This window comes from Camponotus vicinus, unplaced genomic scaffold (genome assembly GCF_025532165.1).
Source record: "Camponotus vicinus isolate PSW18456_S1 unplaced genomic scaffold, iyCamVici1.0 SCAF_8, whole genome shotgun sequence".
In the NCBI taxonomy this organism is placed as follows: Eukaryota; Metazoa; Arthropoda; class Insecta; order Hymenoptera; family Formicidae; genus Camponotus; species Camponotus vicinus.
Genome location: NW_028141980.1, coordinates 7,272,636 through 7,416,814, shown reverse-complemented (window position 1 = coordinate 7,416,814; position 144,179 = coordinate 7,272,636). Strand labels below are relative to the sequence as shown.

General features: G+C 32.0%; 10 protein-coding genes, 6 long non-coding RNA genes and 2 pseudogenes across 27 annotated transcripts in view; 9 read left to right on the top strand and 9 right to left on the bottom strand.

Annotated features, from left to right (window-relative positions):
* The first annotated feature begins 5,147 nt into the window (after positions 1–5,147).
* On the top strand, positions 5,148–8,378 carry LOC145975895 (uncharacterized). Its single transcript, XR_014440126.1, has 2 exons — positions 5,148–5,425; positions 7,989–8,378. It is a non-coding gene; the product is annotated as an uncharacterized LOC145975895 (long non-coding RNA).
* A 1,469-nt stretch (positions 8,379–9,847) lies between these two features.
* LOC145976392 (uncharacterized) lies at positions 9,848–13,240 on the top strand. The gene is made up of 4 exons (XM_083107447.1): positions 9,848–12,032; positions 12,234–12,533; positions 12,745–13,143; positions 13,224–13,240. Exons 1-4 carry the CDS (start codon positions 9,848–9,850, stop codon positions 13,238–13,240), a joined length of 2,901 nt encoding a protein of 966 aa, XP_082963573.1.
* Positions 13,241–15,371: 2,131 nt separating this feature from the next.
* LOC145975564 (uncharacterized) lies at positions 15,372–24,254 on the top strand. Its single transcript, XM_083106146.1, has 8 exons — positions 15,372–15,765; positions 17,671–17,776; positions 18,276–18,381; positions 19,011–19,213; positions 20,635–20,803; positions 22,343–22,541; positions 23,707–23,904; positions 23,983–24,254. The coding sequence occupies exons 4-8, from the start codon at positions 19,059–19,061 to the stop codon at positions 24,018–24,020; spliced, it is 759 nt and encodes a 252-aa protein (XP_082962272.1). The 5' UTR covers positions 15,372–15,765; positions 17,671–17,776; positions 18,276–18,381; positions 19,011–19,058; the 3' UTR covers positions 24,021–24,254.
* On the bottom strand, positions 24,039–27,058 carry LOC145975565 (uncharacterized). Its single transcript, XR_014440010.1, has 3 exons — positions 26,661–27,058; positions 24,650–24,755; positions 24,039–24,146 (listed from the first exon to the last, which is right to left on the bottom strand). It is a non-coding gene; the product is annotated as an uncharacterized LOC145975565 (long non-coding RNA).
* Positions 27,059–44,342: 17,284 nt separating this feature from the next.
* LOC145975867 (uncharacterized) lies at positions 44,343–47,422 on the top strand. 4 transcript variants are annotated; one of them, XR_014440099.1, is made up of 6 exons: positions 44,344–44,542; positions 44,623–45,012; positions 45,115–45,253; positions 45,584–45,778; positions 46,067–46,192; positions 46,535–47,422. It is a non-coding gene; the product is annotated as an uncharacterized LOC145975867 (long non-coding RNA). The 4 variants fall into 4 exon arrangements; XR_014440101.1 differs by having other exon boundaries at positions 44,343–44,542; positions 45,118–45,778; XR_014440100.1 differs by having other exon boundaries at positions 44,343–44,542; positions 45,115–45,778; positions 46,541–47,422.
* A 1,991-nt stretch (positions 47,423–49,413) lies between these two features.
* LOC145975815 (uncharacterized) lies at positions 49,414–51,760 on the top strand. Of its 2 annotated transcripts, none has more exons than XR_014440096.1 (3): positions 49,414–49,544; positions 49,657–49,789; positions 50,356–51,760. It is a non-coding gene; the product is annotated as an uncharacterized LOC145975815 (long non-coding RNA). The 2 variants fall into 2 exon arrangements; XR_014440095.1 differs by having other exon boundaries at positions 49,912–51,760.
* A 4,790-nt stretch (positions 51,761–56,550) lies between these two features.
* On the bottom strand, positions 56,551–59,301 carry LOC145975489 (uncharacterized). Of its 2 annotated transcripts, XR_014439995.1 has the most exons (5): positions 59,024–59,300; positions 58,749–58,948; positions 57,534–58,049; positions 57,133–57,372; positions 56,553–56,885 (listed from the first exon to the last, which is right to left on the bottom strand). It is a non-coding gene; the product is annotated as an uncharacterized LOC145975489 (long non-coding RNA). The 2 variants fall into 2 exon arrangements; XR_014439994.1 differs by having other exon boundaries at positions 56,551–56,885; positions 57,133–58,049; positions 59,024–59,301.
* Positions 59,302–61,030: 1,729 nt separating this feature from the next.
* Positions 61,031–72,099, bottom strand: LOC145976391 (uncharacterized). The gene is made up of 8 exons (XM_083107446.1): positions 71,446–72,099; positions 71,089–71,166; positions 68,827–69,374; positions 68,597–68,755; positions 66,414–66,512; positions 66,156–66,330; positions 65,908–66,073; positions 61,031–61,459 (listed from the first exon to the last, which is right to left on the bottom strand). Exons 1-8 carry the CDS (start codon positions 72,097–72,099, stop codon positions 61,263–61,265), a joined length of 2,076 nt encoding a protein of 691 aa, XP_082963572.1. The 3' UTR covers positions 61,031–61,262.
* On the top strand, positions 66,475–91,474 carry LOC145976390 (uncharacterized). Its single transcript, XM_083107445.1, has 12 exons — positions 66,475–67,292; positions 84,525–84,640; positions 86,011–86,196; positions 86,276–86,464; positions 86,573–86,659; positions 86,735–86,911; positions 87,155–87,274; positions 87,516–87,611; positions 87,710–87,814; positions 89,581–89,768; positions 89,856–90,015; positions 91,298–91,474. The coding sequence occupies exons 2-12, from the start codon at positions 84,550–84,552 to the stop codon at positions 91,423–91,425; spliced, it is 1,527 nt and encodes a 508-aa protein (XP_082963571.1). The 5' UTR covers positions 66,475–67,292; positions 84,525–84,549; the 3' UTR covers positions 91,426–91,474.
* LOC145975424 (uncharacterized) lies at positions 75,232–78,073 on the bottom strand. Of its 2 annotated transcripts, none has more exons than XM_083105907.1 (5): positions 77,812–78,073; positions 77,409–77,629; positions 76,106–76,265; positions 75,621–75,737; positions 75,232–75,368 (listed from the first exon to the last, which is right to left on the bottom strand). In XM_083105907.1, the coding sequence occupies exons 1-5, from the start codon at positions 77,891–77,893 to the stop codon at positions 75,361–75,363; spliced, it is 588 nt and encodes a 195-aa protein (XP_082962033.1). In that variant the 5' UTR covers positions 77,894–78,073; the 3' UTR covers positions 75,232–75,360. The 2 variants fall into 2 exon arrangements, with proteins under 2 accessions (XP_082962033.1, XP_082962032.1); XM_083105906.1 differs by having other exon boundaries at positions 75,625–75,737.
* LOC145975425 (uncharacterized) lies at positions 78,626–83,507 on the top strand. The gene is made up of 6 exons (XM_083105909.1): positions 78,626–78,644; positions 78,753–78,985; positions 79,168–79,388; positions 82,463–82,622; positions 82,991–83,103; positions 83,360–83,507. The coding sequence occupies exons 2-6, from the start codon at positions 78,904–78,906 to the stop codon at positions 83,375–83,377; spliced, it is 594 nt and encodes a 197-aa protein (XP_082962035.1). The 5' UTR covers positions 78,626–78,644; positions 78,753–78,903; the 3' UTR covers positions 83,378–83,507.
* Positions 91,475–98,387: 6,913 nt separating the features above from the next.
* Positions 98,388–101,689, top strand: Nle (notchless protein homolog 1). 2 transcript variants are annotated; one of them, XM_083106466.1, is made up of 7 exons: positions 98,388–98,548; positions 99,775–100,126; positions 100,212–100,451; positions 100,579–100,832; positions 100,901–101,129; positions 101,200–101,421; positions 101,503–101,689. In XM_083106466.1, the coding sequence occupies exons 2-7, from the start codon at positions 99,775–99,777 to the stop codon at positions 101,640–101,642; spliced, it is 1,437 nt and encodes a 478-aa protein (XP_082962592.1). In that variant the 5' UTR covers positions 98,388–98,548; the 3' UTR covers positions 101,643–101,689. The 2 variants fall into 2 exon arrangements, with proteins under 2 accessions (XP_082962592.1, XP_082962591.1); XM_083106465.1 differs by lacking the exon at positions 98,388–98,548 and adding an exon at positions 99,385–99,587.
* Positions 101,690–105,621: 3,932 nt separating this feature from the next.
* On the bottom strand, positions 105,622–106,622 carry LOC145975789 (uncharacterized; annotated as a pseudogene).
* Positions 106,623–110,429: 3,807 nt separating this feature from the next.
* LOC145975396 (uncharacterized) lies at positions 110,430–118,173 on the bottom strand. Of its 5 annotated transcripts, XM_083105867.1 has the most exons (13): positions 118,042–118,150; positions 117,463–117,558; positions 117,134–117,386; positions 116,146–116,360; positions 115,797–116,050; positions 115,059–115,715; positions 114,796–114,965; positions 114,510–114,660; positions 113,698–113,931; positions 113,295–113,515; positions 111,999–112,158; positions 111,518–111,630; positions 110,430–111,261 (listed from the first exon to the last, which is right to left on the bottom strand). In XM_083105867.1, exons 8-13 carry the CDS (start codon positions 114,577–114,579, stop codon positions 111,247–111,249), a joined length of 813 nt encoding a protein of 270 aa, XP_082961993.1. In that variant the 5' UTR covers positions 114,580–114,660; positions 114,796–114,965; positions 115,059–115,715; positions 115,797–116,050; positions 116,146–116,360; positions 117,134–117,386; positions 117,463–117,558; positions 118,042–118,150; the 3' UTR covers positions 110,430–111,246. The 5 variants fall into 5 exon arrangements, with proteins under 5 accessions (XP_082961993.1, XP_082961994.1, XP_082961992.1 ...); XM_083105868.1 differs by lacking the exon at positions 117,463–117,558 and having other exon boundaries at positions 116,124–116,360; positions 118,042–118,172; XM_083105866.1 differs by lacking the exon at positions 117,463–117,558 and having other exon boundaries at positions 118,042–118,172.
* Positions 114,826–116,352, bottom strand: LOC145976389 (protein transport protein Sec23A-like). Its single transcript, XM_083107444.1, has 6 exons — positions 116,151–116,352; positions 116,000–116,050; positions 115,774–115,917; positions 115,234–115,382; positions 115,059–115,176; positions 114,826–114,965 (listed from the first exon to the last, which is right to left on the bottom strand). The coding sequence occupies exons 1-6, from the start codon at positions 116,350–116,352 to the stop codon at positions 114,826–114,828; spliced, it is 804 nt and encodes a 267-aa protein (XP_082963570.1).
* Positions 118,174–119,066: 893 nt separating the features above from the next.
* On the top strand, positions 119,067–119,589 carry LOC145975397 (uncharacterized). The gene is made up of 2 exons (XR_014439960.1): positions 119,067–119,250; positions 119,400–119,589. It is a non-coding gene; the product is annotated as an uncharacterized LOC145975397 (long non-coding RNA).
* A 2,208-nt stretch (positions 119,590–121,797) lies between these two features.
* LOC145976388 (uncharacterized) lies at positions 121,798–127,825 on the bottom strand (annotated as a pseudogene).
* An 11,400-nt stretch (positions 127,826–139,225) lies between these two features.
* Positions 139,226–144,179, bottom strand: part of LOC145975841 (uncharacterized) — a 9,307-nt gene continuing 4,353 nt past the window's right edge. Inside the window, exons 3-5 of the mRNA XM_083106583.1 lie at positions 140,635–140,909; positions 140,099–140,587; positions 139,226–139,305 (exon numbers count right to left, since the gene is read on the bottom strand). Of these exons, the coding sequence (XP_082962709.1) occupies positions 139,226–139,305; positions 140,099–140,587; positions 140,635–140,909 (844 nt within the window). The remainder of the gene's footprint in view (positions 139,306–140,098; positions 140,588–140,634; positions 140,910–144,179) is intronic.

The window sequence follows — 144,179 nt, the reverse complement described above, 5'->3', positions numbered from 1 at the left end:
TCTTGCGTATACTTATATGTATATATATATCGTTTCATTCTCTGTTGTGTCATTTTATTTCATCTATGCGAATTTATTATAATTATATTTAATAATAATTATATCGCATAAATTATATATAATAATAATAATAAAAATATATTATTTTTATTATTATTATTATATATAATTTATACGACTGGGAGTAATGTGTTTTATAAGCGTGTGTACAAGTGTTAATGTTTTCACAAAAATATATAAAGAGAAAAGATCACGCATAAATGAACTCGATGCTCGTGTTTCTCAATACGAAAATTATGGGCGTAGCACGGACACGCACCAAATACAGACTTTATCGACAACGTCAGAAAATGGGCGTAGCACGGACACGCACCAAGTGGAGACATTATCGACAATACGAGAAAATGGGTGTGCGAAATAGTTCCAACTTTGAAAATGGGTGCGAGGGGCGTTGAAAGCAGTCTCGTAAAAGGGCAACAAGTAAAACGCCGGCCTGGCCGCTCTCAGGTTTCTCTTTGCTTTTACTGTCCATTAGGTCAGCAATTTGTTTTTTTTTTAATAATTTTAGAAGAGCCATAATTTCATGGTGTAACCACACATCTCGTCGTCGATCCATTTATATTTATAAAATAATTTAAATATCATATTCTTTTAGTTTTCCTTCGGGAGAAGGTTAATACGAGTGTTTATAATGGCCGCATTCAGCAGACTCAACTGCTAAGTAGCAATCGAACGTAATTGGTTTCTACTTTCAGGTCCGACCAATCAGCGTCGAATTACATCGGAAAATCTAGTAATGTTGCCCAACTGTTGAGTCCGCTGAATGCGGCCATTATATGTTGGTAACACTCGCTACGTTTCGATCCAAAGCGTTTACACTACACTTATTCCAATCCTAGTTCGCGTTACTCTGCTGAGAAAAGAGGATTGAAGTAGATCGAAATTAATCCGTTTACACCCTAGAAATTTCACTTCTCTTCAGAGTGAATCGAGATTGGACGGCTGGGTGTAAACTAGGTCAATGGCTGCGTTCAGCAAAAAAAGCTGCTTTACAACTGTTGTAAAATTCGTGAGCCTGATTGGTGTATGCTCTTAATTTTGGCTGAATCTAAAGCTAGCGCCAGACTATGCGTGATTCGTAATTCGCGATTCGTAATTCGTGATTCATAGAGATTCGTTGGACATTCAGGGAGATTCGTTATTCGTCAGTGTAAACCTTTCACACTATTCGCGATTCGTTGTATATTATTCGTAATTCGTAATTCGTCGTTTCTTAGTTCGCGTTACTTCGACCAGTCTTTTTTATAATATTTATCTTTTGGAACCCATAAACATCTATGTTCTTTTATGTCTTCTACAAATTCAAGCACGCGATTATTTGTCCAGCTCTCCATTGTCTCTCTCTTCATTATAAGGGCTATCACACACGAAATTGCATAGCTGCATATGCATAACATAAGACCATATGGACCAATGAGCATCGAGTATTAAGTCGCCATATTGACTTACATAACATAATATTCGATGCTCATTGATCCATATGCTCTTATGTTATGCATATGCAGTTATGCAATTTTATGTGTGATGGCCTTAATTGATGCAATAACCTATCAAAGAGAAACACGAACTAATTACGCATAGTGTAGCGCGACACGAATGGATTGATTCGTAACGATTCGTCTCCTTTGAGTTTCGTCAAAAAACTGCTCGGTTAGCGAATCAGTGCGAATCAAGGCTACCAGATTGCACACGCTGCGTCCAGCGGCGGCACGATTTGTATCCCCACTTTCGCACACAGGCATAAGCTCTCATCCGTGTACGCTCGACATTCGGTCATCTTCGGTTTACAGAGGAAGACGGATAGATTAGCTTCTATCCCCTTCTCTCCTGAGAGGTCTAGTGTATCTTACCTATCTCTCTGAATACAATAGCTATGTGATCCTCGAAATCTCGAGCTGGCGAGTTGGCGATGCAAGTTGCATCATTGCAAGTATCGCAGCGATACTTATTATCACACATAATATTTCCCTATTGATTTCTTTTTTATAAAAGTTTATATGTTGTTTAAAAAAGAGAATATAACATATACAAAAACAAATTTTACATATTTTTATCTAAATTTTTATCTAACATATTTTTATCTCAATTTTTATCTAAATTTTTCCACTCGGCCAATATGTACGCTTTTTTATTAAAAAAAATTTCTTTAAAAAAATAATTGTAATAAAATATTTAAATTTATTTTAATAGAATTGTATTTTTTATTATTATTTTGTATTAATGTATGACGTACATCTTGTTGCTCAACGGAAACCGCGAGAAGGTGATGGTCTCTTCCGTTAAAAAGGAAATGTAAAAAATTTAATAAATGAATAATAATAAAAATAAAATTAAAATAAAATAATAAAATGATGATAAATAATAAATAAAAATAAAAAATAAAATTATAATAAAATAATAAAATATAATCAATTTTCTAATTGATAAAAGCTCAAAATATTATTTCACATTTCCTTACATACATACATACATACATATATATATATATATATATATATATATATATATATATATGTATATATATATATATATTTATATATATATATATATCTTTACACACTTATTTTTTAAGTGATATATATAAAAATTTATTTTAAAATTATTTATCGCAGGAAGGGCCTGCTACGTCAGCATCCGCATGGACTTTTAAATTGTTTTTATTAGCGGCATATAATTTATCCGCCGACATAAGAGATAAATGCTCTTCATTAATGAGCATATTTAAAGCTGTTTCTCCTCTAGTTTTTAATGCGGACTTAAACACACAAATAGCATTAACGGAAACCGTTGTAAAGCTATTACGTGTTTTCGTTTTTAAATTGTTCAAAAGAGAAAACATTCTCTCAGGATCGGCATTAGAATTCGGAAGCGTCCGAATAGTATTTATAATATTCGTTAAATTGGAATATTTAGAAACATTATTCGTGTGCCGACGTTGTAAAATTGCTTTCCACATATTGTCACAATTTAATTTAGAAAAATTTTGTTTTTCTTCCACTGTCTGATGCTAATGCAATCCATTCTTTTTTTAAAGCATCTTCATCAAAACCGCCGAGAGTTTTAGCTACGAAAGAAACATCATCAAATGATGTTTGTCTATTATTATCGAATAAACTTACAGATGGTTGAAAAACTTGTAACTTTAATAAAAATTCATTATTTATAGGTAACCTTTTACAAATTTCTTCTGCAGCTGTCACATAAAATGTTAAACAGTTCTCTCGAACAATTTTAACTATTAAAAATCGAATAAATAGTTTAAGGTTCAGTGTATAACAAATAATAAAAAAATAATTAAAATTCCGGGTCAATGAACCGAGATCGCGTATCTTGTGGCGACAAACAAAAGAAACAGCACCTATATATTATTTTGGCAAAGATGGAAAAAACTGTGAAAATAACATATGAATCAAGTGCAAGATTTATTGACAATAGACAAACGTTTCTACCCCATTCGGGTTCTCTTCAGTGAAAAAGATAATTAGTTAATTGACAAACGCAAACAAAAGAGTGGTACAAAACATTGCTAGCATGTAAAAGTCGCAAAAAATAAAATAAAAGTGTCATTGCGCATCAAAGATTAATTTATGTCTGCACACGTTCACAGACATAAATTAATCTTTGATGCGCAATGACACTTTTATTTTATTTTTTGCGACTTTTACATGCTAGCAATGTTTTGTACCACTCTTTTGTTTGCGTTTGTCAATTAACTAATTATCTTTTTCACTGAAGAGAACCCGAATGGGGTAGAAACGTTTGTCTATTGTCAATAAATCTTGCACTTGACTCATATGTTATTTTCACAGTTTTTTCCATCTTTGCCAAAATAATATATAGGTGCTGTTTCTTTTGTTTGTCGCCACAAGATACGCGATCTCGGTTCATTGACCCGGAATTTTAATTATTTTTTTATTAATTTTAACTATGTTTATGTGATCTTTCAACGTTAATTCGTTCAGATATTCCTCACATTCTGATCCCAAAATAATTTCATTAATAGGATTTTGATTTTCTTTTAATGAGAATATAATATTTGAAGAAAATGGTTTTAAATATTCTTCTTTTATAAAATTTCCACAGATTTGGAAAAGAAAGTTTTTAGATTTTGGCTGCAATAAATGGATTCTCGTTTCTGACGCTTGAAAGAATGCATTAAATGCGTTAAAAAAATTTAAAACATATTTAAAAAAAAAATACATTTCAGAAAAAACGTTCGATACAAAAGTTTCTTATTTTTTCATGTACAATTCGAATCTGTAATAAAAAGTACCATGTACCTCTAAAAAAATTCGACTTCCGATGCGGATGGCGTATTTCCGGTCGGAATCAGAAGTTGAAAATATCACCATTTGATAGAGCGTACCCGATTTACTTAAAAATTGTTCGCGATTTTTGATAAAAGCCATTTATTTTCATTTTAAAAGGGATGTACGGGTGATCTGGGACACTCTGTATATCCAAATATATATTTAAAATATTATATGTGTTTGACATTGTTTTTTTCTCGACTCATGTCGACTGTTATCGACTAATTGTTGATTGTTGACTGTTGACTGTGCTTGTCTTGCGAATACGTTCGTGATCCAGTCAAAAGATAGTTCAAAGCAATCGACAAAAGATTGTTGATATTGTGCCGACGAGAAAATAAATTAAGTTAAGAATAGATAATCAAAATGTATGATCAATTAACCAAAAAACGTAAGCGAAATTTTTTAGAAGCTTGGCTTAGTGATGATCGATATAAATCTTGGATACGCAAAGTACCATCCGACGATAGTCTTTATTATATTGTAGTATATGCAATAATAATTATTCGTGCAATTCAACACTATCAAGACATGCGGATTCTGCGTGTCACAAAAATAATATTAAGGTAAATACGCTAACTGATAATAATAATAATGTTGATTCGCCAATAAAAAAATTGCGTAAATCAAAATTTCAATAAAAATGGTTAGAAATTCAGCAATTTAAATGTTGGTTACGTGAAGTGCCACATGATGCAAGCTTATTTTTTTGTTCGATTTGTGATAAATCTATCGCTGGCGGTTTATGGCAAATCTATCGTCACGCAGAATCTAATGTTCATATAAATCCTACCTTAAAAAGTGTATGTTAAGTCGATTACTCGAATATATCGAAACGTTGAAGCCTTCTTTTCTGCGATGCTGATTGGATGCTGGTGCGTTGCGATATATTCGCGATAAGTAGCGTAGCGCTCGAGCGCTTTGTCATCCATAACCTATCTGTTACTTTGGTCTTTCGTGCTACATAGTAGTTCGTTAAAAAAGAAGTAAAAAGAATCTCGTGAAGAGGATAGAAAAAGAAGAAAGAGAAAAAGAAGAAAAATCGAATAAAGAAGGTATGTAAATATGTGTATAAATAATGTTCTTTTTTAAAAGAAAGTATGAAAAACTTTGATCGCGAAAAGGTCATACCATTTGTACATATTTATATTTACAATTATATTTACAATATGTATAAAATATATAAGCTATATTGTAATTATATGTATGTACATATATATACATATATATAATATATATACATTACATATACATATGTACACATATATGTTAATATGTAAAATAATATAATATAAATTATATTATTTTTATTTGTAGTTAAATTACACTAATAATTTAAATCCTCTCAAGAATATATATAGAAGTTATTTGTAAATATGCATTATATGTTCTACGTTATCTTATATGCGTAGTAATGATTTAAGAGTATATGTATTAATGCGAATAGCATTCAACATTACTAATCTAATTTAAATATTGCAGGAAGAGTTTGCTTATAAAGAAGCTTGTACAACAAGCTTGTTATCCAGGAAATATATAGCTATTCCTTTATATAAGCTTTTGTATAAGTAAACTCTTCCTGTAATATTTAAATTAGATTAATAATGTTGAATTCTATTTAAGTTAGTACGTATATTCTTAAATCGTTACAATATGTTATTTATAAAAATACATGTATTAAACTGTATCTTATATATACCATAATAATGTACTAATGTGGATAGATTTAAATTTATTAATTTAATTTAAATATTGCAAGAAGAGTTTGTTTATAAAGAAGCTTGTATAAAGAAGTGCCTATACATTTTTTAGATTATTGCATATACTAGATAACTTATGTATGTAATATATATATATTTTTTTAAATAGTTTAGTTTATTGAAAAAAACTAATAAGAATTGTGTATAGGTTATACTTAAAAAATATTTAAAAAATATTCAAAATATATTAAATATACTCACTAAATTTTTATCAATAAAACAAACAATATATATTTTATAAATATTTCCTATATATAATTCTTTAGTTTTCAAAGAATCAAGTTATTTTTAAAGTTTTATATATTATAAAAATTATCTTGCGCAAACAATAATAATCCAGAAAATGAATAATCACTTTTTTATACAAATTTCTTTATTAGCAATTTTTCTTGCAAAATTTAAATTAGATTAAGAATGTTGAACTCTATTTGCATTATAATAAATATGTTCTTAAATAATTATTATTGTATATATATATATATATAAGATAAAGTATAAGTAAAGATAATACATATATATTAAAAAATAACTTAGCTGAAAAATAGTAAGAATTATAGTAGAAAATATTTATGAAGTATTTATTATTTATTATGTTAATAAAAATTTAATGAACATAGTTATATATATGTAACTGTATAAAGATTCGTACAATTCTTGTTATTTTTTAATAAATCAATGTATTATATGATGTATTATCTTGCATACACACTAATGGTTAAGAAGTATATATGTAATAATGTAGGGAGAGAAGGTTTACAATTATTAATGTAATTTAACTATAAATAAAAATAATATAATCTATATTATAATATATATATATTTAATTATATATATATATATGTATATATGTATAAGTATACAGGGTGTCCCAAAAGTCCCGATACGGTCGAATATTTCATAAACTATGCACTTTAGAAAGAAATGTTTCAGACAAAAGTTGTATAGCTTGAAGGGGGCCATAAGATGGTGGCAATTATTTGACCTTGGAGAGTCATTTGAAGGTCACGTGAAGGTCACCGTCAATTTCTTAAATGGAACCCTCCATTTTTTATTGCATATTCTTGTAGCTTATTTCGAGTTTTCCAAAACACTATAATAAAATATTTTTCCCTCAAGTACTTTTTGAGTTATAAGGCTTGAAATCATTTCTTAATTTTACATAAACCGTAAAATATCTTGTAAAATATTCATTTTTCGATTATCTAACCTTAATACTTTTCTATACAAAATAATGAGAGGAATCAATTGGTGTAAAGAAAACACATAATTGTTTCGAAAAAAAATGTAATTGTTGATTGCAAATTACATTTTTTTTTTTCGAAACAATTATGTGTTTCCTTTACACCAATTGATTCCTCTCGTTATTTTGTACATAAAAGTATTAAGGTAAGATAATCAAAAATTGAATAATTTACAAGATATTTTACGGTTTATGTAAAATTAAGAAATGATTTCAAGTCTCATAACTCGGAAAGTACTTAATGAAAACTAAATTATACTGTTTTGGAAAGCTCTCGAGATGAGCTACAAGAATATGTAAAAGTATATAGGGTATCCCATTTAAGAAGGTGGTGATCTTCACGTGACCTTCAGGTGACTCTTTAAGGTCAAATTAATGATACCATCTTATGTCCCCCTTGGAACCATACAACTTTTGTCTGAAACATTTTTTCGTATCTTTTAAACTTTACGAGATATTTCAATGTCTCAAGATAAAAAACTCACCCTGTATACATATAGATATGTATACATAAATTATGCATATGTATGTATGTATGTATGTATTATTTGTATAATTTCTTATATATTATTTTTTAAAATAAATGTAAATGATTAATATTTATTTCTTTTGTTTCAGGAAAGGCGAGAAAGTTATAAAAAGTGACAAAATAAATAGTAGAAAAAGAGGAAAAGAAGAAGGAAGAGTGAAGAAAGAAAATTATTTGAGAAAACTTTTTATATTGTTATTTTAATTTAATTACAATTAGTAAGAGAAGAAGGAAGAGTGAAGAAAGAAAATTATTTGAGAAAACTTTTTATATTGTTATTTTAATTTAATTACAATTAGTATTTTATATTTAATTATATTTTAATTTTATTGTATTATAATATATTTCATTATATTGTATTTATAAAAATTTAATTAATATTTAATTTTATTACAGTGGTATTATTAATTATTATATATTGTAATTTATTTTATTTTTTTATGTATGTGTAATTAATAAATAAATAATATTATTCAGAAGTATTGATATTATTATTAATAATAATTATGATATTGATGATAATCGATGATATGAATGATATATAAATGATGATACTGATGATATAAACTATTATAATATTGACGATAACAACAATGATAACGATAATAATGATAATGAAGATGATGATAATGATGATAACAAAATAATAATTTTAACAATAACTATAATAACCATAATAATTAACTTATTTATGTAAACTAATTTATTTAAAGTGAGAAAAACAGCAGCAACTTTATTAATTCTTTGAGTGTTGTATCGACGTCGATCCATATTTGGTTTTAAAGTAAATGATAATTGTAACTCCGATAATAATTCGTCAGATTCCATTCCTAAAGAGAATATTAATTTTTATTTTAAATTGAATTTAATCTAATAATAATAATAATTTATAAGTAATAATAATATTTAAATAATAATAAAATAATAATAATAATAATATATTATTAATATAATAATAGTATGTAGATTATTTAAATAGTAAAAGATATTTCAATAGTAAAAATTTTTTGTATAAATTATTTTCTCTTTATTAATATTTATTAATAACATTACGTGTATATATTTAAGATCTCATATATAGTATATTAATATAGAAAATTCTTATAAAATGACAAGACGTAAAATTGTACATACTTTAGAAGAAAGATAAGAATTTTTACAACGACATCGAGAAAAAAGAAGGGAGAATCAACGACGCCGTCGTGAAAATAACAAATTAGTTGAAAATTCTTCAAAAAAGTCAAATCAACAAACTATTTGTATTGCTGGTACATCAAATGATAATCGTGTAATAGAATTAGATTGGGAAATTGAAGAAAATCCTTTAAGTGTTAGATCAACATTACAATCATCTGTAGAATATCATACTCGTTATCGATCAAGGCAGAAAAAACAACCTCGTTTAAATAATATTAGTACACTATCACTTACTGATGTAATTGAATATTATATTGGTCCTATGGATGTGTATTGTATTCATTGTAATGCAAAACACTTTGCAGCTGAAAAAGTTTCTAATAGAGGATATTCATTTCATGATTGTTGTAATCATGGTGCAGTATCTGTGCAACCTTTGCCTGAATTTCCTCAATTCATTCGTAGTTTATTTGATGGTAGTCACATAAAATCTAATAATTTTTTTCAAAATATTCGTAGTTATAACAGTTCATTTTCATTTGCCTCATTTAACGCTAATTTAATTAACTTTCAAGGTAGACGACCTGGTCCATATTGTTTTAAAATACAAGGACAGATTTATTATCAAATTAATAAAGCATTATATGCTGCACAAAACGAAAGTCCTACTTATGGCCAACTTTTTATCGTAGATTCAAATAAAGCAATAAATCATCGTCTTAATCAAAATTCATACATAGATTTTGAAATTGTACAAAACCTTGAACAAATAATGCGAGAATTTAATGTATTTGCTCAGTCTTATCACATGATGGGTGAAGAATTAGAAAAGCAACGACGTTTAGAAATGGAATCTGGTGAATTATTACCGGAATTACAATTATCGTTTACTTTAAGACCAAATATGGATCGACGTCGATACAATGCTCAAAGAACTAATGAAGTTGCTGCTGTTTTTTATACAACTGCTGATGGAGAAATTCCAGACTCATACGTTACTGTATGTAATAAAAATATTAAAAGTTTACAAAAAGTTAGTATTATGGATCCCAATGTTGAACCATGGGTATATCCTTTATTTTATCCACACGGCACTCAAGGATGGCATCGTGATTTAAAAAAATTAAATAGTAATAGACGAATAACTAGAGGACAATATATTAAATACCGTATAGCTATTCGCGATGAATTTAATGGTTTTTTATTAGGACGTCGTTTATTTCAGCAGTGGCTTGTAGACAGTTATGTAAAAATTGAAAAAGATAGAATTGATTATTGTAAAAATCATCAAAAAGAATTACGTAGTGAAACATATCAAGGTTTAAGAGATTATTTACAAACTACAGCGAATAACTTAAATGGGCGTATTGGAAAAATGGTCATACTTCCTTCCACATTTATTGGATCGCCACGTAATATGTTACAAAATTATCAAGATGCAATGGCAATTGTTAGTAAATTTGGTAAACCAGATCTTTTCATTACCATGACTTGCAATCCAAAATGGCGTGAAATTGAGGAAAATCTTTTACCCGGTCAACAAGCTTGTGATAGACCTGACATATGTGCTCGTGTTTTTAACATTAAAAAGGATTATTTAATTGATTTGATTGTTAAGCAAAAGTTTTTTGGTGAAGTAGCAGCGTTTGTATACGTTATTGAATTTCAAAAATGTGGGTTGCCACATGTTCATATATTGATTACATTAAAATATAATTTTAAAATAACAACTCCGCAGATCGTTGATAAATTTATTTCTGCTGAAATTCCTGATTCATGTGAAAATCAAATCTTACATGATATAGTTATGAGACATATGATTCATGGACCTTGTAGCGATTGGTGTTTAGTAGATAGACATTGTTCGAAACATTATCCGAAACCTTTTCTCGAAGAAACTAGAATGGATGAAGATGCTTATCCTTATTATCGTCGACGAAATAATGGAAGAAATTTTGAACGTCCTGGTGGATATGTAGTTGATAATCGTTATGTTGTTCCATATTGTCCTACTTTATCAATTATATTTAATAGTCATATAAATGTTGAAGTAGTTTCAAGTATTAAATCAGTTAAATATCTATATAAATATATTTATAAAGGACATGATGTTGCTGCTATAACTATTGAACCAATAACAGAAAGTGTTGTTATTGATCATGATGAGATACATAATTATATCGAAGCTCGTTATGTTGGATCTGTTGAAGCTAGCTGGCGTATTCTTGGTAAAAAACTACAAGATAAAAGTCACGCTATAATACGTTTACCAGTTCATCTTCCTAATGAGCAAAATATTATAATTGAAAATGAAAACATTGACAATGCAATGACTTCTGCTTTAGATCAAGTTACTATGTTAATAGATTATTTTTCATTAAACTTACGCGATGAAGAAGCAAAACAGTATTTGTATATAGAAATTCCAAGTTATTATACATTTAAAAAAGAGAAAGTTAATGGTAAAAATGTATCACGTTGGGTCAAACGTAAAAGTCATTATAATTGTATAGGACGAATGTATTCCGTTAGTCCAACACAAATAGAATTATTTCATTTACGATTATTGTTACTCACAGTAAAAGGGGCTACAAGTTTTAACGATTTAAGAACTGTAAATGGAGAAGTTTGTCAATCATTTTCAGCAGCATGTTTAGCTTCAGGTTTGATTGAAGATGATGATGAGTGGAAAAGAGCTATAAATGAAGCTGTTGGATGGATGATGCCACGACAACTTCGTAGATTATTTGTACGTATATTATTACATTGTCAACCATTACATCCTGAAGAGTTGTGGGAAAACTTTAAAATAGCAATGTCTGAGGATTATATTCGATATTTTGGTACGTTACAGGGACAAAAAAAAGCATATGTACAAATTAATAGTATGCTTCGTAGTGAAGGTAAAAGGTTTGTTGATTTTCCACAAATGGAACAACTAACAGAAAATGAAGAAGAAGAGGATTGCATGGCATTTGAAGAAGCTATGGAAATAGGTACCAAACAATATAAACAATTAAATAATAAGCAGAAAGAGATCGTCGATCTTATATTAAATGAATTAGAAAATAATATTATCTCTAATAATTGTTTTTATATTGATGGTCCAGGTGGATCAGGTAAAACATATATATACACAACTATCTATTATTTAGCTAAAATTAAAAATAAACGTGTATGTACAATGGCATTTACAGGTATTGCAGCTACATTATTACCTTTTGGAAAAACAGTCCATAAGATATTTGGATTACCAGTTCCATTATTTGCTGATTCATCATCAACTATTAAAATCCAATCAAAAGAAGCTCAATATTTAAAAGAAATTGATATTTTTATTTGGGATGAAGCACCAATGGCACCACGATATGCTTTAGAAATAATGGACCGAACATTGCGTGATATTATGAATAATGATATTCCTTTCGGTGGAAAAATTGTTTTATTAGGTGGTGATTTTAGACAACTTTTGCCTATTAAAGTACATGCTACTCGAAGTGAAATTGTAAATCTTTCTATTAAGTTTAGTTCTCTTTGGAAACATTTCGTAAAATTCTTTTTAATACAAAATATGAGAGTTCTTCCAGAAGAAATTGAATTTGTAAAATTTTTATTGAATGTTGGAGATGGTACATTAAATGATCTTAATGATAATATACAAATTCCTGAATGTTGTATAGCATCTATTAACGATATTGTGTTGTATAGCATCTATTAACGATATTGTGGAAGATATATATGGTGATTTAATAAGAAAAAAAGAATTTGTTAAAATGTCTAAATGTGCCATACTTTCTGCAAGAAATATTGATGTAGATGAAATTAATAAGAAAGTTGTGGAATTATTAGATATAAATGAAGAACGAATTTATACAAGTGTAGACACTGTCGTGAATAATGACAATGGTGACATGAGTGAAGCATTGTTACCAGAATATTTAAATAGTTTATCTCCATCGTCTCTTCCTCCTCATGAATTGCGTTTAAGACCAAATTGTATTATTATGTTAATTAGAAATTTAAGTATCAATGAAGGTCTTTATAATGGCACTAGATTAATGATTATAGAGCTTAAAGATCATTTATTAAAATGTAAGATTTTAACAGGTAACAAAATAGGAGACATTGTTTTTTTTGAATCGTATAACGTTATATTGCGAAAATGTATTTCCATTTACTTTTTCTAGGAGACAATTTCCAATAAAATTAGCTTTTGCCATGACGATTAATAAATCACAAGGACAGACGTTTGATAGAATTGGATTAGATCTTCGCAAAGATGTTTTTAATCATGGACAACTTTATGTTGCTTTTTCGCGAGTTCGTTCTTGGCAAGCAGTAAAAGTTTATCTTGGTAATCAACGAAATAACAAATTTGTTAAAAATTATGTATATAAAGAAATTTATATTTAATTTTTTATTTATTAAATGTGAAAAAAACACAATTTTGTTAAAGTAATAATAATAATAATAATTTGTTCAGGGAATATATAAAAATTTTTTACAAATATAAATTTTAATATTGGAAAATTTTACATTTTATTTACTAATAAAATGCAGTGTGTAACGGAAATAATTTAAAATATTTTTATTTTATATATTATAGATTATATAATATTATAGATTAAAAAAAATTATTAGATAGAAAAAAACACATTTTTAAATATACATAAAAAAGTTTCGTCAAATGGATGTTATAGGTAATGGGTGTTATAGGTAATGAAAATAATAACAGTATTTTAAATTTAATTACCACACGCTGTTTTTAGCTACGACAAACACTATTTTTTATAATAATATTAAATAATAATTTTATACTAATTCTATACTAATTTCATACTAATATAAGAAATATAATAAATTTATATTATTAAAAGTTTGAATTATGTAAAGTAATATTACATAAAAAGAATCACAAGTACAATATCACAAAAAAAATATTTTTATCAATTTTTTGTTGAGAAGATAAGGTAAAGTAAAAATAACTATGACATTATGTGGAAGTTGGATTCCTCTTATTCTGATCCTATAAAATAATATATAAATTAATTTTATATATGTGTGTGTGTGTGTGTATGTGTACTATATAATTATAATTATATAATTATATAATAATTATATATAAGTATCAAAATAATGCGTTTCACTAATTGAAAAAAATGATTAAAAAATATGTATTCTGTCAATACAAAGTGTTTGTGTCTGTTTGATCACAAAGCAATTAATTGATGATTAAATTAATTAAAGTTTAGAAAAAGTCATCCTTGATACGTCTGTATAGCTGACTTATTACTATCATTATAAATATTAACTTATACATTTTTATAAGAGTTTTAACAATATTGTCTATTCAAGAATAGAAGAATATTTGATTAAACATTTTCTTTCAAATAGTGAAAAATATATTGATATTTATTTTTAATCTATTCCCACTTTACTTCAAAAACTATAATTCATTTTTTACAATTTTTATCAAAAAATAATTTAAAATTACGAATGTTATTAACTGTAAGACTAAAAATTTAGAGTGAAACTTTGAGAGTTTCACCACTCTCTTTAATAAGTTTTATTAAAAACAAATAGTTTTAATATTAGTTATAATAATTATACCTGATTAGATGAAACTATCTCTTCTATTTTTCTTTTTAAATTTTTTGTATCATTTATCAATGTTAATAATGGCATATGTCCAGCAATTTTTTTTATATCTTCCATATTATTAACAATTAAATACGACGGTATAACTAAAAAGTATAAAAATATTAATAAATAAATATAAATAGTATAAATAAATAAATATATATATATATATATATATATATATATATATATATATAATATTACAAAATTGTAATTATTTATTAAAAATATTTTCATTTATTGTAATATACTATATAGCATGAGGTATCTATTAATTTATATACTTGAGTTTTTAATTTGTAAAAAATTATATGTTATATGAAAAGTTATTACATATAAAAAAAATTGAATGATTTTGAGCAGATGTTAATTACGTATTATATTTATTTTTTATAAGTAAAGATTTATAACTTTTATAAGTAAAAGTTTTGTATTTTAGAGATTTGAAGATTAAAAATTTCATTTTTTTTAAATAAAGCTCTCAAAATGGATCTTACTTTTTTATATAAATTGATTTTGTAATATTTAAACAATTATAAGGATAAAATAAGTAAAAATTGAATAGTTTAGTTTATTATCTATAGTTTGCATATTTCCTATATGTTTTATTCTAAAAAAATATAATTGTAGAATTTTGATTTAAAAATTTTTCCGAAATATTTATGTTATCTTGCAACTGTGTTGGCATTTTGTGAATTTATTCTCTGCAATGTCTTTGTAATGTTTCATTGCAATTTGCAATATTGCAACGTTGCTACAATGTAATTGCAATGATTTGTATTGTATGGAGGTATATTCTCTCGTTTTTGTATCAAAGATATAGAAATATTTTTAACTCACCCCCAAACGTAAATCTAGCTACATCTATGGTATGTCTATTACGCCTACCACGCGATGTGGTAGGAGGTACGATTTGAATTTCGTATTACTGATGAGAGCTTGCCATTCCCAGTTTGACTATGATTAAGTGTACACGATTAAGATTGCGAGCGATTAAGATTTTGGGTTTGTGATTAAGAAAAAAAATTTCTTTAAAAAATATAATATTAAAGAGAGAACCAGAGAGATATACATATAAACTTTGTCGAGGTAAGTTTACGATAATATCATAATGTAATAAATTGTAAGTTTATAATGTAATAAATTGATATGTTAAATTAATAGACACACACCACACACACATATACTTATTTACATTACTGTTATTATGCAGATTATTATGAATGCTTTCTAACAATCAGTACAGTGCTCCGATTTTATAACTTTTAACGACAATACCATTATTGTTAATATTATTGTATATATATTTTGGCGTTAAAGTATGTGCACAATACACGATAACGATAGTGATATTGTCGTTAGAAATTATAAAATCGTAGTATAAGTAATATCGTGTAATATAGTGTGTACATACGTACAAGTACTATCAAATACATGTCGCATACAACTAAAATATTGTGTTCGATTGTGTGTCGTTTTATGCACACCATAAATACATTTTTACATTTATATTATTTATTTTTTTATGAATTTATATATTTTAATAGGAAATAAAGATTTATTAAAATTCATATTCAAAATAATATTATAATATATATATAATTTAATATTATTTTTATAACTATTTAATTTGTAATTTAATATGAAAATAACTGAAGAAGCTAAATTAAATAAGTCAAATTCTCTTCAATACGTATACAGAATCAATATTACTTACATTTCAAGATATAAATATCGAGCCATCACGCATGTTTGGGATGATACTTCATGTTTTTATATTTTGAAACGTGACATTGGGTACTTTCCGATTCACGCATGATGCGCACGATGTGACAAAAAATGTATAGTTCATGTTACACATATTATACATTTTCTGTACTTCATACGCATCATGCGTGAATCGGAAAGTACCCATTTATTGTATATATATACATATATATTTATTGTATACATATACATATATATTATATATTGAAAAGAATTTTGAACTAAGGATTGAAATATATATAAATTGTATTGATTTATCATTTGTATTAATATAAATATTGATTTATTATTCGTATTAATATAAATATACGTAAAAATATTATGATTTCACTTTTTATTTAGATCCTGTTTATTAATTTTTACATTTGATTTATTATATTATTAAAAGATTATGTGTAAATTTCAATTTACATAATTTAATCGATGTTTGATGATAAGTTAATTAATAAGTTAGTAATTTATAAAAAATTTTTATCAAAAAATATTAATTTTTATATAAAGGAAAATATTTTTTGATATTTCTTTGTATTCAATGAAGATCTTTGTAACATTACATTTTATAATATTTTATTTGATATATGTACAAATTTTATAGAAAAAAATTTATAGATATATATATATATATTCTTTTTTCAGTTTTGTAATTTTAAAAGATATAAATATGTACACAAATTTATATTTATATATTTGTATATTTATTGATCTTAATTTGGAAACGATTTATTTTCAAGTGAATGAATACTTTTACAATATATGCCAATTGATTTTCATTTTATCAGGAGTCTTCAATTTTATCAGATATTATTTTTTCTATATGTTTTCATGATAAATAAAACATTGTTTACATCATAATATGTATACCATTCTTATAAATAATTTATTAAAATTTGTAAAAATGTAATAATATTTATTTAAAGAAAATTAAAATAATTATTATATTTTAAAGGTTAATAATATTATAAAGCTTTATATATTACTTAACTTATTTTAATTGTATTATTGAGAGAGGAGTCATAAACTAAAGTAATGCAATAACATTCAATATTGAACTCTTTAGAATAAACAAATTTAATTTTGATTTTATATATTAACAAATGTTTCATTTAAATATGTATAACGTGTGTAAAGTAGATATGCATTTATATAATATGTAAATTATATTATATAAAATAAGTATATAAATACTATATTAAATAATGAAAAGTATAATTGTGAAATCTTTCACAGGTTCTGATACAAACATATTTCAATTATTCAAATAGAAGTAATAGAGCTCTATACATTTCGATTTACTTCACATTCTTCTCAATGGTTCAAATTAAAAACAAAGCAGGTGAGTTTTTAACGTTATTTTTATGTATTAATATGTAACTTATTTTTCATCTGGTATTCTGCAAATTTTATCAGATATTATTTTTTCTATATGTTTTCATGATAAATAAAACATTGTTTACATCATAATATGTATACCATTCTTATAAATAATTTATTAAAATTTGTAAAAATGTAATAATATTTATTTAAAGAAAATTAAAATAATTATTATTTTAAAGGTTAATAATATTATAAAGCTTTATATATTACTTAATTTATTTTAATTGTATTATTGAGAGAGGAGTCATAAACTAAAGTATTGCAATAACATTCAATATTAAACTCTTTAGAATAAACAAATTTAATTTTGATTTTATATATTAACAAATGTTTCATTTAAATATGTATAACGTGTGTAAAGTAGATATGCATTTATATAATATATAAATTATATTATATAAAATAAGTATATAAATACTATATTAAATAATGAAAAGTATAATTGAAATCTTTCACAGGTTCTGATACAAACATATTTCAATTATTCAAATAGAAGTAATAGAGCTCTATACATTTCGATTTACTTTACATTCTTCTCAATGGTTCAAATTAAAAACAAAGCAGGTGAGTTTTTGACGTTATTTTTATGTATTAATATGTAACTTATTTTTCATCTGGTGTTCTGCAACTTTTTCATTATAATAAGTTTCTAATACAATATCATGTTTTGTTTTGTACATCTATGTTATATATTATAATTTTATACGACAGTGTATTTATAGTTTCTTTATTTTGGCGTCTATTGTGCTGTACGTTTTAAATACTTTTATGTGTCATTCAGATGATTTCCAATAATTATTTTAAGAAGATAATCTACAATAATTCTACATATAATTTACATTATGATTTACAAAAGAATAACGTTGATATTTAAAACGTGACAAATTATTGATATGAATGAATGTATAGAATATGTAAAGTGCATTTTTTATATTTTCATCCCATAATCAGGAAGCAATATTTTTAAAAACGTTTTTAAAAATTTTTATAAAATATTTTGAAAAACTATTTTAAAACATTAAAATTATAAATTTTATTTAATTCATTCAAAAAAAAATTATTATTTTAATATTTTCTCTGAATTATTATTTCAAATAAAAGATTCATAAAATAATGTATAAATATTAAATATATATTATTTTTCTCTTTACAATGTATATTATATATGTATATCATCTTTGTATATTTTGTAGGTTAATTTTATTAATTTTGTATCTTCAAAATATCAAATTAATCTAAAAATGTCACAATATAATTCGGATGATTCGGAAAGTCATATAACTCAAAATTCTCAAAATCATATTGATAAACTTATTGAAATTGACAATTTAAATGCAATTGAACTTTTGACACCAAGTGATGTACTTGAAAGCATACAAATGTATGATTCAACAGTGTAAGTAAAAAATTTTTTAAAATTGAAGAAAAGAATAACAATTATAAACAGAATAGAATAAACAATTATTTTAATCAATATTCATTATTCTTTTGTATTTTTTGCATTATTTATGTTTTTAAAATTTTAATAATTAATATTAATATTAATTTAATGTATGTATATATATATATATATATATATATATATATATATATGTATATATATGTATACACACATATCTAATGTAACATAAATAATGCAAAAAATACAAAAGAATAATGAAAATTGATTAAAATAATTGTTTACACACACACACACACACACACACACACACACACACACACACACACACACACACACACACACACACACACACACACACACACACACACACACACACACACACACACACACACACACACACACACACACACACACACACACACACACACACACACACACACACACACACACACACACACACACACACACACACACACACACACACACACACACACACACACACACACACACACACACACACACACACACACACACACACTTGTTCTGTTCGGTTTATATATATATATATATATATATATATATATATATATATATATATATATATACATACACACTCACACACACGCACACACAAAGTAAATTATAAGTTACGATATATGAGGAAACCAATTGATTTTATTAAGATTTAATTTTATAAAATCTTTTATTAGTATAAAGAATATACAATAAAAGTAGGGAATTTAATTTAAAAAATTCAAAGTAACTTTGCCTTGACTTTGAAGACTTAAGATTAAACTAATAAAATCAATAAATAGATCTCTTCTTTAAACTCTAATTTTTATCTGAAATATTTTTTACAAATTTATAAAACAATTTTACATTATTTCGATCTGTAGAATATATAAAAGGTGTTTGACAACAAGTAAGACAAAATTTAAGGAATGATTCTACATGATAAAATAAAACAAAAATCAAAAGTAACAAAATTCCTGTAGAGACTTCATTTTTTAATTATAAATATTTAAAAGTTCGTTTAAAAGGTATCCAAAACTCGGCAGTTCACTGTACACTTTTGCGTTACAGAGTATTTTGAGATAGATATAGCTTATGCTTGCTAAAAATTTTACAGATTACCATGCTTCAGGCACCTTTCACACAAATTTTCAAATACTTATAATTAAAAAACGAAGCTTTCGAATTTTTGTTACTCTTGATTTTCGTCTTATTTTATCAAGTAGAATCATTTCTTAAATTTTATCCCACCTGTTGTCGAACATCCTGTATATATATATATATATATATATATATATATATATATATATATATATATGTATATGTGTGTGTGTGTGTGTGTGTGCGCACCTTCTAATTTATCATTAATTATATTATTAATTATATTAATTAAATTATATTAGCGAAATTGTTGGCTATGTTGATAATATCGAATCTCCACGTTGCGTGGGCTCGCAACAACAGTATAAATTCTTCAAATTTTATTTGAACAACGGAAAAGGAAAGAGGGTTCAAATTGTCGCTTGGAACAATGATATTGATTATGTGGAGCCTCATATAAAAGTAAACACTGTAAGTATTTTTATTATTTCTTAGTTTTTTATTTTTTTTTATTTATTAATGTTTTCGTGAAATATATTTGTTTTTCAAGTTCTATAAATATATTTTTTATAAATATAAATAAATAAATAATAAATAAATATATGCATATATATATATATATATATATATATATATATAATGAGTATCTAAAATGAAAATGGTAACTAAGAAATTCTTACAAATTAGTAGAAGAGAGAAAAAAAAAATATATATATATATATATATATATATATATTATATGTATACACATATAATATGCAATTTGTGATAAAAGGTAAACTTTATAAATTTTTATAAGTATTAGTGAATCTTCTTATGTAGGTATTCTTTGTGTCATAAAAAGTGTAAAAAAGATAATGTAGAAGGCCATGTATATACGTCGATATACATATTTAATCTACTCTCCAAAGAAATATTTAAATCATCATTATTTGATTTTGAATCAAATCTTTCAATCTTACAATTAATTTAGTATCCATACATAGTGATATTGTTTTTATCGCTAACAGTATTTTTGTTATTTTATAGACGCAATAGGTCTAATATAAAATAAATAAATATTAGAAATAAGAATCAAATATTAAACATTAGGAAAAGAGAAAAATAGAAAGATCTTTGTTTTTTCTTTTCTTGAAGTTTAATATTTAACTTTTATTCTCAATATATTGTTTTTATTGTACATTAGGTTTTATGATAGTTAATATTTGCTTATAAGTTATTCTGTGTTAAACAAATTACTTATTCTTTTTAACTTGTGAATTTATATACAAATGAAATATTATATATATTTACTGTATAATTTTCGTGTAATAAAAAAAAATGTATTCTGATCCTGAGAATCTCTCATTAAGAGTTTAATTTAATTGAAATAATGTATACGAATATATGTAAATAATCATTATTGGTATATAATGGATATCATAGATATGACATTAATACAATACAAATACGTTACAGATATATAAATAAACATTTCTATTTTTTATCGTAAATAGCATTTTTGCATATATATTTCACACATATATATATATATATATATATATATATATATATATATATATATATATATATAATATATATAATTCATTATATATTTCACATATATAATATGTCATTTTTCATTGATAATTTTTGTCCCAAAAATCCTATTTTACAATATATATAATATTATAATACAAAGAATATATTATATAACATAATCTATAACATAACAATATATTATAAATATTATTATATTAATGATAATATTTTATATAATAATGTGCATAATAATTATAATAAAATTACATATGTAGTGTTATACTTTTAAACAAATAATGTGTGTATTTTATCTATTACTCTTTTTATAATCTTTTAATTTCGGTATTTATATTAATATAATTATACACATTATTATATTATTTTTTTAAAATATAAAATATTTAATTTATAACTTGTAATTGTTTAAGAATTTATGTAAAATGTATGTATAATTATATTTTTAATATTAAAATACATTTTATAAAATAGATTATTCATTTGGATGGTACTCAGGCACGTCCGCCAAAAATAGCTCAATTCAACAATAGTAACATGCCGTATGAGTTATTAATAAAATTCAATAGTACAATTTCAAATCTTGGAAAATTTGAATCAATGGAAATATTAGATACCACACCTGAAAAAATTGAATTATCTGATGTTTTAAATGCTACAAAAAATCGCATTAGTGAGTATTCTTTATATAATTTCTTTTCTTTTCTTATCAACATAATATTATAATATAAATATAATATAATAATATAAATATTTTTTATATAATTTCTTAATCCATATACTTTTTTTAAATACTTTTTTTTAATTAATACGTTATTAGAATTTGAAATAAATATAGTACAATAAATAAATATTTTTTCTTATATCAATTGTTTACATATTAAGCATTCAAATTTTAAATTGTTCAAAATTATTTTTTAAACTATTCTTCCATAAACTTTAATTATTTGGTGTTTTTAAATTTTGAATAATTGAAATCTATTTAAAAAATATGGTTTTAAGAAATTGAATAAATGAAAATGATTGATATTTAGATGATATCAGAAAAAAACTTTTATTCGTTATAAGTGATTCAGATATTAAGTGTTCCACGCAAATTTGATTTTAAATTATTGAAAGATTTAAAGCATAGATAATATGTTCTATTATTATTTAATACAATTATGCGAAACACTTTTAAAAATTTTAAAAGAAGCGCTCTACAAATGACAACGGTTATGTAGTAATAATGGACTATCTTTTCTCATCACAGACTAATACTTACGTAAATTGGTGAATCTTTCTTAATTAATTTCTCATTAATTGTTATAAAAATCATAGAATGATAGAAAATTCTTCTTTTTTCTGTTTAACTTCTTCTATTTACACGAGAGATAATATAGTTATTATTGGATACCCTGCACATACACATACATATATACACACACACACACACACACACACAATAAAGTTGTTTATATTAAAACACTATGAAATAAACTATTATTATGATTATTATAATTATAAAAATTAAATTATGTTTTTAATATAAAGATAGCTATAATTAGGAAATGACTTATTTCAGGACTTATATTTATATAGCTTTTTTCCTTCTTTTTGGGTCCTGAATCACTTTTCGAAGTATTGCGGGCAATTTTTCGGACACCCTATATATAGTATACGCGTATATATATAAAATCAGAAATTTATTAAAAAGTAATAACATGATTATTGATAATATAATATAAAATATTATTTATATCTTTTAAAATTTTATTGTATTTATTTAAAATAGCACAATATATTTTATATATAATTATTATTATTTTTGTTAATATATATTCGTCAAATATTTTTAGTGTTGAGAGAATACGTAAAGACAAATTTTGCTGAAATATATAACAATAACATGAACAAAATTATTGGATGTGGTGCAATAACTGATGGCACATACAAACTGGAAGTTCACATAATAAATTTTAGTAACGATGATTACTTTCTACTTGATATCAAAAAAGGTGATCATGTAGAAATCATTGGCATTATGCAAACTACAGGTAATAAACTAAACTATTGACAATGTTTTATTTATCATGAAAACATATAGAAAAAATAATATCTGATAAAATTTGCAGAATACCAGATGAAAAATAAGTTACATATTAATACATAAAAATAACGTTAAAAACTCACCTGCTTTGTTTTTAATTTGAACCATTGAGAAGAATGTGAAGTAAATCGAAATGTATAGAGCTCTATTACTTCTATTTGAATAATTGAAATATGTTTGTATCAGAACCTGTGAAAGATTTCACAATTATACTTTTCATTATTTAATATAGTATTTATATACTTATTTTATATAATATATTTTACATATTATATAAATGCATATCTACTTTACACACGTTATACATATTTAAATGAAACATTTGTTAATATATAAAATCAAAATTAAATTTGTTTATTCTAAAAAGTTCAATATTGAATGTTATTGCATTACTTTAGTTTATGACTCCTCTCTCAATAATACAATTAAAATAAGTTAAGTAATATATAAAGCTTTATAATATTATTAACCTTTAAAATATAATAATTATTTTAATTTTCTTTAAATAAATATTATTACATTTTTACAAATTTTAATAAATTATTTATAAGAATGGTATACATATTATGATGTAAACAATGTTTTATTTATCATGAAAACATATAGAAAAAATAATATCTGATAAAATTTGCAGAATACCAGATGAAAAATAAGTTACATATTAATACATAAAAATAACGTTAAAAACTCACCTGCTTTGTTTTTAATTTGAACCATTGAGAAGAATGTGAAGTAAATCGAAATGTATAGAGCTCTATTACTTCTATTTGAATAATTGAAATATGTTTGTATCAGAACCTGTGAAAGATTTCACAATTATACTTTTCATTATTTAATATAGTATTTATATACTTATTTTATATAATATAATTTACATATCATATAAATGCATATCTACTTTACACACGTTATACATATTTAAATGAAACATTTGTTAATATATAAAATCAAAATTAAATTTGTTTATTCTAAAGAGTTCAATATTGAATGTTATTGCATTACTTTAGTTTATGACTCCTCTCTCAATAATACAATTAAAATAAGTTAAGTAATATATAAAGCTTTATAATATTATTAACCTTTAAAATATAATAATTATTTTAATTTTCTTTAAATAAATATTATTACATTTTTACAAATTTTAATAAATTATTTATAAGAATGGTATACATATTATGATGTAAACAATGTTTTATTTATCATGAAAACATATAGAAAAAATAATATCTGATAAAATTGAAGACTCCTGATAAAATGAAAATCAATTGGCATATATTGTAAAAGTATTCATTCACTTGAAAATAAATCGTTTCCAAATTAAGATCAATAAATATACAAATATATAAATATAAATTTGTGTACATATTTATATCTTTTAAAATTACAAAACTGAAAAAAGAATATATATATATATATCTATAAATTTTTTTCTATAAAATTTGTACATATATCAAATAAAATATTATAAAATGTAATGTTACAAAGATCTTCATTGAATACAAAGAAATATCAAAAAATATTTTCCTTTATATAAAAATTAATATTTTTTGATAAAAATTTTTTATAAATTACTAACTTATTAATTAACTTATCATCAAACATCGATTAAATTATGTAAATTGAAATTTACACATAATCTTTTAATAATATAATAAATCAAATGTAAAAATTAATAAACAGGATCTAAATAAAAAGTGAAATCATAATATTTTTACGTATATTTATATTAATACGAATAATAAATCAATATTTATATTAATACAAATGATAAATCAATACAATTTATATATATTTCAATCCTTAGTTCAAAATTCTTTTCAATATATAATATATATGTATATGTATACAATAAATATATATGTATATATATACAATAAATGGGTACTTTCCGATTCACGCATGATGCGTATGAAGTACAGAAAATGTATAATATGTGTAACATGAACTATACATTTTTTGTCACATCGTGCGCATCATGCGTGAATCGGAAAGTACCCAATGTCACGTTTCAAAATATAAAAACATGAAGTATCATCCCAAACATGCGTGATGGCTCGATATTTATATCTTGAAATGTAAGTAATATTGATTCTGTATACGTATTGAAGAGAATTTGACTTATTTAATTTAGCTTCTTCAGTTATTTTCATATTAAATTACAAATTAAATAGTTATAAAAATAATATTAAATTATATATATATTATAATATTATTTTGAATATGAATTTTAATAAATCTTTATTTCCTATTAAAATATATAAATTCATAAAAAAATAAATAATATAAATGTAAAAATGTATTTATGGTGTGCATAAAACGACACACAATCGAACACAATATTTTAGTTGTATGCGACATGTATTTGATAGTACTTGTACGTATGTACACACTATATTACACGATATTACTTATACTACGATTTTATAATTTCTAACGACAATATCACTATCGTTATCGTGTATTGTGCACATACTTTAACGCCAAAATATATATACAATAATATTAACAATAATGGTATTGTCGTTAAAAGTTATAAAATCGGAGCACTGTACTGATTGTTAGAAAGCATTCATAATAATCTGCATAATAACAGTAATGTAAATAAGTATATGTGTGTGTGGTGTGTGTCTATTAATTTAACATATCAATTTATTACATTATAAACTTACAATTTATTACATTATGATATTATCGTAAACTTACCTCGACAAAGTTTATATGTATATCTCTCTGGTTCTCTCTTTAATATTATATTTTTTAAAGAAATTTTTTTTCTTAATCACAAACCCAAAATCTTAATCGCTCGCAATCTTAATCGTGTACACTTAATCATAGTCAAACTGGGAATGGCAAGCTCTCATCAGTAATACGAAATTCAAATCGTACCTCCTACCACATCGCGTGGTAGGCGTAATAGACATACCATAGATGTAGCTAGATTTACGTTTGGGGGTGAGTTAAAAATATTTCTATATCTTTGATACAAAAACGAGAGAATATACCTCCATACAATACAAATCATTGCAATTACATTGTAGCAACGTTGCAATATTGCAAATTGCAATGAAACATTACAAAGACATTGCAGAGAATAAATTCACAAAATGCCAACACAGTTGCAAGATAACATAAATATTTCGGAAAAATTTTTAAATCAAAATTCTACAATTATATTTTTTTAGAATAAAACATATAGGAAATATGCAAACTATAGATAATAAACTAAACTATTCAATTTTTACTTATTTTATCCTTATAATTGTTTAAATATTACAAAATCAATTTATATAAAAAAGTAAGATCCATTTTGAGAGCTTTATTTAAAAAAAATGAAATTTTTAATCTTCAAATCTCTAAAATACAAAACTTTTACTTATAAAAGTTATAAATCTTTACTTATAAAAAATAAATATAATACGTAATTAACATCTGCTCAAAATCATTCAATTTTTTTTATATGTAATAACTTTTCATATAACATATAATTTTTTACAAATTAAAAACTCAAGTATATAAATTAATAGATACCTCATGCTATATAGTATATTACAATAAATGAAAATATTTTTAATAAATAATTACAATTTTGTAATATTATATATATATATATATATATATATATATATATATATATATATTTATTTATTTATACTATTTATATTTATTTATTAATATTTTTATACTTTTTAGTTATACCGTCGTATTTAATTGTTAATAATATGGAAGATATAAAAAAAATTGCTGGACATATGCCATTATTAACATTGATAAATGGTATAAAAAATTTAAAAAGAAAAATAGAAGAGATAGTTTCTTCTAATCAGGTATAATTATTATAACTTATATTAAAACTATTAGTTTTTAATAAAACTTATTAAAGAGAGTGGTGAAACTCTCAAAGTTTCACTCTAAATTTTTAGTCTTACAGTTAATAACATTCGTAATTTAAAATTATTTTTTGATAAAAATTGTGAAAAAAGGATTATAGTTTCTGAAGTAAAGTGGGAATAAATTAAAGATAAATATCAATATATTTTTCATTATTTGAAAGAAAATGTTTAATCAAATATTCTTCTATTCTTGAATAGACAATATTGTTAAAACTCTTATAAAAATGTATAAGTTAATATTTATAATGATAGTAATAAGTCAGCTATACAGACGTATCAAGGATGATTTTTTCTAAACTTTAATTAATTTAATCGTCAATTAATTGCTTTGTGATCAAACAGACACAAACACTTTGTATTGACAGAATACATATTTTTTAACCATTTTTTTCAATTAGTGAAACGCATTATTTTGATACTTATATATAATTATTATATAATTATATAATTATAATTATATAGTACACATACACACACACACACATATATAAAATTAATTTATATATTTTTTTATAGGATCAGAATAAGAGGATTCCATCTTCCACATAATGTCATAGTTAGCATATTTATTGTTACTTTACCTTATCTTCTCAACAAAAAATTCATAAAAATATTTTTTTTGTGATATTGTACTTGTGATTTTTTTTATAATTTTCTAATAATTTTTTTTAATCTATAATATTATATAATATATAATATTATAGAATTATTATATATTATATAATATTATAGATTATATAATATATAATATTATAATCTATAATATAATAATATTGTACTATATATATATAATATTATGTATATAATATTCTTATTTCTTTTTTAGTTTTTTCTAACTTTATTAATATTTTTTAGTTTTAAACTATCACAAAAACTTATGTTAAGATGTGCCAAAATGTTATTATTCCAAACTTTTGTGTTATATAGACTCTTTCTGTTTCTTTTACGAGTATTGAAACAATCTTTACAAATATTAATCAATAATTTATTACAAAATATCTTTATAAAATGTTACAAATTATTAATACTATTATACCCGCGATGAATATATAAAAATTAATAATTGATTTAATAATTTGATTAATCAAATCAATTGATGATATATTGTAAATTACCTTTCATTAAAATTTGTATCATTTTATATACTTTGATATATTTTACTGTAATATTCTGCATAATTCTTTTTATTGGCGTAAATTTATGTTTTATGCTCGTAAAAGAAACTGATGAAAGAATCGTATATATATATTTGCATTTATATAATTTATACTATCATTTTATTTTATTATATTATTGTATCTTAAGTTAATCAACTGTGATTTGATGTAAACCGAAAGTTCATTCTAAGCCAAAAGACAAGAAATAAAATAACTAACTATAACTATATATACATATATAAAAAGAAAAATTTTTGGTAAATTAAAAGAAACAATAAAGGTAATATATTTAAATCGTATTTCCTCGAATTTGTTACTCATCCTAAATATTAAAATTTTAACTTGTTTGTATTTTTTAATTCTTCAATTATATCTCATGTATGAGCATGTAAAAAATAAGCGCAATATAATTTTATGATTATTAAATAATATTGACTGTATATATAATTGATACTGTATATATATATATATATATATATATATATATATATATATACACACACACAGTATCAATTGTAAGAAATAAATATCGCGCGCCTGTATTGTTCTAGTAAAGAAAAAAATTATATTGAAACAAGAGTTTCGAATGAGGATTCAAATATACAAATTAATGAATCACTTTTATCTTTTGATGAGCGTAAGAAATCAGCGGAAATCAGATATGCCGCATTAATTGCCGAGAAAAATATTCCTTATCAAACGGCAAAAGAAATTCTTAATTTTTTCCAACATATAGGAAAAGATCCTAATGTGTTGAATAGTATGAGTATGGGCCGAACAAAATGTACAAATATTATTACAAACGTTGTATGCCCGGTTGAGACTAATCGTGTTGTCAATATTATTCAAAACACAAAATTTTCGATATTTATCGATGAAACATCTGATCTCACTAATAATAAATGGATGACTTTTTTTGTCCGATACGTTGATCCGGAGACATTAGATGTTCGCTCGCAATTAGTTAAATTAATAAATATTGATGCCAAAGATTCAAGCGCAGAAAAGTTGTTCAATGCATTTAAAAGTGAAATGTGGAAATTACAGATACCATTTTTAAATATTGTTGCCCTATCATGCGACAATGCTTCCGTCATGACAGGGAAATATTTATCGTTTAAAAAAAAATTGGAAGAAATATGCCCACATGTTTTAACATTTTCATGCGCGTGCCATTCCTCCGCATTAGCAGCGCATGCTGCTTGTTCCAAAATGCCTGCATATTGCGATGAATTTTTAAAAAAAATTGCAAAATATTTAAATAGCAGTCCAAAACGAACAGCTATTTTTCTCGAATTTTGTGAATGTTTCCAAGAAACAAATCACAAAATATTAAAATTATGTGACACACGCTGGCTTTCTCATTATTTATGCATCGAACGACTTCTTGAATCTTGGGATACAATTAAATATTTTCTTACTGAAATGGTTGCGAGTGAAAAAACAAATTCTGGAAAATATTTATTATCTATGACGAACACATAGAGATAAAAGCTTATTTTCTTTTTTTAAAATATGTTTTAAATTTTTTTAACGCATTTAATGCATTCTTTCAAGCGTCAGAAACGAGAATTCATTTATTGCAGCCAAAATCTAAAAACTTTCTTTTCCAAATCTGTCGAAATTTTATAAAAGAAGAATATTTAAAACCATTTTCTTCAAATATTATATTCTCATTAAAAGAAAATCAAAAACCTATTAATGAAATTATTTTGGGATCAGATTGTGAGGAATATCTGAACGAATTAACGTTGAAAGATCACATAAACATAGTTAAAATTGTTCGAGAGAACTGTTTAACATTTTATGTGAGTGCTGCAGAAGAAATTTGTAAAAGGTTACCTATAAATAATGAATTTTTATTAAAGTTACAAGTTTTTCAACCATCTGTAAGTTTATTCGATAATAATAGACAAACATCATTTGATGATGTTTCTCTCGTAGCTAAAACTCTCGGCGGTTTTGATGAAGATGCTTTAAAAAAAGAATGGATTGCATTAGCATCAGACCTTACAGTGGAAGAAAAACAAAATTTTTCTAAATTAAATTTTGACAATATGTGGAAAGCAATTTTACAACGTCGGCACACGAATAATGTTCCTAAATATTCCAATTTAACGAATATTATAAATACTATTCGAACGCTTCCGAATTCTAATGCCGATCCTGAGAGAATGTTTTCTCTTTTGAACAATTTAAAAACGAAAACACGTAATAGCTTTTCAACGGTTTCCGTTAATGCTATTTGTGTGTTTAAGTCTGCATTAAAAACTAGAGGAGAAACAGCTTTAAATATGCTCATTAATGAAGAGCATTTATCTCTTATGTCGGCGGATAAATTATATGCCGCTAATAAAAACAATTTAAATGTCCATGCGGATGCTGACGTAGCAGGCCCTTCCTGCGATAAATAATTTTAAAATAAATTTTTATATACACTTAAAAAATAAGTGTGTAAAGATTTTTAAGTGTGTAAAAATTTTTATATACACTTAAGAAATAAGTGTGTAAAGATATATACACACACACACATACATACACACACACACACACACACACACACACACACACACACACACACACACACATATATATATGTATGTATGTATGTATGTATGTATGTATGTAAGGAAATGTGAAATAATCTTTTGACCTTTTATCAATTAGAAAATTGATTATATTTTATTATTTTATTATAATTTTATTTTTTATTTTTATTTATTATTTATCATTATTTTATTATTTTATTTTAATTTTATTTTTATTATTGTTCATTTGTTAAATTTTTTACATTTCCTTTTTAACGGAAGAGACCACCACCTTCTCACGGTTTCCGTTGAGCAACAAGATGTACGTCATACATTAATACAAAATAATAATAACAAAATACAATTCTATTAAAATAAATTTAAATATTATTTTATTACAATTATTTTTTTAAAGAAATTTTTTTTAAATAAAAAAGCGTACATATTGGCCAAGAGTGGAGAAATTTAGATAAAAATTGAGATAAAAATATGTTAGATAAAAATTTAGATAAAAATATGTAAAATTTGTTTTTGTATATGTTATATTCTCTTTTTTAAACAACATATAAACTTTTATAAAAAAAAATCAATAGGAAAATATTATGTGTGATAAGTATCGCTGCGATACTTGCAACGATGCAACTTGCATCGCCAGCTCGAGATTTCGAGGATCACATAGCTATTGTATTCAGAGAGATAGATAAGATACAATAGACCTCTCAGGAGAGAAGGGGACAAAAGCTAATCTATCCGTCTTCCTCTGTAAACCGAAGATGACCGAACGTCGAGCGTACATGGATGAGAGCTTATGCCTTAGTGCGCGAAAGTGATGGGGATACAAATCGTGCCGCCGCTGGACGCAGTGTGTGCAATCTGGTAGCCTTGGTGCGAATGACGAATCGCGCATGACGAATCAATGAATTTTCCCTCCACATTATTCGCGAACGTTATACGAATCACGCATCACGATTCGCGAAAACGTGTATAGTCTGGCGTTAGCTTAAGAGTATACACCAATCAGATTCACGAATTTTACAACAGTTACAAAGCAGCTTTTCTTGCTGAACGCAGCCAATGATCCTGTCCTACGCGAGACAAGGGGAGCGTAGAACTGGCCGATCAACTGGCAGCATAGCAGCGGCTGATTGGCCAGTTCTACGCTCCCCTTGCCCCGCATAGGACAGGATCATTGACGCGCAGTGTACATACATAAGCGAATAGCGAGCTTGAGATAAATAGATTTTCAGGGCTAGATGCATGGACGTAAGAAAAAACAGGACAGAGCATAAAGTACCCTTTTAGACGAGGGGAGTGAAGCCTAAGGAGTAAGGGGTTTATCGTCGCGGCCATGGTCGTGTTCCGAATTTACTGCCAGTACTGAAAATCTATAGTTTACGTCACTTAAGCCAGGCAATAAGAACAGAAATAGTATCTATTCTCTGCTCCTATTGGCGAATATTTTCTGTTCTGCGTATTTATTGGTGAATAGTTTCTATTCCTTATTTCTATTGCCTGTTGCCTAACATTGTGCAAGAGGCTTTAGGGTGCCGTCACATGCGGCGTAACTTGCGTAAGCGTAAAGGTGCAATTTCCTGGAGCGAAGAAAAGCTAGCTTTTCATCCCCACTCCACCGCAATGCAAAGCAGCGTTGAAAAGCTGTTTGCTATCGCCTCCTATCTTTTCATGGAGCGTGTCTTTGCTGGCAGTGGTTATCAAAAACAAAAATAAAAATTTGCCTTTCGATTGCTCCGTTCTGCGAAGTTCTCTTCAACAATTAACCGCGTATAAAAATGGATTATAATATTCAATACAAGTACATAGAACAATATAGACGTACAGTGTCAATTACAGTTGCAGCAGAAGTTCGGAGACGACGCATAGCGGTTGCAGTTGCTATAATTTTTTGAAAAAGAAAAAGAAGACATATAAAATGAAAAAGCATTGGGTAGCACCCATTTTTGAAAATAGAAACGAACACAGTTTTTTCTTTGCGTCGGTCCCGAAGTTAATATTGGAGGACATACGATTCCATAATTATTTTCGGATGACTGCAACACAGTTGGAAGAATTGTTGGGCATGATTGGAATAAAATTGCAAAAACAGGACGTCATTCGACAATCTATCATCTGAACGATTGGCATTAACATTGAGGTTTGTTTGGCTTGATCCAAATTTAATTTTTTTAACTTAGCGTTTTTTTAGTGTACATATGTGATAATAATACATTTTTGCTTAATGCATTGTTATATTATTATATATGAAATATTGAAGGTATCTTGCTTCCGGGGATTCCATGACATCAATGTCCTACCAATACCTTGTGGGAGTGACAACAGCAAGTATCATTATTCGTGAAACATGCGAAGCAATTTGGGATTCTTTGTGCCCTTTGGTTCTGTCAGGCCGACTTGAAGAAAAAGACTGGCTGGATATCACCACAGATTACGAAGAAAAATGGAATTTTGTCCATTGCATTGGATCCATTAATGGCAAGCATGTCATCATTCAAGTGCGTAAAATCATTGTCAGTATACGATATGACTTTACAAGAAGTACAATTTGAAATAATCCCATACAGCACAAGATAGCAGAAACATTGTGGCAACGTTTTATCGCAATATTGCAACGTTGCATAAACGTTATAAAACGTTGCTGCAAGATTACAGCAAGGTTGCAGCAACTGTAAAATGTCCGCTTTCAGAAATATTAATACGCAACGTTGTAGTAATATTGCAGTAAAATATATATGTAATATTACTTTAGAAATGTACCAGTATACGATCGGATTGAATTTTTTCTGCCTAATATTTTTCGCGTGAATTTATGTACATTTTTCCTTTAGGAAACTATCCGCTGTTTCTATCGGTCTTAAAATGCATCTCAAGCTGAAGCTAGAATAGCAATCACATAAAATTTAATTATATAATTGTACTATTTTAGCTTTAGCTTGACATTACATTTTAAGATCGACAATAACGGCGAGTTTGCTAAAGGAATTGAAAAATAATATACATAAATTCACGCGAAAAATATTAGGCACAAAAAATTATACAATTATTTTACATACACTCGATACCAGAATATTTTAATACGTGCAATAAATGAATTATTTCTCATTTACCCATTCAATGAAAAAAAATCTGTTTAATATTCTGAATCCCAACGAGGGATCTAGATTATTAAACAAATAATTTGTTTTATTATTAAACAAATAATTTGTTTGATTATTAAACAAATAATTTGTTTATCCCTCATTAGGATTCAGAATATTAAATAAATCAAGTCAGTTTAGCAGAAATTAAACTGACACAAGACAAGAAAACTACATTAGTCCTTTGTAGGCCTTATATACACTTTAGATGAAAATTCGAATACGAGTTAGTTAAGTTTGGTGTCGCCACATAGCGGCAAGTAAAGAAACACATGTTATACATTTTCGCTATGTTAAAATGTTGCTGCAACATTGCCAAAGTAATATTACAAAATAATGTCTCTGCAATATTTCTGCAGCATTACACTGCTATGTGCAATGTTGTAACATTGCAGCAATGTTGATGCAAGCTTTTGTGCTGTATGGGATATAACTCTTACTTTTAGTGTCCCAATAATGCTGGATCATCGTTTTATAATTATAAACATGCTCACAGTATAGTATTAATGGCTATCTGCGATGCAAATTATGTGATCCGTTTTGTGGATATTGGGGCATATGGACGACGAAGTGATGATGGCATTTTTAAAGACAGCGCTATGGGGAAAGCGTTTGATGAAAGCCGAATGAATATTCCACAGCCAGCAGCAATTGCAGAAGGAGGATCTATTTTGTCTTGTGGGAGACGAAGCTTTTCCTTTAAAGCCATATTTGCTTCGTCCATATCCAGGTAGACGTGGACTTACACCGAAACAAGATGTGTACAATTATCGTCTGAGTCGTGCGAGACGAGTGATAGAGAACACATTTGGTATATTCGCCAGTCAATGGAGAATATACAGAAAACCAATTATCGCCAATCCTGAAAACGCTAAATTAATGGTTCAGGCAACTGTTTGTCTTCATAATTGGTTTGTCTTCGTCGACAAGACATTGACGTGAATGTATATGTGCCTTCGTGTTTGGTCGATGTCGATGATCCACATTGTCCAAATAGCTTCAAACCAGGATCTTGGCGAACCATTATGGAAGATGGATGTGCATTCAAAGATATTTCGAATTGTGGATCAAACATGAGTGCTAAACAATGCATAGAAATTAGAGATGAATCTTGCCGTTATTTTAATAACGAGGGAGCAGTGCCGTGGCAAAATAATAGAACTAAATAAAATAACAATACTGGCAAAATTTCTCTTTATTCTATTCACAATCAGTTGATTTCAAATTCGACGTTGCACGTTGCTTCGCTAGAAGTTGGTTTGTGTCCAATTTTGAGCGTGTCTTCGCTGAATACAGTCATTTTGTCGAAAATTGAGAAGAGGGGATGAAACGCTAGCTTTTCTTCGCTCCATGAAATTGCACCTTAACTTGCGTCGACCGATCACATCGTTTCATTTAAGTATCAGGGTGCCGTCACATGCGGCGTAAAGCCCCTTGCACAATGCTAGGTAACAGGCAATAGAAATAAGGAATAGAAACTATTCACCAATAAATACGCGGAATAGAAAATATTCGCCAATAGGAGCAGAGAATAGATACTATTTCTGTTCATATTACCTGTTGCCTAGCATTGTGCAAGGGGCTTAAGGGTGCAGTCCCACGTAGAAGAAAAAGCGGAACGGAAAAGCGGAACGGAAAAGAAGTGTAGTGGGGGTAACCAATCAGAACGTTTCTCCAAAAGACATCATACCTAGCGTTCTTGTATGTATGTACATACCTAGCATATCTAGTCTTTCTTATTCATAAATAAAATTTATAAATTTATTTTTATATAAAATAATAATGTCATCGGTAAATTTTTTTATTATAATATAAAATATGTGTGTGTATGTGTTTTATTTTCAGATATATATATTAAATTTTGTAACAATTTATTACACTTAACATTAAATTAGGTGAAAATATATTATTCTGAATAAAATATTTGTTACAATATAAAATGTAATTTTATTATTGTTTCATATAAATAGTTTAGTTTAATTTTATATTTTCACAAAATATAAAAACATAACAAAATTACACTAAAATAATATATTTCTCTTGTTAAATTTATATTATTATAAAGTTCTTTATTCCATTCCGCTTTTATATGACTGGGTTCCCCATGGAATATATTTTACGCAAAAACGGAAAAAATTCTAACCTAAAATTTACAATAATTCTGAATTAGCTTTGTTTTTTCGTAAATTATATTCCATTGGAATTTTCCATTTATTATAAAAAGATATTTTTTTACAAAATTGATTATTCTTGTTAACTATAATTCATAAAAAATAATTTTTTACTCTTACTTATTTCCGCTTTTTATATGGTACATGGGGAACCCGGTTATTTAAAATCGGAACAGATGTCTTTTGGAGAAACGTTCTGATTGGTTACCCCCACGTAAGCGTAACTTGCGTATTCTAGTAACTTTTAATTGAAGTCACGTCATTTTGAAAGTCGGCTTTCACATGAGGCGTATTGTGCGGAATGCGTAACAAATACAACCAATTGTAGATTAGATTTTCCGTTGTACACTCTAATGGAAATGCTAAGAAGATTTGCGATTGGTCTTCGTAACCTATGCGTCTCGAAAAGTACGCATCAGGGTGACGTCCCATATATCGTAATACGGGCGTATCGAGCTCCGACCAATGACAGACGATCCGCTGCTTTTGATATGCGGGAGTTTGATTTTCTATTGTCCCATGGAACGGATTACGCGGTAGCGGATTCAGCGGATCGCCAATCCACGGGATTATTCTGATAAAGATTACGTTGAAACAGTCTCGTGATTGGTGATTCACTGATTTCGCTTCCGCGTAATCCGCTTCATGGGACAATAGAAACCAAACTCCGACGTACTGAACATACGCACACAAGCATGCATGCATCTAAAAAGTGAAGTAATTACAAGTAAAGCAATTCCACATGTCATTTTTACTCTGTATACTTTACATATGTATATTTTATACATGTACATATGTATAAAAAAGCTGGAACAATATATACCATATATACAGGGTGAGTTTTAATGGTTGTGTCAATCATCTTATCATACGGGAGATTACCGATCGCAATTTTAATAAATTGATTGATACATAGATGTCAGTTAATTGAATCGACCGTATCGAAGGCCGAAATATAATGTGTACAATTAAAGCAAGTTAAAAGCTGAAATTATGTAGTATGGATTTATTATTATTGTTAAAGCTACGCACTTATTATTATTATCATTATCATTATTATTATTATTATTATATTTATTATTATTATTATTATTATTATTATTATTATTATTATTATTATTATTATTATTATTATTATTACAGCTACGTATACATATTTAATATATTGAAGCAGTAAGAATACATATTTAAAAATTCAGTTCAAATTTAATACTTTAACGATTTATGTAAAACTTTATTTCAAATTCCACATTTATTTTTGATAAAAATTTTTATTATTGTTATACGCTAAAGGTATGTAGTATTTCTGCCTTCTTGAAATAAAATCACGCAATTGTTTCACAAGAAATAAATTCTTATGAAACAATTGCGTAATTTTATTTTAAGAAGGAAGAAAATTTTTTGCTGCATATTTTTAGCATATACACTCAGTCCAAAAAAAAAGCGGTACACTTAAAATTTGGAAAAAATCACTAAATTTCAAATGACGATAACTTCGTAAATAATAAAGATAGAAAGGTCTATAAAAAATGAAAATGAAGCTTGGAATCTCTGCTTTACGAATCGATTCATTTCAATGTTGCGAGATAAATTTATTTAAAATGGCGGATGACAAAGCAAGAGCATGCGAAATTGAAAAATAATGGTGCGAGTTTGCCATGGCACATGGCGTGAGTCAAACGTCGCAACTCAATGGGATAAAAAGCATATGATAGTACAGAGTTTCTTCTGTAAAATGCTTTTTTATTCATCTCGATACGATGATTTTGCGCCGAGACATTCGCATTTGAATAAGAAAGCAGCTTTTTACGTTAAATGCGAATAATTCCAAAAAATCATTGTATCGAGATGAACAAAAAAGTATTTTAAAGAGGAGACTCTGTACTATCATATGCTTTTGATTTCATTGAGCTGCGACATTAAACTCGCGCCATGTGCCATGGCGAACTCGGACCATTATTTTTCAATTTTGCATGCTCTTGTTTTTTGTCATCCGCCATTTTGAAAAAAATTTTCGTACAAAATTGCGATATAAAATTTCGAAAACTGGAAATCCGAACCTTTAAAATGCTTTTCGTAAAATCCTGCTAACTGTATTAGGTGCTGAGATATTCAATTTTGAATTTTTAACAACGCCGAATTGCAAGAATAAAAATTCCGTGGTTCGCTAGCACCGCGGTATTTTAAGACTCCAAAACGTGGTTGTATGCGTTATGCGTGTTAGTGAGTGTGCGTGCGAGCGTGTGTGTGCGTGCATGCGTGCGTGTGTGTGTGTGTGTGTGTGTGTTTTCATCCCAAGGATAAGGACCCCGTGGCTCGTCAGCTCCATGGTATTTCATGACTCCAAACCCTCCTTGTGGCGTGTGCGTGTGTGTGTGTGTGTGTTCATCCCAAGGATAAGGACCCCGTGGCTTATCAGCTCCACGGTATTTCACGACTCCAAACCCTCCTTGTGGCGTGTGCATGTGTGTGCGTGTGTGTGTTCATCCCAAGGATAAGGACCCCGTAACTCGTTAGCTCCACGGTATTTCATGACTCCAAACCCTCCTTGTGGCGTGTGTGTGTATGTGTGTGTGTGTATGTTCATCCCAAGAATAAGGACCCCGTGGCTCGTCAGCTCCACGGTATTTCACGACTCCAAAACCTCCTTGTGACGTGTGCGTGTGTTTGTGTGTGATCACCCCAACGATAAGGACCCCGTGGCTCGTCAGCTCCACGGTATTTCATGACTCCAAACCCTCCTTGTGGCGTGTGCGTGTGTGTGTGCGTGCGTGTGGATAAGAGAGAGAGAGAGAGAGAGAGAGAGAGAGAGAGAACACTGTATTAGTAATGTGTGTGACCACCTCTTGCACGAATTACCTCCTCCATGCGACGAGGCATACTCCTTGTGAGTGTTTGAATTTCGGCCTGCGTAATGTTAGCCCATTCAGTTTCAAGAACTCTTCGAAGTTCTGGCAATGATTGTGGGGCAGGTACATGATTGCGTACTTTTCTGCCGAGATTGTCCCAAAGTTGTTCAATGGGATTTAAGTCTGGACTCACGGCTGGCCATTCGAGTAAATTTATGCCAACTTCCCTGCAGAAATCCAATACTCTTCTTGCAACGTGTGGTCGCGCATTATCTTGCATGAATATGAAACCCTCTCCGATGAAGGGCGCATACGGAATAACGTAGGGTATCAGTACTTCCTCTACGTATACATCTGCATGCATGTTTTGCTCGAAAAAATGTAAATCCGTATGAGCATTGGCAGATATTCCTGCCCAAACCATGACAGAGCCTCCGTTGTAGCTGTGTCGTTCACTCACCGTATGATATGCAAAGCGTTCTCCAACTCGACGGTAAACCCGTTCTCGCCCATCTGGAGAGAATAGAGCAAAACGAGATTCGTCGCTAAAAAGAACGTTACGCCAATCTGCGTACGTCCAATGTCTATAATTGACTGCAAAATTGAGCCGAACTACGCGATGGTCACGCGTAAGCGAAGGCACAGCTGCTGGCCTTCGTGCAATAAGGCCGTTTTCTCTCAATCGGTTCCGAACAGTGTTAACGCATATGTTATTGTTGCGGACGTCCCTTAAACTGCTTCGAATTTGAACAGCTGTTTGATGACGATCTCTTAGCGAATTTAAAACAATAAATCGGTCATCGTTTTCATCGGCAATACGGGGACGTCCCGAACCGGGTCTTCGCTGAAAGGAATTGATCTCTAGATACCTAGTGTAAGCACGTTGCACGGCTGACACCGATAAATCAAGTGACTGAGCAACGTATCTGCGACTTCTCCTATCTTCAATTAACGCCACAACTTGAGCAGCGACTTCAGGAGTAATCGTCGCCATAATCGACCAATTTGAATGAGGAAAGATTAATTGTTGTTTACTGTTCGTGTTCGGACGAAAAAGCAAAATGGCAACAAACTTTCAAACGTGAAGAGACTAAATTTATGTGCATTTAAGATTTCAATGGCAATGATAATTCGCGAAAGAATAAAAAATTCGAATTCGCAAGCTTGAAGAAATAGGGCCAAGGAAAAAGCAAAAGCACAAGAAGCAACTTGAACGAATCATGACTTAATTTTACTTTTCGTGGTTGTGTGCGTATGTGTATTAATGAGTGTGTGTGCGTGCGTACGTGCGTGTGCGTTTACGTCACTCTGTGTGTGCGTGGGTGATTGTATGTCTTTTCTGAGTGTGTCCTGCACTTAAAATTAATCTAGCAAAAAGCTACCATTTTAACCTGTAACTTCTGTATGGTACATTCCTTTTTTGTCGATATGAATGAATAGAAAAGGAAATCTTTCTTTATTACAACTTTTTACCCGGAGCGTTCTTCATGATTCATTGAGTGAACGACACAGCTATAACGGAGGATCTGTCATGGTTTGGGCAGGAATATCTGCCAATGCTCATACGGATTTACATTTTTTCGAGCAAAACATGCATGCAGATGTACACGTAGAGGAAGTACTGATACCCTACGTTATTCCGTATGCGCCCTTCATCGGAGAGGGTTTCATATTCATGCAAGATAATGCGCGACCACACGTTGCAAGAAGAGTATTGGATTTCTGCAGGGAAGTTGGCATAAATTTACTCGAATGGCCAGCCATGAGTCCAGACTTAAATCCCATTGAACAACTTTGAAACAATCTCGGCAGAAAAGTACGCAATCATGTACCTGCCCCACAATCATTGCCAGAACTTCGAAGAGTTCTTGAAACTGAATGGGCTAACATTACGCAGGCCGAAATTCAAACACTCATAAGGAGTATGCCCCGTCGCATGGAGGAGGTAATTCGTGCAAGAGGTGGTCACACACATTACTAATACAGTGTTCTCTCTCTCTCTCTTACACACACGCACGCACACACATACGCACGAACACACACGCGCGCGCGCGCACACACAAACACACACGCACACGCCACAAGAAGGGTTTGGAGTCATGAAATACCGTGGAGCTGACTAGCCACGGGGTCCATATCCTTGGGGTGATCACACACAAACACACGCACACGCCACAAGGAGGGTTTGGAGTCGTGAAATACCGTGGAGCTGACGAGCCACGGGGTACTTATTCTTGGGATGAACACACACACACACACACACACGCACACGCCACAAGGAGGGTTTGGAGTCATGAAATACCGTGGAGCTGACGAGCCACGGGGTCCTTATCCTTGGGATGAACAAACACACACACACACACACACACACACGCACACGCCACAAGGAGGGTTTGGAGTCATGAAATACCGTGGAGCTGACGAGCCACGGGGACCTTATCCTTGGGATGAACACACACACACACACACGCACACGCCACAAGAAGGGTTTGGAGTCGTGAAATACCATGGAGCTGACGAGCCACGGAGTCCTTATCCTTGGGATGAAAACACACACACGCGCACACACGCTCGCACGCACACTCACTAACACGCATAACGCATACAACCACGTTTTGGAGTCTTAAAATACCGCGGTGCTTGCGAACCACGGAATTTTTATTCTTGCAATTCGGCGTTGTTAAAAATTCAAAATTGAATATCTCAGCACCTAATACAGTTAGCAGGATTTTACGAAAAGCATTTTAAAGGTTCGGATTTCCAGTTTTCGAAATTTTATATCGCAATTTTGTACGAAAATTTTTTTCAAAATGGCGGATGACAAAAAACAAGAGCATGCAAAATTGAAAAATAATGGTCCGAGTTCGCCATGGCACATGGCGCGAGTTTAATGTCGCAGCTCAATGAAATCAAAAGCATATGATAGTACAGAGTCTCCTCTTTAAAATGCTTTTTTGTTCATCTCGATACAATGATTTTTTGGAATTATTCGCATTTAACGTAAAAAGCTGCTTTCTTATTCAAATGCGAATGTCTCGGCGCAAAATCATCGTATCGAGATGAATAAAAAAGCATTTTACAGAAGAAACTCTGTACTATCATATGCTTTTTATCCCATTGAGTTGCGACGTTTGACTCACGCCATGTGCCATGGCAAACTCGCACCATTATTTTTCAATTTCGCATGCTCTTGCTTTGTCATCCGCCATTTTAAATAAATTTATCTCGCAACATTGAAATGAATCGATTCGTAAAGCAGAGATTCCAAGCTTCATTTTCATTTTTTATAGACCTATCTATCTTTATTATTTACGAAGTTATCGTTATTTGAAATTTAGTGATTTTTTCCAAATTTTAAGTGTACCGCTTTTTTTTGGACTGAGTGTATATGCTAAAAATATGCAGCAAAAAATTTTCTTCCTTCTTAAAATAAAATTACGCAATTGTTTCATAAGAATTTATTTCTTGTGAAACAATTGCGTGATTTTATTTCAAGAAGGCAGAAATACTACATACCTTTAGCGTATAACAATAATAAAAATTTTTATCAAAAATAAATGCGGAATTTGAAATAAAGTTTTACATAAAACGTTAAAATGTTAAATTTGAACTGAATTTTTAAATATGTATTCTTACTGCTTTAATATATTAAATATGTATACGTAGCTGTAATAATAATAATAATAATAATAATAATAATAATAATAATAATAATAATAATAATAATAATAATAATAATAATAATAATAATAATAATAATAATAATAATAATAATAATAAATATAATAATATATATATTTAATAATAATAATAATAATAATAATAATAATAATAATAATAATAATAATAATAATAATAATAGTAATAATAATAATAAGTGCGTAGCTTTAACAATAATAATAAATCCATACTACATAATTTCAGCTTTTAACTTGCTTTAATTATACACATTATATTTCGGCCTTCGATATGGTCGATCCAATTAACTGACATCTATGTATCGATCAATTTATTAAAATTGCGATCAGTAATCTCCCGCATGATAAAAAGATTGACACAACCATTAAAACTCACCCTGTATGTATGAGCGGATCATCAGCGTATCAAAAACGGCGGATCATCTGTCATTGGTCGGATTTCGATACGCCCGATACCCCGGCGAAAATAGAATGTAAACCGAGCGTTAACAAAGCATGAATTGGAGAGTAAAGGCTGGTTTATAGAGGCCGATACGCGTATCAAATGTTATGTTCGTATTAAATGTATGGTGTAAACAATGCCGTTTGAGTTGGTACGATTCGCATCGAGAAGGCGTATTATATCAAAATAATACGCGTATCAAGCATATGTGTGGCGCTGTAAACACTTGTGCGTCAAAGGACGAAGGATTAATATAACAAGGATAATATAAAGAAGGAAAATATAACACTACTGTGTATCACTTGTCGATTCTTCGTACTTTATTGCATACTTTAGCTGGATTCCTTAAAGCGCACGCATGTATTTATACATTTGATGTAAACGCAGTCAAATTAAACGTTTGGTGCGCATTACTTTTGATTCGCGTATCAAAAGACTTACGGTGTAAACCAGGCCATACACATCTCCCCCATGAGACCCGTCTTGACGCGACGGGGGGGCTTAAGGCGTCCCGGTCGTCTGGGGCGGCTTGGGAGGACATAGTCCTCTCTTGTCGGCTCAGATGGGCGGGGCGCTGAACTAACAAGTAACACTACTCAAGTGCCATTCGCCGATATTCTTGAAACTTTGCACACACGTACTACATCGAAAAACATTAAACACGTGTTTTTTTATTTTGGCTAACAAGGCATTTTAAGGTTAGAAAACGCATTCGAAAGTTTAACACCATTTAGCACAATGCTAACTAACGCTACTCATGAGTGTCATTCTCTTACAGCTTTTACGACATTTCTCTATCATAATTTCATTGTCTGCGTGTTTTTGAGATCGCTAATGACGATTTTGACATTAGTTTAACGAGATTCAGAATGGCAAATACAAAATGGTGGATAAAATCGCAGAAGTTTCAAAAACTTTATTTAACGCCACTTGCGAAGTTTATTAGATACATGATTACGATTTTGGCAACAGTTATATCAATCTAGAGGTGGCGGATGAAAAATTCAATATGACGCATCCAAATGGCGGAAACTGAAGGCAATGGGAAGGTCTACCCAGCCAGTGAAGGCAAGATAGTGGTACTATACCCGACCAGGGAAGGCAAGATAGTGGTACTACCCGACCAGTGAAGGCAAGATAGAGATTTGACCCGGCCACTGAAGACAAGGTGCGGCCTTCTCCATATACTTGAATTTTAATTCCCCATATCTTGCTGAAAAGAAAAGGATGGAATTAAAAATATTGCCTTCATTTCACGTATCTTTTGCAGTAGTGAGGAGAAGCATTATAGTCTGGAGCAAAAAAGTGTTGTATACATAAAGATTCGTTGCACCAAGCGCATTTTATGATGGAAATGTTTGTGCAAAACCTACAGTGTGTACCACAATTCTCGAAGCAGTATTCCACAGGTGTTGCACATTTTTCTGGTTTTTCTGGTTTTTCTGAAGTATACCCGCTTTTCCACCAAGCGTATTTGAATAAATTTACAAATCTTGGTGATGAGAACTGGTTATGAATCAATGACTGAATCTTTAAGATGTTATTCCTCAAATGTAAATTGATGTCGTAGTTATATAGTATGATTAAGTCCGAGAAATGTTTAAGAAAGTTCTTCCATGGTCTGAATGTATAAACATCTAATGGCTGGATCATACCAGTTGTCCCTACGGGAATAGTTAAAATTTTGACTCTTTTACCACGCTTATCTATAACATCGAACTTTTCTTCCGTTTGTCCAGTCCAAGAGTCTAAACATAGAGCCGATGCTTCATTAACATTAGGCAAAAAAGCATCGACAAACCATTTTACAGCAAGATCTGATGAAAGTTTTCCAGATTTCGAAGCAAGCACAAGAATATTTTCAGCTTTATAAATATTGTTTCTGACGATCGGACCAAATTTACGTTGTGTCTCTTGTAACACTATTAGCAAAGGTGATTTTAAGACCCCACTTGCAGATATAAAAGACTCTATAGTGTAGCTGTGAGTCAGTGAATTTATAGATTGAGCCAAGCATTCAACTTTCAAAGTACCTTTAAATGACAATGTACGCTCTGCATGTGATTCTAAATTAAAGCCTGATTGATCAGAATTGAATACATTATCTTCTCATATAGATAATATTTCTGATCTCACTGTTGCAACGAATTCATTACTCTTCTGTACGAGAGTTTCTTTACTCGTTATCTGGGTTTTCGTAACAAACTTGTTAATCTTTCTAGATACTATTCCATGTCTTACTTTGAAAATATGGATCCATTTGGAAGAAGCAGAGAAGAGTTTATTTGATAGTTTAACATCATCCCTTGCTTTCAAAGCCCATCTTTTCAACTCTAAATCATGAACAGGTAATGATTTTTCCATAGCATTTTTGAATTGATCTAAAACATATGTACTGATACGAAACAATTTCTCATTCCTTGTGCCTCCCTCCGCTACTTGTGCTTCCCACCTGTACGTTTTTTTATCTGGAACCCTCTTAAATCTATTTTTTACCGTACTAAAGCTCATGTTACCATTTTTAGCAGATCGCCAAAACTTGACCGCTCTGTTTTTATAATCAACGTCTATCTCAACTTTCAGTTTTTTATCATCTTGAACAACACATTCAAAGCTATCTTCAAAATCGTCATCGACTTCAACAGCATCAGGTATTACGCTGTCATCATTATAACACAATGTTTCGTAAGTTTCAGTGAACACGTTGGAACCAACAGAAGATTTAATGAGATCTTCCAAATAAGCTACAAATGATCTTTCATCTTCTGTCACAATCGATTCAACATCATACTGCGAATCACTGAAACTATGTGTTAGTAAACGAAGAATATTTTTTGGATTCATAGACATGTTTTGATGAATTTTTTCGAGAAAAACGCAGAGAAAGAATAGTACTTAACGTTATTACAATTAATAACAAATAGTAGACGTGGAAACAGCTGATGAAAACCTATTTGTTGTAAATTGTATTCAAAGAGATACACAATGTAGAAAATATTAAAGCCGTGCTGTGAAAACGGCCGATGAAAAACTAATTGTTATCAATTGTAGTTCGAAAATACGCAATGAAAAAAGATAATACTTCGTGAATATAACTTATTGTAATCAGAAGCCTGTCGTATTGCTCCCTGATTTCAACCTTTAAAAACGATTGATGAAACCTTATTCGTTATGAATGGTATTAGCAAAAGTTGCAATAATGATAATGAATGCGGTAAAAATATAATTTATTTTGACAATATATGTGCAAATTGTGGTATCGTAAGCATGTTAGACGAAACTTGAACATATAAGTTACCATCGGCCGTTCTGATTACTATATGTCAGATTGTATAATTGGAAACATTAAAAAGACCTAATAATCCTGTCTTCATAAGGTTCAATTTCTTAAAATTTCGTGATTTGCTTATTGTTTCCGTCATTTGAAAGAAGGGTGTTAAGAAGTTTGCCCACCGATATTTGCCCAGTCACATTTTGACATCCTTCGTAAGACTACTATTAAATTTGCCATTTTTCATCAGCCTCTACATTGATATAACTGATGTCAAAATCGTCATTAGCGATCTCAAAAACACGCAGACAATAAAATTATGATAGAGAAATATCGCAAAAGCTGTAAGAGAATGACACTCATGAGTAGCATTAGTTAGCATTGTGCTAAATGGTGTTAAACTTTCGAATGCGTTTTCTAACCTTAAAACGCCTTGTTAGCCAAAATAAAAAAACACGTGTTTAATGTTTTTCGATGTACTACGTGTGTGCAAAGTTTCAAGAATATCGGCGAATGGCACTTGAGTAGTGTTACTTATAAGTGGTCTCATTGCACTCCCTCATTCTCCTCCTGGTGGGGACGAGGTTCGCCTCGCGTCCCGGCGGGTGGAGAATAGGAAGCCATGGGAAGCTTATTTTACGCTCTTTACGCTATTATCGTTACGCCGAATCCAATTTTTGGCGGAAGAAACGCTGATGTATGTGTATTAGTAAGCGTGTCGTTCAGTGTTGTTCAAGACATAAGCAGATAGTATAGGTTGAAGAGGCATTGTCAAAAAGTTTTAATAAAATATGAATAATGATCAAATCTTCTTCCACTTTTGCCATCGTTTCCAAATAATTATTAATATTAAGTTAGGATCCATTATTATATACTTTTCTGCCGGTTAAAACCTCTGAATTACTTATTTCTAAATATGTAAATACTAATATTTAAATTTTAACTTTAAATTTTAATTTTAACTAAATTATTATAATTAGGATTAATACAAGATTAATAATAGATTTAATTAATATCTTTTTGAATAGTGAGCCTACTGGTATCACTGATAGTCCTTAACATGGCCTCAAGAACACATGTACTGTTTTAAAGTTAAAAAGATTGAAGTAAATATATACTTCAATCTTTTTAACTTTATAAATATTGCACACATTCCGCATCACACATACTTGTATGCAGAGCATCGGTTCCCCATGATGCGTACTTTTCGAGACGCGTAGGTTACGAAGACCAATCGCAAATCTTCTTAGCATTTCCATTAGAGCGTATAACGGAAAATCTAATCTACAATTGGTTGTATTTGTTACGCATTCCGCACAATACGCCCCATGTGAAAGCCGACTTTCAAAATGACGTAACTTCCTTAAAAGTTACTAGAATACGCAAGTTACGCTTACGCAAGTTACGCCGCATGTGACGGCACCCTCAAATACTCTGAAGATCATCTGGCAGCATGGGCAAAAAGTGAAATTGCCCAGTGCCACAAATCGAAGAAGAAGAAGAAGAAGGTGTTATATAAACGAAAAATGGCCAACCAGTCAGAAATAATCCTTCGTTCTTTGATGCACAAGTGTTTACAGCGCCACACATATGCTTGATACGCGTATTATTTTGATACGATACGTCTTCTCGATACGTATTGTACCAACTCAAACGGCATTGTTTACACTATACATTTAGTACGAACATAACATTTGATTCGCGTATCAAACGGTCGGTGTAAACCAGGCCATTAAAGATGAAAGCACATAAAATTGCATAGGCGCATAACCATAAGCATAAGGAAATTGATTGGTCCACAAATATATGCATGAGAAAATGAACCAATCAATTTTCTTATGCTTATGGTTATGTGCTCCTGCAATTTTATGTGCTTCCACCTTAAAGCCGTAACCACACTACGGGTTGCGGGCTCGGTTGCGGTTGAAATTGACCAATCAGAACAAAGCAATTTGTCGGCCGCAACTCTGATTGGTTAATTCCAACCGCAACCAAGCCCGCAACCCGTAGTGTGATTACGGCTCAGGGTCGTTTCGACCAAACTCCGATTATGGGCTCGTTCCCACTGAGCGCGTCACGTGTCGCGTCACCAGCGTGAGCCAATCAAAACATCCCATTGTAATAACATGTTTTCCGTGTTATTACAATGGGATGTTTTGATTGGCTCACGCTAGTTGACGCGACGCGTGACGCGCTCAGTGGGAACGAGCCCTAACTCAATCGTTGATTAAAGCCAACATAACAAAATAATTCAGTGTGACCAATTGTATTTCTGACGATATTGTCACGTCTCAGTGACCAACTTTTCCCCTAGATGCCTCAGTTCCAGAGAAAAGTGCGCTCTCTTTGTTTTCAAGGCAACCTGCTTACACCGGCTATACCTTGGGGATGCCGAGAGCGAGGATCTGACTTATCGATTACGGAAAAATGTAAGGGAGCCGCGAAACTCTATAATTGGATGACTATTGAAATATATATATTTGTATATGCAAAGGGTATCTATTAAAATGGGATTTCGATATTTTCTATCAAATCCATTAGCTGATCGATATCGATATTACCTGCGATATATTGATCTACGAATTCCAAGAGTATATCGAGAATTCGAGTTTGCTCCTCATCTGTTAAGGCGAAAAAATCTTTATCGTTGCAAGAAGGCCTCATTGGAGAGTCTGTAAGTAACTCTCTATTTCACACTGATTCTCCGGAAGTTGGGATTTTAATTGAGTTATCAGATCTATTGAATTTAATGAAGGGTTTTCAATCGTATCTTTATTTTTTATAATTTCCAAATAGTAATTATAGAAAGAGTCAAATTCTACGTTTGAGGTAACTATTCGAAGAAATTTCTGTGAAGTAAAATTTTCCGGTAAGTAAAAGAGGAATTTAGCCTTAGCCTTTAAAGCGGAGACAAAACTTTCTGGAAGGAAGACCCTTTTTTCTGATTTGACAAGGATATGCTTTGAGTTTAATTCTAATCTCTTGATCCGACGGAATCGAGAAGCGTCACGATATTCACGGGTTATTTTTCCTGCTCTATGCCTTTTTCTTTTGAATTCTGACGATGGGGTTACCATTTAAAGAGATAATATTAATATTAACATATATTTTTTCAGGTAGGTAGAATATAGTATTGGTTGAGGAAAGTGGTATTTTATTTGCTCTTATTATTATTATTAACTGAATCAGCGTCAACGCACATTAGCATATAGTACGTTTATTCTTGTAATTTTGTTTTAGCTAAAACGTCAATGAAGGAATAATTCATAAGGATATGTGGATGTCTCCGGCATGACCGTGGATGCCCGGCAGCGACGGAAATGGGTGAATGGATAATAAAATCTGTGTACAGCATCGCGAAGATGCTATACCTATGTGTGTGGAAAGACGTTTTATCCTAATAGCAACGTTAGAAATTTATGCAAATCCAAATATCGTTGGTATTTTCAATGAAGCGTCGATTAAGCGAATTGGTTTAGGATGTCGGATGCCTCCGGCATGACAGTGGATGCCCGGAGACGATGGAAATCTGGTTTTGGGATAAAAGGTGGTAATGAATTTTTAAGAATAAAAATTGGAGAGTGAGGAGTTCTCCGGCATGGCAGAGGATGCCTGGAGATGAAGGAATCTTCAGAGAAGGGAAGCTGCGACGCTCAATTGATGAGGGCGATTTTTGGAGTTCTAATTAATTTTTGCTTTGACGCTTATCAGAATAGAATAACAAGTTAAAACAAGTTGTGCTGGAATAAGAGGGAGGAATACTGCCAGCGACGTGCTAGTGCTTGACAGTATGCTTGTTTATTTAATCCTCGATGTTTTGTTTCAGGAAATGTTGTGAATGCAAGGAAGGTGAATATTATCACACGAAGACAAGCATAAAATGGGACAAAAATCTGGTACTTACCACTCAGATGTCGATTTCGGTTGGTCTCGATCGCCTTCGTCTAAGCAAGGTCTGGGAATCTCCAAGGATTGACACAGTGAATTTGCACAAGTATAACTTCTTTATTTGAATTTTACTGAACGATATAGCAGATTGATACAAAGTATTAAATTTTAGTTATAATGAGTTAAAGAATAATAAAGAATAACGGCAAAGTGATCACGACTAACAGCGAGTCTGCTATACTGGCTAATTATTAATGATAGAATGAACCGCTCGCGCCTAGAATCCGGGGTTTATATACTAGCGATTTCGTTGTTCCTTGCATGATCTTTAGCTGTAGGAATCCTCGAGTAAGGTGATCTCTACATCGGATCACGTCGTTCTCGGAAGCACTACTGAATTACTTATCAATTGTTTTGACATAGATATCCTTTTCATAGAAGCGCGGCGGTGATCAAAGAGTAGTACGCGACTATTATCGGAAGTGTCGGTTGACATCTCCAAGAAATCAATGTCCGATATGTTTATGACTTCCTCTTAGACCACCTCACGTGTCAAAACTATGCGCTCTTAATTTAATATCTATCATTAGCGGTGTTAGGATTACGGAATCATTTTATATGTATAACTTCCTTTATATTTTAGAAAAGGTTCAGAAATTTACGGCTCAAGTTAGAATAGATTAATTTTAAGTTGTAGCATATAGAGAAAGTTATTTCCACTGGTTATGATCCCATAATGAATTTTAAATAAAGCATTTCAAAGTGTTTAAATATATTTGTATTTATTCATATTTAAGATCAATTCAACAGTTCCTTTGAAATACCTTACTTGTTATTGCTTAAATTATATATTTTCGGTCGCGTTTGTTAAAATCTAAATTCGAATTTTAGCGCGTATATAAAGTCCTCATTATACATTAATTGAGGGAGTACTTATTTAAGTAGCGGGCTAAATAACCGTGTAGAATAAAACGGTAAGCAAATATTATAATTGATATTTTAAGCGTTAGAATTCGTATGCGCATATATTAGAATTAAAATTAATAGTAATATAATTGATAATAGTGAGTAAAATTGAATTACGAATAATAGAATTGAATATTCATTCTTATTCCATGGATATAGCAAAGAAATAAGATGGGTAAGCGAATTGTAACTAAATCTAGTAATTTTAATATGACGGGACGTCACAATATACTGTATTTCTACAATTATATTGGCTTCTCTCTGTATATTGTTAGAAATACAATTGATCACACTGAATTATTTTATCATGTTGGCAACCCTTTAATCAACGATTGAGTTAATCGGAGTTTGGTCGAAGCGACCCTGAGCCGTAATCACACTACGGATTACGGGCTTGGTTGCGGTTGGAATTAACTAATCAGAGTTGCCGGCCGACAAATTGGTTTGTTCTGATTGGTCAATTCATCGATTATCTTACCTTAATACTTTTAAGGTACCTTTTCATGTGTCACTCATCGCTCGTTTTGAGCGATAAAAAAGTCACGTAACTAGATTGTCGCTAGCGACTAGCTATTGAGCATGAAAAGGGCTCCAGCAGCGATTTAGAAAGAAAAGTTCCGTTGAGACACGCACAGTATAAAATAAATATAAACAAAATGTTACAAGCAAGAAAATATTATAATTGGATGATTGAGTGCACAAAAATTATAAATGAAAATAATATAAAGCAGAATAATATAAAGAAAAGATTAGCAGTAGCGGCAGTTCTTTATTATTTAGAAGAAAAAAAGAAACGATACAAAAAAAAAAGTGTTTGGGTTACTCCATCATCTAAAAACATTATAAAACAGATTATTTTTGTAATTAACTAATATAAAATTTATAAATACAAACATTCTACCTAATACAGGATAAAAACACAAATTTTCATCCGTAATAAAAAATTGGAATAGCCTTCTAGACATGTATGCGTCGGTACTTCATCCTTATTACAAATAGTTTCACATGACATATTCTATAAATAAAAATATTTCGTTTATTTTAATGTTCTCTTGCCATTACACAAAAGATTTTTAACAACCTTATATATCAGCAGATTTATATTTACATTTTTATTATGTATAAAATTACATTATAAAATATTATTATTATATATATTTAATATTTATTACAAAATTATATACTTACTCTTTGATTATCCATTTGGGCTACGTTCCAAAACGTAAGTAACCGAGGAAATTTTACTCGAATCGCCGTTCCGAAACTCTTTTAAGCCTTTCTGATTGGTTTAAATCGGCCATCGAGTAAAATTTCCTTCGGTTACTTACGTTTTGGAACGTAACCTTGAGTCTTAAAATTTCAAAATTATCGCTCGTGAATGTCGCTTGTAGTTGGAAAAATCCAACTACAGAATCCCGTCGCTGGCGACTACGTGACATCATTATGTCGCTAAAATCGAGCGATAGAGCGATGTATGAAATGGCACCTTTATGTACAAAAGTTATGAGACTTTTGAAATCATTTCCTAATTTTACATAAACCGTAAAATATCTTGTAAAATATTCATTTTTCGATTATCTTACCTTAATACTTTTATGTACAAAATAATGAGAGGAATCAATTGGTGTAAAGAAAACACAGTTATTTGTAAGAAAAAATATGTAATTGTTAATTGCAAATTACATATTTTTTCTTCGAAACAACTATGTGTTTTCTTTACACCAATTGATTCCTCTCATTATTTTGTACATAAAAGTATTAAGGTAAGATAATCGAAAAATGAATATTTTACAAGATATTTTACGGTTTATGTAAAATTAAGAAATGATTTCAAGTCTCATAACTCGAAAAGTATTCAATGAAAAAATACTTTATTATAGTGTTTTGGAAAGCTCTCGAGGTAAGTTACAAGAATATGTAATGAAAAATAGGGAGTTCCATTCAAGAAATTTAAGATGATCTTCATGTGACCTTAACAACACTCTTCAAGGTCGTAGTAATATTACTGTGTAATGCGTCACTTAAAACTCTACAACTTTTGTCTGAAACATTTTCCCACAGGACGACTATTTTCGGAGATAATTGACCGTTTCCAAACTTTTAAACCACCCTGTATGTAATGTCTGTGTTGGTACAAATACCAATATATTGTGTACACAGATGACTATTGAAAAATCCCAGATAGCAAAGTCTGTAGAAAACATATCATACCAATGTCTGCTATCAATTAATGTTAGCAAAAAGGCTACAAATTTGGTACTGAAGCTGTTATTACTAATTAAGTTGACAAATTGATTTCAAAAATCGAGCAGAGCCTGCTCACAGAATCTGCTAACATGACTTGATATCAGTTTGTCGACAAACCAGAATCTGACGCAGATTGGTGGCAGAAACCAAGCAGAATCTGCTAACATGACTTGATATCAGTTTGTCGACAAAAATCAAGCAGAATCTGCGTACGCGCAATTTGACTGCAGATTGACAGCAGAAGTGGAACAGGGTTTGCATGCGTGATCTGATGGTAAATTGGCAACAAACTGCATTTGATTCGATAGTTCCTTCGCTTACCGCTATGTGATGTATTTTCTCGTAATCAAATTTTTGTCAGAAATATCCCAGCTAGCATACCCACGTCAAAATGACGTCAAAAACTGGTCATTACTGGTCCAATGACGTCAAATGACAAAATAAAACCTAAAATAAAACGTCTTTTTTGTAACGTCTTAAAAACGTACAAAATGTGACGTTATAAAGACGTTATAAAGACGTATCTTTTGTAACGTCTTAAAAACGTACAAAATGTGACGTTATAAAGACGTACTATTTTTATTTTAAGACGCATGCGCAGCTTTTAGGACATACAGCGGCGCTACGACACACAAAGCATTCTACGTGCCGGCTCTGTTGGCGGCAGTTCTGCCAGGTCATTTTATTTTGCTTTTCTTTCTATCCCATCACATTGTTCTATAGTGTTTTTTAAATAAATAATAAAAATTTGTGATAGTTTGTGTAAATAGTTAAAACTTTGAAGGTAAGTTTTTCATAAAAATACTATCGCATTTATGTAGCAAAAACCGCCTAACCTAAAATAGCATATAGAACATTCTGGGATTTTAAATATATTTTCATGTCTTGCAGGCTTATTCTGTAACTTTTTAACGCTTGCGATATAATTATAATGCATGATTTGCTAGAAAATGTATAATATCATTGATCCAAACCTAGTAAATCATTGCATTATATCCCAGCTAGCAAAATGATACAAACTTTGCACAAAGTTTGCAGCAAACTCGAGCAGACCTTTGCAGCAAAATTGCGACAAGGTGTGCGCATTAAGCTTAGCTTTTGTTGGCAAGGTTTGTGACAACAGCATGATGCAAAATTCACGCAAATAACAGAGCAAGCCTTGCTATGCACGATGTAATAGTAAATTTGTGGCAAGAACAGGGCAATGTTTGCTCTGACACGATAAGACGCAAAATTCACGCAAATAACAAAGCAAACCTTGACGTGCATAGTATAATAGCAAATTATAGCAAGAACAGAGCAAAGGTTGTCGTAACAGTGCAGATTGTAATTAATAATAAATGAAATGAGCTTATTAAAAGGATTTTAATTAATAGTATTATTAATTAAATTTTATATATAAATAGATAAAAATAATTACATTTTCTTTATATTTTATTATTAATATTAATAAAAAATATATAGAATTTTAATTATTTCTATATTTATTTATTTATATAAAATTTAATTAATGCTTTTAATTAAAATCCTTTTATAATGAGCTCATTAATTAATTATTAATTATAATCCGCACTGTTACGACATCCTTTGCTGTTTTTACTACAAATTTGCTTATATATTTGATTATATCAAATTGAATTAATACTATTAATCTCTCTAAATAGAGGGATAATACTTAAGCAATTTCTTTAAAGCTTCTATTATCAAAAATTTATATTTATATCCATATTTATCTTCATATTTTTATTTAAAAAAATCGGATATATAATTTATAACCATATACACATAAGCGTTTTATATGTACATAGACCGCTATTTAATTAGTATATATATATATCACTGATCAATCCTGAAACACTCGATCAATCAACGTTACGAGAAGAACTGACCGAAGCTACCTTTTCTTTCGCTATTAGAATGATATTACATATATCGTACGATGAGTTTGTCGAATGTAGCAATTGGTTAACAAATAGAGAATTTCTAGAGTCTCTATCTAATATTTAATCGTTACAACCAGCACTTTGTAGTATGAATGTAATATCGGCCTTAGACAATTGTGCTTTGCTTCACGCGTATTTAGACGGCGGGAAGATTGACACCATCTATTGCAGAATTATATAATGACTCAATATAATCAACATAGTTAATTTAAAATCTTGAGTCTTAGAATTATTCGTTACATGTTTAGATTTTTAATCTCTTTTCAAATATAATAATTATAGACAAATATAAATATATTATCTATATAAATATAAATATACTGTCTATAGATATTTATATATTTGTCTATAATTATTATATTTGAAAAGAGATTAAAAATTTAAACATAACAAATAAATGCAGGATCAAGATTTTAAATTAATTATATATGTTGATAATATTAAAGTCATTATAATTCTGCAATAAATAGCATCAATTTTTACGCTGCCTATATACGCGTGAAGTAAAGCATAATTGTCTAATAGCGAAAAAAAAGATTGAGTTCTGTCAGTTCATCTGCAACATTTGATTAATTGAGTTTTTCAGGCTTGATCGGTGATATATCTAATTATTGAATAGCGGAAACGGGAATTGGGTTTTATCTTGACGATGTTATTGAACGCTGAGCCAAGTTGAACAGCATCAATTTCGTCTTGGGAGTTCTCTAGTAATAATAACAGCAACATCTGAAATATATAATACGAATATATTTAATACGTGTGTAGAGTTTTGTTCTATTTTTATAAACATTTTTTATAGAGAGAAAATAAATATGTGACTTTGTTTTAAAAAATAAAAACAATAAAATTTTAGATTTTATTACGTTTTAAATGTAATATGTTAGAAAGTTTCATTTTTATTTCAAATTGCAATTGATTCAGAACTCTATAAGTTCCAGATATTGGTGAGATGCAAGTTTATAAAATTACCTACATTTCTTGTTATTCCAAATTGTAGGCTATGCTCCTTCTCTAAGCTGCTTCTTTAGTAGCTCTGTTTTTCTGTGAACTTCTGTTGGTAGCAGTTGAATGTGGTTGATTTCTATATCTTCTAGTACTTTATCCTTGGAGTAATTTGTAGATGATTCTCCAAGCAGGCACTCAAACTTCTCCAATGTGGGAGCATCTGATATTTGATGCTAGATAATTGGCGGAATCTGTCTCGTTTCTTTTTCTAGGAAACAAACACGAATTTGAATTTATACTGGCACTAAAAAGTATTAAAAAGTAATTTGATTGACTAATTAGGATAAAAGAATCTTTGTCCTTATTGGTCTATGGAGATGCAAGTATTTGTAATATCTATATTAAATATCTATATTATATCTATATTACCTATTCTGTAACATTTAACGACAATGTCGCTATCGTTACGTGTTATTGCGCATGTCAAAATACATGTATTTTCGTTAAAAAAATAGGCCTTATAGAATAGGCCTACAGTGGCATTGAAAAGTGCCGATTTAATGTGAATCGAGGTGAATTCCACTGACACTGAAAAGTGCCGATTTAATGCAAATCGAGATTAATTCCACTGTTGTGAGTAATTAAAAATGTGGCATTTTTCAATGCTGTTTAGCCAATGAAAAGTGCCAGTTGGCGCTAAAAAGTGCCTATTGTTTCTTCATTTTTTGCCCTCTTTTTGTTCTTTTTGTCCTCGTCTTCAGGGTCACTCCATCTTCTCCCGCTTCCATTTTCTTCTTGGTTCCAATTCTCGAGCATACACGAACAATTTTCGTATACGAAAACAATATTCATTCAAATACGAATCATTGTTCGTATGAAAGTTGTTTGTATATGCTCAAGAATTGGGATTTTGATCTTCTTTCTTCATGCATCTTTCCTGTAAATCTACAACAGTCGACCAGCTTTTAATATTGAGGAATGAAAAAGATTAATTATAAAGAATTAACAATATGTTATAACATATATATGGTCAGAACTTATAGTGAGTAACTTTGTTTCTAAATTTTAACTATTTTTAATGATGCTCAGCCTTAATTTCATGACTTTTCTTTTTCTAATCTAATATTCTATCACTCACTCACTCTCTCTCTCTCTCTCTCTCTCTCTCTATTTCTCTCATACGCAACTATTTATGTAAAATAAATAGTCGAAAGAAAGAGAGGGAGCGAGAGAGGAGAGAAAGAGAGAGAGAGAGAGAGAGAAAGTGAGTGAGTGAGTGAGTGAGTGATAAAATATTAGAGTAAAAAAAAAGAGTGGTGAAATTAAGGCTGAGCATCATTTAAAAAAGTTAAAAATTTTGAAACAGATGGAGAGTTACTCACTAAGTTCTGACCATGTATGTTATAACATTTTTAATTAGATTAGGAATATAAAAAAGTAAATTTTGGTCATGTACAAGGGCTGCTTTCGCCACAGAATCAAAATGATACAGATAAAAATGATCCTGCGCTATTATTGATTAAATCTGAAATTTCATTATGATGGTTCTAATAAAATTTCAGATTTGACCAATCACAGCGTAGGATCATTTTAATTATGTTGCGAAAGCAGCCCAAAATGTATATTTAGTTTCATACAACTGACCTAATTTTCTTCTGGTTGCATCTCGTCGTGTTCATCGCTCCATAGTGCTCGTTCATTTCTATTTCTTCCTTCCGGACGATGCAAACTGTTGCGGGCCCTATTCCTGTGTCGTTGCTTGACCGTTCGCAGAGCATCCCGCATATATGTTTGGAATGCAGCCCGCATAGGTCTTTCAAAATTTTTATTTTTGCAGATGGCATCTGTAAAAGGAAACAAATATAAAATAGTACCATTGATAACACAACTGTAGCATTATGTGTAACAGTATACCATACCGTAAATAGCGTTCACCAAACGGGTATTGTATAGTGGTCGTTGATTATCCTCACGCCCGAACCAAGTATATAAGTTCATCAAAGAATCTTGAAATATCTCTTTGAAGCACAAATTAACACTCTCTTTGGCATTAAGACCACCAATAAAAATCAAATAATTCACCTATAAAGAATATTTTGCATTTATATTTTTATTTACATGTAGTCTAAGGGTTCTCACATCGACTTTAAAAGTTCCTATTAAAAATACATTGAGTTTTCTGTTGTATGTAAACGAGATCAATATTTTTTATTCTTGTAATTATCTAAAACTTAATTACATAAAAACTATTGAGAACTTTAAATAAATAAAATATTAAAAAACTAAAAACTTTTACATTTTATCTGAATTAAAAGACTATAACAAATTAGAATTGCTTATTATGTCTTATACAGTTACGTTTTATACAATTTTATAGTTAGATTTTAATTACAAGAATACAAAATATTGATCTCGTTTAAATACAACAGAAAACTTAATGAAAAAACTAAATGTATTTTAAATGGAAATTTTTAAAGTCTATGTGGGAACCCTTAGACTCATCGTATTATGTTTTACTAAGAATAAAAATTTTTCTTTTTTTATCGACTAAAAAGTTGGAGAGGGTCCCAGAAGAATTTTACAAATTGCCAAAACAAACACTCTATAACATTCCAGATAGACATATGTCAGCATATTGCCTGCATAATGACAAAATTTTAAAATTGAAAATGCTTGCATGAACATTGAAAGATGCGTCCTCATATGACATGAGTGTTATCAGCAAGTGAAAGAGATCTTCTGATGCTGTAAAAATTGCGACAATATGCTGCTTATTTTGCCAGAAATAGAACGCAATTAATCCGACATTATTGGAGCAATAAGAAATGAATATATTCACTAAAATCATAATAAATGGATAGTAAGGTTTCTGGATACTCGCCGCGGCCATGTTGAATCGTGACGTCAGAGGCGAGAAATGACATGCTTGCGTGATATTTTCAAATAAAAAGATATTTGGATGAAAAAACACTTCTCTCAAATCGCTTTAGTGTGCTAAAGCGATCTAAAGTGTTTTTTTATCTAAATATCTTTCTATTTGAAAATATCACGCAAGTATGTCATTTCTCGCCTCTGACGTCAAGATTCCCACAATGCCAAGGCGAGTACCTATTAGGAACCTTAAAATAACATTGTATTAAAATAATATAATAAATGTATTATTACAATAATATATAGATTTTAAAAATTATTTAACTATTGTGGAATATGTTAATTACAGTGTATGCTATAATGTACGTGTTAACATTTTTCAAAAATTTAATTAATACTTTAATTAGATTTACAATTGTTATAATATTGTTAATTATAATTTTGATCAACATCAAAGGATACATTATTACATAGCATCGCTCAATGAAGAGTTCAATGTATTTTAGAATAGTAAAATGTTTAAAATATGTTATTCTAATATTATTCTTTACACACAATACGCAGCAATAAAATTCAAACACGTTACTTTTATCAAGATTAATTATTTAATTTTACAATATCATTTATTATAACGTTCTCTTGTATGAAAATGATAATGTTTTAAATATAATTAACAAATTACAATATATTGCGTAAATTATTAAAGATTAAAAGGAAACACTAGGAAAAAATTATTTTAAATGCTATAATTATGTGAATACAATATGTAATTAGCATATTAATTTTGATACATTTTATATACTAAAGTTATACTTCAATTATACTTAAATTTAAAGAAATAAAATTTTTGAAAGCAATGTAAAATTATATACAAACATCTTTTATGTCTATATCGAAATAAATATAAATCGACCAATTAAAGCTTTAAAACAGTAACATTAAAATTTAAACTTTTTCCATACACATATAAATATAAAGTAAGAAGAAATATAATTTCTTAAGTAATTTGCAAACAAATACTGAAGTTCTGACGGAACCATATAATAGTATTACAATTTGAGAAAAGAAAAATACACCATTTGTCATTTTTATTTTAAAATTTCTAACACTTTGTGGTTTGTAGTGAATTTCAGTAATCGAAATATAAATGAAAAAAAAGATTCAGTGTTTGAAAAATTAAAAAAAATAAGATTCGAACTAATTGGCGTTTTGTTCGGTTTAAACATATATATATATATATATATATATATATATATATATCTACTTTTCTTTATAAAAATACTTATATTATTGTCTTCGGAAGTACTTCTCTTGACGTTGCGTAAAGATTTGTTGCATTTCTTCTTCTTGGAGATTACGTTTACTCCCCTTTTTATTAATTGCATTTCTTTTACGTTGTTTGGCATTACGAATGGCTTCAATCATATCTTGACGAAACTCCGTACTACTTGGTGCATGAAAGTGTTTGTTTTCTGATATTGCTTCTATAAATAAAAACATTTATTTATTTACATTTCATACATATTTGTAACCCACACAACATTATGTCGTCTTAAAGATGTCTTAAAGACGTCATGAAATTTCTAAAGACGTCTTAAGAAGTTATCAGAATTACATCTTTATGACGTCTTTAAGACGTCTTATGTCCCGATTTAAGATATCTATCGGGCATTGTGTTAAGACGTCTCACTCAAGACGTCCCAATCAAGATATAATTAAATGTCTCACTCAGGATGTCATAAAGACGTCTCAGACATTTCAATTAAGACGACTTTTAGACGTGCGTAATTCGGTCGGTACAATAGCTGCATATTGATTTATTCTATAATAAATAACACAACTCATGATTTTAAGTTCATTTCTTTATTTATATTTTGGTTGATACAAAGTTTTCAATGGTACAACTAGTCTAGTAGTATCAATACGCGATGATGGCCAAGCATTCCATTTATGGAACGCACACCGTCACAATCTTGTTGAATAAAATTTTGTTGAATAAAATCTTCATATGTTGTCATAATGCTGCAAAAAAATATACAAAAGATAATTAATATATTTTTTTACAATATAGAGTTTAATTTTTTTACACATACATACATATACATATATATATATATATATATATATATATATATATATATATATAACGTAGCATAAAGTTGTAAGCGAAATGAACCAAATCCATTTCCTACTATGGCCATGTTCCAAAATTCACTGCCAGCGCTGAAAATATATAATATACGTAACGTGAACTAAAGATTTTCAGCGCTGGCAGTGAATTTTGGAACACGCCCTAAGCCCATTCTACAATGGCAATAACAAGGCTGTAAGAGTAAAGAATAAACTGTTTCTAATGAAGTAAAGACAAGAAGTAACGAAATAGAAATTCTCATTAATACTCTAAGGTAATAGTAGTACAAAATGAGAATTGTCTATTTCATTACTTCTTCTTCTTTACTTCACTAAAAACGATTTAATCTCTACTCCTACAGTCTTGTTACTGCCATTGTAGAATGGGCTCTATGTATGTTCTACGGCGGACGCGCAATAAGAATTAAGAACGCAGAATTCTTCCGTGACTGCGTATGCGAGACCATCGTAGAACGCACGAAATCCATAGGAAATGGATTTGGTTATTTCGCTTACATCTTACAACCTTATGCTATGGCCATTGCAGACCCGGCTTTAAATATCATTAATTTTTACCTGTGCAAAGCACTGCTCAACTTTGGTAAATGGAATAATTTATTTTCCAACTCGATCCCGTCTAATGCCTGGCTGGCCTGGCACCGCGGCCATCTTAAAAATGGCGTCTTAAAATGAATGTTCTTAAAAACATCAGAAAGACGTCTATTGGTCAGGTCTTAAAGACGTCATAAGAAAGGCATGTTTAAGACGTTTAGGCCCATATTCTGAATCCTCTTTTATCGATAAAAGTGCTCCTAAAAGCGGCCTAAAAGTAGCCAATCAGAAGGCTTATATGCCACTTTTAGAGGCACTTTTATCGATAAAAGAGGATTCAGAATATGGGCCTTAAAAAAATACGTCTTAAATTGAATGTCTTACAGACGTTAGAAAGACGTCTATTGGTCAGGTCTTAAAGGCGTCATAAGAAAGGCATGTTTAAGACGTTTAAAAAATTCGTCTTAAATTGAATGTCTTAAAAACATCAGAAAGACGTCAATTGGTCAAGTCTTAAAGGCGTCATAAGAAAGGCATCTTTAAGACGTTTAAAAAAATACGTCTTAAATTGAATGTCTTAAAAACATCAGAAAGACGTCAATTGGTCAAGTCTTAAAGGCGTCATAAGAAAGGCATCTTTAAGACGTTTAAAAAAATACGTCTTAAATTGAATGTCTTAAAAACATCAGAAAGACGTCAATTGGTCAAGTCTTAAAGGCGTCATAAGAAAGACATGTTTAAGACGTCTTCAAGACATGCATGCCCAGCAAACACAGAATATTACGGCAACATTGCGGCAATATTACAACATTGCAGCAATGTTGCTACAATATTCTGTGTTTGCTGGGTGTTGTGTGGGAATATATTATATATACCCAGTAAGCAAAATGTTAGCAGGTTGGCAGCAGATTGGCAGCAAATTCGATCAGAATCCCACACCAGAACCGTAGCCATCTGTGTCCGCATTAAGCTTTTGTTTTGGCGACAGAGTCTGTAAAACATAACCTGTCAACAAACTGTCGGCAGAAACCGAGCAGGATCTGCGCGATGCAATTTGATGTTAGATTGCCAGCAGAAACCGAGCAGAATCTGCGCATGCAACCTGATGGCAAATTGACAGCAGAAACTGCACAAGATTTGCGCTTACTTTTATTAATATTATATAAATGCAACAAAATTGATTATCACAAGTGCTAAATAAGAATATTATCGGCAAGTTAATTACAATTTTCTTCTAAAATGACATATATGTCATATGTTATATCGTAATATATGTTAATGTAATATATGTTATATTGTAGTTATATCTCATATAGCAAAGGACTAATTTAATTTAATTAAATTAACAATAAAGTAAATGATAAAAGTAAATGTAACTTGTAAAACTGGAGATGTAATTTATTTAGAATTAAATTCTTGCTTTATGCCTCAAATAGGCAGTACATGAATAATTTTCCATTTATCATATTGATTCCAATCAGTTTAATATTCTGAATCTCATCTGCTTGTATCAGATATCAGAAATTAAAGTGATAGAAATTAAAATGATAATTACTATATTTTTAGTCTTTTATTCATATTCGCGACTTTATATATATTTCTGACAGAAATTAGATTACGAGAAAGTACAGTTCACGTAGCGATAAGTGAAGGAACTATCGAATCATGCAAACTCTGTTCCGTTTCTGTCGTCAATCTGCTATCAGAGATTGTGTGCGCAGATTCTGCTCGATTTTTGTTATCAATTTGCTATCAAATTGCGCCTCACAGATCCTGTTAAATTTCTGCTATCAATTTGCCATCAGTTATATCTGCTGGCTTTACTCGATTTCTGTCGATAATTTGACATCAAATTTCATTGCGCAGATCCTGCTCGGTTTCTGCCGACAATCTGTTGTCAAATTGCGTCGCACAGATCCTGTTCAATTTCTGCCATCAATCTGCCGTCAGTTATATCAGCAGGCTCTACTCGATATCTGCCGAGAATTTGGTATCAAATTTTATTGCGCAGATCCTGCTCGGTTTCTGCAACCAATCTGATATCAAACTGTGTTGCGCAGATCTTGCTCGATTTCTGCCACCAATCTGCTATGATAATTTTAAACAAATCCTGTTCAGTTTCTGCTATCAAATTATGTCAGCAGGTTTTGTAACATTTCTGCTGACATTCTGTTATCAGTATTTGATATAACAAATTTTTTATACAATCTGCAATCTTACTGTCGACAAAAATTTGTAGCAGAAATTGACAAAATCTGTTTGAACAGACTTTGCTGACTGGGTATATATCATATATATATATATTGGGAGTACAAATTAGTTCGGTCCGTTTTTTTGTGGTCAAAAATACATTTATTTCAGAACAAAATGAATGAACAGATTAATCAAAGTATTGTCCATCGCTGGCTACTACGTTTTCCCACCTCTCAGGCAATTTTCGAATTCCATCTCGAAAAAATGTCTCGTCTTTTGAGGCGATCCAAGTTAGGAACCAATTTTCGATTTCTGCGAAAGAAGTGAACCGGTGACATGCCAAATCGTGCTGCATCCGTCGGAACAACCAGTAATCAGAAGGAGCAATGTCCGGCGAATACGGCGGGTGCGGTAAAATATCCCACTTGAGCGTTTCCAAATAATTTTTTACGACTTTTGTGACATGAGGCCGAGCGTTATCATGCAGAAGAATAACTTTGTCATGTCTTTGCTCGTATTCCGGCCGTTTTTCTCGTAATGCACGGCTCAAACGAATCAATTGTAGCCTATCTTCCGGATCTTCATCGAGTAATGCCTCCAATTCTTTGTCTTCGAATTTTTTTGGCTGTCCAGAGCGAGGCTTGTCTTCAACGCTGAAATCACCATTCTTGAAACGTCGAAACCATTCCCTACATGATTTATCAGTTGGAGCATTGTCACCATAAACTTCTACAAGCATTCGATGCGCTTCAGCTGCACTTTTCTTCCAATTAAAGCAGAAAATTAAAACCTCCCGCAAATGCTGCTTAGTTAACACAAAATTTGACATATTCAACACAGTAAAAAACAGGGTTTTTGTATGAAACTCAAAGCGATATAAACTGAATATTATTGACAGATGTCTAACCTCTCTGAAACCACCGAAATCAGCTGTCACTATGAAACATCCATAACAGCCAGAGCCATCTTTTGAAAACGGACCGAACTAATTTGTACTCCCAATATATATATATATATATATATATATATATATATATGCAATCAAAATAAAGCTAACCTTGAATAGCAGAACAAAGTTTTGTTTTGAAAAATGAGCCAATGTTTTCTTCTTTATTGCCATAAAAAGTAAAAAAAGACATAACTTCGTCTTCAACTGTTTCTTTAATGCACAAATTTAATGCTTCTTTTAATGAAAATCCTCCAACATATTGTAGATAACATACCTAATACATATACAAGAAATATAATTTGAAATTAATAATTTATATATAGCAAATAATCTCCTTTTTTGTATTTAATACTTACAACTTCATCATAAGTTTTCTCTTCTGCATTATCAAATTTTAGAACTTCTTCTTTACTTGTAAAGGAAAGAAAAGAAGGTTTAGTCCAACATTTTTTCTTATTTTTTGAATTTAGAAAATTTTGTATAGTTCTTTCGATATTTGTAAACCTTGTGTCTATCCATTCATATAATTGGCTACAGAAAAAATAAAAAGTAAGCTTTGTAATAAAATTCATTAAATAAAATTTTAATGTAAAGAGACACGTAAGAATTTTTACCGAAAATCTTCAGCCATAGATGAAGAAAATCTAATATCTTTTTCTTCTTGTGGAGTATATGTTGCAGAACGTTTATGAACCTTAACTTCAGTTTTCTTTCTAAAAAGAACATTGTGACGTGACGCCTTTTTTGCGCTCCGTCACAGTGACCCCGCCGGGGGGAGGAAGCGTACGGAGGGTCGTTCTTAGCACCTGAAGGGGGCCCCTTTTCCGATCTCGTGATATATCTTTGTATAGATTTCTGTGTTTGAGATTAATTTTAAGCGAGCAGAGCGCAGCAATCTGAGTGAGCGGATAATAAGTGATGTACAGCAAGATCCCGGAGGGCGCAGTTACCGAAGAAAGGAAGAGGAGAGTAGCGGACCAATGCCTCCACCCTAAAGGAAGGTCGCGTATCGAGATCCCGCTCCGCCGCTATCCATATGTAACCATTATATTAATATCCGCTAATTTTAGAGAAACAACGACGGGGAAACCAGGACGAAGGAACGATCAACACTCTCCCAGGCTGCAGACTGAGGAGAGGAGATGCATCCGGAGACGGACGAGGATACGGCCTGGCCAGCCCAAAACGTCCGATCTACCGAGAAAATACAATCGTCCAGAATACCGTCAACGTCGGATTTTGGCTCCTATCGAAGGGCAACCCGCACTACAGCAGGACGAAATTTGAGAGGGCGGAGAATATCGACCCCTTCTCATCGAAAATCGACAGGATGCGCGGAAAATCGGCGCGGGACTCGAGGACCTTGCGGAGCATTTATCACAAGTCACTGTTCGACGAGCTACAATAGCAAGAGGACGATTCTCCGTACGAGCTGCGATACCGAGAGAATGACCACAGCCAAGCAGCGAGGACCCGGACACCGGAGATAAACTGTAAGCCGTCGCTCAGGTAGCCGTAGAAATATTCCCAGATACAACTGGCGTCGTACTCTTTCGTGATACCGTCGCGAGGCGACGGTGAACTCGTTACCGAATTGTTGTAGAAAGCCTGCGTGCTTTTCTTTGCCGGACGCCAGTTGGGCCCCGGGTATCGCGGATTTGTCCCTCTCAGGGGGTTCGTCGCCGACAGTCATTATACCGTATCGTTAGCGCCGTATCGTATCGTATCGTATCGTTTCGTTTCGTATCTCGTTATATCGTTGCGTGGAGCGTCGAATTGTGAATAGTAATAGAGTCACGAGATTCCGACGCTATCGTATTGCGTAAAGAATAGCGGGGTTTGCGTGAGATCGTTCTTCGCGAGTGAGAGTTACCGTATATCCGAAATCCACTCAGCAAGAATTGGATAATTCGCGAAAGCTCTGTTTAAAATTTACGTCCGTTACCGTTCGTGTTGTTTGAAATTACGTGAGGGTCGAGTTTGTTTTCGCCGAGAGTGAAAGGTCGGGAAGATACCGGATAACATTGCGAGATAATACTTGTGCCCGCTGACGTGGAATTACCGTTACTTAGAACCGTCGTTACATTTGATTTTTTTCCGCGAATTTCTTGTGGACTTTACTCATCGCGGTCTGTGAAATTATATTCGATCTCGGAATTATCTGTTAGTCGCGCGTATCATATGTATTCGTTCCCGTATAGATAATAATCGACTTTCGTATCTGTCTTATAACTCTGATGTTTCTTTCTTTCGAAATTTATATTATCGATTTCGTTACTTGCGTATCTTCTGCATGTAATCTTTGCTATTTTCTCTGTATCGTTAACCTTTTCTACTGTATTCATATCGTCTTTGTCGTATACTTTGTTATAAACTTTGTCCATATACTATAATTGTTAAATATATTTATAATAATAATTGAAGGAGTGTCGATCATTTCTCTCTTCCGGAAGTTATTTAGTGCTCTCTCTCTCTAACCTACAAAGAATCCTGCCCTTCTGTCATTTACTGAGCTCTGGGTTATCGAACCCTTCCGTTACCGTAACGATATCGTGGCGCGGGAGACCGCGCCTGGCGCCCAATACCGCTCTCCTTGTGAGAGCTGCGAGATACCGTACGCTACCGTACTCTGAGATACCGTTTTTTTTGTAAATCAACTATTTTCTTTATCGGCTAAAATTGCACGCTGCCTTCTCCGGATCGGCGTTCCCGAGGCGGACAAAGGCGTTTGCAACATGTATATGTAAAATAGTGCATTATATACCGGAAAATTTAAAAATTTTTTTAGAATTACTACCGTTTGTCTATAAATTCATTAGAATTATTAAGATTCTGAATTTTTCCATTATTATTAACATTTTGCACATGAATGTCTCTGTGTGATTCGTAGTATGATAACAGTAAATGCGACGTTTGTGGATCATTTTGTATATTACATTTTAATTCGACTTCCGCCCTGAATAAAAAAATTAATTATTAGGTAAAAGCATGAAATGCAAATCATAAATAAAAAAATATTTACATTACCGTTTATCGTTTAAGTAATCACAATGCCGATTATCAGCAACACTTTTTTCACAATGTCTTTCAGTTATATTTTCAGGTTTATTTTCTGTGTATGTTTCTGATTGATAAGGACTTGCCAATCGCAAGTTATTTGGATCATATTGTGCATTAGAAATTATAGGATAAGATGTTGAGCCCATATAATCATTGTTGGGTAAATTGGAATGAGGCATGTCATATTGCTTTGATGAATTATACATTGCTGGTTCATTATAATATCTAGCTGAAGCTTTCACATATTTGAGTGGAGGATCTAATACTATATTAGATCGAATACATGGTTTTGATAATTGACTATGATTTGAAGGAAGTGAAATACTTTCACCATCCTTATTTTCCAATACCTCTTGTGTCTCAACTAATACTTTACTCAATGCATGTATATCATTTTCTATCTTATTTTGGACTTCATCTCTGGTTAACTCATATTTCTCATATATACATATATTATTTTCACTATCATCTGAAGATTCTGTAGTTTGATATCTAACGGGCTTTGTTATTTCTCTCTGTTAAGGCAGACTTAGACTCGAGCAATTAAGAGAGACACTTTTAGTACGAACAATACTTAAATATATTTTATGCTCTTACAAAAACATAACTTGAAAAGAAACTTTTTCAATCAGTGCGTACAAAAGAAAACAAAGAATCACAGCACGGCATTACTCTACGGACGTGACGTAACGTAGAAGAAAGACTCACTGGAGACAAAAGAAAAAAACTATATATATATATATATATATATATATATATATATATAAGTACTTGTGCGCTCGCACGCCACCTATCATTCTTATGAAGCGCGAAAAACTACCTCAACACTCTCTTTGGTGGTCTCATTGCAAATGTTATGCTATATCAGATATAAAAATAACCAATAGATCTCTGTATGAATTAGGAATAGCTACAAATAAATTGGAAATAAACATATGAAAATAATAAAAGTATAAAGAAACACTATAAAATATTTTAAATTTTGAATTGTAATTTTTATATATAAATATTATAAAAAATGTTGCATTGTACATACAACGAATTGCTTTGATTGTGAAAGAATTTTGTCATTATAATTTATGTTATTAGAAGAATTGCAAGTATTATTATTTGTTTCAATATTTCTTGGTTGCAAAGGCATTCGAAAGCACTTACATTTTACTTCTTCAAGAGACACAAAATGTATTTCATGAGCTAGATCGCTACATTTAAAAAAACCAATTTCTGACGAAGATATTCCAATATTAAAAAAAACTACTAGTATTTTTAAATTTTTTTACAGCGAACATTACGACTTCATTTTTCTTTAAAATATTTATAATTATACAAATTGATAAATCATTTAAAATACAACAGTTATTCCTCAGTGCAATACTAAAGAACACATTATTTACTTTAATACTTTTATACTGTTCAAATTCGATGGATAAATATGTTGGAAATGGACCATTGGAATATTTCTGAAATGCAATTAGAACTTCAGAGTTTGAATAATAATTATTCGCATTGTTTCTTTTTAACTCTTCTATTCGATTTGAAATTTGTTCCAGAAGTAAATCAGGTTTTCTACATAATTTTCTATATGTTGACATTTCATTTTCATATGCAAAAGCAGAAAAACTATCTAACGGACCATAACGTTGTACGTCTTCACTTATATGTAATAAGCCATGAACATTGTATGACATAAATCGTTGTCCATAAATGTAAGGACTGCTTTCTACAAATTTTTTTAATGCAATGTCTGCAAATGTTAATAATGTTTGACTAGGTGTGGGTAAATTCAGAATTCGAACAGCAGTATTTAAAATTAAAAAATGTAAGTAGGTAGATCTTTCTAATACATCATGAAAAATAACTGGACCAGTGTATAGTAAAAATTGTCTATATTCAGTAGCTTTGTAGCGAATGTATTCGGTAATAATTCTTTGTCGGCGTGAAAATTCACTAGGACAATATTTTTGTATTAATTCTAAATGATCAGATAATAATTTTAATTGAAATGATTTCAGTTTAATCTTCTTATTATATTCACCTGTAATAAGTGCCACTAATATCTTTTTTGCAATCCCAAGATATACTAAGTACATACTGTCAAATGGTACTTGATGTATTAAATTATGTAGGAGTTGCGATAGCGGGGTTTCGCCTAAATTGTGATTTTTATAAGCAAGTGAACGATAGTTTTCATCGGATCTAGAAGTATATTTAGTGCCAAGGATATCTAACCATAGAGACCATAAGGAGACCTAACCATACGGTGCCCGATATTTTGTCCTTGTATTGTACATTTTGAACAAGGTGAAACTGCATTATGACCAACATGATTTAATATATGAATGCTCGAGCTGGAGCATCTGCTATAAAACACCGCAATTGAATAGGTATTATAATGCCGTTAAATTTCAATCCATGTGTTAATAGTTTTTTTATATTAGAAATAAATGGTTGAAAAAAAGCTATAGCATCGTTAGGTTTCTTACGACCCTTGTAAATACCTACAAGTGCAGGTTTACTGAAAGTGATGTTAACAATTCGGATATGTATTGGCCAAAGTACCACATTTAATGCCTTATACAAACTTACTCCATCGGTACTAAAATCTAATATTAAAACAGTAGGCATTTTAATAAGTGGTACATATGAAACAATGTCTAAAATAACTTTTTCGATATCAAAATGAAGGTATTGTCCTGGCTCCAAAGCAATTATATCGACAGGGATACGAGGTGTCTGAATAAGAGTTTTGCAAGATTTCGGTAAGTTTGAGAAACATCTATGCATTCTTAAAACTTTAAGTATTTCATCACCCTGTTTAAGAGAAATATTGTTAATAACGAAACATTCCGCTAATATTTTCTTCAATTTTTCTCCATCAATGGATTGATGGAGATGATCATGCAGTACGTGATCATCTACATGATCATTACGATCATGTACATTCAATTGATTATCATCACTATCATCAATGTCATCACTGTCATTATTGTCATCGCTTAAATCCGTTAATATATTTTCAAATGATGACTGATGTCCATGATTGAAAGAATTATTTATGAATTGATTTCCAGATATGTTTCGATGAGTGTTTTCTGAGTCTTCATCAACTACAGATTTTTTGCTTGATAAATTATTCTCAATTCTACAAATTATTCTTCGTTTTTGTCTTATTGATAATTTTTCATAAGGCTTTCGACCATAATAACGACCTAATTTTATATTACACTTCAATATATCCATTATACTTTTGTTAAAATGTACTTACAATATCGATGAAGTTATAAATACAAAAATAGCAAATTCTACAATTAAGTAGGGAAAAGTTGTCGACCCAACAAATAAAACTGAAATAGAAATATGGGAATTAGTTTACATTATTTTTGGATATATTATTTAGGATATGATAAAAATATATAAATTATTTAATTAAAATAAAAGTTACGTACATATAATAAAACAATATAATGCATGCATGATGCATAACGTGAAATGGGCAATTAAAAAGTAAGGTTAGAAAAGGTTATTTTTCTTAAAGCGTGCTTTTATTATTATACCGAAATTATAAAGTACTTGAAAATGTTAATCCTAAAAATCGCGGAGTTTTTAATGTTTTATTAATATACATACCCAGTCAGCAAAGTCTGTTCAAACAGATTTTGTCAATTTCTGCTACAAATTTTTGTCGACAGTAAGATTGCAGATTGTATAAAAAATTTGTTATATCAAATAATGATAACAGAATGTCAGCAGAAATGTTACAAAACCTGCTGACATAATTTGATAGCAGAAACTGAACAGGATTTGTTTAAAATTATCATAGCAGATTGGTGGCAGAAATCGAGCAAGATCTGCGCAACACAGTTTGATATCAGATTGGTTGCAGAAACCGAGCAGGATCTGCGCAATGAAATTTGATATCAAATTCTCGGCAGATATCGAGTAGAGCCTGCTGATATAACTGACGGCAGATTGATGACAGAAATTGAACAGGATCTGTGCGACGCAATTTGACAACAGATTGTCGGCAGAAACCGAGCAGGATCTGCGCAATGAAATTTGATGTCAAATTATCGGCAGAAATCGAGTAAAGCCTGCAGATATAACTGACGGCACATTGATAGCAGAAATTTAACAGGATCTGTGAGGCGCAATTGATAACAAAAGGATAGCAAATTGATAACAAAAATCGAGCAGGATCTGCGCACACACCCGACAAAAACAGTACGTGAAATCCACGTTATTACCACGTAGATTAATATTGTTGAATCCACGGATATTCGAGTGGATAATCCGCTCAAAAACGGTACTAGAATCTACGTGGAATCTATGTGAAAATTTCATGAACTTTCGAGACATATTACTTTTTTCATTTTTGATAAGTGAATATCTTGGACATTTATAAAAGTATATAAATACACTCGGCTATAAGAATAATTTTATTTTTATTTATATTTTATTTTTAATATACGCAATAAATAGGCTATCTCCCATTTATCCGTTTAATTTCAAATAATCTGTTCCATATTCTGAATCCCAACAAGCGATCCAGATTATTAAACAAATTAGTTTTAATTAAATCAGTTTATTAAATTAAACTGACTAAAGGACCGTCTACAATAAAAATAATATCGGTGGAGTGGACGGTGGAGTAAGGCGTAAGACTAGGAATAATGCGAAATGGAAAAGAACCATTCGCTTACGCCTTACTTCACCGTCCACTCCACCAATATTACTTCCATCGTAGACGGTCCTTAAAAGAAAAAATAAACTTCGGACCGTGTTAGTATCAGTTCTTTATATACACTTTATGACGAAAAGTTGAATACGAGTTAGCTAATTTGATGCAGCGCCGCATAGCGGCAAAGCGAGGAAGCATATTCTATATACATATGTACTATTACATATTTAGAAACATACAGATATAATTTTTTTCTTAGCAAACTTTTTTATCTTTCTGAAAGATTTCAGAAATATTGCAAATACAATATTATATAAAATATAAATATTATAATATTATAATATAATTATAAAAAACATGATGCAGGTATATTTCTGAAATATTTCAGATACAAAATTACAATTGAAAAATTTTAATAAAATATCTTTTAACATTACAATATTACCGAGTCGTTGAATGATTAATCATAATTTCAATAGAAATATCCACATGAAATCTACATTGATATTTCAAGAATAAAGTACCTCGATGTAATAATGAAAAAAGAAAGTTGTATCCACGTAGGTAATTCATGGATAAATCTGCATCCACGTAAGCCACGTAAAATACGTGGATTCGATGAGGATGTGACGTAACTGTTTTTGTCGGGCAATCTCTGATAGCAGATTGACGGCAGAAACGGAACAGAGTTTGCATGATTCGATAGTTCCTTCACTTACCGCTACGTGAGCTGTACTTTCTCGTAATCTAATTTCTGTCAGAAATATATATAAAGTCGCAAATATGAATAAAAGACTAAAAATATAGTAATTATCATTTTAATTTCTATCACTTTAATTTCTGATATCTGATACAAGCAGATGAGATTCAGAATATTAAACTGATTGGAATCAATATGATAAATGGAAAATTATTCATGTACTGCCTATTTGAGGCATAAAGCAAGAATTTAATTCTAAATAAATTACATCTCCAGTTTTACATTTACTTTTATCATTTACTTTATTATTAATTTAATTAAATTAAATTAGTCCTTCGCTATATGAGATATAACTACGATATAACATATATTACATTAACATATATTACGATATAACATATATATGACATATATGTCATTTTAGAAGAAAATTGTAATTAACTTGCCGATAATATTCTTATTCAGCACTTGTAATAATCAATTTTGTTGCATTTATATAATATTAATAAAAGTAAGCGCAAATCTTGTGCAGTTTCTGCTGTCAATTTGCCATCAGGTTGCATGCGCAGATTCTGCTCGGTTTCTGCTAGCAATCTAACATCAAATTGCATCGCGCAGATCCTGCTCGATTTCTGCCGACAGTTTGTTGACAGGTTACCCACACAACATTATGTCGTCTTAAAGATGTCTTAAAGACGTCATGAAATTTCTAAAGACGTCTTAAGAAGTTATCAGAATTACATCTTTATGACGTCTTTAAGACGTCTTATATCCCGATTTAAGATATCTATCGGGCATTGTTTTAAGACGTCTCACTCAAGACGTCCCAATCAAGATATAATTAAATGTCTCACTCAGGATGTCATAAAGACGTCTCAGACATTTCAATTAAGACGACTTTTAGACGTGCGTAATTCGGTCGGTACAATAGCTGCATATTGATTTATTCTATAATAAATAACACAACTCATGATTTTAAGTTCATTTCTTTATATATTTTGGTTGATACAAAGTTTTCAATGGTACAACTAGTCTAGTAGCATCAATACGCGATGATGACCAAGCATTCCATTGCGCACATCGTCACAATCTTCATTTTGTTGAATAAAATCTTCATATGTTGTCATAGTGCTGTAAAAAAATATACAAAAGATAATTAATATATTTTTTTTTTACAATATAGAATTTAATTTTTTACACACACACACACAAAATTAAATATATAAGTGAAATATGATATAAGATGATATACATTTACATATATTAAAAAACATATATTAATTTCAATGTTTTCTCATTTTCAACACTAAAAATGTTATGCAGCAACATTATACAGCCCTATTGTTTTTTAAATAATATCGTATGGAATTTTCAATAATTTACCAACCTTTTTCTCCTTATTTCTTAAATAGTTGAGGCGATCTCCCGCATGTCGTAACCATTCTTGGATGGTCTTTTTAATATCGTGCATATTACTTTTTTCGTCGTCCGAAACGTATGCTGAAAAACGATTTGTTACATAATTATTAAAATATTTTGTGCTTTAATTCCAATAGTTAGAATAGGGTAGTCATGAAGTAAAGTATAGCTATAAACGTTTGTAACTTTTGGAAAGAATATAAGAATTTTGATCCGTAAAAAATTGGAAAGAGTATAAAGTGTAGAAGAATATTTGAACGAAATTTGAAGTAAGATCTTATTAATAATTCTGAAGAAAAATTTAAAGTTAAAAGTGCACGTTACATCTAAGCATATGTTAGATACTATCTCGAATACTGATGTTCGAATACATTAAAGGTGCAACTATTTTTAAGCAATATTACATAAAAAGGAGAAATAAAAATATATCTTAAAGAAATAATAATTACCCATAATAACTGTGACAAAACTTGTGTCCTTAATTGCCGTTGATCCTTTTTGGCCTGTCCATGATAATTTGCGGCACAATTCATCCGATAATGTGTATTTTATAATATTCCTTGTCTTGTGAACGAAAGTGTTTCCTCCAATTTTTGCAATTTTCCTTTTCTATAACAGAATGTTACAAAAATGTTTAATAATATTTTCAATTTAAGCCGCTTGAATTGAAGAAAAAGGAAACATGAATTTAATATATTTTAAGAGCTTCTTTCAAAATTACTAAGCGACAAAAGGCAGCAAAAATTGTAATAAAATTTAAAAGAATGTTATATATTACGCTTTAAGTAAATTTAAGTAAATATTTTATACTATATATCTAAATTTGCGCACTAATAACCGCGTGTCTTTTGATTTTTATTTGCCTTTTTACCCCTTAGTAATTTATTATTATGTTGAGCCTATTATTTTCATTATTTTATTTTTCAAAATTGTTTTTATTATATGAATAAATAAATAAATAAATAAATAAATATATATATATATATATATATATATATATATATATATATATATATACAGGGTGTTTCAGACCACCCGTATCAGCCGAATATCTCGAAAACCGAGAACGGCAGACAAAAATGTTTCCTATAAAAGTTATAGGGTTTCAAATAACGCACAGTAATATTAGTACGACCTTGAATAGCGTTGTCAAGATCATGTGAAGGTCACCTTCAATTTCTTAAATGGAACCATTTATTTTTCATTGCGTTATTATTCTTATAGCTTATCTCGAGAGCTTTCCAAAACACTATAATTAAGTTAGTTTTCATTAAGTATTTGCAGAGTTATGAGGCTTGAAATCGTTTCTTAATTTTATATAAACCGTAAAATATCTTATTTTGAACATAAAAGTATTAAGGTGAGGTAATCGTAAAATATTCATTTTTCGATTACCTCACCTTAATAGTTTTATGTACAAAATAATGAGAGGAATCAATTGGTGTAAAGAAAACATAGTTATTTTTAAGAAAAAATTGTAATTGTTAATTGCAAATTACATATATTTTTTCGAAACAACTATGTGTTTTTTTTACACCAATTATCTTATCTTAATACTTTTATGTACAAAATAATGAGAGGAATTAATTAGTGTGACACCCAGTATATTCAATATCTAGATTTTGTCTTCTACTTTTATCTCTACAAAAGAATTTTTGTTGTTGATTGAATTAGAAATATACATTTATTTCACATTTAAAAATAGAGAGAAGAAGAAAAAAGAAATGGACGCAAAAACAGAAAAGTACTCACTAATTGTTTCCGAATCTCTCTGTCCTTTTGGAGATCCGTGTCAAATTTGAAAAATTCGTCAACTGTTGATAGCGGAAATTCCGGCAATAATTGGACTTCGTCATTATTATATATTGTATTAGCTGGTCCTGCGTTATTTATTAAATTTATTATTATCTCCAACTGTCTCGTATTCTTTTGTATGAGATTTTTAATAATTTTTTGTTCGGTACAACACGCATCTGTATAAGATAAAAAAGAAAAATATTTATTTCTCTTTATAAGTATCATTAAAATTATCTGTTTAGTTATTTTACACAAGTACATACATACGAAATTAAGTACATATAACATATTGCTATTATAAGTACAATATAACGATATAATTAAGAAGGAAGAATAAAGAATAAAGTTTAATACATACCATAGCATTTTTCCAACTGATTGCCGTTGGCATTGAAAGTTGTCATGTCATCACCGTCAAGCACATTATCGGGGCTAATCATATTGTCACCATATCATCATCATCATTATTATCATCAGGCACATTGTCATTATTAAGCCCATTACCATCATCACGCACATTAGCATTACCGCAAGACACGTAATCACCTACTAAACTTTCGTTCAACCATTCCTCATCAGTAATGTCAACATCTGTAAATATAAAGTCTGTGAGTTCATTTTGTTAGTTATACTGTTCATCACAGTGTTATTAAATTTCATTCATTGTAAACTATTTTATATAATTTTCATTTAACGCACAACCACAATCACAATCGCACTCGATGAAAGATGGGAAGAAAGGAGCATCTCAGATAAAGTTTTCATTTATCTTATGATAGCAGTCATTTGTCATAAGTTGCTAGTGTATTCGCAATATATACTGTGTCCATTTTGTGTGCAACATTCAATTTAATTTCAAATAACTGCATTATTGCATATTTGCAAATTTGTACTACTATTACCTTAGAGTACTAATGAGAATTTCTATTTCGTTACTTCTTGTCTTTACTTCATTAGAAACAGTTTATTCTTTACTCTTACAGCCTTGTTATTGCATTCAATTTTTGCAAATATGCAATAATGCAGTTATTTGAAATTAAATTGAATGTTGCACACAAAATGGACACAGTATATATTGCGAATAGCACTAGCAACTTATGACAAATGACTGCTATCATAAGATAAATGAAAACTTTATCTGAGATGCTCCTTTCTTCCCATCTTTCATCGAGTGCGATTGTGATTGTGGTTGTGCGTTAAATGAAAATTATATAAAATAGTTTACAATGAATGAAATTTAATAACACTGTGATGAACAGTATAACTAACAAAATGAACTCACAGACTTTATATTTACAGATGTTGACATTACTGATGAGGAATGGTTGAACGAAAGTTTAGTAGGTGATTACGTGTCTTGCGGTAATGCTAATGTGCGTGATGATGGTAATGGGCTTAATAATGACAATGTGCCTGATGATAATAATGATGATGATGATATGGTGACAATATGATTAGCCCCGATAATGTGCTTGACGGTGATGACATGACAACTTTCAATGCCAACGGCAATCAGTTGGAAAAATGCTATGGTATGTATTAAACTTTATTCTTTATTCTTCCTTCTTAATTATATCGTTATATTGTACTTATAATAGCAATATGTTATATGTACTTAATTTCGTATGTATGTACTTGTGTAAAATAACTAAACAGATAATTTTAATGATACTTATAAAGAGAAATAAATATTTTTCTTTTTTATCTTATACAGATGCGTGTTGTACCGAACAAAAAATTATTAAAAATCTCATACAAAAGAATACGAGACAGTTGGAGATAATAATAAATTTAATAAATAACGCAGGACCAGCTAATACAATATATAATAATGACGAAGTCCAATTATTGCCGGAATTTCCGCTATCAACAGTTGACGAATTTTTCAAATTTGACACGGATCTCCAAAAGGACAGAGAGATTCGGAAACAATTAGTGAGTACTTTTCTGTTTTTGCGTCCATTTCTTTTTTCTTCTTCTCTCTATTTTTAAATGTGAAATAAATGTATATTTCTATAATTCAATCAACAACAAAAATTCTTTTGTAGAGATAAAAGTAGAAGACAAAATCTAGATATTGAATATACTGGGTGTCACACTAATTAATTCCTCTCATTATTTTGTACATAAAAGTATTAAGATAAGATAATTGGTGTAAAAAAAACACATAGTTGTTTCGAAAAAAAAATATGTAATTTGCAATTAACAATTACAATTTTCTCTTAAAAATAACTATGTTTTCTTTACACCAATTGATTCCTCTCATTATTTTGTACATAAAAGTATTAAGGTGAGGTAATCGAAAAATGAATATTTTACGATTACCTCACCTTAATACTTTTATGTACAAAATAAGATATTTTACGGTTTATATAAAATTAAGAAACGATTTCAAGCCTCATAACTCTGCAAGTACTTAATGAAAACTAACTTAATTATAGTGTTTTGGAAAGCTCTTGAGATAAGCTACAAGAATAATAACGCAATGAAAAATAAATGGTTCCATTTAAGAAATTGAAGGTGACCTTCACATGATCTTGACAACGCTATTCAAGGTCGTACTAATATTACTGTGCATTATTTGAAACCCTATAACTTTTATAGGAAACATTTTTGTCTGCCGTTCTCGGTTTTCGAGATATTCGGCTGATACGGGTGGTCTGAAACACCCTGTATATATATATATGGGGAATTCTTTTTTAAATCAACCACCCCCCCTGCCCATTTCAATTTTGGGGAAAAAAATTTTTTTAGCACACGAAAAAATTTGTCAAGAAGTCTAGTTTTTGATGCCGTTAGGTGTTTTTAAAAAAAAAAATTTTCTAACCTCAAAAAAACTGTCTAAAGTGAGGCATCTCGCAAAAAAATACCATTTTTTAGTCAAAAATGATCGAAAAAATTATAATTCGTCAATAATTTTGACCAAATTACTCATTAAAAGTATTTTGGGGGTCGCTGAACAAGAATCCGATGTTAGATTTCAAATTCAAGATGGCGGATCCAAGATGGCGGACAGTATTTTTCTTACTGTTGACCGATTTCTACTAAATTCTGTATGTAGGGGTTTTTGGGATCGCTGATTACGATTCCGAATTCGAATTTCAAATTCAAGATGTCTGATCCAAGATGGCGGACCTTAATTTCAAATTCCAGATTGCGGATCCAAAATGGTGGACAGACCCAGACAGCACAGGACATCCTATGGATATTCATTTTATATCCATTTTACGTCCACACGTCCATGGACATGAAATGAACATCCATCGTACATTCGATTTGAGACATCCGTTAATGGCCAATATTTGGACGTCCATAAGATGTCCGATCTTGGACATCAAAGTTTCGCGCAAGCACGCAAGGATGTGTTAGTTCGTTCGTTTACCGCTACGCGACGTGCGATGCGCTATCTTTCTCGTATTTAAGTTTTAGTTATGAGAATTATATAAAGTTTGCAAAAGGTAACAAATAAGATTAAAAATATACTGTTCAATTTAATTTCTGATCTAAATCACGAGTTTCAGATATTAAATTGATTTTATAAGTTGGACAAGTAAATGTCCGGCGAATAATTTAATATAAAATAATGAAACAAATTTAATATAAAATAATGAAAAATTTAATATAATAAATTTAAATTTTTTCATTAAAATATTTTGTAAAAATTATTTATACCTATTTTTAAAATATTTTTTTAATGTTCAAAACAAGTCCAATTTTAGTCCGTTTGGTCTTTAAAATGGACATTTTTGGGATGTCCAAAATAGTAACACTGGATATCCATAAAACATCCTAAAGATATTTTAGGCTCTAATCTGGATATTTTAAATACGTATGAAACGTCCAATTTGTTTATTTTTAATACGTTTTTAAGATGTCATTGTGCTGTCTGGGGATATTTTCTTATTATTGGCTGATTTCTACAAAATTTTGTAAACGGAAGTTTTTGAGGTCTCTGATAACGAATTTGAGCTCAGGTTTCAAATTCAAGATGGCGGACCCAAGATGGTGGACATAAATGTCTGTTTTTAAAAAAGTAATGTCCGCCGTCTTGGATCCGCCATCTTGAATTTGGAACCTGAGCTCAAATTCGTTATCAGAGACCTCAAAAACTTCCGTTTACAAAATTTTGTAGAAATCAGCCAATAATAAGAAAATATCTGTCCACCATTTTGGATCCGCAATCTGGAATTTGAAATTAAGGTCCGCCATCTTGGATCAGACATCTTGAATTTGAAATTCGAATTCGGAATCGTAATCAGCGATCCCAAAAACCCCTACATACAGAATTTAGTAGAAATCGGTCAACAGTAAGAAAAATACTGTCCGCCATCTTGGATCCGCCATCTTGAATTTGAAATCTGACATCGGATTCTTGTTCAGCGACCCCCAAAATACTTTTAATGAGTAATTTGGTCAAAATTATTGACGAATTATAATTTTTTCGATCATTTTTGACTAAAAAATGGCATTCTTTTGCGAGATGCCTCACTTTAGACAGTTTTTTTGAGGTTAGAAAATTTTTTTTTTAAAAACACCTAACGGCATCAAAAACTAGATTTCTTGACAAATTTTTTCGTGTGCTAAAAAAATTTTTTTCCCCAAAATTGAAATGGGCAGGGGGGGTGGCTGATTTAAAAAAGAATTCCCCATATATATTTATTTATTTATTTATTCATATAATAAAAACAATTTTGAAAAATAAAATAATGAAAATAATAGGCTCAACATAATAATAAATTACTAAGGGGTAAAAAGGCAAATAAAAATCAAAAGACACGCGGTTATTAGTGCGCAAATTTAGATATATAGTATAAAATATTTACTTAAATTTACTTAAAGCGTAATATATAACATTCTTTTAAATTTTATTACAATTTTTGCTGCCTTTTGTCGCTTAGTAATTTTGAAACAAGCTCTTAAAATATATTAAATTCATGTTTCCTTTTTCTTCAATTCAAGCGGCTTAAATTGAAAATATTATTAAACATTTTTGTAACATTCTGTTATAGAAAAGGAAAATTGCAAAAATTGGAGGAAACGCTTTCGTTCACAAGACAAGGAATATTATAAAATACACATTATCGGATGAATTGTGCCGCAAATTATCATGGACAGGCCAAAAAGGATCAACGGCAATTAAGGACACAAGTTTTGTCACAGTTATTATGGGTAATTATTATTTCTTTAAGATATATTTTTATTTCTCCTTTTTATGTAATATTGCTTAAAAATAGTTGCACCTTTAATATATTCGAACATCAGTATTCGAGATAGTATCTAACATATGCTTAGATGTAACGTGCACTTTTAACTTTAAATTTTTCTTCAGAATTATTAATAAGATCTTACTTCAAATTTCGTTCAAATATTCTTCTACACTTTATACTCTTTCCAATTTTTTACGGATCAAAATTTTTATATTCTTTCCAAAAGTTACAAACGTTTATAGCTATACTTTACTTCATGACTACCCTATTCTAACTATTGGAATTAAAGCACAAAATATTTTAATAATTATGTAACAAATCGTTTTTCAGCATACGTTTCGGACGACGAAGAAAGTAATATGCACGATATTAAAAAGACCATCCAAGAATGGTTACGACATGCGGGAGATCGCCTCGACTATTTAAGAAATAAGGAGAAAAAGGTTGGTAAATTATTGAAAATTCCATACGATATTATTTAAAAAACAATAGGGCTGTATAATGTTGCTGCATAACATTTTTAGTGTTGAAAATGAGAAAACATTGAAATTAATATGTTTTTTAATATATGTAAATGTATATCATCTTATATCATATTTCACTTATATATTTAATTTTGTGTGTGTGTGTGTGTAAAAAATTAAATTCTATATTGTAAAAAAAAAATATATTAATTATCTTTTGTATATTTTTTTACAGCACTATGACAACATATGAAGATTTTATTCAACAAAATGAAGATTGTGACGATGTGCGCAATGGAATGCTTGGTCATCATCGCGTATTTGATGCTACTAGACTAGTTGTACCATTGAAAACTTTGTATCAACCAAAATATAATAAAGAAATGAACTTAAAATGATGAGTTTTGTTATTTATTATAGAATAAATCAATATGCAGCTATTTTACCGACCGAATTACGCACGTCTAAAAGTCGTCTTAATTGAAATGTCTGAGACGTCTTTATGACATCCTTAGTGAGACATTTAATTATATCTTGATTGGGACGTCTTGAGTGAGACGTCTTAAAACAATGCCCGACAGATATCTTAAATCGGGACATAAGACGTCTTAAAAACGTCATAAAGATGTAATTCTGATAACTTCTTAAGACGTCTTTAGAAATTTCATGACGTCTTTAAGACATCTTTAAGACGACATAATGTTGTGTGGGAAATGAGAATTGTCTATTTCATTTTACTTCTTCTTCTTTACTTCACTAAAAACGATTTAATCTCTACTCCTACAGTCTTGTTACTGCCATTGTAGAATGGGTTCTATGTATGTTCTACGGCGGACGCGCAATAAGAATTAAGAACGCAGAATTCTTCCATGACTGCATATGCGAGACCACCGTAGAACGCACGAAATCCATAGGAAATGGATTTGGTTATTTCGCTTACATCTTACAACCTTATGCTATGGCCATTGGCTTTAAATATCATTAATTCTTACCTGTGCAAAGCACTGCTCAACTTTGGTAAATGGAATAATTTATTTTCCAACTCGATCCCGTCTAATGCCTGGCTGGCCTGGCACCGCGGCCATCTTAAAAATGGCGTCTTAAATTGAATGTCTTACAGACGTTAGAAAGACGTCTATTGGTCAGGTCTTAAAGGCGTCATAAGAAGGGCATGTTTAAGACGTTTAAAAAGATACGTCTTAAATTGAATGTCTTAAAAACATCAGAAAGACATCAATTGGTCAAGTCTTAAAGGCGTCATAAGAAAGGCATCTTTAAGACGTTTAAAAAAATACGTCTTAAATTGAATGTCTTACAGACGTTAGAAAGACGTCTATTGGTCAGGTCTTCATGTTTAAGACGTCTTCAAGACATGCATGTTGTGTGGGTATGTTTTACAGATTCTGTCGCCAAAACAAAAGCTTAATGCGGACACAGATGACTACGGTTCTGGTGTGGGATTCTGATCGAATTTGCTGCCAATCTGCTGCCAACCTGCTAACATTTTGCTTACTGGGTATATATGTATATGTATATTGATAAAAACTATCATTTAGCATAATCTTGTGTAATTTTTTAAGTTATATATGTTCTAAATACATCTTTGCAACATTCCAAATACATTATAAAATCATAATATTCTTAAGTTATAGATTTAATTTATAAAAATATGTCTAAATATGTGATATTTGTGCAATATAATAAAATATAATATGAGATATTTTAATGCTTTATAGTTGTGTATTGAACTGGACTCAGTCTTAAATCAATTCAGCTTATATTTAAATTTTTTTATAGTTTTGACATAACAATTACATATACAAAAATATATATCCATAAAAAATGTACTAACATATACAGGGTGTCCTAGACCACCCGTACACCCCTTTTCTTTCAAAAACTAAGCATTTTAGAGAAAAACGTTTTCGACAAAAATTGTATCGTTTTGAGGGGAACATAAGATGGTGTCATTGGTTTGACCTTGGATGGCATCGTTAAGGTGAGGTCAAGGACACCTTTAATTTCTTAAATGGAACCACCTATTTTTTTATTGCATATTCTTATGTCGAGAGCTTTCCAAAACACTATAATAAAGTATTTTTTCATCAAGTACTTTTCGAGTTATAAGGCTTGAAATAATTTCTTAATTTTACATAAACCATAAAATATCTAGTAAAATATTCATTTTTCGATTATCTTACCTTAATACTTTTATGTACAAAATAATGAGAGGAATCAATTGGTGTAAAGAAAACACAAAATTGTTTCGAAAAAAAAATGTAATTTGCAATTAACAATTACATTTTTTTTTTCGAAACAATTATGTGTTTTCTTTACACCAATCGATTCCTCTCATTATTTTGTACATAAAAGTATTAAGGTAAGATAATCGAAAAATGAATATTTTACTAGATATTTTATGGTTTATGTAAAATTAAGAAATTATTTTAAGCCTTATAACTCGAAAAGTACTTGATGAAAAAATACTTTATTATAGTGTTTTGGAAAGCTCTCGACATAAGCTATAAGAATATGCAATAAAAAATAGGTTGTTCCATTTAAGAAATTAAAGGTATCCTTGACCTCACCTTAACGATGCCATCCAAGGTCAAACCAATGACACCATCTTATGTTCCCCTCAAAACCATACAATTTTTGTTGAAAACGTTTTTCTCTAAAATGCTTAGTTTTTGAAAGAAAAGGGGTGTACGGGTGGTCTAGGACACCCTGTATATGTAGAATTATAGAAAATATTTGAAAATTCCATGTCAAGTTAAATACAATATAATACTATTTGTTGACTATTTGTGAAATATTTTGGATTAATACTGCATGTATTTTGTAAAGAATTAATATGTAGTGTGTTTAAATTATATTTATATATAGAAATGTATTTTGTTGTGCTGTGGGATGAGTGGTCTGCGACAATACCAGCTTCATGGTTAATATTAAGAACGAAAGAATTTAAGTGGCCACCGAAAGAAAAAAATCCCAGTGTTGAGTCTAAAAAGAAAACAACACCCAGTAATGATTGGGATAATATTCATTATAAAAAATATTTAGGACCTTTTGGTAAATATTATAGATATAGATATATATTAGATATATGGTAGATATACATATATTCTTATCTAATTTCTAACTTTTTCAGATACCTATAAGCAAGCTAGAGAATTTGAAATTCAAGCAATAAACATATCTACCAATGACGATGAAACATTATCAAGTATAAAAGATAATACAAATGCACACACATCTTCACAAAAACGAAAAATAATAAAACCATCTCGATATTGTACATCTTCCTCATCCGAAGAAGAAAATGAAAATGAAGATTTAGGTAAATTTTTTTAATTATTTACAAATATGTAATAAAAGCAAAAAATTTAATATTTATATATTTTTATTATATATTTCATATATACTATATATATTTATTTTTAAATAGATAATATAGGTAATAATAAGAAAATAGATAAGATATTGTCGACCTATAAAAAGAACACATTAACTAAAATTAAATTAAAAGATTTAAGTAAGTATTAATTTATATATTATTTATATTGAAAACTTTTGAAATTATAATATTATACTAAAAAACATAAAATAGGTATTCCAAACCCTCCTATAAATTACAAGCCATTATCAACAATAACAAAAAATGAAGGAAGCTCTGTACAAAAAGTATTAAATAAACCTGCAACTGATTGCAAATTGGAAACATTAACATGTGAAAAAGAAAAACGCTTGGTAAAACTAGAAGATGGAAGACAAATTATAGAAAAAAGTAATTGTTCATTTTTGTTAATTACAAGTTTATAAAAGTCAATTAGTAGCATTAATAGGATTAATATCTTTTCAATTTCATTTAATTTTTATTTTTCCGTACTTTTTAAGTAAAAATTTTGAAAATAGTAAATGTAAAAAGTTTGCAGAATAATCTAATACTACAATTTATATACAAACACGAGAACGATACTTATTCTGAATTACTACTTTTTATGTAATGAAAATTACTTTGAATTACTAGATAATGAAAAAGAAGCATATGGAGAAATCGAAAGCCATTTGGACTTTAATAGCTTGTTATCTTCACAGTTACCTTTGGAAACCGTAATTAATTTAGAAAAATATGATGAAATCACAGAAGGTATTAAGAAATAAATATATTATGTTATTGTGACTTCATTAACCATTATGATACAATTTTTTTCTTTTAAAATTAATTTGCATAAATAGTCTAAATTTTACATATACAATATAATTATACATCTTAATTAATTATATTACATTTTTTAAATTAAAAATAAGAAAACTTAATTTTATTACATTCATATGCTTAATAGAGTAATAAGTAGTACAAAATGTGTTTTTTATTGCTATAAATATAGATCACAATAGTTTAACCACAAACCCATCAGTGAACATTTCACATCAAGCTGAAGCAATGGAACTTAACTTGAATGTTTTGAAAGTGGAAGAAATAAGTGAGTTGTAAAATAATTAATTTAATCTTTTCTACGGACATAACAGATTTATTTATATTATTATTACAATTTTTGAATTTGTTTTTTCTATGGTTTAGATGCGCCATTTTCCTCATCGTCACAAATAATATTTAATGAAACCAATCATCAAGAAACTGCAAAAAACATAAAAGGAAAAAAAGAATCTCACGAGTTATGTTGCAGTAAGCATATGAGGATAAATTTTTAATAATATATATTTCAATAAAATATAATTTAACTATATATATTTATATATAGAAATAGGCAATAATTATTACTTTTATGAAACTATGACAGTATAAGAAAAATTTATCTAATAGAAATTACATGGTACAGAAATGATCGTTTTATTATGGTAGTACTTCTTTAAGATAAACACTAAAAGCATTCTAGTAAATTCACATAGAAAGATGAAAATGATGAAATTAATATAAATTAATATAAAATGAAATTAATAATATCAATAATACTTATGCGACTAGAAATATTCACATGGTTTTAATTATTAATTTTAAAATTATTGGTCCTTTATTTCATCAAAGAAAATCTCAATGGTAATATGTGTACACTACATTTTTTTAAGAAACTTAAAAGCGTCAAAAAATGTTTACACTTTCATTTTTATGTCTTAATAATCTTATGTCATTGTTGTGTTTCTCTTAATAGTCGCTTTATCATAAAATAAATACAAAAGATAACATTCAAAAAACAAAGCTGATCTTCAGATCTGAGAGATAGACTTTCAGATTTATCCCATTGAGAAAAATACATTATCGTAACTATAACATGATCGCTTTTGTACTGTGTAGTTTCTGTTTGACAAATTTTTTCCTACTCTCATACTTTTAAAGACAAAGTAATAATTAAGTTGTAGTAAGATAATAGTATCGCATTGCAGTAAAGCATTACTTCTCTCTCTGTATAATAACTAAGTAATATAATATCCCATACAGCACCGAAAGATTGCAAAAACGTTGCATAGACTTAACATTGAAACATTGTAATATTACATAGAAGTTGCGAAATGTTTCTGCAACATTACTACAAGCTTGCAGCAATGTTGAAATGTCCGCCCTCAGAAATATTACAATGTAAGATTGTAGTAATGTTACGGTGCAACGTATTTGCAATATTAAAACGCGTTTTGCTATTGCAAATGCAGACCGTTTTAAATTTAATAAATAAACTGAAAATATAAAGAAATGTTTAAGAAAGATAGGAAAAAAAACATTTATCGCCTTTGAAAAAAAATATCTATTAGTGTTTTTTATCAAATGTGTCTTATTAAATATTTATCTCAATAATATACATACAATTATTTTACATACACTCGGTACCAGAATATTTTAATACGTGCAATAAATGAATTATTTCCCATTTACCGATTCAATGAAGAAAAATCTGTTTAATATTCTGAATCCCAACGAGGGATCTAGATTATTAAACAAATTATTTGTTTAATAATCTAGATCCCTTATTAGGATTCAGAATATTAAATAAATCAAGTCAGTTTATCAGAAATTTAACTGACACAAGACAAGAAGTATAATTACCACATTAGTCCTTTGTAGGCCTTATATCCACTTTAGATGAAAATTCGAATACGAGTTAGTTAAGTTTGGTGTCGCCACATAGCGGCAAGTAAAGAAACACATGTTATACATTTTCGCTATGTTAAAATGTTGCTGCAACATTGCCAAAGTAATATTACAAAATAATGTCTCTGCAATATTTCTGCAGCATTACACTGCTATGTGCAATGTTGTAACATTGCAGCAATGTTGATGCAAGCTTCTGTGCTGTATGGGATATATAATATATATATATACATATGTTATATAATAATTACATTAATTTTACATTGCATTAATTTTATTTAATTAATATGCATATGTATATACATATATATATATATATATATATATATATATATTAATTTTTTTAATAGAAGCTTGTCAGAATGACATTCAAAAAATTCTACGATTATTGATTACAATCCAACAATTATTGTTGGATGTAAACCCAAATTTTTCACAAGAAAATGCAATAAATATGAATTTACCAATTCGAACTCCTGAAGCACTAAAGCAATTTAATGAATTGATAACACAAGATTCCGCATCTTTACTGCAATATGTATACTTTTTATCAATTAAATTTAAAAAACAATGTATAATAATTAAACACAAATATGTATATAATAATTAAATTAAATCTTTACAGAAAAAATTGATTAAAACTATAGGAGGAAAAAACTCGGAACAACATGTAAGGAATGCGTTAAAACTTACTCTAACTGATGAGTTAGCTTACAAACTCTCATGGACAGGCCAAAAAAATACTATTGAAACAAGATCCATGAAATTTGTTGACGTCATTATAGGTATTTTATTTTTTCATACTTATGTCAGAATTACACACACACACACACAAAGAGAGAGAGAGAATAATACACTACCCACTAAACATGAAATATATATGCAATGTTTCAAAATGCTTCATATAGATTTCAAATGAGACGTTTCATGTCTATGTTTATAATATAATTCATAAGTGTCACAACTAAAATGTTTCATAGTCAAAAATATTTCAAATGAAATATCGCAGTTGATATGTATCTGAAATATTCCAAAATTATATTTCATGTATATTTACAAATGATGTAATTCATAAGTGTTACAATTGAAACATTTTATTTTTGCTTATTTCAGAAATATTTCAAATAAGATATTTCAATTGATACGTTTCGGAAATATTCCAAAATTATGTTTCATGTATATTTACAAATGATGTAATTCATAAGTGTTACAATTGAAACATTTTATTTTTGCTTATTTAAGAAATATTTCAAATAAGATATTTCAATTGCTACGTTTCGGAAATATTCCAAAATTATGTTTCATGTATATTTACAAATGATGTAATTCATAAGTGTTACAATTGAAACATTTTATTTTTGCTTATTTCAGAAATATTTCAAATAAGATATTTCAATTGATACGTTTCGGAAATATTCTAAAATTATGTTTCATGTATCTTTACAAATGATATAACTCATGAGTGCTACAATTAAAGAGATACTATTTATCTCACGATTAGTGAATAAAATATAATATATGGTGCATTTAGTATCACAAAATATATAATAAATTTCACGCCAATGCCCTACATCTGTTCTACAATGACAAATTTTCTGTCAAAAAGTTAAAATATATATATATAATTTTTATATATATATATATATATATATATATAATACAGACATGCAATATAATAATATAGTAATACATACATATGTATATAACACAGTGACTGTTATAGATTAAAATATTTTGGAAGAACACAGTATATAACATATTTCTATTGTAAACTCTTCAAAATATTTTAATCTACAATAGTCACTGTATTTTATGTATATAGAGATTATTATTTTCAATTAAATTGTTTTATTAATTTTTTACTCCATACTTTTAATGTTCAAGAATTAGTTTATTATTTAATTTCTTCAGGAAACATTTGTAGTTTTATATTTTTTAATTAATAATTTTTAAGTAGAATATATTCGGAATATTATTTTAGAAAATAGTAAATACATGTTAAGGAATTTATAATTTAATTAATTTTGTAATTTAAAAAAAAAAAATTAATTATAAATATTTTTTCAGAAGTAATCATCAGTATTGCTGGAAAAAATACTTCTTCTCATACCATTCAAACTACAATTAAAAACTGGCTACAACATGCTGGAGATCGCATAAATCAAAATATAAAACGACATGAAAAGAAGAAATGAAGTATTTGGAAATAGTATTAATTTTTTGTTTTATTTCGATTTGGTTTTTTATTTACTATTTTCGATAAATTAAAAAGTTAAAATTTTCTGTTTTATTGTCATATAATTTTATTTTTTGTATGCAGCACAGTATAGTAATTTTGTTTTTTATATAATTTTGTTTTTTATATAAAATTTTTTATATAATTTTATATAATTTTGTTTTTTTTTTATATATTTTACGTGTGCAATATGGCAATTTATTACCTGATATGTATAAGAAAGTGTTAATTATAATATATTATAAAGTATACAGGGTGATTCTGAACAGACGTTTGTCTTTAAAAAGATAAATTGTCGAGTCTATTCTAAGACGATTTTCCCTTTACCAAAATTGTCTACGAGGCTTAGTTTTTAAATTATTAAATAAAATAGTTCGCGAATTACGGAACGAGTACAAGAGGTAGACAGGGACGGCGCAACTCACCGTCCGATACAAGCGATCATGTGGGGCGCGCGACGCGATCAGCTGATTGCTGCACACGATGAGTGTAACAATCAGTGTGTGTGTGTGTGGGGGGGGGGTGTATTTATGCACGCGTATCCACACATGCACCGTACTCTCTCTCTTTCTCTCTCTCTTTCTCCCTCTTTCTCTCTCACTCTCTCACTCACTCACTCACTTATTCTTACCTTAATAATGGGTGCTTTCCAATTGAGATATCCCTAGACACTTTTATGCACACGGCGACACAAGTCGCGTTCCAATTGCCGTAACTGCCGACACAACTTTACACATCCGTACTCAGCTCGAGGGCTACTAGTCAACTTGTGTAACCTTCTGTTTTCTAGGGACAAATGAAATATGCGGTTGCAGACTGACGGCGATTATGTTGGCAATTTTCTTTTCCTTTTGGCCGTGTCCCGAAATTACTGCCAGTACTGCAAATTCTATAGTGCACGTTACGTATATTATATATTTTCAGTGCTGGCAGTAAACTGGCAGCAATTTCGGAACACGGCTTTTATCCTTTTTATTTAAAAGACAACCACTGAAGTATATTAAATACAAAAATGAACAATAAAAATATTAAAAGTATCATTAAAGTAAGTAATTCGAATTAATGAGTTTTTGTACAATTAATTTTTTTATTATATTTAATAAATGAAATAAAGTTGTTTCTTTAGCATATTTGCAGATTAGGTATATTATTACTGATTAAATTTTCATTCATATTTATATATTAATATAATATTATGCATTTATATATTTTATTTATATATTATTTATATATTATATAATATTATGCATATATATATCTATGTATGTTAATAACTTTGCTTCGAATTATTTACAAACTAATTACACAAATTTTACGTGTGCAACATGTTTTTCACTTCATCACCCTCACCATGGATTAAAAAATATCAAGATGGACATGGTTATGAAGAATCCTAACCCTCCACTCGAAAGTCGCACTTAACTTTGTTCCAATTGAGTCGTGCACATCGCTACACTTTGTGCCTTCCTGTGTATGTTTGTGTTAAGATGTGTTAAACAATTGGAAAGCACCCAATGAGATTCTTCATACTGCTGATAAATAGCAGTGCCCAGTGTGTTGCACGATAATAATCGTCGTCGACGAGACGTCGTTTCTTCAACACGCAGTCTGACACAAATAAGCGAAGTTTTTTCTTTCATCACTTTCGACACTTTTACAAATTTACTCGCGCACTTAATCACTCACGATTGATAAAAAGAGGAATTTACCAACGGTTACGGTACGAATTTAATAAACGGTTAACGCATTTAATTATTAATTACACACTCGATTAAAGAAACGCGTTAACAGAACGCGATACTCGATGCAAAGCGCGCGACGCGACGACCGACGACAAGCAGGTCAGGTTAATACTAGCGCCTCTAGCGCTGCCAAACATAAACGTGTAGCATTACGCGCTAGTATTAACCTGACCTGCTTGTCGTCGGTCGTCGCGCGCTTTGCATCGAGTATCGCGTTCTGTTAACGCGTTTCTTTAATCGAGTGTGTAATTAATAATTAAATGCGTTAACCGTTTATTAAATTCGTACCGTAACCGTTGGTAAATTCCTCTTTTTATCAATCGTGAGTGATTAAGTGCGCGAGTAAATTTGTAAAAGTGTCGAAAGTGATGAAAGAAAAAACTTCGCTTATTTGTGTCAGACTGCGTGTTGAAGAAACGACGTCTCGTCGACGACGATTATTATCGTGCAACACACTGGGCACTGCTATTTATCAGCAGTATGAAGAATCTCATTATTAAGGTAAGAATAAGTGAGTGAGTGAGTGAGTGAGAGAGTGAGAGAGAAAGAGGGAGAAAGAGAGAGAGAGAAAGAGAGTACGGTGCATGTGTGGATACGCGTGCATAAATACACCCCACACACACACACACACACACACACACACACACACACACACACACACGCACGCACGCACGCACGCACGCACGCACGCGCGCGCGCGCGCGCAGACACACACACACACACACACACACACTGATTGTTACACTCATCGTGTGCAGCAATCAGCTGATCGCGTCGCGCGCCCCACATGATCGCCTGTATCGGACGGTGAGTTGCGCCGTCCCTGTCTACCTCTTGTACTCGTTCCGTAATTCGCGAACTATTTTATTTAATAATTTAAAAACTAAGCCTCGTAGACAATTTTGGTAAAGGGAAAATCGTCTTAGAATAGACTCGACAATTTATCTTTTTAAAGACAAACGTCTGTTCAGAATCACCCTGTATATATATTATAATATATAAATTATATATTAAAATAATTATAAAATTATCTATATTATAAAAATAAACTTTTAATATATAACTTTAATTTTAATAAATTATTAATATTATATTAATAATAATTTAATAATTTATATATAAATAACAAACAATTTTATTTTTGGATTATTCAAATGTTACAACATATAATTTCTTAAGTTTGTATAGTTCTGTTTGTAAAAATTTTTAAAAAAAATTTATATATACATATAAATGTATTATGGAGTATTTTTTATATAATAAACCATACGTAAAAATAATTCTATAAAGAAAGTCTTAATGGTAACATTTTCTTAACATCTATAATAAGTCAGATTGAAGTATTCTTTTAGATGTCCTTTATGTGATGTCTTCTTTTCCTCTAAAATCGACGCATTAGAGGACTTATTGATATCATAATGTTATCATCTAGATAGAGTTGTCGGATGTCTAACTCTTGAATCTGAGTGCTTTAAGAACTCTTTTTGATAACTTATTGGCCGGTATTCATAGTCCGATCTTATATTTAAGATTGTCTTAAGTCTGGTCCGAGGGTGACTTAAGACCTCATTCAACCAATCAAATGACTGCGTAGCATTTCAAGCTCGAACTTAAGACGATCTCAAATATAAGATCGGACTATGAATACCGGCCATTGCTAATTGGGAAGCCATTGGCTACGTTCAGCAGGAAAAGCTGCTTTGCAACTGTTGTAAAATTCGTGAATCTCTGATTGGTGTATGCTCTTAGATTCAGTCAAAATTAAGAGCATACACCAATCAGGCTCACGAATTTTACAACAGTTGCAAAGCAGCTTTTTCTGCTGAACGCAGCCATTGTTTCTTTCTTATTATGTTCTTTGGCAATCTGAAAATATATGCAGTTTTGTTGTAAATATATTAAAATTCCAATTCAATTCTATTTTTATATATTAACATTTTACAAATTATACTATATTATTATAATATATATTTCTATACCTGTGAAACCGAATTCCATCTTTGTGTCTTAAGTGCACACCACAAATGCAGCAAAAAACCATATTTTAATAAATAAAAAAATATTTTCTTTGTCTTAATATTTCTTTTTTATTAATAGTTATTGAATCGCTTCGGATTACAAAAGTTAAGCGCTTTATTCAGCGAAAAAAAGGTTAGGTGCAGATGGCGTATAGTAGCTCTTGCTGTCATACATGCCAAGAGTGAGAAAGCAGTAGACGCAAATCAACTATCTCTCTCAGTCTCAAACTGCCAACATCTGGCGTCACTCGCTGCTATAGTAAAAACAGGGGAATGCTTGGTCTATGGGTGCGTTCCGATTTACGCATGTAACGCATAGACTGCATTACTGTTGCGCAGCGCTTCGAAATCGTTCCGTTTTATCAATGTGCATGAAGCGCTTTAATTATTCGGAACGGTCTGCGCATTCTATGCGCTAATACGGTTTGAAAATGGTACAATAGTAAAAAAAATAAATAAAAATAGAATAAAATAATAAATACAAATAAAATAAAAAAATAAATAATAAATATAAATAAATAATAATAAATATAAACATAAATAAATATTAATAATAATAAATATAAATAAATAATAAATATAAATAAAATAAAATAATAAATTAAGGTAAAATAATATATTAATATTAGCTTGGCTTGCTTTCTCCATATCATTTTTATTTAAAAACAAAATTATTATTTTATTAGTTTCTTCAATTAAAACTGGAAATTCATATAATTGTTGTTTTTCCATCGTCACAAAGAATCTGTTATCTGTTATTGCGTTCCGAATTACGCATAAAACGCATAGATCGCATAAACGCATCAACGCATCAACGCATCAACTGCCTCAAGTCGAGAGTAGAGGCAGTCAATGCGCTGGAAGGGTGCTAAGAATTTAGTACGGTTAGTACAATCTAGAGAATTCTCAGCGCTACTAAAGCGCTACCAATGCGCGCATTGGTTAAATCGGAACGATTTTCTATGCAGTCTACGCGCTTCATGCGTAATTCGGAACGCACCCTATGTCACAGACTTCTATAATACACTAGACTGCTAACATCTATATAAAATGACTCGAAAAAGTGATGCAAGGTGCAAATGGCCATATTTCGTGTGGGCAAATTATACTGGGTGTTCAGTTCGTATTGTCGATGTTGTCATAGGTTCATATTCTGAATCCTCTTTTATTGATAAAAGTGCATTTAAAAGTGGCTTATAAGCCTTCTGATTGGCTGTAAGCCACTTTTAGAGGCACTTTTATCGATAAAAGAGGATTCAGAATATGGACCATAGTACAATCCTCTTACAATCATAAAATAACATTTTGGACACCCTATATAATATGCCCACACGAAATATGGCGTCACGTGCACACCTGTGCATCATGTCCGCCTGTATCTGTTAGCAGTCTAGTGTATTATAGAAGTCTGTGGTCTATGCATTGAACTATAGAACTAACTGGAACGAGCGCTGCCTTTGTTATTGCCCGGTGACCTCGAGCCGAGGGAGACAGTATCTATTTGGTATTGCCGTCTCTCTTTTTCATGTATTACCTTAGCTAAAAATATACGTCTGCTCATTAAAGTGGCGTACAGAATTTTTTCACCAAAAATTTAGCAAAATAAAGCATTATTTTATTTCGTTTATTATCGTCATTATATTTCCTTAAATAATCCATTTCATTACAATAATATTTTTTATATATTCATTGTTCAAACATATACTGACTAAGGTATGGGCACAGATAGTACATCTTGAAACTATAGGAGAAATATACTATATAGCATGTTAGTGTAACAGAGAAAGCGATTCCAAATAGCGATGGCCTTCGTCGCACAGGCAGGCTCGGCTCGTAAAAAAGGAGCGCTCATTCCAGTTAGTTCTATAATTCAATGGGTCTATGTATACAGGGCGATCCTGAAAAACGTTATGTCTTTAAAATGACGTATTCCTGACACCATTCTAAGACAATTTTTCCTTTACCAAAATTTGATTTGAAGCGTAGTTTTTGAATTATGAGCAAAAATAGTTAGTAAATCACGCGTCGGGTACAGAAGGCAGGCAGGAGCGGCGCGGCGTGCCGCGAGCGCGGGCGCAGCTGACCGCCCGACGGGTGATTATCACCGCATGAGTCGCTAACTATTTTATCTTATAACATAAAATTATGCTTTAAATAAAATTTTGGTAAAGAAGAAAATGTCTTAGAATTACGTCAGAAATACGTGTTCCTTAAAAAAACGTTATTTTAATAATGAAAAGTTGTTCCGGATCGCCGGCCGTCCGACGTTGCAATCAGCTGATTGCTACACGCGATGTGTGTATGGCGGAGTGTGTGCGTAAGAGAGAGAGAGAAAGAGAGAGAGAGAGGGAGGGTAGGAGGGACAGACATTCATACACACGCACGCACTTTTTTCTCGCTCTCTTTCTCTCTTTTACGCAACACTCATACACTCTCTCATTCAGTCTCTCACTCACACTCTCTCGGTCGCTCACTCACTCACTCACCTGCTTACTCACTTGCTCACTCACCTTGTAGCAGCGTAGCGAATCTTCATGCTATGTATTGTTGTTATCTGCTGCACGGTTATGATTGCTAGAGATGCGCGACACATCGAAATTTTTTCGATTATTAATCTCACACTCGATTGACACAATACAGATTACACGATAACGAGTTTACTGTTTATTCACTCACTATTGATTTATCGATACCAAAAATTACTTTCAAAGAAACGCGAATGCAAACAACACATGACTCGACGCGAAGCGACGGACCACGGAGACTGCGCGACCACAAGAGTTATGTTGCCAGAAACGCGACACGCGACATCTAACAAACGACTTGCGCGTGGCGCGTGATTGAGTAAATAATAATTATTTATTATAATTAGAAATAGTTATTATTTATAATAAATAATTAATTTTTTAAGTATGTCATTATACGTTTCATGTTTTCTACCGCATTCGCAATGCGAAGGTTTTAGCCGATCGTTCGTCTTATCTCGCGTCAATCACGCGCCACGCGCAAGTCGTTTGTTAGATGTCGCGTGTCGCGTTTCTGGCAACATAACTCTTGTGGTCGCGCAGTCTCCGCGGTCCGTCGCTTCGCGTCGAGTCATGTGTTGTTTGCATTCGCGTTTCTTTGAAAGTAATTTTTGGTATCGATAAATCAATAGTGAGTGAATAAACAGTAAACTCGTTATCGTGTAATCTGTATTGTGTCAATCGAGTGTGAGATTAATAATCGAAAAAATTTCGATGTGTCGCGCATCTCTAGCAATCATAACCGTGCAGCAGATAACAACAATACATAGCATGAAGATTCGCTACGCTGCTACAAGGTGAGTGAGCAAGTGAGTAAGCAGGTGAGTGAGTGAATGAGCGACCGAGAGAGTGTGAGTGAGAGACTGAATGAGAGAGTGTATGAGTGTTGCGTAAAAGAGAGAAAGAGAGCGAGAAAAAAGTGCGTGCGTGTGTATGAATGTCTGTCCCTCCTACCCTCCCTCTCTCTCTCTCTTTCTCTCTCTCTCTTACGCACACACTCCGCCATACACACATCGCGTGTAGCAATCAGCTGATTGCAACGTCGGACGGCCGGCGATCCGGAACAACTTTTCATTATTAAAATAACGTTTTTTTAAGGAACACGTATTTCTGACGTAATTCTAAGACATTTTCTTCTTTACCAAAATTTTATTTAAAGCATAATTTTATGTTATAAGATAAAATAGTTAGCGACTCATGCGGTGATAATCACCCGTCGGGCGGTCAGCTGCGCCCGCGCTCGCGGCACGCCGCGCCGCTCCTGCCTGCCTTCTGTACCCGATGCGTGATTTACTAACTATTTTTGCTCATAATTCAAAAACTACGCTTCAAATCAAATTTTGGTAAAGGAAAAATTGTCTTAGAATGGTGTCAGGAATACGTCATTTTAAAGACATAACGTTTTTCAGGATCGCCCTGTATATGTCGTTGGCGTTGGTAGAAATGGCCATAAGTAGCAATCGAATGTGATTGGTTTCTATCTTTGAATTCACCAATCACATTCGAGTGCTACTTAGCCGCTCAGTGAGCGGTTGTGTTTCTGGATGGACCCATTGGGTCTGTTCTTTTCAGCTGCACTGCTGCACTAGTGCAATAAGTTAGAAAGAGACAAACATACTTTCTTTCACTCTAACTAATTGCACTAGTGCAGCAGTGCAGCTGAAAAGAACAGACCCATTGCCTGTTGCATTGTGCAAGAGCCTTTAGCAGCATGCTGAATTGACGGTTGATGGAAAAATAACACGTGCTTTTATAGTGATTTTATATATTAAATATATTAAAAAAAATAACAATAAAATATAATATCTGCTTATAAAAGATTTCATTAACACAAATGTAAGTGTGTGATTTATCAATTTTATTTTTAAAATATAATGAAAAAGAGTGTATGATTATATATGAATATATAACCTATATATATATATATATATATATATATATATATATATATATATATATATATATATATATATATATCTGATATTTGATAATGACAGTGTGTTTTTACATTGATTTTATCAAGATGAGTAAAAGGAAATTTGATGACGAGAACTACATCACTCAAACTGATACAGAGGTCAAGATAATTGCTTCTCGTTTTAAATCAGAATCTGGTGAAGTTCTATCTGGTGGTCTATTAGAATTGCCAGTCAATGTTACTGTAAATAAACTACAAGATATTTGCAATGCTCTGCTGCAGCAAGAGGAGTCATTGCCTTTGGCCTTTTATGTGAATAATGTAGAGGTCACAGATACATTGGAGAAATTTGTAGGCAAAAACTTTAATGTTAGTGAAGATGTTGTAGAGATTGTATATCAACCACAAGCGGTATTCAAAGTCAAATCTGTTACAAGATGCACTGGGTCTCTAGAAGGTTGTTAATAATAATTTTACGTAAATTGGGATATTCAGAAACACGTGACAAAATGTTTTATAAATTTTTTTGCTTTTATATGTAGGCCACAAAGAAGCGGTTATATCTGTTGCTTTTTCACCGGATGGCAAGCATCTAGCCAGTGGTTCTGGTGATACAACAGTAAGGTTTTGGGATATCCATACGCAAACACCACACTATACATGTGAAGGACACAAACATTGGGTCTTGTGTATTTCCTGGTCACCCTGTGGCTCTAAGCTTGCTTCTGCATGTAAAAATGGATCAATTTATTTATGGAATCCTCATACTGGCAAACAAATAGGTATATATTTATAAATTATATTTAATCAGTTAAAGTTTTCATGTCTTTTAGAAAAAAAATTTTATCTTTTATATATATTATTTTTTTATCTTTATATTATATTATATTATATTTTTTTATTTTATAGGAAAAGCCATGACAGGACACAAAATGTGGATGACATCCTTATGCTGGGAGCCTTATCATAAGAACCCAGAATGCTTATATTTAGCTAGTGCATCCAAGGATTGTGATATACGTATTTGGGACACAAAGAGGGCACAAACTTGTCGTGTTTTGTCTGGTCATACAAAAAGTGTGACTTACATTAAATGGGGTGGTAGTGGTCTGATTTATTCTGCCTCTCAAGACAGAACTGTCAAAGTATGGAGAGCACAGGATGTATGTATTTTAATAAAAACTAGCTAATATCCAGCTCCACTTCTAACTAGAACTTAAATCGATTCTAGGGTGTATTGTGTAGAACCTTGGAAGGCCATGCTCATTGGGTGAACACTTTAGCTTTAAATGTTGATTATGTACTTAGGACTGGTCCTATGCAGTTGGGATCAAGTGCAAACAATCCATTGGAATATGCAAGAATGCAATATGAATCTATAGGTGAAGAGAAACTTGTGTCTGGATCTGATGACTTCACATTATTCTTGTGGAAACCGGAAAAAGACAAGAAACCTATTGGTATGTTATATCTCAAAATATAATTAAATCAATATTATAAAAAAGGAAATATGGAAGTATTTCTTTTTAGCAAGAATGACGGGTCATCAGCAACTTATAAACGATGTCAAATTTGCGCCGAATGGTCGTATAATTGCATCTGCGTCGTTTGATAAATCTATCAAATTATGGGAATCTACTACCGGGATGTATATTGCTTCATTAAGAGGTCACGTTCAGGCGATTTATTCACTAGCATGGAGCGCCGATTCTCGTTTGCTGGTCAGTGGCAGTGCAGATTCAACTTTGAAAGGTAAATATAAAGAAAGTCAGGTATAGAAAAATTTTATCAACTAGAATATTTTAATTGGATTTATCACATATTTGTTTACAGTTTGGAGCATAAAAACTAAAAAGTTAAACCAAGATTTACCTGGTCATGCTGATGAGATATATGCTGTCGATTGGTCACCAGACGGTCTACGAGTCGCTTCAGGTGGAAAAGATAAAGTATTACGACTATGGCAGAATTAAATCAACATACATATGTATATAAATTAAACTTTTTTATACAAAATTCATGGAATGTATTTTTTATCTCCTAAATAATTTTTATATTATTGTTCTCTATTAATTAATAATATTCAATTAATAATATTTTATATCAATAATATTGTAAATATGAAAACAAGATCAATACACATATAATTAAAGAAAAAGAAAAAAACAAATCATATAGTGTGTATTTGGTTATTCAATTAAAGAGGAATTAGATCCGCTACGTCGCTAAAAATTTAATAAATCTAATGGCGAGATTCATGAATTTAAATTAAACAAAGCATTTTTAGCTTTTCTTTTAAAATATGAAATTAATAATTAATTTGTGAATTAAACTAGAGAGAGAGAGAGAGGAAGAACGAGAGAGATATTTGTTCTGTAAAATATAATTTAGGCTAATATTATATTTGTCGTACGACAAATTTTTTAAGCACATTGGTTGACTATGGGATAGAAAGTTTCTAAAGATTCAAAAAATTATTATCAGAGAGAAGACTGAGAGGTGTCATGGCCCGCTTTTTTTTTTTTTTTTTTTTTTTATTGAGCAAGAAGCACGCTTTGGCTAGACGCCATACGGCATGATACATGTAAGATTAGCGTCTGTCGGTAAGATTTAACAGTAGATAAAAATATTCGAGTAATACAATTCTTTGGTACTATCGTAGATTATAGAAATTAAATTATAAAATCTTTTAACAGCTTTTGTGCACATAAAAAAAAAATGCTTAAACATAAAGAGAAACATCGAAGTTAAAATCGTTCTTATTTCTAATGTGTCGTAATGTAATAAAGTAAATATATATATTAGGAATATATAGAAAATTTAAGATTTATATTAAGTAACATTATCTTATTCTAAACCTACGTAATACAGCTGTAAAAGAAAAGAAAAGATACATAAAATTATGTTCTATTTGCATGTTACATTATATGTGTCGACCTACACTCGCATAAATTAGTACATATTTACATTCGCACATATATATGTTCTCATATACATATTTTGTTATTTATATTATTTAATGTGTGAGATTTAATATCATAAGAAAATCGCTAGAGTACTTATTAAGTTAGATATCTGACTTACATTAGAACTTATAATAAAACTTAAATTTTGTAATGTTATGGAATTGAAGAATAGATCTTATTAAGTGTTAGTAAGTATTAATTACATGTGTTAATAATAATTAGTCTGGATGCAAGTATTATGTTTTACATAAATGTCATAAATTATATCTGAATTTACCCAGTAAGCAAAATGTTAGCAGGTTGGCAGCAGATTGGCAGCAAATTCGATCAGAATCCCACACCAGAACCATAGCCATCTGTGTCCGCATTAAGCTTTTGTTTTGGTGACAGAGTCTGTAAAACATAACCTGTCAACAAACTGTCGGCAGAAACCGAGCAGGATCTGCGCGATGCAATTTGATGTTAGATTGCCAGCAGAAACCGAGCAGAATCTGCGCATGCAACCTGATGGCAAATTGACAGCAGAAACCGCACAAGATTTGCGCTTACTTTTATTAATATTATATAAATGCAACAAAATTGATTACAAGTGCTAAATAAGAATATTATCGGCAAGTTAATTACAATTTTCTTCTAAAATGACATATATGTCATATGTTATATCGTAATATATGTTAATGTAATATATGTTATATCGTAGTTATATCTCATATAGCGAAGGACTAATTTAATTAAATTAAATTAATAATAAAGTAAATGATAAAAGTAAATGTAACTTGTAAAACTGGAGATGTAATTTATTTAGAATTAAATTCTTGCTTTATGCCTCAAATAGGCAGTACATGAATAATTTTCCATTTATCATATTAATTCCAATCAGTTTAATATTCTGAATCTCATCTGCTTGTATCAGATATCAGAAATTAAAGTGATAGAAATTAAAATGATAATTACTATATTTTTAGTCTTTCATTCATATTCGCGATTTTATATATATTTCTGACAGAAATTAGATTACGAGAAAGTACAGCTCACGTAGCGGTAAGTGAAGGAACTATCGAATCATGCAAACTCTGTTCTTCCGTTTCTGCCGTCAATCTGCTATCAGAGATTGTGTGCGCAGATTCTGCTCGATTTTTGTTATCAATTTGCTATCAAATTGCGCCTCACAGATCCTGTTAAATTTCTGCTATCAATCTGCCGTCAGTTATATCAGCAGACTCTACTCGATATCTGCCGAGAATTTGATATCAAATTTCATTGCGCAGATCCTACTCGGTTTCTGCAACCAATCTGATATCAAACTGTGTTGCGCAGATCTTGCTCGATTTCTGCCACCAATCTGCTATGATAATTTTAAACAAATCCTGTTCAGTTTCTGCTATCAAATTATGTCAACAGGTTTTGTAACATTTCTGCTGACATTCTGTTATCATTATTTGATATAACAAATTTTTTATACAATCTGCAATCTTACTGTCGACAAAAATTTGTAGCAGAAATTGACAAAATCTGTTTGAACAGACTTTGCTGACTGGGTATATTCAATATCCCAGTATATTTTTGTTAACAACCCAGTGTAAGCAAAATGTTAGCAGGTTGGCAGCAGATTGGCAGCAAATTCGATCAGAATCCCACACCAGAACCATAGCCATTTGTGTCCGCATTAAGCTTTTGTTTTGGCGACAGAGTCTGTAAAACATAACCTGTCAACAAACTGTCGGCAGAAACCGAGCAGGATCTGCGCGATGCAATTTGATGTTAGATTGCCAGCAGAAACCGAGCAGAATCTGCGCATGCAACCTGATGGCAAATTGACAGCAGAAACCGCACAAGATTTGCGCTTACTTTTATTAATATTATATAAATGCAACAAAATTGATTACAAGTGCTAAATAAGAATATTATCGGCAAGTTAATTACAATTTTCTTCTAAAATGACATATATGTCATATGTTATATCGTAATATATGTTAATGTAATATATGTTATATCGTAGTTATATCTCATATAGCGAAGGACTAATTTAATTAAATTAAATTAATAATAAAGTAAATGATAAAAGTAAATGTAACTTGTAAAACTGGAGATGTAATTTATTTAGAATTAAATTCTTGCTTTATGCCTCAAATAGGCAGTACATGAATAATTTTCCATTTATCATATTAATTCCAATCAGTTTAATATTCTGAATCTCATCTGCTTGTATCAGATATCAGAAATTAAAGTGATAGAAATTAAAATGATAATTACTATATTTTTAGTCTTTTCTTCATATTCGCGACTTTATATATATTTCTGACAGAAATTAGATTACGAGAAAGTACAGCTCACGTAGCGGTAAGTGAAGGAACTATCGAATCATGCAAACTCTGTTCCGTTTCTGCCGTCAATCTGCTATCAGAGATTGTGTGCGCAGATCCTGCTCGATTTTTGTTATCAATTTGCTATCAAATTGCGCCTCACAGATCCTGTTAAATTTCTGCTATCAATTTGCTGTCAATTATATCTGCAGGCTTTACTCGATTTCTGCCGATAATTTGACATCAAATTTCATTGCGCAGATCCTGCTCGGTTTCTGCCGATAATCTGTTGTCAAATTGCGTCGCACAGATCCTGCTCAATTTCTGCCATCAATCTGCCGTCAGTTATATCAGCAGACTCTACTCGATATCTGCCGAGAATTTGATATCAAATTTCATTGCGCAGATCCTGCTCGGTTTCTGCCACCAATCTGATATCAAACTGTGTTGCGCAGATCTTGCTCGATTTCTGCCACCAATCTGCTATGATAATTTTAAACAAATCCTGTTCAGTTTCTGCTATCAAATTATGTCAGCATGTTTTGTAACATTTCTGCTGACATTCTGTTATCATTATTTGATATAACAAATTTTTTATACAATCTGCAATCTTACTGTCGACAAAAATTTGTAGCAGAAATTGACAAAATCTGTTTGAACAGACTTTGCTGACTGGGAATCTAGTTTAGCAATCTAATTTAGCTAAATATTACAATTAATAGCATTAATAAATTGATCCATAGCCAGTACTATGCTTTCATCATATATAAGTATTAAAAGAGACTTGACTGGATAGGGAAAGGTGTTAATAGAAGAAATTAATTGACGAATAAAGAGTTTCCTTTCCGTATCGAAATGCTTGCATTTCCAAAAGATATGATCCAGTGTTTCCGGACTGTCACAGCTAGGACATTTCGAAGAGGGAACAATTGAAAATCTTGATAAACTTTCGTTTAGAGAGGTATGTCCACATCTCATCCTACAGATTGAAACTACTCCTTTTCGCGACATATTATAGTGATGAAACCAAGGAGATCTGTTTTCCGACCAGTAATTTTTCATATATCTAATAGCCTTGTCCTTGTTAGCTTCCTTACACCATTTAAAGAACGATTCAAATTGCTCTTTTTCCAAGTAGCTTTAAAATCTCTTACCGAGGTACACATTTGATAATCTACTTCATATTTTGGAGCTTCTTTCGCCAGTGAATCTGCAGTTTCGTTTCCTTCTATCCCACAATGACTCGGTATCCAGATTAGTTTTATCGAGCCATTCTTTTCAACGATCTGTTTAATTTGATGTCTTATTTCAAGGATTAAGTGAGATGATTTATTATTACAGCTAACATTTTGTAATGCCGACAGAACTGATTTGGAGTCTGAAAAGATCGTAAAATTTAAAAAACCGTGATTACTAGCTTGGTTTATCGTCTCTAAGATGGCCATGGCTTCCAGAGAGTATATAGAAGTATAAGAAGTAGATCGAAATTTGAGGTCAAAGGTGTGATCAAATGAAGAAATTGAGAATCCTGTAAATTCTGCATTAGGAGTTTTTGACCCATCTGTAAAAAAACAGTATGAATTATTGAGAATATCTTGAAAGATTTCTCTAAATAACGGTTCGTTATTATTAGATTCTTTATCAAAATTAAATCCTGTTGATAAGTCAACGTCAGGTTGAAACATCATAGAGTCATGTTTTGGTGTAACAAAGCGGTCTATAGTTGGATTCTATTAGGTGAGAAATAAAAGATACTTCATGAAAAGTTTCTAAAATAATAGAAGAAGTATACCCAGATAGCAAAGTCTGTAGAAAGCATATCATGCCAAGTGTCTGCTATCAACTAATGTTAGCAAAAAGGCTACAAATTTGATACTGAAGTTATTACTAATTAAGTTGACAAATTGATGTCAAAAATCGAGCAGAGCCTGCTCACAGAATCTGACGCAGATTGGTGGCAGAAACCAAGCAGAATCTGCTAACATGACTTGATATCAGATTATCGGCAAAAATCAAACAGAATCTGCGTGTGCGCAATTTGACTGCAGATTGACAGCAGAAGTGTAACAGAGTTTGCATGCGTGATCTGATGGCAAATTGGCAACAATCTGCATTTGGTTCGATAGTTCCTTCGCTTACCGCTATGTGATGTATTTTCTCGCAATCAAATTTCTGTCAGAAATATATACAGGGTGACCCATTTTAACTTAGGCAGCCAAATAACTCGAAAAATAAGCAAGATAGAGAAAAATGTTTTAGACAAAAGTTGTATGGTTTCGAGGGGGCCATAAGATGGTATCATTGGTTTGACCTTGAAGAGTCATTTGAAGGTCACGTGGTCACTTCAATTTTTTTAAATGGAATACCCTATATATTTTTGTACATTCTTGTAGCTTATTTCGAGAGCTTTCCAAAACACTATAATTAAGTACCTTTCCGTTAAGTACTTTTTGAGTTATGATGCTTGAAATAATTTCTTAATTTTACATAAACCGTAAAATATCTTGTAAAATATTCATTTTTCGATCATCTTACCTTAATACTTTTATGTACAAAATAATGAGAGGAATCAATTGGTGTAAAGAAAACACATAGTTGTTTTTAAGAAAAAATATGGAATTGTTAATTGCAAATTACATATTTTTTCTTCGAAACAACTATGTGTTTTCTTTACACCAATTGATTCCTCTCATTATTTTCTACATAAAACTATTAAGGTAAGGTAATCGAAAAATGAATATTTTACAAGATATTTTACGGTTTATGTAAAATTAAGAAATTATTTCAAGCCTCATAACTCAAAAAGTACTTAACGAAAATGTACTTAATTATAGTGTTTTGGAAAGCTCTCGAGATGAGCTACAAGAATGTACAAAAATATATAGGATGTTCCATTTAAAAAAATTGAAGTGACCTTCACGTGACCTTCAAATGACTCTTCAAGGTCAAACCAATGATACCATCTTATGGCCCCCTCGAAACCATACAACTTTTGTCTAAAACATTTTTCTCTATCTTGCTTATTTTTCGAGTTATTTGGCTGCCTAAGTTAAAATGGGTCACCCTGTATAAAGTCGCGATTATTAATAAAAGATCAAAAATATAGTAACTATTTCTATCACTTTAATTTCTGATATGTGATACAAGTAGATAAGATTCAGAATATTAAACTGATTGGAATCAATAGGATAAACGAAAAATTATTCATTTACTGCCTATTTGAAGCATAAAGGAAAAATTTAATTCTAAATAAATTATATCTCAAGTTTTATAAATTAAATTTAATTATTTTCACCATTTACTTTATTATTAATTTAATTAAATTGAACTAGTCCTTTACTATTAGATATAACTACGATATAACATATTACATATATGTGGTATTAGAAGAAAATTGTAATTAACCGATAACTCGCCGATAGTCTTATTAAGCATCTGTAATAATTAATTTTATTGTATTTATATTACTTATTTATATGAATGATCAGAAGCTGCAGATTCTGCTCGGGATCTGCTGCTAATCTGCCGTCAAATTACGCGCGCGCAGATCCTGCTCGGTTTCTGCCGACAATTTGACGTCAAGTGATGTTAGCAGATCCTGCTCGGTTTTTGCTGACAATCTGCTGTCAGATTCTGTGAGCAGGTTTTACTAGCAAATCGTGAGCCTATTGCGGACATAACGGATGCCAATCTGCTAGCAACTTTTGTGGAAATCTGTCGCCAATCTGCTGGCAAATTACGCGCATTTTGCTTACCGGGTATCTATTAATAATTGTAGGGTCATCTTTAATCTTTATTAATTCGTTTAAAATAGGTAAAATCGGATGATCCGATTGAGATAGAACTCTGGTAATCCAGTTTTTATACAAGAATTTTGCTCTAATGGGAAGAGTAGGTTCTTTAAATTCAGCTAGGAGAAAATTAATTGGAGAGGACATTCTAAGGCCAAGTATAATTCTTATTGCTTTGGATTGAATACGATCGAGTTTAGTCTTTTGAAATTTAGTGAGATTGTGTAAGACAAAATTTCCATAATCCAAATTAGATCTTATTAGAGCTATGTATATGACTCTAAGTAAGCGAGGGTCTGCTCCCCACCAAGTATGACATAAACTTCGGAGAATTTTTAGCGGATATTGACAGGATTTCCAGATGTGCGAAATGTGATAACTCCAATTTAAATTGGGTGAAAAGAAGATGCCGAGAAAGCGAATTTTCGCGGATGTATAGATTTTGTTATTCAAAACTTCTATATGTATAATGTTGTCGTCCTTGGAATTAAGACGTTTAACAAATTTACAAAATTTCGTTTTTTCAGGAGAGAGTTCCAAACCAAGATGAGAGAGTGGGATGGCGATATCGTTGACCGATTTTTCAAGCATTAATCTAGAATGATTCAGATTTATCGAAGAGCTAAAAATAGCAATCGTCAACATACTGTATTATTTTACAATTTGGATCGCAACTCTTTTCTAATTCTGAAACATAAATATTGTATAATAAAGGGCTCAAGACACTACCCTGGGGAAGACCTTTAAACGCGTAAAGAACTTCATCAATGTCTTCGTACCTACAGTGGACTTGTCTAAGATAAATAGAGTTCTTAATAAAAGCTAGGATATTCGGAGAGATACCCAATTTAATAAGTTTCCGAATAAGAATATCTGGAATTACATTATCACAGAATGATTTAATGTCTAAAAAAAAGCCAAAGCAGGTTGATTTTTTTGAAAAGAAAGGAGAATGTTAGATTGAAGAAAAGCTAAGTTGTTAATGCAACTTTTACTTCTTCTAAAATCGAATTGCGAATTCGGCAGAAGGTTAAAAAATTCTAGGTACCAATTACGCCTATTCGAAATCATTCTTTCAAGGACCTTACAAAGACAGGAGGCCAGTGAAATAGGACGAAATTTAAGGCCTTCTCCATTTTTAGAAATAAAAAAAACCAAATACCTCGTCCACTCTGATAGAAAAAAATGAGAGATAAAAATTCTGTTATAAATGTTCAGTAATAGATCTTTTGCATTAGGAGGTAGTGCTGAAATTATCTTATAATCGATGCTGTCTAATCCTGGACTGGATTTTTTATTTAAATGAAGAAGGACATAGTTTAGTTCCATCTGGGAGAATGTAGTGTCCAGCGAGAGATCGAAGTCATTATGTGAAAGTGCCCACACAACATTATGTCGTCTTAAAGAAGTCTTAAAGACGTCATGAAATTTCTAAAGACGTCTTAAGAAGTTATCAGAATTACATCTTTATGACGTCTTTAAGACGTCTTATGTCCCGATTTAAGATATCTGTCGGGCATTGTTTTAAGACGTCTCACTCAAGACGTCCCAATCAAGACATAATTAAATGTCTCACTCAGGATGTTATAAAGACGTCTCAGACATTTCAATTAAGACGACTTTTAGACGTGCGTAATTCGGTCGGTAAAATAGCTGCATTGATTTATTGATTTATTCTATAATAAATAATAAAACTCATCTTAAGTTCATTTCTTTATTATATTTTGAATATTTATACATATTTTTATGAACACTATATGCTCCTAATAAATAATTTACGATTACTTTTTAAATTATATCTTATATGATATAGAGAGGAGAATATTACAAGAGAATTATGTATTAAATAAAATACGAATTTAAATGAAGTAATAAAGAATAGAATATGAATGTAAATATATCATAATAAAGAAATACATAAAAATATACTTTAATTTCTAATAGAAATAAACTACTTTAATATTTTTCAAAATGTTTGTGATAAATAAAAAATGATTTTTTTACTCTATTCATTTATGTGTATAGCATATATATGCTGTGTATATACATACATACTATAATACAAGATTGAAATCTTATGATCTGTACAATCTAAATCATATTATTTTAGTCATTTTTATCAAGGACCTATAGCTTACTATTCTGCTGAATTTACTTCCAAAATTGAACAATTGCTAGCTTAAATATAATTAAGTTAAACTCTAGTCTAGCTAAAATGATTTAGCTTAAAAGAAAATGGATAGAATTTTTTCTTACAGGATTTCTCTGAGAGCAAAAATTGCAGATCCATAATTTTGCACGATAGTCTACTTGATATAATGGATTTAAAATAGCTCTGCATGTAAATCTTGTACATAAAACTGGATCATATTGAATTGGCGGAAGATCTACTCGTTCCTTAATTGGTTGATACAAAGTTTTCAATGGTACAACTAGTCTAGTAGCATCAATACGCGATGATGACCAAGCATTCCATTGCGCACATCGTCACAATCTTCATTTTGTTGAATAAAATCTTCATATGTCATAGTGCTGTAAAAAAATATACAAAAGATAATTAATATATTTTTTTTTACAATATAGAATTTAATTTTTTACACACACACACACACACAAAATTAAATATATAAGTGAAATATGATTTAAGATATACATTTACATATATTAAAAAACATATATTAATTTCAATGTTTTCTCATTTTCAACACTAAAAATGTTATGCAGCAACATTATACAGCCCTATTGTTTTTTAAATAATATCGTATGGAATTTTCAATAATTTACCAACCTTTTTCTCCTTGTTTCTTAAATAGTTGAGGCGATCTCCCGCATGTCGTAACCATTCTTGGATGGTCTTTTTAATATCGTGCATATTACTTTTTTCGTCGTCCGAAACGTATGCTGAAAAACGGTTTGTTACATAATTATTAAAATATTTTGTGCTTTAATTCCAATAGTTAGAATAGGGTAGTCATGAAGTAAAGTATAGCTATAAACGTTTGTAACTTTTGGAAAGAATATAAAAATTTTGATCCGTAAAAAATTGGAAAGAGTATAAAGTGTAGAAGAATATTTGAACGAAATTTGAAGTAAGATCTTATTAATAATTCTGAAGAAAAATTTAAAGTTAAAAGTGCACGTTACATCTAAGCATATGTTAGATACTATCTCGAATACTGATGTTCGAATACATTAAAGGTGCAACTATTTTTAAACAATATTACATAAAAAGGAGAAATAAAAATATATCTTAAAGAAATAATAATTACCCATAATAACTGTGACAAAACTTGTGTCCTTAATTGCCGTTGATCCTTTTTGGCCTGTCCATGATAATTTGCGGCACAATTCATCCGATAATGTGTATTTTATAATATTCCTTGTCTTGTGAACGAAAGTGTTTCCTCCAATTTTTGCAATTTTCCTTTTCTATAACAGAATGTTACAAAAATGTTTAATAATATTTTCAATTTAAACCGCTTGAATTGAAGAAAAAGGAAACATGAATTTAATATATTTTAAGAGCTTCTTTCAAAATTACTAAGCGACAAAAGGCAGCAAAAATTGTAATAAAATTTAAAAGAATGTTATATATTACGCTTTAAGTAAATTTAAGTAAATATTTTATACTATATATCTAAATTTGCGCACTAATAACCGCGTGTCTTTTGATTTTTATTTGCCTTTTTACCCCTTAGTAATTTATTATTATGTTGAGCCTATTATTTTCATTATTTTATTTTTCAAAATTGTTTTTATTATATGAATAAATAAATAAATAAATAAATATATATATATATATATATATATATATATATATATATATATACATACAGGGTGTGTCAGACCACCCGTATCAGCCGAATATTTCGAAAACCGAGAACGGCAGACAAAAATGTTTCCTATAAAAGTTATAGGGTTTCAAATAATGCACAGTAATATTAGTACGACCTTGAATAGCGTTGTCAAGATCATGTGAAGGTCACCTTCAATTTCTTAAATGGAACCATTTATTTTTCATTGCGTTATTATTCTTGTAGCTTATCTCGAGAGCTTTCCAAAACACTATAATTAAGTTAGTTTTCATTAAGTACTTGCAGAGTTATGAGGCTTGAAATCGTTTCTTAATTTTATATAAACCGTAAAATATCTTATTTTGTACATAAAAGTATTAAGGTGAGGTAATCGTAAAATTCATTTTTCGATTACCTCACCTTAATACTTTTATGTACAAAATAATGAGAGGAATCAATTGGTGTAAAGAAAACATAGTTATTTTTAAGAAAAAATTGTAATTGTTAATTGCAAATTACATATTTTTTTTTCGAAACTATGTGTTTTTTTATACCAATTATCTTATCTTAATACTTTTATGTACAAAATAATGAGAGGAATTAATTAGTGTGACACCCAGTATATTCAATATCTAGATTTTGTCTTCTACTTTTATCTCTACAAAAGAATTTTTGTTGTTGATTGAATTATAGAAATATACATTTATTTCACATTTAAAAATAGAGAGAAGAAGAAAAAAGAAATGGACGCAAAAACAGAAAAGTACTCACTAATTGTTTCCGAATCTCTCTGTCCTTTTGGAGATCCGTGTCAAATTTGAAAAATTCGTCAACTGTTGATAGCGGAAATTCCGGCAATAATTGGACTTCGTCATTATTATATATTGTATTAGCTGGTTCTGCGTTATTTATTAAATTTATTATTATCTCCAACTGTCTCGTATTCTTTTGTATGAGATTTTTAATAATTTTTTGTTCGATACGACACGCATCTGTATAAGATAAAAAAGAAAAATATTTATTTCTCTTTATAAGTATCATTAAAATTATCTGTTTAGTTATTTTACACAAGTACATACATACGAAATTAAGTACATATAACATATTGCTATTATAAGTACAATATAACGATATAATTAAGAAGGAAGAATAAAGAATAAAGTTTAATACATACCATAGCATTTTTCCAACTGATTGCCGTTGGCATTGAAAGTTGTCATGTCATCACCGTCAAGCACATTATCGGGGCTAATCATATTGTCACCAATATCATCATCATCATTATTATCATCAGGCACATTGTCATTATTAAGCCTATTACCATCATCACGCACATTAGCATTACCGCAAGACACGTAATCACCTACTAAACTTTCGTTCAACCATTCCTCATCAGTAATGTCAACATCTGTAAATATAAAGTCTGTGAGTTCATTTTGTTAGTTATACTGTTCATCACAGTGTTATTAAATTTCATTCATTGTAAACTATTTTATATAATTTTCACTTAACGCACAACCACAATCACAATCGCACTCGATGAAAGATGGGAAGAAAGGAGCATCTCAGATAAAGTTTTCATTTATCTTATGATAGCAGTCATTTGTTATAAGTTGCTAGTGTATTCGCAATATATACTGTGTCCATTTTGTGTGCAACATTCAATTTAATTTCAAATAACTGCATTATTGCAAATATGCAAATATGCAGTAATGGACACAGTATTGCAAATATGCAATAATGCAGTTATTTGAAATTAAATTGAATGTTGCACACAAAATGGACACAGTATATATTGCGAATACACTAGCAACTTATGACAAATGACTGCTATCATAAGATAAATGAAAACTTTATCTGAGATGCTCCTTTCTTCTTTCAGTTAAAAAGAATGTCAAAAAATATATATTGATATATGAAATATGAGACCTAAAAGTATCAATAAGTTTTAAATATATCATGTGTTTTATACAAATAACAACTTACCTATAAAAACTAGTTTTATTTGAGGAATTATTGAATACTTGAAGAATTGTGATCTGCGTAAATGATACATAAATTGTGGATACAAGGAAAAATTTTCTGCCAATCTAAAGCTAGTTGGATCATCTTTTGCATATTCTCCGAATTTTTGATACTGCAATAATAAGATTTTACACCTCAAAATAGATAAAATATATATTTATGTGTAAATCTATATGTATAAATATATTAAGTTTAAGCTTTATATTAAGTGTAATTGGGCACAATTTTAATGATAGAAACTACTAACAAGTCTAATCAGAATATGATCAACCCATCTTCAAACATTTGGACCATCATCACTTTCTGCTCGAAATACAGTTAAACGTGACATAAAAACAGCTGTTGCTTCCTCAAATTCTATGCTTACATGATGCAAAGATGATGATTCATCTGCCCAACTAATAATTAAAGATATCCCTATAACATCATAAATATTTATGATATATTATTATTTATGATATTATAAATATTTATGATATACATATAATGTATAATAAAAAATATATTTACTTTCTTGCAATAGTAGTAACTCTAATTCGCCTTTGTCCATTACTATGTTAATATTGGATAATGAATTGAATACAGCCTCTTCCACTTTGCGGAATTGGGGCTGTATGTTAATTTGCAACTTCAAAGAATAATGCTGTTGTTGTAGATGGTGTCAATGAACAAAATTTCCACTGACAAGTAAGCCTACTTCTTGTAGTACTCCAACACTTGATCCTTTCTCCCACTGACATACAAAAGATCCAATTGCTCCAGGAACTTTAATTTTCTGAGATGTTTTTACTTCTAAGATTGCATTGAATGCTATTTTCAAATCACCCTTGGCATCTGTAGCAAATATTCGTTGAAAAGTTTGTTTGAATAATGAAGAATTAAATGAATCCCCCATCATCATATGACCACCAGTAGAGTTGCAATATTGTCGCCTTTCTAATAAACCAGTTTGGTGTCAAGAGCACAAAAATAAATATCTATTATAAATATCTATTATGGCCATTAGTTGCAGCACGTGATGCAAGTGTATCATAATGCTTAATTGCCTTTTTATGCTTAGCATTATCTTTTTGAATATTATGATGTGATCTGATTGGTTGTCATAAATCATCAGTTACAACTTGGCCAGGTCATTGAGAACATGGTCCGCCAACAAATAGCATAATCCTTAAATACATTGATAGCATTATATGTAGGATTACAATGAAAAACATAACATATATACACCATATTACAACATATAAATACCTAGCATCAGTATTTGCATAACTAGCTTCTAAGAGACCCGTGGCGACTGCTAATGCCACACTTGTAGATCGCAATGAACGTTTCTCTGGCCCAACAGACCATGGATCACGTTGCAGTTCTCCTAAAAGATCTGTCGAACTGTCTCATATCACACTTATGTACTGGTTACAAAAAGCGATTAGCAGCTGGCAATAGTTACGCACCAGGTCCTCTTGGTTGATTTGGATTTTGTCCAGGAATTAGTCTACCTATACCTATCAAAATGTAATGTGAATAAAATGCAATAAAGTAATCATGAAGAACAATGACTAATATAGTAAATATAACTTGGGACTTATTCTATTCGTACCTAACATATCTTGAACTTGTTTTGGTTGAAGATCCTTTGTGCTTCTAATTCATGAACTTGAATCATTTTGCCAAATGTGATAAGACCAATAAGAGCATTGAGTGAAAGCAGAGACAATGACATTTGTAATGAATCTTTAAGTGCCTCTAATTCTTCATCATCCAGACATATGTATCCGCAAAAAGTAAAAATATTGATGGCAAACATTGGGCTCGCTAAATAATACATATAAATACATACAATTGGACTGAGATACAATAATATTTAAAGTAATATATAAGTAACATATATATATATATATATATATATATATATATATATATCATACATTTATATATAATAAAAACTATAATAAATCATGTAATGTCAATAAATGATAATAAAAAAAATGTTCGAAAAGAATCAAATCTTAAAAAAAGTAAAATCAAAAATATTTGTTTCATAATATAACTATTCAACATATATAACACATATATAACACTATTATTCAAATAAATGCATACATTTTGATCATTTAAATATATTTCCTTTTTGTTTCTTATTTCGAAGAATTTCCTCATAAATTCTTTTTGCAAAGTTTTTTTCTCATAATTATTAATATAACTCACAATATGTGTATTATAATGTAACTTAAAAAAAATAATATATAATGATAACACAAATTTAGAATTTATTGAAATATAAAAATATCTTTACAATATTTTTATGAATACTATATGCTCCTAATAAATAATTTGATTTTTTAAATTATCTTATATGATATAGACAGAAAATTACAAGAGAATTATGCATTAAATAAAATACGAATTTAAATGAAGTATAAAGAATAATAAAGAATATGAATGTAAATACATCGTAATAAAGAAACACATTAAAATATACTTTAATTTCTAATAGAAATAAACTACTTTAATATTTTTCAAAATGTTTCTTGTGATAAATAAAAAATGATTTTTGTTCTATTCATTTATAATACCTTATTACTTACCACGATAGTCTATTTGATATAATGGATTTAAAATAGCTCTGCATGTAGATCTTGTACATAAAACTGGATCATATTGAATTGGCGGAAGATCTACTTGTTCCTTAATTGGTTGATACAAAGTTTTCAATAGTACAACTAGTCTAGTAGTATCAATACGCGATGATGGCCAAGCATTCCATTTATGGAACGCACACCGTCACAATCTTGTTGAATAAAATTTTGTTGAATAAAATCTTCATATGTTGTCATAATGCTGCAAAAAAAATATACAAAAGATAATTAATATATTTTTTTACAATATAGAGTTTAATTTTTTTACACATACATACATATACATATATATATATAACGTAGCATAAAGTTGTAAGCGAAATGAACCAAATCCATTTCCTACTATGGCCATGTTCCAAAATTCACTGCCAGCGCTGAAAATATATAATATACGTAACGTGAACTAAAGATTTTCAGCGCTGGCAGTGAATTTTGGAACACGCCCTAAGTCCATTCTACAATGGCAATAACAAGGCTGTAGGAGTAAAGAATAAACTGTTTCTAATGAAGTAAAGACAAGAAATAACGAAATAGAAATTCTCATTAGTACTCTAAGGTAATAGTAGTACAAAATGAGAATTGTCTATTTCATTACTTCTTCTTCTTTACTTCACTAAAAACGATTTAATCTCTACTCCTACAGTCTTGTTACTGCCATTGTAGAATGGGCTCTATGTATGTTCTACGGCGGACGCGCAATAAGAATTAAGAACGCAGAATTCTTCCGTGACTGCGTATGCGAGACCACCGTAGAACGCACGAAATCCATAGGAAATGGATTTGGTTATTTCGCTTACATCTTACAACCTTATGCTATGGCCATTGCAGACCCGGCTTTAAATATCATTAATTCTTACCTGTGCAAAGCACTGCTCAACTTTGGTAAATGGAATAATTTATTTTCCAACTCGACCCCGTCTAATGCCTGGCTGGCCTGGCACCGCGGCCATCTTAAAAATGGCGTCTTAAAATAAATGTTCTTAAAAACATCAGAAAGACGTCTATTGGTCAGGTCTTAAAGACATCATAAGAAAGGCATGTTTAAGACGTTTAAAAAAATACGTCTTAAATTGAATGTCTTACAGACGTTAGAAAGACGTCTATTGGTCAGGTCTTAAAGGCGTCATAAGAAAGGCATGTTTAAGACGTTTAAAAAAATACGTCTTAAATTGAATGTCTTAAAAACATCAGAAAGACGTCAATTGGTCAAGTCTTAAAGGCGTCATAAGAAAGGCATCTTTAAGACGTTTAAAAAAATACGTCTTAAATTGAATGTCTTAAAAACATCAGAAAGACGTCAATTGGACAAGTCTTAAAGGCGTCATAAGAAAGACATGTTTAAGACATTCGTATTAAGTTAGCCGGAAATTTTTCAGCCAACCAAAAATCTCCTTATGGAATCGTTTGTATTTCGTATGAAGATGTTTGAAGTGTGATTAAAAACGTTTGTGAGTAATTAGAATAATTATAAAAAATTAATCATTTTTACAGTATGTAGTTAGCCAACATAACTAAATATTAAAAATTCTCCTTATGAATCGTTTGTATTTCATATGAAGAGTTTTGAAGTATAATTAAAAAGGTTTGTGAGTCATTCGTTTAATTTTAATTAAATTTTTTTATATTGTGAAGTTAGCCGGAAGCTATATAAAATGGACGCCGTCCTGTGATTGGTCGATTTGCTTATGGTAAATACTAAAATTTTCTCATGTGTACTGAGTTTAAGTGTAAGCAAAACGAGCAAATTTATCTCTTTTGTAACTTTTAATCCATGACTAATTTATTATTAATTCCGCATAATCGCATAATATATCATGGATCGTGGATAAGCGTAGATAATTGAAATATGTTTTTCTACCAATAAATAAGTAAATCTTTTATAATTGTTTTATAATGTAGTCATCATTCAGAAAATGATCACAATTTGTGATTATGTATTTAATTGTTATTTTATATTCGCTTTCAAATAATAAACTATATAATAATAAAATTTATATAAAAAGATGGTAATATATGTAATCCAATTAATTATAATTGACAAAATAATTTCTTGTGAAAAAATAAAAGTAAAAAATATAGAAGAATTTTTTTTATAGCTTGTATAAAAAATCAGTTTTATGCTAAGTATATTATAATTTTCTGGACTGTAGTAATATTTAATATATAATTTTTGCTATATAAATATATATTTCTGATATAAAATCTATTTCTACAGATAGTAAGATCGGCTGAGTTATGTCACAGAATATCGGAAGGCTTACATCAAAATGCGAGAAAGAGGAGATGGCATATATCAATATGAATCCATTGCTGATGTTGTAAGAGCAAAAATAGATATCTCTGTAGATTTTATTATTTTTGCATCCGAAAACTTGAAAGTTGCCCATGCCTTATCGGAAGTAATTACTTCCGATAAGGCATGGGCAACTTTCAAGTTTTCGGATGTAAAAATAATAAAATCTACAGAGATATCTATTTTTGCTCTTACAACATCAGCAATGGATTCATATTGATATATGCCATCTCCTCTTTCTCGCATTTTGATGTAAGCCTTCCGATATTCTGTGACATAACTCAGCCGATCTTACTATCTGTAGAAATAGATTTTATATCAGAAATATATATTTATATAGCAAAAATTATATATTAAATATTACTACAGTCCAGAAAATTATAATATACTTAGCATAAAACTGATTTTTTATACAAGCTATAAAAAAAATTCTTCTATATTTTTTACTTTTATTTTTTCACAAGAAATTATTTTGTCAATTATAATTAATTGGATTACATATATTACCATCTTTTTATATAAATTTTATTATTATATAGTTTATTATTTGAAAGCGAATATAAAATAACAATTAAATACATAATCACAAATTGTGATCATTTTCTGAATGATGACTACATTATAAAACAATTATAAAAGATTTACTTATTTATTGGTAGAAAAACATATTTCAATTATCTACGCTTATCCACGATCCATGATATATTATGCGATTATGCGGAATTAATAATAAATTAGTCATGGATTAAAAGTTACAAAAGAGATAAATTTGCTCGTTTTGCTTACACTTAAACTCAGTACACATGAGAAAATTTTAGTATTTACCATAAGCAAATCGACCAATCACAGGACGGCGTCCATTTTATATAGCTTCCGGCTAACTTCACAATATAAAAAAATTTAATTAAAATTAAACGAATGACTCACAAACCTTTTTAATTATACTTCAAAACTCTTCATATGAAATACAAACGATTCATAAGGAGAATTTTTAATATTTAGTTATGTTGGCTAACTACATACTGTAAAAATGATTAATTTTTTATAATTATTCTAATTACTCACAAACGTTTTTAATCACACTTCAAACATCTTCATACGAAATACAAACGATTCCATAAGGAGATTTTTGGTTGGCTGAAAAATTTCCGGCTAACTTAATACGAATGTTTAAGACGTCTTCAAGACATGCATGTTGTGTGGGTTAGAAAAGCGTTAACGGAGCGTCATCAAACTCCTTAAGGAACGTAAACGAAACCTTATCGAACTCTCCGACAAACATGAATGAAATATCTAATATAATTTTTAAAGAACGTAAATGAAATGTCATCAAACTTATTGGCGAATACGAATGAAATGTTTATACTCTACTATATTTATACTGTACCGTTAATATTGCACTTTACATTTTAAATAGGTAATAAACGGATTATTTTAGTTTATTCGCCAGACATTTACTTGTCCGACTTATAAAATCAATTTAATATCTGAAGCTCCTGCATCGAGATCAGAAATTATAAATTGAAGTATATCTTTAATCTTATTTGTTACTCTTTGTAAACTTTATATAATTCTCATAACTAAACTTAAATACGAGAAAGATAGCGCATCGCACGTCGCGTAACGGTAAATGAACGAACTAACAGATCCTTGCGTGCTCGCGCGAAACTTTGACGTCCTTAAAAATATTTCTTTAAATTGTTAAAGTGTAAGGAAAGTATTTCATACATGTTTTGTGCAGTGTTTAAGCGTTGAAGAAATGTGGATGAAGAGTTTCTAAGTCAATCAATCATTGAAGTGTATAGGAAGCGTATTAGAGTGCTTCGTTTACATTTTATGGAGCGTTTAGGAAGTGTAAATGAAGAATTTCTAAAATGTCATTGAATGTACGGGAAGCGTATTGGAGTGCTTCGTTTACATTTTATGGAGCGTTTAGGAAGTGTAAATGAAGAGTTCCTAAAATGTCAATCATTGAAGTGTGCGGGAAGCGTATTGGAGTGCTTCGTTCACATTTTATGGAGCGTTTAGGAAGTATAAATGAAGAGTTTCTAAATGTCAATCATTGAAGTGTGTGGGAAGCGTATCGGAGTGCTTCGTTCACATTTTATGGAGCGTTTGGGAAACGTAAAGGAAAACATGAAATATTAAAGCGTAAGGGAAGCGTAACGGAATGCTTCGTACACACTTTATGGAGCGTTCGAGAAATATGCATGAAGATTTAAAATCGCGAAGAGTTAATGGGAAGTCAATGAAGCTTCTAAGAAGCGTTTATTCTGTTCGTTTACGCTTCTTTGACACTTCGAGAAGCGTTTAATTTTCACTAGGGGAGTACGTCACATGCTTCATTCCACCAGGGACTAGGTATTTTCTTTTTCTTAGGCAATTTAAGAGAATTTGGATCAGGGAGCTTAATATAGGGTGGGTAGTTAATTTTCCTTTTAGGATGAAAATTACATTGAGAAAGGTGAGTGCTGTCTTTATTCGTATTTCCTTGTGATGGGTGAACTTTAAGAGAAGTTGCTTTAGTTATATTATCTACTATAATAGAAGTAAATGATGTGTATAAGGATTGTATGTCAGAAATTGCTAAGAGATCTGATGTATAATTATTGATATCTTTTTCTATGTTTTCAGAGAAGGCGACCCAATCGGTCTTGGAAGAATATAGTTTTGGAGGTCTTCTAACTTTAGATTTAGGAGTTACTGAAATATTCATGTATATGAAAATAGGAAAATGATCACTGCCCCAGGTGTCCTGGTTAACTAGCCATGATGTTTTTATTCCTAATGAGGAACTAGCTAGAGATAAATCCAATTTAGACCAATGATCTCTTTCTGCATCCCAGAAAGTAGGGGAGTCATCGTTTAGTAATGTAATATCAAGATCTAAGATTCCTTCTTCTAGGGGAATAATTTGATCGGAAGGTAAGTTAAAATCGCCACCAATAAAAAATTTTCCATGGAAATTAACAATAAAGTTTTGCCACATACGAGAATTTATTCATGAGCCATCCGGAAGTCTATAGACAAAGATAATAGACATCTTACCCTGTTTTAGGAAGAGCTCTATCCCACAAGCCTCCAGATTACCTTGACAGTCCGGGATATTCCCCATAATGTTGTACTTTAGATTTGAACGCACCATAATTAGCACGCCGCCCCCCCTCCTATCAATTCGATCTTTTCGGACAATATCAAAACCTTTAAAAGTAATTTGATCTTTAGGATCCAACCAAGTCTCTGAAATTAAGAAAACATCAGTATCTGCAGCATAATAGACCAAATCATTAATTTTATTTTTTAAACTTTTCGCATTCCATTGAACTAGTCTAAGAGACTGAATCATTTACTTTCTTACTATCTGTTTGCAGTTCGTTTTTTCGTTGAGAATTATTATGCAGATTAACCAGTTGGGATACTTTTTGAAGGATAAGTTCAACATCCGGAGTAGAAATCCGTAGCAGAAGGTCCTTAATTTTTGAAGAAAAATCAGCTGACAGCATCGTCGGAAAGGTCCTTGATTATGTCGGTAAAAGACGGCGTTTTTGAAGATTCTATCCTTGGATTGAGATTTAGAAAGTTCCTTGAGTCCTTAACAGGGAAGATTTCACTCTGATTCTTTTGGTACAAGAGAGTACGTCTTGCATCCATATAAGAGACATTATCAAATGCCATTCTTTTATTAATTTCAGCGTTAAACATAAATTTTGGACATACTCTACTTAAAGTATGATGAGGTTCTTTGCAATTGATGCACTTGGGGGATTCCTTACACGGGTTATCTACAGATATAGGGTGTACTAAACCGCAATTGAGACAGGTGCTTTGTTCTTGTTCGCATCCTTTACTGGTGTGGCCCAATTTGCCACATTTATAGCATCTTTTTACGGGAGTAACATATGGCTGCACAAATAAATTGACTTTCCAGAGTTTGATGTTCCTAGGAAGATCCTGACTTTTAAATTCTAGACAGACTGACTGAGAGTCAATCCATTTTTTTGTAACAGAATCTCTTCTCTTCAGTCTGAATATGTAATTTAATCGAAGCAGTGGGTTATCCTTTTCCAGTGTGACCTGCAATTCATTTAATGGAATGTCACTAGGAATGCCTTTGATCACACCTTTTCTAAAAACCTTGTATTTGGGGATATATAGAGTTAATCCCAATTCCGAGATAAGCTTATTACGGATGGCAGAATTTGCATTTTGGAAAGAGTTGAAAGAAATTTTCCACGTGTTCCAAGCATGGTGCTCTATTTCTTCAAATTTGATATTCGCCTTAGTTAATAACCTAGAAGCTTCATTATAGAAGTGGATCTAGATTTGTTATCGACTATTTTTCTGACGAAAACAATAAACGGACCTTTATTATAGCGGTCATACCAGAGATTATTGGGTGTTGTGTTGTCTCCCGAGTCGAGATCTTTATTTAGAGTATTTCCCCTCTTGTTTATCATATTATCATTATTTAAAATTGCTGATTTGGATGCTTTTTGAAGAGACTCTTCCTGTGACGAATCTACTATTGCTATTTTCCTTGACTTAGATTCTTTAGAGTCAGTTTTAGTTGATGCCATCGATTTATCCTTTATTTGGTCCCACATTGGATACGCAGTGGAGTCCTCCGACGTACTTGAATACTGCCTTTTAAGATTTGATTTATCCAAAATTATTTCCATCACTTGATCATGCGTTATATTTTGCATATCAGATAATTCACTTTCCATTTTTTCACTCACACATTGAGTCAATATAAAGTTTGAAGGCGGGAGAGAGTTATCTCTCCCGCCTTGAGAAGGAGGATTAAGGTCATCTATTATTCCCGCGTTTATAATACTAAATATTTTCTCATACTTTAGCCGAGAGCGGTGAAACCTCAAAAAAAACACCGAACAGAACCACGTAGATAAATCTCAGGTGGTAGAAACACCTCACACAGCTATATAGTACTAATTTCCGCTCAAAATTTCAGAAGGCACGTACTCGCATGTCCAAAAATCGGCCCGCTCTCCGGCCCGCTTTTAGGTGATCCCTGAAAGCGATACGCCCTCTGTGGACCTTAAAAACGTGCACCTAAACTACGAAGCTAAGGTGCACGAATGTTCTCAGAGGGTAACATATAAGGTGCACAATTTCTGGTTCTATTCCGTGCTATGTGCACAAAATGTCGGTAGCACCAGTGCTGTATAGAAAGGTGCTTACGTATATCAAATAAATTTTAATATAAATGAGAAATGACGAATTTGATATCCTCTCTCTCTCTATATATATATATTTTTTTTTCTTATATATGAATTTGCAATGAGCAGCGACATATTTTTTCTTAAGAACAATCATATGCCCGGTAAGCAAAATGCGCGCAATTTGCCAGCAGATTGGCGACAGATTTCCACAAAAGTTGCTAGCAGATTGGCATCCGTTATGTCCGCAATAGGCTCACGATTTGCTAGCAAAACCTGCTCACAGAATCTGACAGCAGATTGTCAGCAAAAACCGAGCAGGATCTGCTAACATCACTTGACGTCAAATTGTCGGCAGAAACCGAGCAGGATCTGCGCGCGCGTAATCTGACGGCAGATTAGCAGCAGATCCCGAGCAGAATCTGCAGCTTCTGATCATTCATATAAATAAGTAATATAAATACAATAAAATTAATTATTACAGATGCTAAATAGACTATCGGCGAGTTATCGGTTAATTACAATTTTCTTCTAATACAACATATATGTAATATGTTATATCGTAGTTATATCTAATAGTAAAGGACTAGTTCAATTTAATTAAATTAATAATAAAGTAAATGGTGAAAATAATTAAATTTAATTTATAAAACTTGAGATATAATTTATTTAGAATTAAATTTTTCCTTTATGCTTCAAATAGGCAGTAAATGAATAATTTTTCGTTTATTCTATTGATTCCAATCAGTTTAATATTCTGAATCTTATCTACTTGTATCACATATCAGAAATTAAAGTGATAGAAATAGTTACTATATTTTTGATCTTTTATTAATAATCGCGACTTTATATATATTTCTGACAGAAATTTGATTGCGAGAAAATACATCACATAGCGGTAAGCGAAGGAACTATCGAATCAAATGCAGATTGTTGCCAATTTGCCATCAGATCACGCATGCAAACCCTGTTGCACTTCTGCTGTTAATCTGCAGTCAAATTGCGCGCATGCAGATTCTGCTTGATTTTTGCCGATAATCTGATATCAAGTCATGTTAGCAGATTCTGCTTGGTTTCTGCCACCAATCTGCGTCAGATTCTGTGAGCAGGCTCTGCTCGATTTTTGACATCAATTTGTCAACTTAATTAGTAATAACAACTTCAGTATCAAATTTGTAACCTTTTTGCTAACATTAGTTGGTAGCAGACACTTGGCATGATATGCTTTCTACAGACTTTGCTATCTGGGTGTTTTCTTTAGATTAACTGATTCCTCTTATTATTTTAAAATAAAATTATTAAAGTAAAATAATCGAAAAATGAACATTTTATCAGATATTTTATAATTTATATAAAATTATGTCAACTTAAAGAATCAATATCTCGTTAACTACTCAATTTTTGACTATCCTATCTTTATAACTTTTTACACGGAATATTGCGAGGAATCGATTTATATTAAAAAATTAGGATAGTTCCATTAAAAAATATGAAGATAATCTTGAAATCTCTGAAACGCTTCCACTTACAAAAACAATATTACTAGCATATCATGGTCCTTTTAATCATACAATTTTCGTAATTACAATTTTTTCATATCTGTAAAAATAGCGTAGATATTTTGTTGAAAGATCACAAGAAATTCAAACTCGCGCGCAATGTCCCAGCATCCAGTGATGCGCGTGGCGCTGTTGGCGAAGCGCAGCGAAAGGCCTCTCTCAATAAGAGTACGGCAGAGGCGCTGACAACGTTCTTTGTTGGTGTGAGTTCGTTGTTCGGCTCTCGTCACGTTAGACGCTTTTCGAGTCTTTCGAAACAGTTACAGCTTTATCGAAAAGAAAAAGGTGGATTAGCATTATTAGTGAAGGCCTCCTCTCATTAAGAGAACGAGAAAGTTTTACGAGGAGTGTATAGATAACCAAAGATTGAAAGTTATGGCGTTTTCGATTTATCGGGTTTGACCCGACCCGGGGTAGTTAACTAGACGTTATTGACTAATCACAGCCATTCTTTTGAAGAATGGAACCATACATTCTTCAAAAGAATGGCTGTGATTGGTTAATAACGTCTAGTAAACTACCCCGGGTCGGGTCAAACCCGATAAATCGAAAACGCCATTAGTGGTAATCGCAGGCAGTCTTTGACCGTTCTCAAAACTTGGTGTAAAGAAAACACATAGTTGTTTTTAAGAAAAAATATGGAATTGTTAATTGCGAATTACATATTTTTTCTTCAAAACAACTATGTGTTTTCTTTACACATTTTTTCTTAAGAAAAAATATGGAATTGTTAATTGCGAATTACATATTTTTTTTTCAAAACAACTATGTGTTTTCTTTACACCAATTGATTCCTCTCATTATTTTGTACATAAAAGTATTAAGGTAAGATAATCGAAAAATGAATATTTTACTAGATATTTTATGGTTTATGTAAAATTAAGAAATTATTTCAAGCCTCATAACTCGAAAAGTACTTAATGAAAAAATATTTAATTATAGTGTTTTGAAAAGCTCTCGAGGCAAGCTACCAGAATATTCAATAAAAGATAGGTGGTTCCATTTAAAAAATTGAAGGTGAACTTCACGTGATCTTCAAACGACTTTTCAAGGTAAAACCAATGACACCATCTTATGGCTCCCTTCAAGCCATACAACTTTTGTCTGAAACATTTTTTTCTAAAGTGCATAGTGTATGAAATATTCGACCGTTACGGGACTTTTGGGACACCCTGTATAATGTGAGATACGAACACATTTTGGAGAGCGTTACCGTTATATATTATAATTAATACTTATGGATATATTATAATTATGGATTAGACTATTTTCTACACATGAACTATATGGCATATAGTAATATGGCATATTTTTTATTTTATTATATATATTACACAATCGTTTATCAATCGTTTATCAAACGTACAATATATTACACAATCGTTTATCAATCAATTATAAATAAAATAAAAGATATGCCATATTACTATATATACCCAGGTAAGGTTTGCCAACTCTTGCCCAACGTTAAACGTCGGGCCGACATTGGCAAACCGACTGTCATTATTCGATCGCAGTGCGACGTCGCTCAAGCAAGGTTAGCCGACTTTTGCCCGATACCGATTCTCGGATCGACGTTGGCGATACCTAGATAACAAAATACTTCCATGGTATTGGTACGATAAGCGTACGTCGTACTCTGCGTATCAGTACCGTACCTACCAGGTACGTGCGTACCATAAGCGTACGTTACCAGTACACCGTACTGGTACGCGGTACGGCTACCGTAGCGCTATTGTGCGCTTGATGTTAGGTTATAATCGTACGCTGTACTCTCACAGTACTAGAACGCTGTACTCTCACAGTACCAGAACGGGAATGAATTTTCGTACCGGCTTTTTTCCCTTTTTTCCCCTCCCACGCCCCTTTTTTTATATTATTATAATGGTTAAGTAAAAAAAACAATTATTTTAAATTAGATTTTGAAGAATTTATTTATTTACTTCAATACATGTATTTAAAATTATTAGGTATTAAAATTAAATATTTTTTTAAAAAGTTAAGGAAAATTTTATACTATATATCAGTAAACACAAAGCAACAGTAATATAATGTTATAATTTCCCACTTAGTAATGTAACTGCAAACATTTTATGTGTTGTATAACAATTACATTGTTGAGTGGTAAATAACAACATATATATATTGATGTTATATTATTGTTATTTTGTGTTTACTGAATATGTATATAATGTATACGTGTATAGGTCTATGTATAATATATACAGGGTGTCCCGCGACTGAAGGTCCATACTTTAAGGGTCTGTTGCTAATGTCATTTAGAGTAAAAAAGTCTAATAAACATATGTCCGCAAATGCTTCCTAACAGAAATACAAAATACATTGAAATACATTGAAATACATTGTTTACATTTTTTGTCAGCCTGGTATTGTTTATATTTTGCGGAACTAGTGCGTTACTAGTGCGGAAACATCTCAAAATTATGCGACAGGCATTACAAAAAATATTGTATGTGACATTTGTATTACATTGTATTTCTGTTAGGAAGCATTTGCGGACATATGTTTATTAGACTTTTTTACTCTAAATGACATCAGCAACACGCCCTTAAAGTATGGACTTCCAGTCGCGGGACATCCTGTATATGTGTATATGTATATGTATATAATTTATATAATTAACAATTTAATTATATATACAGGGTGAGCCATTTTAATTAACGCACGCAATTATTTCGGAAACAAAGCATTTTAGAGAAAAATGTTTCAGACAAAAGTTTTATGGTTTCGAGGGGGCCATAAGATGGTATCATTGGTTTGACACTGAAGAGTCATTTGAAGGTCACGTGAAGGTCACTTCAATTTTTTTAAATGGAACACCCTATATATTTTTACACACTCTTGTAGCTTATCTCGAGAGCTTTCCAAAAAACTATAATTAAGTACCTTTTCGTTAAGTACTTTTTGAGTTATGAGGCTTGAAATAATTTCTTAATTTTACATAAACCGTAAAATATCTTGTAAAATATTCATTTTTCGATTATCTTACCTTAATACTTTTACGTACAAAATAATGAGAGGAATCAATTGGTGTAAAGAAAACACATAGTTGTTTTTAAGAAAAAATATGGAATTGTTAATTGCAAATTACATATTTTTTCTTCAAAACAACTATGTGTTTTCTTTAGACCAATTGATTCCTCTCGTTATTTTGTACGTAAAAGTATTAAGGTAAGATAATCGAAAAATGAATATTTTACAAGATATTTTACGGTTTATGTAAAATTAAGAAATTATTTCAAGCCTCATAACTCAAAAAGTACTTAACGAAAAGGTACTTAATTATAGTGTTTTGGAAAGCTCTCGAGATAAGCTACAAGAGTGTGCAAAAATATATAGGGTGTTCCATTTAAAAAAATTGAAGTGACCTTCACGTGACCTTCAAATGACTCTTCAGTGTCAAACCAATGATACCATCTTATGGCCCCCTCGAAACCATAAAACTTTTGTCTGAAACATTTTTCTCTAAAATGCTTTGTTTCCGAAATAATTGCGTGCGTTAATTAAAATGGCTCATCCTGTATATATATATATATATATATATATATATATATATATATGTATATAATGTATATATGTGTATGTATATAATTTTTATATAATTAACAATTTATTATTAATAAAAAAAAAATTATGAAAAGGGAAGGGCCCCATCCCCGCCCTTTCCTGTGAGGCACATCAAACAATTTGCCTCCCCATACTTTACCTTGAAACAGAAAACAAATACATTAGTGGTGAGAACGGCCCCACCCCGCCGTTCCCTGTGAGGCACAACCAAACAATTTGCCTCTCCATAATACTTAACCCTGAGAAAGAAAGCAAATAAATTAGGGGTGAGAACGGCCCCACCCCGCCGTTCTCTGTGAAGCACATCCAAATTTGATACTGCTTCTCCAAGAAAGAAAACTCACCAACAGCAGTTTTTCTCTCTAACAGCTTATTAGCAGTCTGGTGGACTGCTGAAAAGCGCTATCTCGCTATCAGTCTCGGATAGATCTGGAAAAGTTATTTTTTATATATTTTATATTATATTTTATATTATAATACAAATAAGTTTTATTCTTAACTTTAATTTTTCCTTCTTTAATTAATAAGTTACATTTAATAAATTTTTATAATTTATATATAATTACTATAAATTATTATATTTCTTTATTTACCTTCCTGAAAAAAATTTTCCTGCTCTTCCAATAACGCCTCCAGATGTTCGTCCTGTGCCATGTTCTTCTCCAGGTCGTCGTCTATATTATCTTGGGTTTCGTCGAGGTACTCAGCTTCATCCTGCATGTCTTCCATATCATTGTCCTCCACTCCATCCGTGTCCTGGGTGTCCTCCATTTCATCTTCATTTTCGTTGGCGTCCTCAGTTTCCTCCTGGGTGTCCTCGAATCCTACCTGGTAAAAAATTGTTTATTTATAATCATATAACCATGTATATAAAATTATATAGAAATTATATATAAATATATAAAATTATGTATAAACTATTATACAGGATGTCCGGAGTCGACCGCATCACCCGTCGTGTGCAGATAGAGGAAGTTAACTGAACTGAAAAGTCCTTTACCATTTTGCAATTTTCGCAATATTTAACGAGAAATTAATTTCAAAAGATCGGCCAATACGATATTTTTAAATTAATTTCTCGTTAATTATTGCGAAAATTGCAAAATGGTAAAGTACTTTTCTGTTCAGATTAACTCCCTCTACCTGCAAACGACGGGTGGTGCGGTCGACTCCGGACATCCTGTATAATAGCTTATACATAATTTTATGTATTTCTATATAATTTTTATAGTTATACATGATTATAAATAAAAAATTGTTTACCGTGTATAGTATCCTCTTCCGGGTTGTTTATTCGCCGACGTCGATTTATAAAAAATTCTTCATTATCTTCATGAAGAGGGGCTTGTCGTCGCTTCCTGTTGTAATTCCATTTTCTGGTCTTAAGGCTTTTCAGAGCCTTCTCCAACGCTTCGTGAAATTCTACGTTGTTGGGGTTCAGAAAATGTTTGTTGGCGTTTATGGCATCTGGAAAAATTCATGAGAAACATCTTACTTTTATCGTCATGTATTCAATGTAGAATATAAAATCAATGTATGCATTCAATTTAGAATATAAACACTGAAAAACTATTTTTTACGAACCTTGACATGCTTGAGCGAAGCGACTATGTCGCAATTTGCATCCCCCTGGTCCAGTTCTTCCGTTCAAAGTGAGGTGTAATGAAACCTCCTCATCTTCGGGAAATACGCTGCGAAAATACTCTGCAGCGCAATCAACTGGATTGGCCCGTCCAAGATAAACGAAGTATGCCACCTGTAATAAAATTTTTGTAGTAAATTGAATTACTGTAAATATATATTTAGAAAAACTTCTTACCAAATCATTGTAAATTTCTTCGTCAACTTCTTCGTCAACTTCTTCGAAGAAATCGTCCACGGTTCGAAACAAAATATTTGGTGGCTTCACTTGTCTCCTCACTGCAGACTCTCGTATTATAGTCGTTTTAGTAATTGTAATTGTATTTTCACTGCAGAAAAAAAAAATTAAGGAATTAAAAATTTATTTATTAAATTCAAGTTGCTTGCTATTTCTTTGTAAAATCATTAATACTTACTCGGTTTTATTTTCGATCGAAATTTGTCGCTCTTCCATACGACGTAGTTGCGCCCTGATCATTCTGAAATGAAATCAATTCGTGCACATAGACGACTATTATTGTCATAATCATTTTTGAAACTTACTTTAAAGACCGTACTATCTCACGGGATGTTCCCTCATCTTCTGTCCACTCTTCTTCGTGTCCTTTGGCTTGTGATAGGCGATTGCGTTGTACAGGTGATGGTAGTGGTCGTGATATTTCTTTATGTTGTGATAATGGTTTTGATAGTGGATGAACGTTTTGTGTGAATGATTTTGTGGCTGGTGAAGGAGAGCGTGATGATGTTTGTTTATTTTGTAGTTTTGATGATGGATGAATGTTTTGAGTGAATGATTTTGTGGCTGGTGAAGGAGAGCGTGATGATGTTTGTTTATTTTGTAGTTTTGATGATGGATGAATGTTTTGAGTGAATGATTTTGTGGCTGGTGAAGGAGAGCGTAATGATGTTTGTTTATGTTGTAATGGTGCTGATGGAAGGGGCATATGTTCAGAAGATTGTGCAGGTAAGAATGATGATGATGGAGCATGCAGGGATGATGATACTGGGAATTGTGGTAATGATGATATCTGTCTTTGTGTAATTGTGGGTGTCATGTTTTGTCTTTGTGTGTTTTTCTTTGCATCTCTTCGTTGCAATTCTTGAGGTTGGGATGTGCGATATTTTCCAAATATCTGCATTTAATAATTTCAACGCTTTCAACATACAGGCCTTGTCCGCTTCTCTTCCTCTCCCTCGTCCTCGTTGACTCATCTAAATAAAAATTTCAGAACCCTAATGAAGACCATCTAAATCTCTAGTATGTAGAATAACCGCAACTATCCAGACGTCAACAATGGGATCTTTATGCCCTTTAGTATGCCAATAAGGCATGCGAAAACATTTACTGTGCACTTCATTGAGATCTATTATAATGACTTCATTAGATAATAAGGAACATCGGAAGACATCTACTGATGACGATGGTAAACCAACATCGAAAAAATCTTCAATTCTACAAAATTCTTTAACCGCTAACTGATAGTGCGAGAGAAACTGATTCACGCGAGAGAATGATGTTCTGAACAAGACAAATTTTTGAATTTTGTAACATTATTATCCTGATTCATCACCGATATACGAAATTTTCTTGTATAAAATTTGAAACTGGCGACTATCTAGCGGGACATCAAAAACTACAAGTAGATAGACTAGGCGGGTTCTTTTTTTTTTATACGCAAGGGAAATCCTCATGGATACCCCCTCTCCTCGCGGAGGGAGAGGGGATTATGCCGGATTCTTACCGGCTAAAACCCCTGCGGGTGTCCTCCACGGCGGTGACACGGGGGGCCACGGGTACGCCACCGGCATTCTTCCGCGACCCCCCCACCGCGTTCCCTCGTTGTAGCCGGGAGGGAGGACACCCGTCCACCTCCCGGCTCCGCCTCCTGGGGTCTGTCCCGGTAGGAGATCTCCGCTCCCCCGGGTACCCCTCGCCGTAGCCCCCAGACACGGGACCTCTTCCACTGCTGGGCGGGGCGGGGGGGGAAGAGGGGGGCCGCACGAATAGGTCACAGGACCTCCCGCAGCCCCAGAAACCTCTCCCCATGTACGCCCCGCTTACCTCCTCGTTCTTTGCAGTGAGTGGGGGAGAATAGCCTCAAAAGAGGCTCCTCCCCCCACTCAGGTCACATCTCGCGGGGGGGCCAGAGGCCCAGGAAGCCTCCTCCTCCGCCAATCTCCCCCATGACCAGGGCCCAGATCTTGCCCGGGATGCCGTCCGGACCAGGGGCCTTATTCGGCTTCATCCTCCGAACGGCATCCCCCATCTCCTCCGCTGTCACCTCCCAGCCCTCCCTCCATTCGGGCATACGGTCCGAAAGGGGGAAGGGCACTGCGCCTCCGGCTCCCCCGGGGAAGAGAGTCTCAACCACCCCCCCGAGGAAGCCAGGGGCCAGGGACTCCGTGGTCGGAGGCGCCCGTGGCCTCAATTTTTTGAGGACCATTCTATACAGGCGCCCCCACGGATCCTCATTCAGGGAGGCGAGCAGCTCCTCCCAGGCCCTAGTCTTGGACCTCCCGATGGCAGCGCCGAGGGAATGCCGGGACTCCCCCCGCGCCTGCTCAATACAGGCCTTGCTACGGTTCCTCCTTCGCATACATCTTTGAAGTCGGCGTCTGGCCCGGACCGAGGCGTCGCGAAGATTCGCAATCTCCTCGGTCCACCAGTACGCCGACCTTCTCCCGCATCCTTTCCTTACCCTTGGCATCGAGGCGTCACAAGCTCCCCAGAGAGCACCGCGAAGCCTCGATGCCAACTCCTCCACCCCTTTTCCCTCCCATGCCAAGGAATCCTCCCCCCAGACCCATAGCGTGGCCTGCATCAAAGCCATCAGGAGGTCCGGGTTCAGCTTGGTGAGGCACCACCTGCGTTCCTCTCGAGTGTCCGGTCCAGTGGGCGGATGTCGGGCGACCAAACTGAGCTCGATGTACCTGTGATCCGACAGGGTCTCGAGCTCGGCGGCCACCCTCCATCCCCTCACCATGCGCAAGGCCGCCGGGGAGGCCCACGTCAAATCGACAATGGACCTCCCCTGCGGCCTCACGCACGTGGCAACGGACCCGACATTGAGCAGGGTCAACCCAAGTGACCCTGCCCAGTCCCGCAGCGCCTCCCCGCGCCGATCCTCGGATGGGCAGCCCCATCTCCCAGATTTGGAGTTGAAGTCGCCCATCACGAGGACCGGCCCGGGAAGGCCGCTCCTCACAGCCTCCTCTATCTCGCCGAGCTCGGCCTCAAACTGGGCCAGGCTCAGCGAGGGAGGGAGGTACACTCCCAGAACACAGGTGGTCCCCCACCACACCATCACGAAGTGCCGACCCCAGATCCCATCCCGCAGGGGGGCGATACCTCGTCGTCCCTCCGCACGACGGCCACCAGGGGGACGGCCCCCCCCCAAGCACCCGCCCGGAAATCAGGACGGGTGGTCGGGAGGGGCCGCGTACGGCTCCGATACCACGCCCAATCTACACCCACGCTCTGCCATCGTGTGCAGGAAAAGATCCTGCGCACGGCGGGCGTGGTTGAGGTTGGCCTGCAAGATAGATAGGGGCGCTGGCTTATCCTTATTCATGGGCGTCCCCTATTTTCATCCTCTCCTCCGTCAACTCCTTCTCCTTTTCTCTCTCCTTTCCTCCTATCCCGTTCCTAGGGAGCCTCCGCTCTTTCGGTGGCGGCTCCGGCTGGGGCTGCTGCGGCGCTCCTTGCGGCTGATGCTGCTGTTGCCGCTGCTGCTGCTGCCGCTGCTGCTGTCGCCCCTGTCGCCGCTGAGGTGCGGGGGTGGGCGAGGCCCGTCCCGGGAGCTGTCCGCAGCCAGCTCCTACCATCCGGTGATCCGCCCTTTTACCCGCATCTGCGCACGGCAAACAGCGGGGGACCGACCGACACGAGGGGGCCATGTGCTCCACCGTCCCGCACCTATAACAGGTGCGGGACCTATCCTCGGTACCGCTGCACCTGGCTGCGACATGCCCCCCCCTCCAACACTTAAAGCAGTGGGAGGGACGTGCCACAGCCAGCTCTACTTTGGCGGTCGTCCACCCTATCCTGATGCGGGTGGCTGAGGCCAGGTCGTCCGCCGCTCTGACCGGGCAGCGGACCCAGGCCACACCCATCCCGTTGGCGGGCCTATTGATAGAGACCCTCATCTCCTCCGGCCTGGCGACGCCTCTGTCCGCAATGGCGGCTACCACCTCTTCCACCGTTACCGCCTCGTCCAGTCCCCAGATACGGATCGCTGCCATCGGCCTCACTATTCTTACAGAGGGGCCTCGGCGAAGATCCTCCGCATTAGATTAGGCGGGTTCTAATCCAGGTCCTCTCAGGGGGGTGAGGCGTGAGGGGATCTCAGCGGCGCGGGGGAATGACGTCACGCAGGATGGAGGGGGTTTTCGGTGGCGCGGGGGAACGACGTCACGCGGGACGGAGGGGATTTCGGTGGCGGGAGACGCTTGGGGACGTGTTGGATGTTTTATGACAAGTATAAACAATCATAAACCGATGTTCGGTTGATAAACAGCGGTATTTGAAGAGGATTGGGTCTTAAGGCTGACTAACGCGTCGGGACATGTTTTCGCAAACAAAATAGCTTTGTGCTCTTGCGGTACACCCCCTCTCCCCACAATATAAGTAATTCTAGATTTTTTTCGAATTAAACAATATAAGCGGTATTCCTTTGAAGAGGATTGGGTGGATGGAAATGCGTGCGAAGAAATTACGTCATGATTTAGACTTAAAACTCTTTATTTATGTTTTATATATATTTTTCTTACGTACTATGGACTAAAAACTAAAGCTGCCAGCTCGCAATCGACGAGCTGATGCTTGTTGAAAGCATCACTCGCGCGTATTACATATGATACTTCTTTCGGATTTATTACAGTGGCTGCGATATTGGAAAATTGCGTAAATTTGACATCAACTGTTTGGATAATTTTATCCAATCGATCAAAAGTTACATTTATGTATTGATCGAGATCGAACATACGATATAACGTCGATTCGACCATCATCAAGCATACGTTTGAAGATTCGAGACTTATGAGTTTGACGTCGTTAATCGTACGAACTCTCACTGTTAGCGGTCCAACGCTTATGAAATTGTAGTCATCTTTAGAGTCGTTCCGAAGTAAATTTTGAATATTGCGACGTTGCTCGTAGAGTCCCTTCCACGTTTCGAGAGATAATATCAGTTCCTTTCCTCGATGATCTCCTATGGCAATCTCCACGTAACTCGGTGGACCCACGTTGATACCAATTTCGAGGAATTTGAATTCCGTAGCTGTCAATGCGTATCGTCTACCTAGTATACGAACCGCACGACGCTCCAACGAAATGCTACAGAAAAATTAAATAATAGTAATAATACAATTTGTAAAAATCGAAAAATAGAAAAAAGTTAAACGAAACTTACTCGTCACATTTGTTCTCAAACGATGAAGTTTTATTACGACTCGGCACGTAATTATTCACGCGTCTTCCGACGTCGCTGCCGCTGCTGCTTCTTTCGACGTAGTACATTTCTCTGGAAGTTATGAAAAGTGAACCACGAGCGGTGACTGTGAACGCGAGACTGATCGTACAAGAATTAACCGAGTATACATGACGCTCAAAAGTATAATGTAGTGGGAGGGAGATCAATGCTTCTAACGCTTTGAATTTTAGGAGAAGGGGAGATAACGCTCAGACAAAAATTCTTAGAAACGCAAGGAAAGGTCTAGGGGAAATAAGAGATAAAACATATTAATGTTTACATATTTTATTTTCTTGCAATTCTTTCTGGCGTTGCGACCATCAGTTAAATTTTTAAATACATTTTGTAATGCGCAATTCTTAACATGTTTTCCACATCGCATACTATTGGTAATATCTAATTTATTTAGAGAATTAATATCTTCATAGTCTGCATCCAAGGTTTCAATAATATAGCCGTTTCCCACATCACCTAGTATATCGGTCAGCCATTTTCGCTTTTCAAGTCCTTTAACATACACGACAGATGATTCTTCTTCTTCTTCTTCTTCGTGTATCGTACCAACGACAGCTGTTGTAATTACACGCTGAGCCAAGCCATACGGAACGTTTCCGTCTTCCCATTGTAATCCATGATGATTTCTAATCACCCATGAAACTTGACGTTGGTCAGATTTTGTAAGCACGCTCCACGGTACAGGACTTGCGAAAAAATAATGTGAGAGAACATATCCCTTTCTCAGGATTGCCGCTTCCTTCACGAAGAATAGTTTGCCGATGGTAAATCCTTGCAGATCCACAAACGTTGGTACGGACATGACGAGATCTCTCTCTCTCTTTCTCTCTTCGATACATCAGTCGAGAGGAATGACGAAACTCTAAAATCATCCGCAACACTTTGATTTATATCCTGCTCCTCCTCCCCTCTCTTGTGTCGATGTTACCGCTTAGGTGATTTTGCGTACAACGTTGGTCAACGGATTGTACTGGATCACGCGATCGTGTATGATGAGACAGTACGCAGTGGTATTCATCGGCACGTTCTCCTTACATTCGAATTCCAATCTCACATCCACGGTTGCGGTCTTGACCGATTCGTTTTGTCGAGAACAATCGATAATCACGAACGGACCATTAAGTAGAAACGTCGAGACGGTGAGACTTGGTTCGAGATACTCGTATCCGTAATAGTTTTTGCAGAAGTGCGTGTACGTGTCGTACAGAATGGACCATCTGTTTTTATCAAAATCCAGATTCATATCGTCGTACGGATAACATTCCGAGTTCAGATAGAGTTTCACGTTGATCAATTTGCAGTCGTCGAATCGACTCGTATCCTCAGACATGATATTTTTCCGGCTTGTCTGCAGAGCGAAGAAAACGTATCGTGGTTTCTCCAACTGAGTCGCGGTCTTAATGGCCCACGAATGCTTGATTGTACGCTGCAATAGCGGAAACTCATACAGATCCCACGAGCGAAAACCATGCTGAGATATCGTCCGCTTTCCAGAGCACGCAGCATCGACAGCTTTTCGATCTCGCTTAACAGCACGTGTGGCATTCGCCATTGTATCTTGAATATGTTGATCACAGGCTCCAGTGTCGAATCTCCAAACAGACAATTGTTGTCGTTGCGCGATCGTATTAAGCTCAATTCGTGACGAGCGTTAATCACCACGCGTTTGTAATCCTCGCAAAATCCCAATAACATGTAGAGCGGTACGCAAAAATTGAAGTGTCCATTCGCATGGGTCGTCGAATCCCAGCTGGCGTTCCTCATAATCACGTTTCTATCGGATGATACTGTTACATAGTGTTTCAGTGTAGTAGTTATTCCTACGTTTCTATTGCGATCAATCTCAACGCCATCGAGTTCGTATCGAATCTCATCGAACATGAATGCGACGCAATTATTTCCCAGTATCACATCACTTCCTTCAGCTGGTTTGGTTTTCGTTAGTTGTCCCTCGATGTATAGGAAACTCTCGTACGGCAATGTATACAGATCCTGTTGTTGTATGGGTATTCTTATCTCGTCACTGTGTCCGAACGTTGTATTGGCGAACGGGTTGTACGCGTGAGTCTCGATCTTGACGATACGATCGTCAAAGATCGGTTCGTCACCGATGTTGAGAATGTCGGTCATCGTTCAGCTATTTCGCACCGCGAATCCCAAAGATTGTAAAAACGCAACGTTCGATGCACTGAGTTTCTTTTTCTTGGATGATTGGATATTAGCGAACGTCGACGGTGTTGTTGTTGTCGCTGGCCTCGTAAAGATTGTGTTATCTCTCACGTCCTTCGATCCGTTCAACACGAGCATCTCATACGTCGCATACGTACGTTATCGTCGTAGCCGTCGTACGTGCATCTTATGGTGATCTCTTCTCCTCGAAAATCAAGCAATCGTCCGTTCTGATCGACAACGCGTAACGTTAAATCCGTAATGCTCCGCGCGATGATCGGTAGGTAAATGATCTGCGCAGGCGTTTCCGATATCTTATATCCCGGTGGTACTCTCGGTGAAAATTCATGTATCGTATGGACGAGTTTGCCGTTGTTGTACGCGCCCGCGGTCACGTTAAACTCTATACGGATAATATTCACGTTGATAATGTTAATCGGCATGTTCGATTCGTACCATTTTCGCGGCTCGAGAATACGATTCGAGAATCCTAGCAGCGATCCAACGTTGTTGGGCTTGCTAAAGTTTATTCTGTAGGCGCATTTGATCTCGCTCCTCATCGTATTGTAATTAGCGCGGAGCACTATCGGATATTCTCCATCTTCATAGTCAATGTGTTTCTTATCACGGCGTATCCGTAAAATTGCATGTTTCAAAAATTCATGTATATTTTGCAACTCATACGATCTCTCGGGAATCGTAATTTCCGCGTCATCTTTGCCAAAGTAAAATTTATTATTCGAGGAATTCACATTCGGTATCGTGTGATAAGTCTCAAAATCCGTTAGACCAAGCTCGTATTCATCGTCGCTCAAATCTACGGTGGAAAAGAAGAATTGCAGCAATTGTACGTTGGTAGTTGCGCCCTGCGGGATTTTTAGCGTCTCTTTGACGTTTTTTTTTTCTCGGTGAGGCTCCTCGTCCGTATTTGTAAGGAGCGAGATATAATCCGCGACCTTCCATGGCGCGATTGTGACGTAGCATCTCTTGCAACTGACGTTGCGCGGCTTTTCCGTCGTTCATCGCCTTCGCTACACCAGCCGTTCCATCGATCAGGGATCCGAGCGCACCTAACATTGGTAGAATCGGCAATACACCGCCGCATTTCGCTACCGGAAGTATCCGTTTCTTCGCCATTCTTTTCTTCATCTTCGTCGTCTTCAGACCCATACCGAGCTTCGTCTTGGCTTTCATCGCTGTCCAGACAGCTGTGGCGGCGGCTCTCTCACCGAGAGTCGAATCTCTCGCAACGATGCGATTCCGCGCTTTCTCGGCGAGTATCTTATCCGCCGCGTGTCTCTCAGTGAGATCGTTGCTCCGAGAGTATGCTATATCGTGTTCACGACACGCCGCGTCCAATGGGTTGATATCTCGATCGCCTTTGACTAATCGCTTCTCCAACTGTGTGCCTGGCCCGCAAAACTGATAGCCGGGAATATGGAATTCGATCAGAAGTGTGTTTATCGCGTGATTTAATAGGCCTCTACCTATTTTCGTTGACATTCGCTGCAATTCTTTATCAACGGCGCCGGACCGTCGATATGCGTTTCCTGCCACGGCTGATTGTAGTGTTCGTAACAGCGACGATACGTCTGAACCTCCGGACCCGCCTTTATGTGTTCCGGAAATTTGTCCCACACGTAGTGGACGTGATCACCGCACATTCGCAACAGAACTGCTTTCAACACAAATTGTAGTTGTTCGACGCTCAAATCGCGAATGTTGGAAGGACTTGATAGCAGAACGAACATTTTTTCTCTACTGAGCGACTCGTGATTTCGCGCACCTATAAATAGGCAGGCGTTCGATCTAATCAGCAATGTCGAAAAATGAGATTCGTACGACAACCTTTGACGATATGCGTGACAAATTGCGATGACAGATTACGATTAATGGGGAACAACGCGGAGATGCGCAGGCACGGTACGATGCTACCGACTACTATACGCGCGATCGTTTGCGGTCCCTCGAATTGTGGTAAAACCAAAGTTCTGAAGTCTACCTAAGTCTACTGGAAAGTCCGCACGGTGTACGTTTCGAGAACGTGTACGTGTACTCGAAGTCGCTGCAACAGCCGAAATATCGATATCTGGAGAATTTGTCAACATCGATCGATGAAATCGGCTACTTTACGTTCTCCAATAACAGTGACGTCATTCCACCGAGCGAGGCACGTCCAAACTCGATTTTCGTCTTCGATGACGTGGCGTGCGACAAGCAAAATACGATAAGAGAGTACTTCTCAATGGGTCGTCATTCGAACGTCGACTGCTTCTATCTCTGTCAGACGTACGCGAGAATACCAAAACATCTTATACGCGACAACGCGAACCTGCTGATCTTGTTTAAACAGGATGGTACCAACTTAAAACATGTGTACAACGATCACGTGAATACCGACATGTCGTATGAGGATTTCAGTGAATTATGTCGTACTTAGCGGTACGAGGAAGAGGAGGAGGAGGAGGGAAGAGGGGAGGGGAGAAAGAGGAGGGGGGAATGAGGGGGAGAGGGTGGGAAGGGGTGGAGGGGGGAGGTTGTGTGGAGGAGGAGGGGAAGGGAGGAAAAAGGGAGGGGGCAGGAGGAGGGGAGAGGGGAAAGAGGAGGAAGGGGAGGGAAGGAGGAAAAGAGGGGATGAGGGGAGGGAAGAGGGGAGGGGAGGAAAAAAGGAGAGGGAGGGAGGGCGGGAGGGAGGGAGGGAGGGAAAAGGAAAGAGGAGGGAAAGGGAGAGAGGAGGGAGAGGAAAAAAGGAAAAGAGGGGGAGGGAGGGGAGGGAAAAAGGGAGGGAGAGGGCAAGGAAGGAGGGGGAGGGGAGGAGAAGAGGAGGAGGAGGAGGATACGACACCGAAAAAGAGACAACGATTGAAGGTGAATCGTTTATCAACATCGCGTACATCGGATGAACCGCTGATAACCTCCACACCATCCGCGACAACGAGAATCGTACAACCCACGATACCCGAATCACTCGCAATCGAAAATGTTTTCGAAACCACGGGCATCCCGCTCGAATCACCATCTGTTCGAAACATGTTACAAACGTTGGAAAGTCAGAAAATGTTACGAGAGCACTTCGGGCTACTGGCACAAAAGTACGAGCGCTCTCTTTAGTGGCGACGAAAAAAACCAGATCGGTCACGTGTACGGTGTCTATTTCGACAAGAATGAAATGTGGCTCGGTAACAAACGATTCGACATCGGCGGAGATGACTCTATAATCATAGACAAAGTGAGGTACATTGGTACACCTGGATTATACGAGTTGATCTTCAAGAGAATTTCCGATGATGACATATACACTGAGGACGATATGCAAAAATATAAGAGCATATTAATGGCGACGAGTGCGCATAAACGCCAATACGATGCGCAAGGTCAATTAAAGAGCAACAGGGTATACAAGTATAAACACATAATTGCACCGTTGATGTCGATCGAATCGAAAAAGAAAAAATGCGGTACGGGAGTATTCATGCCTCGCGCGATGACGCTAACCGACAATAAGATCGATTACGTGCACTGGGACGATTCCAACGAGCTAGTGGATCGTCTACGATTGCTCGACGCTTCGCGCCGAGCTGGCCACAACGCTCACGACAACGAGATCCTGTCGATCATCGATGAACTTCGCGAAGTTGGTCTTATTATAAATTAAACGGTGTCTCGACAAAACTGATCAGTTGATCGACGTCACTCGCATCGAGAAAAAAATGCCCATCAACAAATTTGGATTATTCGAACAGAGAAATGAAGCAATTAGAACAAGCGATCATTAGGGTAATCGGACAAGTTACTTGCGTCAAAACGCTCTGTGTCGCGTCGCTACGTACTATGTCGCGAGGTCGCGCAAAATTCGCCGTGTAGCGCAACCTGAGGCTGATACCGATGCAGTCAACAAACTGTACGTGGAACAATGCGTTAAAACGTTGAAGAATCAGCAAAAAGAATCAGACGAGAAGCTGACTGCGTTCGAGAAGGACGTGCGAGCTTTGCAGACTGCGATAAACGAGCTTCGGCGTGCGAATAACACTAATTCAGAAACAGCTACGAACGGCTAAGGAGCGGCTATTGTATAATTATTGAACATCTACAAAGGCTTATCGAACGAAGGGTTATCGAACGGCTATCGAACTACAATGAGTGGTAGTGATCAAAGAGGAAACGGCTGCGAACGAGGCTACGAACAATTCAAGAACAGCTGCGAACGAGGCTATGAACACCTCAGGAACGGCTGCGAACAAGGCTATGAACACGTCAGGAACGGCTACATACGAGGCGGCATACAACTCTGGAACGGCTACGAACGGGTCAGAAACGATTGCCAACGAGGCTGCGAACGGGTCAGAAACGACTGTAAACGAGGCTACGGACTATTTAGAAGCGACTACCAACAGGGCCAATTACGGCAACAAACGGCTATCGAATGGCTATCGAACGGCAACGAACGAGGCAGGAACGGCTATCGAACGGCTATTGAAAAACGACAAACGACTGTGAACGGCTCAGAAACGGCTAAAGAGCGACAACGAATGATAAAACGCACGGTGATACGAGTATGTAATGCCCCGAGGGCACACATCGTTTGATCGACGAATCGAAACAACGATGGATCGGCGATCGGGAATAACCGAGGAAGCGAAGAAACAACATAGTTTAGAGAAACGGCAGTTGGTGAACGAATTGCACGCGCCGGCGAGAAAAAATTTTCCCCGAAGACATGTCATAGTGCGGGGATACGATGACCTGTGGCAAGCTGACATCGTCGAGATGCGTCCGTACTCTCGTTTCAACAGAAATTACCACTACATACTCACTGTCATCGATGTGTTGAGCAAGCACGCGTGGGCCGTACCACTCAAGAGTAAAGGCGGAAGCGAGACAGCTGACGCTATCGCTGAGATAATTCGAAATAGCAAAAGATGTCCGAAAAACTTACAGACTGATATGGGGAAGGAATTTTATAACGCTGACGTGCAATGGCTCATGCGGAAACATGACATCAATCACTATTCTACATATCCAGTATTGAAGGCATTGATCGTTGAGCGATTCAATCGCACGCTGAAAAACGACATGTGG

What these genes read in the sequence shown, in the direction of transcription:
- LOC145976392 (XM_083107447.1), top strand. Translation starts at nt 9,848, where the DNA reads ATGGGTGAAGAATTAGAAAAGCAACGACGTTTAGAAATGGAATCTGGT. An exon ending in TGAAGAAGCTATGGAAATAG is followed by an intron (nt 12,033 to 12,233) that starts GTACCAAACAAT and finishes TGGCATTTACAG; the next exon opens with GTATTGCAGCTACATTATTA. An exon ending in TAAAGTACATGCTACTCGAA is followed by an intron (nt 12,534 to 12,744) that starts GTGAAATTGTAA and finishes TGTGTTGTATAG; the next exon opens with CATCTATTAACGATATTGTG.
- LOC145975564 (XM_083106146.1), top strand. Translation starts at nt 19,059, where the DNA reads ATGTCACAATATAATTCGGATGATTCGGAAAGTCATATAACTCAAAAT. An exon ending in CTCATATAAAAGTAAACACT is followed by an intron (nt 20,804 to 22,342) that starts GTAAGTATTTTT and finishes TTTATAAAATAG; the next exon opens with ATTATTCATTTGGATGGTAC. An exon ending in TGCTACAAAAAATCGCATTA is followed by an intron (nt 22,542 to 23,706) that starts GTGAGTATTCTT and finishes AAATATTTTTAG; the next exon opens with TGTTGAGAGAATACGTAAAG.
- LOC145976391 (XM_083107446.1), bottom strand. Translation starts at nt 72,099, where the DNA reads ATGGATATATTGAAGTGTAATATAAAATTAGGTCGTTATTATGGTCGA. An exon ending in GTCTCCTTATGGTCTCTATG is followed by an intron (nt 69,375 to 71,088) that starts GTTAGATATCCT and finishes CTGCCTTAACAG; the next exon opens with AGAGAAATAACAAAGCCCGT. An exon ending in ACTTTGTTCTGCTATTCAAG is followed by an intron (nt 61,460 to 65,907) that starts GTTAGCTTTATT and finishes TTTTATTTATAG; the next exon opens with AAGCAATATCAGAAAACAAA.
- LOC145975424 (XM_083105906.1), bottom strand. Translation starts at nt 77,893, where the DNA reads ATGATTAGCCCCGATAATGTGCTTGACGGTGATGACATGACAACTTTC. An exon ending in GAGAGATTCGGAAACAATTA is followed by an intron (nt 76,266 to 77,408) that starts GTGAGTACTTTT and finishes ATTCTGTTATAG; the next exon opens with AAAAGGAAAATTGCAAAAAT. An exon ending in TTTTGTCACAGTTATTATGG is followed by an intron (nt 75,738 to 76,105) that starts GTAATTATTATT and finishes ATCGTTTTTCAG; the next exon opens with CATACGTTTCGGACGACGAA.
- LOC145975425 (XM_083105909.1), top strand. Translation starts at nt 78,904, where the DNA reads ATGATTAGCCCCGATAATGTGCTTGACGGTGATGACATGACAACTTTC. An exon ending in TCAGTTGGAAAAATGCTATG is followed by an intron (nt 78,986 to 79,167) that starts GTATGTATTAAA and finishes TATCTTATACAG; the next exon opens with ATGCGTGTTGTACCGAACAA. An exon ending in GAGAGATTCGGAAACAATTA is followed by an intron (nt 79,389 to 82,462) that starts GTGAGTACTTTT and finishes ATTCTGTTATAG; the next exon opens with AAAAGGAAAATTGCAAAAAT.
- LOC145976390 (XM_083107445.1), top strand. Translation starts at nt 84,550, where the DNA reads ATGCGGACACAGATGACTACGGTTCTGGTGTGGGATTCTGATCGAATT. An exon ending in AAAATATTTAGGACCTTTTG is followed by an intron (nt 86,197 to 86,275) that starts GTAAATATTATA and finishes TAACTTTTTCAG; the next exon opens with ATACCTATAAGCAAGCTAGA. An exon ending in CCGCATCTTTACTGCAATAT is followed by an intron (nt 89,769 to 89,855) that starts GTATACTTTTTA and finishes AAATCTTTACAG; the next exon opens with AAAAAATTGATTAAAACTAT.
- Nle (XM_083106466.1), top strand. Translation starts at nt 99,775, where the DNA reads ATGAGTAAAAGGAAATTTGATGACGAGAACTACATCACTCAAACTGAT. An exon ending in ATGCACTGGGTCTCTAGAAG is followed by an intron (nt 100,127 to 100,211) that starts GTTGTTAATAAT and finishes TTTTATATGTAG; the next exon opens with GCCACAAAGAAGCGGTTATA. An exon ending in AAGTATGGAGAGCACAGGAT is followed by an intron (nt 100,833 to 100,900) that starts GTATGTATTTTA and finishes AATCGATTCTAG; the next exon opens with GGTGTATTGTGTAGAACCTT.
- LOC145975396 (XM_083105871.1), bottom strand. Translation starts at nt 114,579, where the DNA reads ATGTATCATTTACGCAGATCACAATTCTTCAAGTATTCAATAATTCCT. An exon ending in GAGAGATTCGGAAACAATTA is followed by an intron (nt 112,159 to 113,294) that starts GTGAGTACTTTT and finishes ATTCTGTTATAG; the next exon opens with AAAAGGAAAATTGCAAAAAT. An exon ending in TTTTGTCACAGTTATTATGG is followed by an intron (nt 111,631 to 111,998) that starts GTAATTATTATT and finishes ACCGTTTTTCAG; the next exon opens with CATACGTTTCGGACGACGAA.
- LOC145976389 (XM_083107444.1), bottom strand. Translation starts at nt 116,352, where the DNA reads ATGTTTGCCATCAATATTTTTACTTTTTGCGGATACATATGTCTGGAT. An exon ending in AAATCAACCAAGAGGACCTG is followed by an intron (nt 115,918 to 115,999) that starts GTGCGTAACTAT and finishes CAGATCTTTTAG; the next exon opens with GAGAACTGCAACGTGATCCA. An exon ending in GTTACTACTATTGCAAGAAA is followed by an intron (nt 114,966 to 115,058) that starts GTAAATATATTT and finishes ATGATGTTATAG; the next exon opens with GGATATCTTTAATTATTAGT.